This window comes from Anomaloglossus baeobatrachus, chromosome 7 (genome assembly GCF_048569485.1).
Source record: "Anomaloglossus baeobatrachus isolate aAnoBae1 chromosome 7, aAnoBae1.hap1, whole genome shotgun sequence".
Taxonomy (NCBI): domain Eukaryota; kingdom Metazoa; phylum Chordata; class Amphibia; order Anura; family Aromobatidae; genus Anomaloglossus; species Anomaloglossus baeobatrachus.
This window is the reverse complement of record NC_134359.1, coordinates 57,529,469-57,654,625: the sequence shown is the minus strand read 5'-3', so window position 1 is coordinate 57,654,625 and position 125,157 is coordinate 57,529,469. Positions and strand designations below refer to the sequence as shown.

Here is a 125,157-nt window from a genome sequence, read left to right as displayed (position 1 = left end):
GGTCACAGAGTGATGACCTCACCACCCTGCTGCAAGGCCCAGCGATGACGCGCCGGCGCCCTGCTCCGCTTTAATGACCCTGCCTCTACTACAGCACATGGCTAATTTGCATGCCCTGCCCCTTCACATGCAAAATAGTCATGTCTGGTAGTGAAGCCACACTGCAGACCCCTCTGCTGTGACTGGGGCCCCTGTGAAGAGAAGGGGCCCGTCCTGCCTGGGGCTTAATAAAGATAAGTATTTACTCCAGGCCTGGCCGGGCCCCTTCTCTTCACGGGGCCCGGTACACCAGTCACAGTAGTAATGCCCTGATGGCGGCCCTGTTTGCTGTTATATGATTTTGTTGTTAATTTGTGAGGTTTTTTCCATTTCAGGTTTTGACAAAAGTTTGATCGAAAAATTGCAAGTAAACGTCACTTCTTTGAAACGGATCCTGATCACATCAGCTCTAAACTAGGCACTGCCCAAACAAAAGGCAGCAAAAATAAAAAAGAAAGAAAAACCAAACCTTTTTAGATTATGAGCACTTTACATTTTTTTCATGCAGCTTCTACCTGGAATCCGCCTAAAAAAAAAAAACTCCGGAAAAAAGGAACATTGCAATGTCAAGCTGACTTGCTGTACACGTTTAGTCTTCTGTCACTTCCTTTTACCAGTTCAGGGTTCAGAAACAGTGAAAAAATTAAAAGAAATAAGATTCTCATTCTTTGGGAGGCTTCATAGTTAAAAGGGCAGGAAAATGACACCAGCAACGGAGCTGCTGCATAAAACAACAGCAAAACTGCTAGCGAAGATGTTTCAGAAAAAAGACCACCAACTGCATCTGGAATAGGAACTTTATATGCCCAAGGCCTTTTTTTGAATAAAAAAAAAAAATCGCAAAATCAGCAACAAAATCCGCATCAAAATCCGCAGTTTCAGAAAACTGCGGATTTTGATGCGGATTTGATGCGGATTTGACTCGGATTTTGTTGCTGATTTTGCGTTTTTTTTTTTTTAATTCAATTGAATAGGCAAAATCCGCACGAAAACCTGCAACAATAATTGACATGCTGCAGATTTTTCCGCATGAAAATCCGCACGATTTCCGCTACGGAAAAATCCGCAGCGTGGGCACAGCATTTCCCAAATGCCATAGAAATGGCTGGGGAGTGGCTGTGCTGCAGATTTCTGGAAAATCCTCGCATTTTCCGCAGCGTGGGCACATAGCCTAAGGGTATGTTTACACTGGGTTTTTTTCCCAATACACCATGAGCAGCTGCTATAACCACACCGTGGCACTTTGATTGACAGCCTTCTCTGCAGCATATGTGTACAGACAATAGGAGACCATTGACTTTAATGCAGACGATAGAGCCACTTTGTGCTTTGTCTGTCCACTGATTCAACTATATACAGTATGCCTGTTAGATGCGGGCACAATAGTGCCATGCTTTTGTTCCCCACCTCTAAAACGTGGACAGATGAAGAGTACAGTGACTCCTGTCAATGACCCCGATTAAGGTTCTGATGATGAATCCTTTTTTTTAGGGCTTCAGACGGAAGCACCAATGGAGTCACTTATGTGTGGCCCAAACTGAGGGGTGGATACAATAGTTGCATCCTGTGCCACTGCACAGAGACTCAAAAGGTAAGAAATCCACCTTGTATCCCCAAATCGGCAAGCAGATTCTGTCACGGGCATAAACAAGTGGTGCATTATGATGAACTATTGATCTGCTAAGGGCCCATATACTGGTCCTGTACAGAGGCCTTCTTCTTAATGATGAGCGAGTTTCGAAATACTCGGATTCGCGATACTTGAGTACTGTCTAATACTCGCATATTCATTTCGAATAGTGTGTGTAATGCAAGTCAGTGGGGAATACTCGCAATGTAACGAGTAACCCGAATGCCGCACTATTCGTGCGAGTAGCGAATGGTACGACATTCAGGTTACTCATTACATTGGCAGTATTCTCCATTGACTTGCACTGCACACGCTATTCGGAATGCATACGCATTAGTATTAGACAGTACTCGTTAAGAGTATCGCGAATCCGAGTATTTCGAAACTCGCTCATCATTACCTCTTCTCTCTGTTTGCTCCAAGCCAAAACACTATGTGAACCCGGCCTATAAAATGTGGAAACAAGTCAGGAACAAGGAGAAAAGTCATGGGGGTAGCTGTCTCTTCTACTTGCCCAGCTCTCTCCTTTTTTGTGTATGGGGAGCTGGAAAGAAAAATGCTTGCGGTCCCCTTAACACGTCAGTGTTTTTGGTACGCGTGACACTTTTTTTTCACGGATGCCACACGTACCCATTATAACATATGGTGCTGCTAACATGTCCGTTTTTTCTAACAGCACTGATGACAATGGCCAATACAAGTCTATGGGTCTATGTAAACATGTACAGCACAGGGATGGGATCAGTGTGCCATCCGTGTTTGACATTGAAAGTATAGGAGAAGCTTTATAATTTCATTTAATACATCCATACCAGAAAAACACGGATAGCACACAGATGACACACGTTTTTAAATAATGTACATGGATGGTTAAAACAGACCTTGCCAAACATACATGTTTTTATACAGATGTGTGAAGTTGCTGGCCTCTTGACTTTTCTTCTTGAGTGTCAGAGAAAAATTGTAAAATCCATAAAGAAATCTGCAGAGAGGGGACATATCAACCCCAACACACATTGAACATGTGTGATTAATTATAACTGATGAAGAGACAGAGAGCTGACACTTCAGCCGTCATTAAAGTCCACTGGTAAGGACAGGCAGTTGAAATGAGTTTTCTGCTGAAAAGCTAACAGAGTGTGCAAGAGGCTGGTAGGTGAGAAAATTCACCCCTGTGTGGAGAATGGTTTCCCCCTTCAAAAGAAATACAGTAGGTGGACAGCCTATAGAGAGGTAAAATCATGATAGGAAACATGACAGTGACATCCTCCACCTGAGACCTCCAGGGTTGAAGATATCCTGAAAGTTGGGGATCCCATAATTTTTTAGTGACCGGAGCCACGTACCATGACCTGTCCCATCTGAGGTCATCAAGAGGAAGTATATGGGAGTAACCGCTTTTTAATAAATACAAAGGTTTGAGTTGACACCTTTGTTCAATGCAGGAAGATGCAGATCTCTGTAGGAATGTTACATATTTTCGAAACTGAGGTCTTCCCTCCTTTAAAGCTTTGAGCCATTTCTGTTACACAGGTTTAAGTACCGTACTTCTTTTGTTATCCCTTTTATTTCATGTAAAACGTTATGGTCACAGGCCCCAACTGATCCATACATGTATGAGTAAGCATGCTCTCTGTCTAAATAGTGCTATATGCTATCTAGCAATTGGAATGGTTTTGTGCACAGTTACCTAGATCTGTGCTATCAGACAGGATTAGGATTTAAATAATTGTTCTACTTGCGATACCAATTAATCTAATGTGACCTCTATTGCATTTTGCATCTATACTGATTGACCTGCTGTACCCCCTGTATACAATTGTTGTGGGATCAATTGCTCAGTTTCTATTTGCTGCACCCAAGCCTCCAGATTGTTATATTTTTGAACTTTATAAACACTGCCTACATATCAGATTAAATATTTAAAAATTAATAGTTTTGTTCCTCTTGCTCAATATACTGCATTCCGGAAGCCCCGCAGGGCCAAACCTTGCCAATAATGGGTGTCCAATAGGCCTATATAAGCAATTGGTGGTGGTAGCTAATAGTTCCTTTTGTATCGTGGAGTTGGCAGTTACCATACCAAGATATATATTATGTGTGTGATTATATATAATAAATATATATATATATATATATATATATATTCCCATGAATTGAAATCAGAGGTGCAGATACCATACGCCCACTGTGAATTCCCCAAGAACTGGCCTAGTACTAGAAACAGCCGTGGTCTCGTCCATCACTCATCAGTCAATTGTGGAATTGTTCTGATGATTGGAGGCAGCAGAGTGCTGTTCGTGACATATTGGTGACAGTGGTGAGATATGAGTGATAAGGAAAAAAAATATAGTTTTTTCCCATGAATACCTGGGTGGCACAGGTCATTAGTCAAGAACACTTTTAATTTAAAATATTTGTGAACTTAATGTATTAAACAAATGTTATGTAATAAAAAAACTATAATAAAATAATGTTTATGTAAAGAATTCTAAATCTCCTGTGGAATATTTGTTTCAGTATGTGTGTAAAGGATGGCATATTCCAAACAAACGTCGCCACCTGCTGGTTAGACAGAATAGATCGAAACTAAAGCATGATGAGTGTGCTTCCTCAAGGGAAAAGTTTGAAGGTGATGATGGGTCAGGTAACAGCTGTGGCGCAGTAAAAAAATAAAATAAAACAAAGGGCGGGATGCCAGAGAAGAGGAGGAGTTGGCGCCAAGACTTGCAGGGAAAACACAGGGTAGATAGAAAAGTCGGGTTAGATGCTGCGCTAGAAACCACAAATCCAGGAGATGTGATGAATTCTTTCCTTTATTAACACAGGTCAACGCGTTTCAAAGGCATCTCCGCCTTCTTCATCAGGACAAAGAAAGAAACAGATTATTATAAACAGTTATTCTGTTTCTTTCTTTGTCCTGATGAAGAAGGCGGAGATGCCTTTGAAACGCGTTGACCTGTGTTAATAAAGGAAAGAATTCATCGCATCTCCTGGATTTGTGGTTTCTAGCGCAGCATCTAACCCGACTTCTCTATCTACCCTGTGTTTTTGACTGCAATCATCGGGGCTGCGGCTGACCACTCTCTGCAATTATTTTTGCTGCATGCCTTCAAAGGAGTTGTGCCTGTCACAACTCAAAAAAGTGAGTACCTGTCTTACTTTTAATACCCATCTGTATACCAGATAAGACCCTATCTGCGCTTTTCTTTTTCCACAGCGCTGTTTGAAGACTTGCAGGGAAGTAGATGTGCAGACAGCAGAGCAGGCCAGTGTCCATTGCAGCAATGTCACCTCCGATCAAGCAGAACTTGGCGAGAACCTGAGCCATACATACTACAGGAGGAACCTAAAGACTGAATAGCCATTCCAGAGATCATCAAACAGCACTGGTAAAGTTCCAAAAACTGGAATACCTGTTGCAGAGACTGGATTTTGCCAGTCAAGGACCAAAGATTAAATACCAAATTCCCCAAACCAGGAGACAGCCAGACTTCCGCAGGCCAAGTCCCAAATCCTGAACCCTACAGACCAGAGATCGAGGTCGGCACATTGGCTCCAGTTTATAAGCCCAGCGGGTCAGGCTGGTGCTTCCTGGTACCATATTAAGAGAGTAAACCGCTTGGATTGGTGCCTTAGTATATTGCATATAGACTGTATACACATTTACAGTCATATGAAAAAGCTTGGGCACCCCTATTAATGTTAACCTTTTTTCTTTATAATAATTTGGGTTTTTGCGACAGCTATTTCAGTTTCATATATCTAATAACTGATGGACTGAGTAATATTTCTGGATTGAAATGAGGTTTATTGTACTAACAGAAAATGTGCAATCCGCATTTAAACAAAATTTGACCGGTGCAAAAGTATGGGCACCCTTATGAATTTCTTGATTTGAACACTCCTAACTACTTTTTACTGACTTACTAAAGCACTAAATTGGTTTTGTAACCTCATTGAGCTTTGAACTTCATAGGCAGGTGTATCCAATCATGAGAAAAGGTATTTAAGGTGGCCACTTGCAAGTTGTTCTCCTATTTGAATCTCTTATGAAGAGTGGCATCATGGGCTCCTCAAAACAACTCTCAAATGATCTGAAAACAAAGATTATTCAACATAGTTGTTCAGGGGAAGGATACTTAAATTGTCTCAGAGATTTAAACTGTCAGTTTCCACTGTGAGGAACATCGTAAGGAAATGGAAGAACACAGGTACAGCTCTTGTTAAGCTCAGAAGTGTCAGGCCAAGAAAAATATCAGAAAGGCAGAGAAGAAGAATGGTGAGAACAGTCAAAGACAATCCACAGACCATCTCCAAAGACCTGCAGCATCATCTTGCTGCAGATGGTGTCAATGTGCAGCGGTCAACAATACAGCGCACGTTGCACAAAGAGAAGCTGTATGGGAGAGTGATGCGAAAGAAGCAGTTTCTGCAAGCACGCCACAAACAGTCGCCTGAGGTATGCAAAAGCACATTTGGACAAGCCAGTTACATTTTGGAAGAAGGTCCTGTGGACTGATGAAACAAAGATTGAGTTGTTTGGTCATACAAAAAGGCGTTATGCATGGAGGCAAAAAAAGCACTTGCTACCCACAGTAAAATTTGGTGGAGGTTCCATCATGCTTTGGGGCTGTGTGGCCAATGCCGGCACCGGGAATCTTGTTAAAGTTGAGGGCCGCATGGATTCAACTCAGTATCAGCAGATTCTTGGCAATAATGTGCAAGAATCAGTGACGAAGTTGAAGTTACGCAGGGGATGGATATTTCAGCAAGACAATGATCCAAAACATGGCTCCAAATCTACTCAGGCATTCATGCAGAGGAACAATTACAATGTTCTGGAATGGCCATCCCAGTCCCCAGACCTGAATATCATTGAAAATCTGTGGGATGATTTGAAGCATGCTGTCCATGCTCGGCGACCATCAAACTTAACTGAACTGGAATTGTTTTGTAAACAGGAATGGTCAAATATACCTTCATGCAGGAACTCATTAAAAGCTACAGGAAGCGACTAGAGGCTGTGATTTTTGCAAAAGGAGGATCTACAAAATATTAATGTCACTTTTATGTTGAGGTGCCCATACTTTTGCACCGATCAAATTTTGTTTAAATGCGGATTGCACATTTTCTGTTAGTACAATAAACCTCATTTCAATGCAGAAATATTACTCAGTCCATCAGTTATTAGATATATGAAACTGAAATACCTGCTGCAAAAACCCAAATTGTTATAAAGAAAAAAGGTTAACATTAATAGGGGTGCCCAAACTTTTTCATATGACTGTAGTTAACTAACTTGAGTTATCTGTGTACAGGACATACAGTCACAAAGACAGTGGCTTCCCTGATAAAAAGACCAGCATTATATTAATGCTTGAGGAATCTGTTTGAGTCTTGAAGGGCTTGTCCAGTATTAGGGCAATCCCTTCTGATTCCACGTTTTCCCAGGTAAATAATAAAAGCTATACTCCCCGCCCATCCCGGTGCCATTCCAACGGTGCCACGGCTCCAAATCAGCGCCGGCTTCAGTCTCCCCGCTTTTGGACCAAACTTGTTAATAAACAGGAATTGCGGCTGTGCCCACTTCCTGTCAATTGCTCGTTTAGTCTGAAGGTGGGCAGAAAAAAAGCCAGGGTTGATTGAACACGGGGGCTCATGTGACAACACAACCCCTCGTGAGCCGCGGCATCGGTACGGGAGGGGAGTATAGGCTTTATTATTTACCTGAGGGAAACGTGGAATCCGAAGGGGTTGTTCTAGTAGTGGACAACCCCTTTAATCTACTGCATGTTGTTATTTTGCGAATCACCAATTGTGTATCGATTTTGTCTTATCCAAGACAATTGCATTACTTTGTGATTTTCACTCAACGCCATTAACTCCTGTAGGGGAGGGAGAGGACTCACAGCCTAGCTGGTGGGGGACGGCTGTACAGGCTGGTAACACGAAGCAGGGGGGCCACTATCAAGATCGGTAACCTGGGCAATATGCCGGAAAAAGCTCCAAACCCATTAACAAGGAGAAAGTGACTGATGCCCAACAGAGGCATTGGTCAGCCATAGACTATGATGGCAATCATTCAACCCATTTCATGGCAATGGTCCCTCGTAGCCATGAACCCTTCCAGCGCATAATTCTCCCTCCCACACTGCAAACATTATTCAAAATGGTTAGAGTAACGACAGATTTTAACATATAAGCTTTGCCTCCAAACTCTCCATATCACAATCAGATATAGCGTTTGTGTTGGAAAAACAAGTCTGATCCATGGAGGCAAAAACTCATAACTCATAGTACTTGAAACACCAAATAAAAAACAAAATAAATACAGGACACAGGAAAAAAAAAGTCTAAATATAAGTCATTTTTATTGAATACTAGTTAAAAAAAAAAAAAAAACCCACAAAAAAACATGAAAATTAATAATATGCTATAGACACAGACAAACCAATGAGTGAGTAGGAGAAAATGCCCCATAATGAGAACACAAACAGTCCATTTAAGCAAAAGATCTGGGGGAGAAGTTTTTAAAAAAAAATCCCCATATAAAAAAGGTAAGTGATGAATACCTACATACAGAAAAAATAAAAGAAAAAAAAGTTTAGTAAATATTAAAGTTTCTGGTCCTGAGATGCAGAATCTGAGGGTGATGGTTGGGGAAAGTGGGACCCCCCCCCCCCAAACGTTCAAGTAATAAAAGTCTATGTAACCAAAATTGAAATAGTCTTGTTTTAAAGGCAATAAATATATATTCATAAACAAGGAATCGGAGAAATGAATATTTTCTCATCATCTTTAAGAGATTTGCAGGCACAATCAGTCCTCGGAGCCGCAGTGCATTTTATAGACAAAGCAGGAGAAGTTATGGTTGGGTCGCTCTTCTATATGGATCACTGTGTCCCGATCAAACACCAAGGCATGACTGTGGGTCTAAGAAAAAAACCAAACAAAAATAAATTAATTTACACAACACATTACAAATATTAAGCCGCTATAATGGTCTCTCAGCTTCCTGCCTAATTAATTAATACAAAGGACTAGCACTCCAAATCTTCTGAAATATTTTTGTAGTTTATTCCATCATAATATACAGGCGTAAATCACGCGTTTCGGCTAATAGTGAGCCTTTTTCACATCTATAGATTAAATGAATGCACACACATATATATACACACAATGAGTGGATTACTTCCTTTGTGACTGACCCACCTATCTCATCTGCATACTAAATTAATTAGTTAAATTATATTAATCAAATTTCCATATATGTTTCTCATTAGAATTCAAACTGAAACAAGCAGATTCACTGAGATGATGGTTCAACCACAATTACAAATGGATTTAGACATAAAGAACCAATAGTTGAACAACAGCCTAATAAATCAAAGGGTTAAATTTTTTCACCTTTGCTCAAAATTACATAAATTATTTGACATTTTCCATGTAAATTAGTACATCTTTAATATTGCAAATACACTGTCATTACATGTCAAGTTTATTTTTCCTTGATTTTAATAAATCGCATTTTTCCTTTTGAAGAAAAATTAAAAAATGAAAATGAAAATAAAAATAAACTCTGTTGCATCAATTCAACATTTCATTACATGTATGGCTGTGTTACAAAAAACAAGTTACATCATAATCCCTATTCAGTCCCAGTGGATGGAGAGACTGCAGTCGGTGTATCCAGTATAGCTCACGCTGCTTCAATGCCCTGACACGATCTCCTCCTCGCCTGGGCTGCGGGACTTGCTCCAGGATCTGATAACGCAATTGTGACACGTTGTGTTTGTGTTCAGCAAAGTGCTGCGGTACCGGTAATAAAACATTCTTTTGCCTAATGGTGTATTAATGATTGGAAAGCCTCTCTTTTAGTTTCACAGTTGTTTCCCCGACGTAGATAAGACCGCAGGGACACTTCCTGCCCAAGAGGTATAATAAATATTAATTGCAGCTTTCCTTTCAACGATTGGAGACGTTTAATAGAATAAGATCTTTCTTCCTGAGAAACAGTGTCACTATGAGCAGTGGACATGTGAACAAAATATGATATATTACATACACACATACTAACACATACATACATTATAAAATATATATATAAATAATATATATATATATATATATATATATATATATATGTATATAAATATATATATAAATAAAATATATATATATGTATATAAATATAAATATATATAGTACATATAAATATAATATATATAAAGAGATATATATATATATATATATATTATATTATATATATATATATATATATATAATAAAAGGTGCCATTCCATTATATATATTACATATATATATTTACATATATATATATATGTGTATGTATATATATATATATATATATATATATATATGTATATAATTTTTTTTTTTTCATATATATATATATATATATATATATATATATATATATATATATAAAAAAATAATATATATAAATATATATAATATATATAAATATATAATATATATATATATATGGAATGGCACCTTTAATGAACACCATCTTTGCTAAAAATGGAGTGCTGCCTTCATCTTTTTTGCTATAATATACATACAGTATATTATAGCAATAAAGATGAAGGCAGCACTCCACTTGTAGCAAAGATTGTGTTCTTTAAAGGTGCCATTCCATTATATATATATATATATATATATATATATAATATAAATATATATACATACATATATATACATATATATATATTTATACATATATATACACATATAATAAAATATATATTATATACCTATTATATATATATACCGTATTTTTCGCTTTATAAGACGCACCGGAATATAAGACGCACCCCAAACTTAGACATAGAAAAAGGTAAAAAAAAGAAAAATGGGGTCTGTCTTATACTCCGGTGTTCTCTTACCGGAGGGGGGGCAGCAGTGGTGGTGAAGCGGGGTCACAGGAGGCACAGGTTGTGCTGGCAGGCGCGGCAGGTCAGTGGCAGCGGGGTCCTTGGTTGCAGGTGCCGTGGCGTGGCGTCCGTGGTTGCAGGATCCGTGGGGTCCGTGGTGGCGGCACCAGCCGTGGCGGGTGAGCCGTGCAGCAGGCCGGTGCAGTGAGTGTCCGCGGTCCCGGTTCAGTGGTGGCAGTGGCGGCGGCGACTGCTCAGTGGTGGCAGGGACTGCTCAGTGGTGGAGTGTGTCCGCGGTCCCGGTTCAGTGGTGGCAGCGGCGGTGGCGACTGCTCAGTGGTGGCAGGGACTGCTCAGTGGTGGAGTGTGTCTGCGGTCCCGGTTCAGTGGTGGCAGCGGCGGCGACGGCTCAGTGGTGGGAGTGGCGGCGCCGGCTCAGTGGTGGGAGCGGCGGCAACTGCTCAGTGGTGGCAGCGGCAGGGACTGCTCAGTGGTGGAGTGTGTCCGCGGTCCCGGTTCAGTGGTGGCAGCGGCAGCGACGGCTCAGTGGTGGGAGTGGCGGCGACGGCTCAGTGGTGGGAGCGGCGGCAACTGCTCAGTGGTGGCAGCGGCAGGGACTGCTCAGTGGTGGAGTGTGTCCGCGGTCCCGATTCAAGTAATGGCGCCCGGAGCGACGCATGCGCAGATGGAGCTCTCATCCAAGGGCTCCATCTGCGCACGCGCTGACTCCCGGAGCAGCGCGTGCGCAGATGGAGCTCTCATCCAAGAGCTCCACCGGCGCCATCATTTGAAAGTGGGACCGCGGACAACTGGTAAGCTGCACAGCCGCCCGCCCCGCATGCACAGAGTGGCAGCCAGCAGGCTGCCCGCCCACCCTGCGTACAAGCCGCCGGGTACCTGTGCTTGCGTGCGGTGGCAGACGGGTACCCATGGCTGTGTGCGGGCGGCAGCGGGGTAACTGTGTGAGGGCGGCAGCCGGGTACCTGTGTGAGGGCGGCAGCCGGCTGCCGCCCGCACGGGCACCCGACTGCCGCTCGCACACAGCACCCGGCTGCCGCCCGCACACAGCCATGGGTACCCGTCTGCCACCGCACGCAAGCACATGTACCCGGCTGCCGACGCCACACAGCACCCGCTGCCGCCCGCACACAGCCACGGGTACCCGGCTGCCGCTGCACGCAAGTACAGGTACCCGGCCGCTTGCATGCAGCCACAGGCACCCGGCCGCCCGATCGCCTCAGACAGGACACCCCCCCCCCCCCCCGATACCGCTTTATAAGACGCACCCCCCATTTTCCTCCCAAAATTTGGGGAGGAAAAGTGCGTCTTATAAAGCGAAAAATACGGTATATATATATATAAATAAAATATATATATAAATCTTAATGGAATGGCACCTGAGAGGCCGGACACCCAGAGCTAAAAGGTGTATGCAGAAATGCTGCTCTAATCCTCTTGTTTGAGATATGTGTGTGTATGTATATATACTATAAAATCACAAGTGAGTACACCCCTCACATGTTAAAATATTTAGAAAAACATATTAATTATGTACTATATCTTTTCATGAGACAACACTGAGATCTGACCCTGTGATATAATGTACAGTGTCAGTGTGCAGCTTGTATAACAGGGTAAATTTGGTGTCCTCTAAATAACTCAACACATAGCCATTAGTATGTAAACTGCTGGCAACAACAGTGAGTACACCCCTAAGTGAAAATGGTCAAATTGTGCCCAATTAGTGTTACAAGGTCTCAGGTGTGAATGGGGAGCAGGGGTGTTACATTTGGTGTTATCGCTCACACACTCTCATACTGGTCACTGGAGGTTCAACATAACTCGTCATGGCAATGAATTATCTGAGAAACTGGAAAAAAAATTGTTGCTCTACATAAAGATGGCCTACACTATAATAGGATTGTCACCACCCTGACAATGAACTGCAGCACAGTGGCCAAGACCATACAACAGTTAGCAAGACAGGTTCCATTCAGAACAGGCCTCACCATGATCCCACAAAGAAGTCAAGTGCACGTCCTCACCGTCATAAACAGAGGTTGTCTTTTCAAAATAGACGTATGAGTGCTGCCAGCATTGCTGCAGAGGATACAGGGGTGGGGTAGTCCGCCTGTCAGTGCTCAGACCAAACGTTGCACAATTCATCAAATTGGTCTGCATGGCTGTTACCCCAGAAGAAAGTCTCTTCTAAAGATGATGCACAAGAAAGCCCACAAACAGTTGCTGCAGACAAGCAGACTAAGGACATGGATTACTGGAACCGTGTCCTGTGGTCTGATGAGACCAAGATAAACCTATTCGATTCAGATGGCATCAAGTGTGTGTGGTGGCAACCAGATGAGGAGGACACAGACAATTGTATCCTGCCTACAGTCAAGTATGGTGGTGGAAGTGTCATGGTTTGGGGCTGCATGAGTACTGCCAGCTGTGAGTAGCTATAGCTCAATGAGGGAACCATTAATGTCAACATGTACTGCAATAAACTGAAGCAGAGCATAATCCCCCTCCCTTCAGAAAATGGGCGGGAGGGCAGTATTCTGACATGATAACGACCCCAAACACACCTCCAAGATGACCACTGTCTTGCTATAGAAACAGAGGAAAGTTGCTTGACTGGCCAAGCGTCTCCAGACCTAAATTCTATTGAGCATCTGTGGGGCCACCATTATATAGTATCAGTGTCATATCTGTTGTGTTATCTCATGAAAAGATACAATATTTACAAAAATGTGAGGGGTGTACTGACTTTTGTGATATACTGTACATATATTAATCTCTCTAATGCATAGTGAACATTGACTTTAGCCATTGTGAGGTAGCACAGTCGGCTGCGCAGCAGAAGACACGGGATCCAGGCATTAAGGTTCACAGCACACGGTTTTAATGTCCAATTAAAAGTCCATAACAAAATACATGTGCCTCTCCAGCAGAGAGCTCAGGAAGTTCTGTTCACTCCCTCACACCCGGCACACCTACACCTGCCCTTGTTCCTGATTCTATTTAACCCTTCCTTCAGCCTGTAGGGAAACAGCATTAACCCTAGAGTGGATTTACTTTCTATCATGGAGTGAGCACAACCGGGGCGAGACATACCGGCCGTCATAGATAACCCCGGTCACAGTCTCACATACCCCCCCCCTCAGTTCAAGCGTGCGGGGTTGAACTCCCGCCATCAAACATGGGCCGCGGGACAAGGCATCGGCGTTGCCCTGCAACCTACCGGCCCGGTGTTCAACCGTAAACCGGAAGTTTTGCAGAGAAAGGAACCACCGGGTAACCCGGGCATTCCGTTCCTTGGCGGACCTCATCCAGACCAGTGGAGAGTGATCCGTCACCAAGCGAAACTGCCGTCCCAGCAGGTAATAGCGTAGGGACTCCAAGGCCCACTTGATCGCTAGGCACTCCTTCTCCACTACGCTATAATTCCGCTCGGGAGGGGTGAGCTTCCTACTTAAGAAGGTGACGGGGTGTTCCTCCCCCTGAACCACCTGAGACAGCACTGCCCCCAGGCCGACCTCTGAGGCGTCAGTCTGTACTATGAACTCCTTCCGGAAATCAGGGTGTACAAGAACGGGCTGTCCGCACAGGACCTCCTTCAGGGCCCGGAAGGAGTCCTCGGCCTGCGGAGTCCAGCGCACCATGACGGACTTCTTGCCTTTGAGAAGGTCAGTCAAGGGGGCTGATAGTCCCGCAAAATCCTTTACAAACCTCCTGTAGTACCCCACGATACCCAGGAAGGCCCTAACCTGCTTCGTGGTCAGGGGTCTAGGCCACTTCTGGATCGCCTCAACCTTGTTAATTTGGGGCTTAATCACTCCTTGGCCTATCACGTAGCCCAAGTAGCGGGCTTCCGTGAGTCCCAATGCACATTTCTTGGGATTGGCTGTCAATCCGGCTGTTCGAAGCGCGTCCACCACCGCTTGTACCTGTTCCAAGTGGGTCTGCCAATCGGAGCTGTAAATAATGATGTCATCCAGGTACGCTGATGCATACGCCTGGTGGGGTTCCAGCACTAAGTCCATCAACCTCTGGAACGTGGCCGAAGCGCCATGTAACCCAAAAGGCAAGACAACATAGTGGAAGAGACCCTCCGGCTTAACAAAAGCGGTTTTCTCCTTGGCGGACTCCGTTAGTGGCACCTGCCAGTACCCCTTGGTCAGGTCGAGCGTGGTAAAATATCGCGCCTGTCCCAGCCTATCAATCAGCTCATCCACCCGGGGCATGGGGTAGAGATCGAACTTGGATATTTCGTTCAATCTCCTAAAGTCATTGTAGAACCTTAAGGAGCCATCGGGTTTTGGTATTAGGACAATCGGACTAGCCCATTCACTCCGGGATTTTTCGATGACCCCCAGGCGTAACATTGTCTTTACTTCCTCCGATATGGCTTGTCGTCGAGCCTCCGGTACCCGGTATGACTTCAGGCGTACCTTCAGGTGGGGCTCGGTGACAATATCATGTCGTATCAGACTGGTCCTACCGGGCAGCTCGGAGAAGACATCGGGGTTCTGCTGAACCAACCGTCTGGCCTCTCGCCTCTGTTGCTTGGTGAGGGCTTCTCCAATCCTTACTTCCGGTTCGTCCTCTCCGGAGGTCGCTGGAGCCGGATGTGAACGACCCGAAGAGGAGGGAGGTGGGGAAAAAACAGCCATCAGGCTTTCCCGTTCCTGCCAAGGTTTTAATAGGTTGACATGGTATATTTGTTCAGGTTTCCGCCTACCGGGCTGTAATACTTTATAGTTAACCACCCCTACTCTTTCCTTTATCTCGTAGGGACCTTGCCACTGAGCCAGGAATTTACTCTCCGCCGTGGGGATTAATACCAACACCCGATCCCCGGGTTTAAAGGTCCGCACGGTGGCTTGTCTATTGTAGCGGCCGCTTTGCGCGGCCTGAGCCTCCTGTAAATGCTCCTTCACAATTGGCATGACCGCGCTTATGCGGTTCTGCATACCCAAAATGTGTTCGATCACACTTTTATGGGGGGTGGGCTCTTGCTCCCATGTTTCCTTTGCCAGGTCCAACAATCCCCGGGGATGTCGCCCGTATAACAATTCAAAATGCGAAAACCCCGTGGATGCCTGTGGCACCTCTCGTATGGCAAACATCAAATAGGGAAGCATCATATCCCAGTCTTTCCCGTCTTTTGAAATCACCCTTTTTAGCATGGTTTTCAGGGTTTTATTGAAACGCTCGACTAAACCGTCCGTCTGAGGATGATACACAGACGTACGCAACTGCTTGATCTGGAGTAGCCGGCATAGCTCTTTGGTCACTTTAGACATGAATGGGGTCCCCTGATCCGTAAGGATCTCCTTGGGCAATCCCACCCGGCAGAACACAGCAAACAACTCCCGAGCTATAAGCTTTGCTGCAGTATGTCTGAGAGGTATCGCCTCGGGATACCGGGTGGCATAGTCAACGATCACTAGGATGTGTTGGTGCCCTCGAGCGGACTTTACGAGGGGCCCCACCAGATCCATCCCTATCCGTTCAAAAGGGACTTCTATAATGGGTAACGGTACCAACGGACTGCGAAAATGGGTCAGGGGTGCAGTAAGCTGACACTCCGGGCAGGTTTCGCAGAACCGTTTTACCTCCCCAAAGACCCCGGGCCAATAGAACCTTTGCAATATTCGCTCCTGCGTTTTCTTGACCCCTAGGTGGCCACTCATCAGGTGTTTATGAGCCAAGTCGAGGACCCGCCGGCGATGCGGCTGGGGCACCACCAACTGTTCTACCCCCACGCCCCGTATTTCATCTACCCGGTAGAGTAAATCCTGTTTAAGAGCGAAATGGGGGTACCTTACCTGGGCACCGGGCAGCTGTGCCACCCCGTCAACTACTGTCACCCGACTCCGGGCATGTATTAACGTAGGGTCCTGCAGTTGGGCTGTCCCAAACGTATCCGGGGACGCCTCCAACTCCGGGATGGGCTCGACCGTCTCAGCCTCTCCTGCCAATACCTCTAGGGGCGAACTATCGGGTTCACACTCTGTCCCTATCATGGTGACCCCTACGGCAGGTGTCCCGGATTCAGGATTGTAAGGCTCAGGTCCCGGACCGACCAATATCTGAGGGGACTTAGGGGGTCCCCTCCATAAAGTCCAAAAATAGGGCAGATCCCTTCCTAGGATCACGTCATAAGGAAGAGTGTTAAGAAGTCCCACCTCATGTTGCACCCGACCGCAAGGTGCTGTGATGGTGACAATCCCCGTGGGATAGTCGCGGCGGTCCCCATGTATGCAAACCACCCCCACGGTGCGTCCTGTGGCCTTTACTTTAGCCCTCAAGGTGGATCGCACAAGGGTCACTAAGAATCCAACAATCCTGTAACCGGACATCCATTCACCTGTATTTGGCACAAGTGGGGCTCCGTCTCTGGGGAGACCAGGTCAGCGGTACACACCACCTGAGCATACATTGAACCCCGCCGGGTAACCCCACAATCCATGGGCTCCGTGGTGAGTGGACACTGGGCTTCCATATGTCCCACCCGCTGGCACCGCCAACATCTAATGGGGACGGAAACCCCCTTGACGGGTTGTCGTTTAGGGTACAGAACCTTCCGGACCTCAGGAATGGCGGCCGCGGCCTCAGACGGGACGGTAGGGGACTCCTGCACCGTTGTCAGCGGTGGGTCCTTGGCCCTAGGCTTGGAGGGGCCGGACCGACGGGCGGTACGCAAAGTCTCAGTGTCCCGTATCAAGTCCTGCGTAGCCACATGCCGCTCTACCAGGGACACTAATTGGTCCAGGGTACTCGGGTCACCCTGTCCGACCCACCGTTGAACGGTGACGGGTAAAGTGCGCACAAAACGATCCACTACTACCCTTTCCACCATTTGCGCCGGACTCAGAGTGTCAGGCTGCAACCACTTTTTTACAAGATGCAACAAGTCATAGGCCTGGGAGCGTACGGGTTTGGCTTCCTCATAGAACCACTGATTTACCCGCTGAGCCCGTACATAGGTATTCACCCCCAACCGAGCCAGTATTTCGGCTTTCAGGGTCACATAGTCAATGGCGTCCTCGGTACAGAGGTCCAGGTACGCTTTTTGGGGTTCCCCCGTCAGATAGGGCGACAATACCTCAGCCCACTGCGGGGTCGGCAGCTTTTCCCGCTCGGCCACCCGCTCAAACACCGCCAGGAACGCTTCCACATCATCACCCGGGGTCATCTTTTGCAACGCTTGTCTCACCGCTTTCCGGACGCTGCCGTCGTCACCCGGTCCCGGGGTTGTTGCTGCCGGTCCGGCACGGATCGACTTGGCCAGGAGAACCATCTGTTCTTGGTGCCTTTTTTCCTGCAATTGCAAGGCTTGCTGCTGACGTGCATTGGCCTGATCCATCTGTTCTTGGAGTTTTTTTTCCTGCACTTGCAAGGATTGCTGCTGACGTTCCAACGCCCGGAGCAGGTGTGCATTGGTCTGTTGCTGCTGTGCATTAGCCTGTTGTTGCTGTGCATTAGCCTCTTGTAGCTGTGCATTAGTCTGTTGCTGCAGCCTTAGTATGTCTTCCATGGCGTCGCTGGGTTTGGGCTGTAGTATAGCCGCTCGAATCCAGGACATGTGCTACCGGGTCACCAGGGATGGATGCTACACCTCACCGGCTGTCATGCCCGCATTCTCCACCATATGTGAGGTAGCACGGTCGGCTGCGCAGCAGAAGACACAGGATCCAGGCATTAAGGTTCACAGCACACGGTTTTAATGTCCAAACAAAAGTCCATAACAAAATACATGTGCCTCTCCAGCAGAGAGCTCAGGAAGTTCTGTTCACTCCCTCACACCCGGCACACCTGCCCTTGTTCCTGATTCTATTTAACCCTTCCTTCAGCCTGTAGGGAAACAGCATTAACCCTAGAGTGGATTTACTTTCTATCATGGAGTGAGCACAACCAGGGCGAGACATACCGGCCGTCATAGATAACCCCGGTCACAGTCTCACACCATTTAGTGTCAGAAATCACAACTATGACTGCCAAGCACCGAGGACACTTGAAAGTGAGGAATATTGGTCAAACTGCTGCCAATAAGAATGAAAGCGCTGCATCTTTTTTTTTTCTACACAGAGACCCCCACCAACACTATCTTCTGATGATACTGAAAACAATCAAAAAGCAAAATGTACATAAAAGCACATCGTGAGCAGTGCGCACTGTCAAGATTCTCCGATGCAGGCTGTGAGACCGAACGGCCATCTAACCACCAGTATGTGATAACCTATACATCTAGCCACATTCCGGGAGTATAAGGAAAACCCCTTTAAGGACCTGGATTTTTTTTTCCCATTTATTTTGAATTTTCCATAAGTATTTTTTTTTTTTAAATTGTTTTTATTTTTTTTCTCCTTCAAAATAGCCATATGAATTGTTTTGCTTCCTATTACGGAACAAGCTGTAGCTTTGATGTCCCCATTTAATTTTAGCACAATGTGGCAAGAAAATAGGAAAAAAAAAATTCTGAATGCGGTGAAAAGGTAAAAAAAAAAGCTATTTCGCTGTTGCATTTTGTATTATTTTTTGTTCATTGTACAGTAAATATGATGTGATCCTTCAGATCAGTATAATTACAGCAGTATTCAAATTTTACAGGCTCCCCCCCAACCCCCATCGTTACAAAAATAGTCAAGGTAATTATTTTAATTAAAATGGGTTTACCTTATGGGTTAAAGGGAACCCGTCAGGTGTAATATGCACCCAGACACACGAGCAGTTCTGGGTGTATATTGCTAATCCCTGCCTAATCGTCCCTGTATACACTACCATAGATAAAGTATTTGTAAAAATCCTTTATGAAATGCTAATGAGTGCAGAAACTAGCATGAGGGCATTAGTTCCCTTAGCTAGTCGGCCCCCTTAGCATGTAAGCACGCTCCTGTGGGCGTGCTAACATGCTAATGAATGCGCAGAGTTAGAGACATGGTCGCGCTCACCTCTGCTGCCACTGCCCCCGACGCTGAATTTCAGCTTAGTACGCATGATCCCCAGACTTCCAGTCATGCGCACTATGAAGTCAGGTGTACACGTCCTGGCTTTAAACTGTGTAGTGCGCATGACCGGAAGTGCGGGGACTTCTGATCATGCGCACTGACCCTATACCCGGCATCTGAGGAGGTGCAACGGACACAGGTATGCGCATCACATCAATGGCAATGATTACACTAGGCAGTGGGCATTGAATAGTAAGTTAGCACCCCCCTGTGGGTATGTTAACATGCTTAGAGGGCGGACTAGTCAGAGGAAGTAACACCCTTGTAACTAGTCCCTTCGCTCATTAGCATATGATAAGATATTTATAAATACTTTTTCTAAAGATCTCTTTATCTATGCTAGTGTATACAGGGACGGTTAGGCAGGGATCAGCAATATGCACCCAGAACTGCTCGTGGTTTGGAGGGGGAATATTGCACCTGACAGGTTCCCTTTAAATAATTCTATTTTTGATAGACCAGTTTTCCACAGACACAGCCATTCTGCATTTGCTTATTCCCACCCATATCCTTAATGTCCATTTTTGGAATTAGGTAAAGGGCGATGTCACTTTTTTTTTTTTTCTAACTTATTTTTATATCTTACTTTTTTGTTTTTTTTCTTCAGGGGATTTGAGCCTGTGATACTACAGTATTACAGTACATAGTAAAAATATTTTTAATTGATGCAGCCCAGTGACACAGGAGCTCCCCAAAAAGTGGCAATAGAGTCTTTGGCAGGAATGGCAATACTTCAACACCCTAAGCATGCACCATGGAGGTATGGGGGAGGGAAAGACCCCAATGGGCATCTTTACGGATACCCCACTGAGATTGTGCTGTTTAAATTCCACTGCTAGCTCTAATCACTTGTGCCAGAGGCAGGCACCGACTACAAAACACAGCGTGCGCCTGCTATGTACGGAGAGGACTCTGCAGCGGAGCCTGATCCATAAATCACCTGAAATGTGACACAAACATAAGTCACCATTCGTTACAGGGGTTAATGGGTTTTGAACAGTAACTCTCTTATGACCTAGAACACAAAACTATTGTTAGGCCCTGTGCACACAGTGCAGTTTTTGAGTGCAGTTTGTTGATTTAACCTGCAGCGGCACGGTGGCTCAGTGGTTAGCACTGCAGTCTTACAGTGCTGGGGTCCTGGGTTCAAATCCCACCAAGGACACCATCTGCAAGGAGTTTGTATCTCCTTGCAGATGTTTATTTGTTCTCCCCGTGTTTGCGTGGGTTTCCTCCGGGTTCTCCGGTTTTCTCCTACACTTCAAAGACATACTGGTAGTGAATTTAGATTGTGAGCCCCAATGGGGACAGTGTTGCCAATGTATGTAAAGCGCTGTGGAATTAATAGCGCTATATAAATGAATATATAATTTTTTATTATTATAACCTGCATATATTATCGTTCCCCAGCAAAGTCTATGAGAATTCAGAAAGACAATGCGCACATTGCTTCTTTTATCCTTGCAGTTTTGGTTGCAGAAAAAAGAAGCAGAAGCAACATGTCCATTCTTTCTGTGTTTTTGACCTGCGTTTTACCATTGAATATAGTGAAAAACGCATGGGCAAAAACGTACTGAAAAACAGCAAAAACTGTGTTGTTATGAGTTTTTCGGCCAAAGGTGAGTTTTTTTTGCTTAAGAAACAAAAATGCGTTGTGCGTACAGGGCCTTATGTACTGGGATCCATGTTCTTCATGTATAGACTATTGGAGTCCTCATCATGGCAGGCAGGGTGGCCAACCGGCCAGGAAGTTCCAGGGGTTTGTAAAAAATAGGGCAATTATTTGCCCTGTCCAGGAAGGGAAAAAAAGAGAATTTTGTTACTTACCGTAAATTCTTTTTCTTATAGTTCCGACATGGGAGACCCAGACCATGGGTGTATAGCTTCTGCCTCCGGAGGACACACAAAGTACTACACTCAAACGTGTAGCTCCTCCCTCCTAGCATATACACCCCCTGGTAGCCAGTCCTAGCCAGTTTAGTGCAAAAGTAGAGATAGAGCAAAACCCGGAACAACCGGAACCTCTGTCTACAACAACAACAGCCGGTGAAAACACACGGAACAAGAAAACTGCCAACAGGCAACAGGGAGGGTGCTGGGTCTCCCATGTCGGAACTATAAGAAAAAGAATTTACGGTAAGTAACAAAATTCTCTTTTTCTTCATCGTTCCTTATGGGAGACCCAGACCATGGGACGTTCCAAAGCTGTCCATGGGTGGGAATAAACAGAAAAACTGAGAAGTAGGCGAAACCTAACTTCACAAATGGGCGACAGCCGCCTGAAGGATGCGTCTGCCCAAGCTCGCATCTGCCGAAGCATGAGCATGCACTTGGTAGTGCTTCGAAAAGGTATGCAGACTAGTCCAAGTGGCAGTCTGACAGACCTGCTGAGCCGTAGCCTGGGCCTGAAAGCCTAAGAGGCACCGACAGCTCTGGTCAAGTGTGCCTTGATCCCCGGCGGGAGAGGCACTTGAGTACACTGGTAGATATCGGAAATGGCCGACCTAATCCAACGAGCCAGGGTCGGCTTAGATGCCGAGAGGCCCTTACGCTGACCAGTGGTCAGCACAAAAGAGAGGTGCACCGCCTAAGAACAGCGGTGCGAGACACATAGATCCGGAGCGCCTGCACCAGATCCAGAGTATGCAACGCCTTTTCAAAGCGATGAACAGGAGCCGAACAAAAGGAAGGCAGGGAAATGTCCCGGTTAAGGTGGAAGCAGCAACCACCTTAGGGAGAAAGTCCGGAGTCGGACGGAGAACCACCTTGTCTTGATGAAAAACCAAAAAAGGGGTGACTCCGAAGAGAGTGCAGCCAAAACAGAGACTCTCTTGAGGGAAGTTATGGCCACTAGAAAGACCACTTTCTGTGAAAGACGAAACAAAGAAACCTCCCTAAGAGGCTCAAAGGGGGGTTTCCGGAAGCCGTGAGGACCGGATTAAGGTCCCAGGGCTCCAAAGGCCGCCGGTAAGGCGGAATGATGTGAGATGCGCCCTGCATGAAGGAGCGCACCTGAGCCAGCCGGGCGATACGCCGCTGGCACAACACTGACAGAGCCGAGACCTGTCCCTTGAGGGAATTGAGGGATAGTCCTAGCTGCAGACCGGACTGTAGAAGGGACAGGAGGGACGGCAAGGCAAAAAGGCCAAAGGATACTTCCGAGCCCGAGTCATAGTGGAGATGACTTCAGGAGGGATACCAGAAGTCGTCAAGATCCAGGACTCAAAAGCCACGCCGTCAATCTGAGAGCCGCAGGATTCTGGCGGAAAGACGGACCTCGTGAGAGAGGGTCTGGACAGTCCGGGAGATGCCATGGCACCTCTACGGACAGGTGGAGCAGGTCAGGGTACCAAGCTCGCCTGGGTCAGTCTGGAGCAATGAGAATGACCCGACGGCCCTCCATTCTGATCTTGCGCAGGACTCTGGGCAAGAGCTAGAGGGTGAAACACGTAAGACAGACGAAGCTGGGACCAATCTTGAACCAGTGCGTCTGCTGCAAAAGCCTGAGGATCGTGGAGCGAAGATCCACGTCCGGAGAGCCCTACTTGCGGCAGATTGACCGAAACACTGCCGGATGCAGAACCCACTCGCCGTTGTCCACGGTTTGACGGCTGAGATAATCTGCCTCCCAGTTTTCCACGTCTGGGATGTGGACTGCGGATATGGTGGACTAGGAGTCCTCCGTCCACTGAAGAATGCGTTGAACCTCCAACATTGCCAGGCAGCTGAGTGTCCCGCCCTGGAGGTTGATGTAGGCAAACGCTGTGGCGTTGTCTGACTGGACTCGAATGTGCCTGGCCGCCAACAGATGGTGAAAGGCCAAGAGAGCTAGAAACACAGCTCTGATTTCCAGCACATTGATCCAGAGGGCTGATTCGGACGGAGTCCAAGTGCCCTGAGCTCCATGGGGGAGATATACTGCTCCCCAGCCAGATAGACTAGCATCCTGGTGAGGATCACCCGGGACGGGGCCAGGAAGGAGCGTCCGTGAGAGAGAGGGGCCGAAGCCACCACTGAAACGAGCCCCTGGTCTGTGGCGAAGCCACCACCCCGTGGAAGGAGGAAGTCCGCTTGTTCCAACAGCGGAAAATGTCCAGCTGCAGAGGACGCAGATGGAACTGGGCAAGGGAATCGCTTCCATTGACGCCACCATCTGATCCAGCACCTGCATTAGGTGCCTGATGGAACGACGTCGGGACCTCAGGAAAGAGCGCACCGCCAGAGGACGGACTGCTGTTTGACTAAGGGCATCTTCACAAGTGCCGGCAGAGTCTCGAATTGCGTCCCTGGGTACGTGAACTTCTGGGTCGAAGTTAGAGTGGACTTGGACAGAATGACAAGCCACCCGAATTGGCTAGAGTGGCGAGAGTGAGCGAGGCACTCCGCTAACAGTCTGCACTGGATGAAGCCCTGACTAGAAGGTCGTCCAGGACAAAAGGATCACTGCCAACCCCTAGAGGTGCAGGACCGCAATCACTGCTGCCATGACCTTGAGAATACTCGAGGGGCCGTGGCTAACCCCAAGGGAAGAGCCACGAATTGGAAATGTTCCACTCCGATTGCAAAACGTAGCCAACGCTGGTGTGAAACTGCGATTGGCACATGCATATGGCATCTCTGATGTCGATGGATGCTAGGGAATCTCCTTGGGTCATTGATTGATCGCAGAGACTCCATGCGAAAATGCCGCACCTGAACATGCTTGATGAGAAGCTTGAGATCCAGGTCGGAAGGCACCGTCCTTTTCGGCGACTAGGAATAGATTTAAATAGAAATCTCAGAACCGTTCCCAGTCGGGAACCGGTACAATTACTCCATTGGCCTGCAAGAATGCCACGGCCTGTGAGAAGGCGGCGGCCTTGGAGCAGGGGGGAGTTGACAGAAAAAATCTGTTTGGCGGGCTGGATAGAATTCTATCCTGTAGCCGTGGGAGATGGTATCCCGCACCCACTGATCGGAGACGTGTTGAAACCACACGTCGCCAAAGTGGGAGAGCCTGCCACCGACCAAGGACGTTGCTTGGCGTGGCCAGATAGCCAGGAGGAGGCTGACTTAGTGGCAGCAGCTCCTGCGGTCTTCTGAGGACGCGGCTTCGTGCGCCAGTTGGGTTTACGATCCTTGGCTGAGCTAGTGGACGAGGCCGAGGGCTTAGAGGACGATCAGATGGAGGAACGAAAGGAACGAAACCTCGACTGATTCCTGCCCTGGACAGGTTTCCTGGTTTAGGTTTGTGGCATGGAAGAACTCTTCCCGCCAAGAGCTTCCTTAATAATTTCATCCAGTTGTTCCCGAATAGTCTGGTCCCAGCAAAAGGGAGCCCAGCAAGGAACTTCTTTAGAAACATCTGCCTTCCACTCTCGAAGCCACAGGAGCCTGCGGATAGCGAGAGAATTAGCTGAGGCCACCGCAGTGCGGTGAGAGTCTCCAGCATGGCAGAAATGGCATAGGATGAAAAGACTGAAGTCTGGAAGTTAAGGCAACCATTTCGGGCATAGAGTCCCTGTGAGGGAATGCATCTCCTCTAGAGAAGCAGAGATGGCTTTGAAAGCCCGCCCTGCTGCAAAAGATGGGGAGAACGAGGCCCCTGCCGCCTCCATACAGATTTGGCCAGAAGGACAACCTGGCGGACAGTGGAAACCTTAAGTGAGGTGCCATCAGCCACTGATACAACGGCCGGGCTGAGAGTCTAGACACCGGAGGGTCCACCTTTGGTGAATGAGCCCACTCCTTGACCACCTCTGGTGGAAAGGGAAAACGGTCATCAGAACCACGCTTTGGGAAGCGTTTGTCAGAGCAGACCCTGGGCTTTGTCACAGTGGCCTGAAAACTGGAGTGGTTAAGGAACACACTCCTTGTTCTCTTAGGCAAGGTAAACTGGTGCTTTTTTGCCAGAGAGGGTTGCTCCTCTGATACTGGCGGATTGAGGTCCAGTACAGAATTAATGCACGCAATCGAAACACTAATATCTGCGTCACCCTCGGACAGATCAATGGGGGACATGGAAAGCGTCCGAGCCCCCAGTAAAGGGATCCTCCTCGTCCTGCGAATCAGCTCGTGAATCAGAGCCGCGGGACGAGGAAGGAGAGGGGACCCTGCTTCTCCTGTGAGGAGGACGGGGTCTGAGACCAGAAGAAGAATCCTCTGAGGGCCTTGCTGAGCGAGCCGTAGCAGCAGAGGCGCCCTGAGAAGGGGGCTAATGCATGCTCAGCAGAGTCTGGGACAGCTGTCCCATGGAGAGAAGGATTCTACCCAAGCCGGGGGTTCAGCCACCGGAGCCGGAGCAGCCGGAGGGACCACTGGGGATGAGACTCCAGGCTGAGGCACCACCATGTTAGAGCAGGAATCACAATGTGGTTATGTGCTCGGTACAGGCAGTACGAGCCTACATGCAGTGCATATTGAGTGCAGCCTTGCAGCCTTACTTCTCGTATAGATCTGAAAATAAGGAGCGCTGATAGTGTAACACCAAAGTGATCAGTGGGGTATACCTGGAAAATATACACTCACCTGGATCAGTTGTGACAGTCACAACCACTAGTGCGCATGAGATAATGGCGTCTGCTGCAGCCCCACGTGGATGAGCATACAAGATAAGGCAGAAAAGGGGTTAATGCTGCGCATCAGCCAAATGAAGACGTATAATGTTGATGAAGATGAGTATTCTTTTATTTCATAGGTCCTATGAAATAAAAGAATACTCATCTTCATCAACATTATACGTCTTCATTTGGCTGATGCGCAGCATTAACCCCTTTTCTGCCTTATCTTGTAGCCTTACTTCTCGTGTGAGACATGCTGCTGAAGTGGGGGCTCTGAGCCAGAATGACCCCCAGCAGAGTATTGCAGTATATAAGCAGTATATAAGCAGTCCCACAACCGCAGGTTGTGGCTTGCCAGACCGTTTGACATTGTCTCTGTGCCCTCCAGATCCCACAGCCCGGAGCCCCAGAGAGATGCTGCAGTCAGCGCCGATCGCTGTGCAGACATGGCGTAAGAACGCTGAAAAAAATCGCGCCGGAGCGAGGAGAGGGGGCGGGGCCTACTCTAAGAGCGGGATCCGGAGGGCCAAGGAGATATACAGGGGAGGGAATCTTTCCTCAGAGAGGAGTGTCTCTCCCCTGTGCCGAACAGCCGCTGGGCGGAGCCGCACTGTCCCTCTGCATGACTGACATGCAGGGGCAGTGAAATCGAAACTAGGCCTCAGGCGAAGCCGGGGCCTAGATTTAACAATGCGGCCGGCAAACAGGCACCATCGGCGCGGTTCTCAGGTAAAAACCAGAGAACCGGCCGGAAATCACAGCAAAGTGAAAAAAACACACTCTACCCACAATAAATGTACAAGGGACCCCTCAATAACGTCTCAATACTTAGCTTATGAGACGCAGGGCCAGGTCCCTGAGGGATGAGTGCTCCGTCCGGCAGGGTCCTGAAAGGGCTGCGGATGGAGACCAGTCTCCTGCAAAGCAGTGAGAACCGTGATGGCTCCCACTTCAAGCCAGAGCCCGAGGGATGGTGAAGGAGCGCGGCATGTAAGGCTCCAGCCTTGTAAAATCAACCTTAACAGCACCGCCGACACAGTGGGGTGAGAAGGGACATGCCGGGAGTCCAGTTTGGACCCGCTTTTCTTCCAACTCTTTGAAATCAAAATCAAAAATCAGATGAGAATGCATGTGTGTGTGACCTCCTGAACACAAAGCATTGAACTGGCTAGGACTGGCTACCAGGGGGTGTATATGCTAGGAGGGAGGAGCTACACGTTTGAGTGTAGTACTTTGTGTGTCCTCCGGAGGCAGAAGCTATACACCCATGGTCTGGGTCTCCCATAAGGAACGATGAAGAAAAAAAAGTAAGGTGTCCGTGATTATTTTGAGGCTGAAGAAATTATTTTAGCTGTAATTATCAGTTTACAGCGAATGCAGCTAATATATCAGAACTATGGGTGGTAGACAAATGTCTCTTAAATTAATGATTTATTATGGTTTCTTTTTCGCTCCTAATTGGGAGACCCAGACAGTGGGTGTATAGCTACTGCCTCTGGAGGCCGCACAAAGAACTACACTTAAAAGTGTAAGGCCCCTCCCCTTCTGGCTATACACCCTCCCGTAGGAGTACAGATTCCTCAGTTTTAGCTTTGTGCGCAAGGAGGTCAGACACGCACGCATAGCTCCATTGTTCTTAGTCAGCAGCAGCTGCTGACTATGTCGGATGGAAGAAAAGAGGGTCTATACAGACTCCCAGCATGCTCCCTTCTCACCCCACTTATGTCGGAGGTGTTTGTAAGGTTGAGGTACCCATTGCGGGTACGGCGGCAGGAGCCCACATGCTGATTCCTTCCCCATCCCTTTTTACAGGGCTCTGGGTGAAGTGGGATTTACCGGTCTCCAGGCACAGAGACCGTGCTCCATCTACAGCCCCTGGAGAAGATGCTGGATGGAGCGGAGTACATCAGGGACATGGCCCTGCTTCCTCAAGGTACTCTGTGTCCCCGTGTATCTGGCGCTCACACCGCAGCATGCTGGGTGTTGTAGTGCGCCGGGGGACATCAGCGCTGCGGCGCCTGTGCCATGGCCTCATTCAGCTTTGCTGAAGCAGGCACATTTATGGAAATAGTCCGCGCCGGCCGCTGGGACTGCGGCGCGGCTGGCACTTGTAGTGCGCCGGGGACTTCAGCGCGGCCTGCGCTTTTACGGCGGCCGCGCTGATAACTACAGTCCCCGGCTTTTGCGGCCTGCTTCCTTTCGTTCCCGCCCCCAGACCTGCCAGTCAGGAGAGGGGCGGGACGCTGCCCACGCTAGAACTCGGTCGCGCCGGCCGCTTGAACAGCGGCGCGGCTGGCACTTGCGGTGCGCCGGGGACTTCAGCGCGGCCCGCGCTTTTACGGCGGCCGCGCTGATAACTCGAGTCCCCGGCTTTTGCGGCCTGCGTTCGTTCGTTCCCGCCCACAGACCTGCCAGTCAGGAGAGGGGCGGGACGCTGGCCAGTGCATCAGCGCTGAGGGCTGGAGTCGTTTTTACATACTCCAGCCCTCACAGTCAGCACAGAGGGGACACTGTTCCCGCACTTTTGTTTGGGAACTCCCACGGACCGCCCCTCTCCACAGAAGCCTGCAGCCATTCTTGCTGACACGCTGAGCTGCAGAGGGGAGCCGGGGAGACCCAGACAAGGCATTCTGCAGCCTCTTACCCGCTGTTCAGCGGGCGGTAAGCAGCCCAGTGGGCTCACCCCCTCTTGTGCTCGTAGTATCCTTAGTATTTTGTGGCTACAAATACTTGGTATTGCATAGCGCTGGTCGCCCTTTGGCTATAGACTCTCTCACATGCAGAGAGCCAGCAGCATGTCGCCCGTAAAACGCAAGGGTGCCAAGGCACAGACATTGTATGCTTCCTGCACCGCATGTGGGACTTTTCTACCGGCAGGCTCCACGGACCCCCATTGTGTGCAGTGCTCGGCCCCTGCGGCGCTTGCACAGTCGGGACCTCTGCTGGACGTGTCCCAGGGTGTACCACCTGTGAATGCTGTCCAGGTGACAGGGACTGAGTTTGCAGCTTTTGCTGACAGAATGTCTCTCACTATGTCACAAATTCTTGACACATTGCGAGCTAGGCCTGTACTTCAGACCACGGACACTGTGCATGTATTGCCCCCTGGTCCCCCTCAGCTCCTAGCTCCGGGACGGGCATCTACACCTCAGGGTGAAGACTCTGACTCGGACGATGGCCCCGGGCAGCCTAAGCGGGCTCGTTATGACGGGCCTTCACATTCATCTCAATGGTCTGGATCCCAGCGGGATGAATCTATGGGTGATGAGGCGGACTTAACTGATCAGGATTCTGATCCTGGGACCGCTCTCAATCTAGATACACCAGATGGTGACGCCATAGTTAATGATCTTATATTTAACATCAATAAGATGTTGAATATTTCCCCACCAGCTCCTCCTGTAGAGGAGTCAGCTTCGCAGCACGAGAGAATCCATTTCAGATACCCTAAGCGTACATTAAGCACTTTTCTGGACCACGCTGACTTCAGAGACGCAATCCAGAAACCCCACGCTTATCCTGAAAGGCGTTTTCCTAAACGACTTAAAGATACACGCTACCCTTTTCCCTCTGAAGTGGTCAAGGGTTGGACCCAGTGTCCAAAAGTGGATCCTCCAATTTCCAGGCTTGCAGCCAGATCCTTGGTTGCTGTTGAAGATGGAGCGGCACTTAAAGATGCCACTGACAGGCAGATGGAGCTCTGGCTGAAATCCATCTATGAAGCGATTGGAGCGTCATTAGCGCCTTCTTTTGCGGCCGTATGGGCACTCCAAGCTATCACGGCCGGGCTTGCGCGAGTCGACTCAGTCACACGTGCATTTGCCCCGCAGGTAGCACCATTGACCTCGCAAATGGCGGCATTCGCGTCGTACGCGATTAATGCTGTTCTTGACGCTACAAGCCGCACGGCAGTGGCGTCAGCCAACTCAGTTGTTTTGCGTAGGGCTCTGTGGTTGAGACATTGGAAAGCAGATTCTCATTCCAAGAAGTGCTTAACCAATTTGCCTTTTTCTCGTGACCGATTGTTTGGAGAGCGTTTGGATGAAATCATCAAACACTCCAAGGGTAAGGACTCTTCCTTACCGCAACACAGACAAAACAAGCCCCAACAGAGGAGGGGTCAGTCTGGTTATCGGTCCTTTCGAGGACAGGGCAGGTCCCAATTCGCCTCGTCAAAAAAGACTCAAAAGGACCAGAGACGTTCAAATTCTTGGAGGTCTCAGTCACGCCCAAAAAGACCAGCCGGAGGAACCGTTGCCAAAACGACGTCCTCCTGACTTGCGGTCTCCGATGCCCACACCCGCGGTCGGTGGGAGGCTGTCCCACTTTGGCGACATTTGGCTAGCAAATGTCAAAGACCGTTGGGTGAGAGATATTCTATCTCACGGGTACAGGATAGAGTTCGGTTCTCGTCCGCCAACTCGTTTCTTCAGAACTTCTCCACCACCAGACCGAGCCGATGCTCTGTTGCAGGCGGTGGCCGCTCTAAAGGCGGAAGGAGTGGTGACCTCCGTCCCTCTTCAGGAACAGGGTCACGGTTTTTACTCCAATCTGTTTGTGGTCCCAAAAAAGGACGGATCGTATCGTCCCGTCCTGGATCTGAAGTTGCTCAACAGACACGTAAAAGTCAGGAGGTTCCGGATGGAATCCCTACGCTCCGTCATAGCCTCAATGTCTCAGGGAGATTTTCTAGCATCAATAGACATCAAAGATGCGTATCTCCACGTGCCGATTGCACCAGAGCATCAGCGTTTCCTACGCTTCGTCATACACGACGAGCACCTACAGTTCGTAGCGTTACCCTTCGGTCTGGCAACAGCCCCCCGGGTCTTCACCAAAGTCATGGCAGCAGTAGTAGCTGTTCTGCACTCGCAGGGTCACTCGGTCATCCCGTACCTAGACGACCTGCTTATAAAGGCATCCTCTCAAGAAGCATGCCAACACAGTCTGAAGGTGGCGCTAGACACTCTCCAGACTTTCGGGTGGATTATCAACTTTCCAAAGTCTCATCTAACCCCGACCCAATCTCTGACTTATCTTGGCATGGAGTTTCATACTCTATCAGCGATAGTGAGGCTTCCACTGGACAAGCAGTGCTCGCTACGGACTGGAGTGCAATCTCTTCTTCAGAGCCAGTCGCATTCACTGAGGCGCCTCATGCATTTCCTAGGAAAGATGGTAGCAGCAATGGAGGCAGTCCCATTCGCGCAGTTTCATCTGCGCCCTCTCCAATGGGACATTCTGCGCCAATGGGATGGGAATTCGACGTCCCTCGACAGGACTGTCTCCCTCTCTCAGACTGCCAAGGACTCTCTACGTTGGTGGCTTCTCCCCAACTCATTGTCACAGGGAAAGTCGTTCCTTCCCCCGTCCTGGGCAGTGGTCACGACAGATGCGAGCCTATCAGGGTGGGGAGCGGTGTTTCTCCACCACAGGGCTCAGGGGACGTGGACTCAGGAAGAGTCCACCTTGCAGATCAATGTTCTGGAAATCAGAGCAATCTATCTTGCCCTGCGTGCCTTCCAACAATGGCTGGAAGGCAAGCAGATTCGGATTCAGTCGGACAATTCCACGGCGGTGGCGTACATCAACCACCAAGGGGGAACACGCAGTCGCCAAGCTTTTCAAGAAGTCCAGCGGATTTTGACGTGGGTGGAAAGCAGAGCGTCCACCATATCTGCAGTTCACATCCCAGGCGTGGAAAACTGGGAAGCAGACTTTCTCAGTCGCCAGGGCATGGACGCAGGAGAATGGTCCCTTCACCCGGACGTGTTTCAACAGATCTGTTGCCGCTGGGGGTCGCCGGACGTCGATCTGATGGCGTCACGGCACAACAACAAGGTCCCAGTTTTCATGGCACGGTCTCACGATTACCGAGCGCTGGCGGCAGACGCGTTGGTTCAGGATTGGTCGCAATTCCGACTCCCCTATGTGTTCCCACCTCTAGCATTGTTACCCAGAGTTCTCCGGAAAATCAAGTCCGACTGCCAGCGAGCCATACTCGTCGCTCCAAATTGGCCAAGAAGGTCGTGGTACCCGGATCTGTGGCATCTCACGGTAGGCCAACCGTGGGCACTACCAGACCGTCCAGATCTGCTGTCTCAAGGGCCGTTTTTCCATCTGAATTCTGCGGCCCTGAACCTGACTGTGTGGCCATTGAGTCCTGGATCCTAGCGGCCTCAGGTTTATCTCAGGGAGTTGTTGCCACAATGAGACAGGCTAGAAAACCATCCTCAGCTAAGATCTATCACAGGACGTGGAAGATATTCTTAGCGTGGTGCTTGGCTCAAGGGTTTTCTCCCTGGCCATTTGCATTGCCAATTTTTCTTTCCTTCCTGCAGTCTGGGTTGGAAAAAGGTTTGTCCCTTAGCTCGCTTAAGGGTCAAGTCTCCGCGTTATCCGTATTCTTTCAGAAGCGCTTGGCACAGATTTCTAAAGTACGCACGTTTCTCCAAGGAGTTTGTCATATCGTTCCTCCTTACAGACGGCCATTGGAACCCTGGGATCTGAACAAGGTTCTCCTTGCTCTTCAAAAGCCGCCTTTCGAGCCTTTGAAAGAGGTTCCCCTTTCTCGGCTTTCACAAAAGGTAGTTTTTCTTGTAGCGGTCACGTCTCTTCGAAGAGTGTCCGAGCTGGCGGCGTTATCTTGCAAATCTCCCTTCCTGGTATTTCACCAAGACAAGGTAGTACTGCGTCCAATTCCAGAGTTTTCTCCCAAGGTGGTTTCTTCCTTTCATCTCAATCAGGATATCACTTTGCCATCTTTGTGTCCGCATCCAGTTCACCAATTTGAAAAGGGTTTACATCTGTTGGACCTGGTGAGAGCACTCAGGATTTACATTTCTCGCACGGCGCCTCTACGCCGTTCGGATGCGCTCTTTGTCCTAGTCGCTGGTCAGCATAAGGGATCGCAAGCTTCCAAATCCACCCTGGCGCGGTGGATCAAGGAACCAATTCTTCACACATACCGTTCTGCTGGGCTTCAGATTCCATCTGGACTGAAGGCCCATTCTACCAGAGCCGTTGGTGCGTCCTGGGCGTTGAGGCATCAGGCTACGGCTCAGCAAGTGTGCCAGGCGGCTACCTGGTCGAGTCTGCACACGTTTACCAAACACTATCAAGTGCATACCTACGCTTCGGCAGACGCCAGCCTAGGTAGACAGGTCCTCCAGGCGGCGGTGGCCCACCTGTAGGAAGAGGCTGTATGACAGCCCGTTCATGTGGTATCTTTTTACCCACCCAGGGACTGCTTTTGGACGTCCCACTGTCTGGGTCTCCCAATTAGGAGCGAAAAAGAAGAAGGGAATTTTGTTTACTTACCGTAAATTCCTTTTCTTCTAGCTCCAATTGGGAGACCCAGCACCCGCCCTATCTGTTTTTAGGGTTTCGTTTTTTTCGGGTGCACATGTTGTTCACGTTGTTTCTTAAGTTCTCCGATCTAGTTATCGGATTGAATTTGTTTTTGAAACTGTTATTGGCTTTCCTCCTTCTTGCTTTGGTACTAAAACTGAGGAATCTGTACTCCTACGGGAGGGTGTATAGCCAGAAGGGGAGGGGCCTTACACTTTTAAGTGTAGTTCTTTGTGCGGCCTCCAGAGGCAGTAGCTATACACCCACTGTCTGGGTCTCCCAATTGGAGCTAGAAGAAAAGGAATTTACGGTAAGTAAACAAAATTCCCTTCTTTACAATAGGTTTGTAAAAAATAATGTCAGATTTGTTGATAAGCCGTCCAAATAAAAAATAAAAATAAAAAAGTTAAGTTGGCAACTCTGATGGCAGGGCACCAATCACAATCAGATAGGACATGTGGTGGGGTTCTGGGTGTCAGTAGAGGCACTATTCTGCATTGATCGGGGTATGTACTGTATATACTTGAGTATAAAGGTGGCGTCACACGGTACGATATATCGAGCGATCGCACCCGCCCCCGTCATTTGTGCGTCACGGGCAATTGGTTGCCCGTGTCGCACAATGTCGTTGATCCCCGTCACACGTACTTACCTCTCTAACGACCTCGCTGTGGGCGGCGAACATCCTCTTCCTGAAGGGGGAGGGACGTTCGGCGTCACAGCGACGTCACACAGCGGCCGCCCAATAGAAGCGGAGGGGCGGGATAACATCCCGCCCACCTACTTCCTTCCGCATTGCCGGCGGGACGCAGGTAAGCTGTGTTTGTCGTTCCCGGGGTGTCACACGTAGCGATGTGTGCTGCCTCAAACGATGAACAACCGGCACGCAGAAGGAGGAACGACATTATGGAAATGAACGACGTGTCAACGAGCACAATAAGTTGAGTATTTTTGCTCGTTAACAGTCGTTCAGAGATGTCACACGCTACGACATCTCTAACGATGACGGATGTGCGTCACGAAATCCGTGACCCCGCCGACATATCGTTAGATATATCGTAGCGTGTAACGCTGCCTTAAGCCGAGTTTTTCAGCCCATTTTTTATGCTGAAAATGCCCCCCGTGGCTTATACTCAGGTCAGGGCACGTAGACCCCTCCGTGATAGCGTCCGATGCATAGGGCTGCTGTCTGCTGTCATGGCTTTATGGCAGCGGCGGTGCAGCAAAGCATTCAACTGCTGTAAAGCGCTGACAGCAGCGGCGGCTCCATGTATTGGACGCGATCACGGAGGAGTCTGTGTACCTGTGGTCTGCAAGAGGCACCCCTTGATGATCACGTCCGCTGCACGGAACTGCCGCTGCAGGCTGCCATCATGGCTTTACGGCAGTTGAATGCTTTACGGCGGCAGTGGTGCAGTAAAGCATTCAACTGCTGTAAAGCGCTGACAGCAGCGGTGGCTCTGTGCACCGGACATGATCATCAAGGGGTGCTTCTTGCAGACCGCAGGTACACAGACCCCTCAGTGATCGCATCCAATAGACTGAACCGATGCTGCCGTCAACACTTTACAGCAGTTGAATGCTTTACTGCAGTCGCTACCGTAAAGCATTCAACTGCAGTAAAGACATGACAGCAGACGGCATCCACGTGCATCAGACGCTAACACGGAGGGGGTCTATGTGCCTGCGGTCTACAAGAAGCAGCTGAGGACACCGCGCGAACGGAGGACAAGTGAGAATAATTATTACATAATAGAGGACAAGAAGGGGACCAGTAGGACGACATTACTACAGGGTGCATTACTGCAGGGGACAAGGAAGGGGCACAAGGATGGGCACATTACTACAAGGGGGAACAAAGGATGGGGCAAAATACATATTATTGGGATCTATTTTTATTTTTTGAAACTTCCCAGTACCTGCTGCACTTCCCACCCTAGACTTATACTCGAGTCAATACGGTTTCCCAGTTTTTCGTGGTAGAATTAAGGGCCTCGGCTTATACTCGGGTCTGCTTATACTTGAGTATATACCGTAGTTACAGAGCTTTTGGTGAAAGAAGGGCTATTTATGATTTGTAGTAGTCTGACTAAGCAGTGACATAAATCCGATGTATATGGTTCCTACCACATCCCAAAATTCTTGCAGCTTGATCTTCTTCAGGATCCTCCCCGTCCCATTACAGTGTAGATCTACATGGGCTACGCCGTCCTCCTCCGTATGTGTCACGGCCACCACCATCAGCAGATCCAGCTCATCTTCATACATCACCGCATAGAAGACCTGAAGAGAACAAAGAGGAATTTACAGATCATCTGTACAGATAGACGCCATTCTAAATTTTTATTATAAATCGTTATACATTTTGCTATTGGATAATGAACTGAGGAGGTTTCACCCATTACCTCTTGTCCGGTATCATCATCTAGTTGATTAATACGCTTTTTAACCATCCTTCCCGATGCTGTGAAGGTTACCTTATTATCCGCCTAAAGGACAGAAAGAAAAAAAAAACGACAAAGATGTTTTTTTTCCTAGCATAGTAAAACAATGCAAGTTATTGTCGCAGAGTGTGAACACAGCTAAAGGGACATCCAGACAACCGTATAAACCGAACAGAGATCGGACGACAATGGCCGGACTGGCTGCGGCTCTCCCACCCTGAGTTTGAGGTTCGTATATTTCTATGCAGCCGTCATGCTTAGGTCGGGAGACCCACCGGCCAGTCTGTGCATTGCGGTCCGATCTCGGTCCCATTAAGACTATGTGCACACGCTGCAGAAATTTTCTGCACCAGATCTGCACGCTGTGGCAAAATAAAAAAAAAAAACACAAACAAAACGCGTCCAAACTAGATGTGGTTTTTTTTGGGCCATCAAGAAAGTCAATGAATTGAAGTCAATGGGTGAAAAAACGCTGCTAAACCGATAATTGACATGCTGTAGATTTTCTATGCATCAAAATCTGCACTAAAATCGCATGGAAAAAAAATAAAAAACCACATGGTGTGCACAGCAAATCTAAAATCCCATAGACTTTGCTGGCTTCAGGAGAGATGTGCAGATTTTGATGCAGATTTAAAAAAAAACAAAAAACAAAAACAAAACAAAACCCCAAAACAGCATCACAAACCGCAGCGTGCGCACAGGGCCTTATAGTGTAACTATAAATAACAGTGTGGTGATTTCACAGCACCAAATTTACAAGTGTTAATCTCCCTGTGGTTTAGAGGATACCAGGATGGAAGAAAAGTTTAATGGACATCTGGGGGTGCCTATTTGGTCTCTGCTTGTAATGATGAAGAATTTGCTCTGACTTCAAAGACACATTTGTAGCGCCCCTGAACCCATCAGGGCATTACTAGGTACTGCATCCTGTCATAGATGCAGGGCCTACCCCCAGGGACCTGGAAGACCAGTGCCGGTACTATCAAAACATCCAAACATAACATCCCCAGACTCCCTCTCCCAATCACTGGTGGCTAACTAGTTGGAGACCCAATGGATAGCCACCTAGGGGTAGAGCTGATCCGGTCCACTAGCTGACAACTGGGGGGGGGGTAGTGAAACAGTAAGTCAGTCAGTAGTGACAGTAGAAGGAGACGGACATGTCTCGAGACAGTCGACCTGACTGGTACAGGAGAGTGGTTGCCAGGGAGATACGACGAGGCACCCCTGGAACCAAAGCACTTAAGGGGCACACGGCCCTAGGTTAGGTGAAGGCTTCAAGCTGCCTGACAAATACCTGCACAGTGAGGGGACCATCCAGGACCTCACTGACCCAAGAATCCGGGGGCACCAGCAGTAATGAGAGAGCCAAGGACCGGGACAGAACACCGACCCTACAAGGTTCACACTGCCCACCATACGGATCAGAGCCTGACGACTAACAGGAGGGGACCCCCAGACGCTCCAAGCCACAGGGTTTTACAAAACTACTGAGAGGCGTAGGGGAAAGAAGGCACCAGGTTACCACACCGGCACTGGGACTACAGGGACCAGGGGTCTGAACCAGCTGTCCAGCAATACCATCGCTGTGAGTAAACACGAGTTGCACTGCATTCCCATCGTGTGATCTCCAATCTTTCCACGCCGTACTCCATCATCCATCCTCTGGGGCTCAGCCCTACTTGCGGAGGGCTCAACATCCAGGCTGCCATTACCACCAGCCCCAGTGGCCATAGACTGTGCAGTGGTGGCTCCAACAACAAACTCTTTCATCTCCCCTGAATATAACCCCCTTTTAAAGCGACCCCCAGTGTCATGGAACCGGGCAACGGCAATTACACACCCGTGACACAGCATCCCCGTACATATACGGCCCGGGACCGAGTACCCCATAGCCCTTGGCGGATCACCACCTTTGGACACAATAAGGTTATGTTCACACAGGGCTTTTATGGGAAGTTTTTTTTCTGCAGGTGTTTGTGTGTGTGCATGAGATTTCAGAAATCTCGGACTTTGCTTTGACTGTAAAAAGCAGCTTTTTTGTTGGCATGGAGTTGCATAAAACCAAGGCAAATCTGCAGCTAAAAACACAGCAAAAACTTACCAAAAAAGCCCAGTGTGAACATAGCCTAATACAGATCTTGTATACAACACCGGACCCAGCATCATCCGTGGGTAAAATTCTCTGGCGCCTGTGACAAATCTTCCTTCATCCTGCTACTAGCAAGGCTGAACGGAGCGCGAGTGTCACTGTGTCCATATTTTACCATCAGTGTTTTCATTTCTGTTTATTTTTTCTTTTCACCCAAGGATAAAATTTTTTTTTACAAAGCTTCTTACATCTATTATAATGTTAACCAGCCATTTGAGGTCCGCGATTTTTACCGAACCATAGACTTGTATAAATACTTATCTGTGATGTCGGGGATGAAGGAGTGAGGATGAACAAAAAAAAAACAAACACCGACATGTGAAAATAATAAACTGTAATGTGTATATGTTCAAATCGTGAAAATGACGGGTACAGCACATACAATACGTGGAAAACGGAAGTATGAATGAGACAAAGTGCAATAATGTGTAAGCACACAATTTTCTACTTACCTTAGGCTCTCTGTCTGCACGAATGGCAAACTCCTCGATGACCTCATATTTATATGCATCATCTGTTAGTTCCTTTAGCTTTAAAACACTACAGAAAAAAAAATAAATAAAAAAACCCTGAAAAATAAGTTTGTAAAATCACATCTGCACCGCATATAAAAGATTTATAATGTGTGTGTACCTTGTGATCTCTCAATTGTGTCTAACAGGAATTGGAAACCATTAACTAAGAGGGGGGGGGAAAGGCACAAAAATCTTATTTCCGGCAGCCAGTAAGGATTGCACATGACTCGCTCCGTGACTAGACACCATCAACCCTTGGTTAACACTGAAGTTGAGAAATGTGGCAACAACATTTGTAAATGCATAAAATTATTTTTTTTAAAGCACCACTCCAGCTGTGAATAAAACACTGAAGTGGTGCTTCTAATCTAAGCCCCCTGACCTCTGTCTTAGGCCAGTTTCAGACGTCCGTGTTTCAGGTACATGTGACATCCGTTTTAAACACGGATGCCACACGTACCCATGTTATTCTGTGGTGTTACTCACACAGACCGTGTGACCCCTCGTGACCCTGCACGCACACACGGAGACATGTCAGTTTTTTCTCTGGCAGCACGGATGCCACACGGATCGCACACGGATCAGTGTAACACGTACCGGAGAAAACACGGGTCTTTTAAATAAAAATTTTTTTCTATATTTACCTGTATCCTGTGCTGCTTTCTTCGGCTCTGCTGTCTCCCGCTTCTTACCCCCGCTCATTATATTCATTGATTATTCACTGCACTGGGGAGCTGAAAGCCGGAGAATCGCAGGGACAGCGCCGGGCACAGCATGGCAGAGCACAGCATCGTTGGGGACAGCACTGGGCACAGCATCGCTGAGGACAGGTGAGTATTCAGCAAGCAAGCAGTGTGTGTGCAGAGACATCCAGAAGGTCATCAGAGTTTCCAATGAACTCTGATGAACCCCTGAAGACATCGTCCTGACATCCACTATAGCGCGGGGGTATCATCAGGAGGTGATCAGAGTACATTGGGAAATCTGATGTCCTCCTGAACTCACTGCGCACACACACTGCTTGCTGGATACTTACCTGTTACCGGCGATGCTGTGCCCGACGCTGTTCCTGCGATGCTGTCCCTGGCACGGTCCCCGGCGATGCTGTTCTCAACGGTGTTGTACCCAGAGCTGTCCCCGCGATACTCCGGCTTCCAGCTCCTTAGTGCAGTGAATAATCAATGAATATAATGAGCGGGGCCCAGAATCAGGAGGCAGCAGAGGCGAAGAAAACAGCGCTGGACACAGGTGAATATAAAACATCTTTTTATTTCAAAGACCCGTGTTTGCTCCGGTACGTGTCAAACGTATGCAAACACAGATGTCACATGTGTGACATACATCTGACACACGTGTGCCATACATATAACACACATATGACCATACTGATGTGTGTGGCTTGTACCTAATTAAACACGGATGTCTGAAACCGGCCTTATATCTGGTTTCTGGAACTTTGACCCATCCAGTGTTCCAAGGAGCGCCGAAGGTCCTAACTCAATGCAAAGCTATGAGATCCTCAGTCTGGCTCTGATAGACTTGCATTGGGAGCTTGTGACGTAATGTTTGACTTCCAGCCAGTCAGAAGGTACAGGAGGGTAAGTATAATACTAGGGGCAGGGAACTTAGGTTAAAAGCACCACTCTAGCTCTGAAAAAATAAATAAATGTTGGACTGGTGCAAAAGGGTTTGTCCAGTCTAAAATGATAAGTTTGCAGTCAATCCCTCCATGTGACTGCAGATTTAGGTTTCCTCACGGTGCATGCACATAGTGTACGTTCTGGGAGGATCCACGAGTCTGCAGTCACATGGAGGGATTGCAGACTTAATTACTTCAGCCTGGACAACCCCTTTAATCTCTACTCACCTGATGTTATCGGGTCCAACATGGATGATTCGTTCAGAGAAATCGGGATGAAAGTGAATCCAGTCCGGTTCTATAGAACAAAATTTCATTTCACGTATTCCATTCCTTGCCTAAAATAATGGAAAGTAAAATAAGGCAAAAGTTCAAGAGATTGATAGCTGTAGTAAGGCTGCGTTCCCACAATGAGTATTGGGGAGTTTTTGATGTTGCTGAATTTCTGTACCTATTATACAAATTAGGTCACTTGTGTTTTTTGCCGCATTATGACGGATCCAGCGCCCATAGGCTTCTATTGTACACTAGAAGGTGGCCCGATTCTACGCATCGGGTATTCTAGAATTTACGTATTGTGTAGTTCATGTATGATTTTTGTTAGATATATATATTGATGTTGTTGTGTGTAGTTACCAAGTGTTTGTGTAGGGCGCTGTACATGTTCTGGGTGTTGTCTGGGTGTGGCGGGGGGTGAGAGCGGTGTTGTATGTGTGTTGCGTGTGTTGCGTTGTTTGTGGAGCGCTGTGTGTCTGTAGCGTTGTGTGTGTGTGTGTTGCGCGGTTTGTGTGGGTGTGGTGTGTTTTGGGGGGAGGTATGTTTTGTGCAATGTGTGTGTTGTGCGGTATGTGCATATATTTATGTATGCCGCGGGGTTTGTGTGTTGGGTGTTGTGTGTGTGCGGCGTTGTCTGTGTGTGTGGGTGTCTGTGTATGGCGGTGTTTGTGGTTCCCAGTGTGTGTGTGGTGTGTTGTGTGTGTGTGTTGGGGGGAGGTGTGCACTTTCCATCGTGCTCCATCCCCCATGCTGCGCACCCCCCCATCGTGCCCCATCCCCCATGCTGCGCACCCCCCATCGTGCTCCATCCCCCATGCTGCCCACCCCCCATCGTGCTCCATCCCCTATGCTGCGCATTGCCCATCGTGCTCCATCCCCGATGCTGCGCACCCCCCATCGTGCTCCATCCCCCATGCTGCGCACTCCCCATCGTGCTCCATCCCCCATACTGCGCACTCCCCATCGTGCTCCATCCCCCATGCTGCGCACTCCCCATCGTGCTCCATCCCCCATGCTGCGCACCCCCCATCATGCTCCATCCCCCATGCTGCGCACTCCCCATCGTGCTCCATCCCCCATGCTGCACACTCCCCATCGTGCTCCATCCTCCATGCTGCGCACTGCCCCATCGTGCTCCATCCCCCATGCTATAATAGTTCTCCTATTATACTCAGAGAGGAGTATAATAGGAAGACTATAATAGGAGGAGTAGTCCTGGGGTAGAGGAGTATAATGCCAGCTCCCTGCACATGTGTACCGGGAGCAGGTGTACACTGGTAACTATGATACACATCGGGTAACTAAGGGACCTTAGTTACCCGATGTGTATAATGGTTACCAGCGTAGACCGGCTCCGTCACGATCCCAGCAGCGCAAGGTTATGTCTGGCGATGCATGCGGAGGGCCGGGGCGAGCGGAGGGTGGGTCCAGGCCGAGGCGAGCGACCAATCCGTGGGGGGGGCGGAGCCGAGACGAGCGGCCAATCCGTGTGGGGGGGCGGGGCCATGGCGAGCCCAGCGGCCAATCAGCTTTGTGTCACCATAAGGACACAATTTTGGAGCAAGACAGACAGACAGACAGACAGACAGACAGAATGAAGGGAATTTTGTATACTTACCGTAAATTCCTTTTCTTCTAGCTCCAATTGGGAGACCCAGACAATTGGGTGTATAGCTACTGCCTCCGGAGGCCACACAAAGTATTACACTCAAAAGTGTAAGGCCCCTCCCCTTCTGGCTATACACCCCCAGTGGGATCACTGGCTCACCAGTTTAGTGCAAAAGCAAGAAGGAGGAAAGCCAATAACTGGTTTAAAGACCAATTCAATCCGAAGAAACATCGGAGAACTGCAACCATTCACATGAACAACATGTGTACCGAAAAAAACCCTAAGAAAACAGGGCGGGGCGCTGGGTCTCCCAATTGGAGCTAGAAGAAAAGGAATTTACGGTAAGTATACAAAATTCCCTTCTTCTTTGTCGCTCCATTGGGAGACCCAGACAATTGGGACGTCCAAAAGCAGTCCCTGGGTGGGTAAAAGAATACCTCGTGGTAGGGCTGTCAAACAGCCCTTTCGTACAGGTGGGCAACCGCCGCCTGAAGGACTTGTCTACCTAGGCTGGCGTCTGCCGAAGCGTAGGTATGCACCTGATAATGCTTGGTAAAAGTGTGCAGACTCGACCAGGTAGGTGCCTGGCACACCTGCTGAGCCGTAGCCTGGTGCCGTAATGCCCAGGACTCACCCACGGCTCTGGTAGAATGGGCATTCAGCCCTGAGGGAACCGGGAGCCTAGCAGAACGGTAGGTTTCAAGAATTGGTTCCTTGATCCACCGAGTCAGGGTGGATTTGGAAGCTTGCGACCCCTTACGCTGACCAGCGACAAGGACAAAGAGTGCATCCGGGCGGCACAGGAGCGCCGTACGGGAATGTAGATCCTGAGTGCTCTCACCAGATCCAACAGAAGCAAATCCCTTTCAAATTGATGGACTGGATGAGGACACAAAGAAGGGAAGGTGATATCTTGATTGAGATGAAAGTGGGATACCACCTTAGGGAGAAAGTCCGGAATCGGACGCCGAACCCCCTTGTCCTGGTGAAGATCAGGAATGGAGATTTGCATGACAGCGCTGCTAGCTCGGACACTCTCTGAAGAGACGTGACCGCTACTAGAAAGGCCACTTTCTGTGAAATACGGAAAGGGAAACAACTTTCAAAAGCTCGAAAGGCGGCTTCAAGAGAGTCATTAGAACCTTGTTCAGACTCCAGAGCTCTAATGGCCGCTTGTACGGAGTGATGAGAAGACAAACTCCCTGCAGGAACGTGCATACCTGCGGAAGTCGGCTAGGCGTTTCTGAAAAAATACAGATAGCGCTGAGACTTGTCCTTTAAGGGAGCTGAGCGACCAACTATTTTCCAACCAAGATTGTAGGAAGGAAGGAAAAATAGGCGATGCAAATGGCCAGGGAGAAACTCCTTGAGCAGAGCACCAAGATAAGAATATCTTCCACGATCTGTGGTAGATCTTGGCGGACGTTGGCTTCTTGGCCTGCGTCATGGTGACAACCACTCCTGAGATAATCCTGAAGACGCTAGGATCCAGGACTCAATGGCTACACCGTCATGTTCAGGGCCGCAGAGTTCAGATGGAAAAAAGGGCCCTTGAAACAGCAAGTCTGTTCGGTCTGTAGTGGCCACGGTTGGCCTACCGTGAGGTACCACAGATCCGGGAACCCCGACCTCCTCGGCCAATCTGCGACCAATGTTGAACTGAGGCGTCCGCCGCCAGAGCTCGATGATCGTGAGACTGTGCTATGAAGCCGGAACAAAGTTGTTGTGCCGTGACGCCATTATGTCGACGTCCGGCATCCCGCAGCGGCGACAGATCTCCTGAAACCCGTCGGGTGAAGAAACCAGTCCCCTGCGTCTATACCCTGGCGACTGAGGAAGTCTGCTTCCTAGTTTACCACGCCTGGGATGTGAACTGCGGATATGGTGGATGCCGTGTCTTCTACCCACGTTAGAATCCGCCGGACTTCCTGGAAGGCTTGCCGGCTGCGTGTTCTTCCGTGGTGGTTGATGTATGCCACCGCTGTGGAGATATCCGACTGAATTCGGATGTGCTTGCTTTTCAGCCACTGCTGGAAGCTTGTAGGACAAGATACACTGCTCTGATTTCCAGAACATTGAGCTGAAGGGTGGACTCTTGCTGAATCCACGTACCTTGAGCCCTGTGGCGGAGAAAAAACTGCTCCCCACTCTGATAGACTCGTGCCTGTCGTAACTACCACCCAGGATGGGGGTAGGAAGGACCTTTTTTCTTACCATGAGGTGGGAAGAAGCCACCACCGTCGAGATTCTTTGGCCGCCTGAGAAGGGGAGACGTCTCTGTCGATGGGCGTCGACTTCCCGTCTCATTGGCGGGGAATGTCCCATTGTAGTGGACGCAGATGAAACTGCGCGAAAGGGACTGCCGCCATTGCTACCATCTTACGTGAGAAGTGCATGAGGCGTCTCAATGTGTGCGACTGATCCTAAGGAGAGATTGCAGCCTTGTCTGTAGTGAACGCTGTTTGTCTAGCGGAAGCTTCACTATCGCTGAGAGAGTATGAAACTCCATGCCTAGATATGTTAGTGATTGGCCCGGGGTCGGATCTGACTTTGAAAAGTTGATGATCCACCCGAAACTCTGGAGAGTCTCCAGCGCAACGTTCGGCTGTGTTGGCATGTTCCTTAAGAGGGTGCCTTGACAAGTAGATCTCCCAAACACGGGATCACAGAGTGACCTTGAGATTGCAGTACCTGGTACTACTGCTGGCATGACCTTAGCGAAGACCCGTGGGGCTATCGCCAGCCAGAAGGCAGGGTGTACGAACTGAAGGTGTTCGCGTCTTATAACAAAGCGTAGAAACGCTGGAGCTCTGGATCAATCGGCACGTGGGGGATAAGCATCCTTGACGTCTATCGATGTTAGGAAATTTCCTTGAAACATTGAGGCGAGACGGAGCGGGGGATTACATCCGGAACCGCCTGGTGTTCACGAGCTGGTTGAGCCGTGTTAGATCCAGAACGGGACGGAAATACTCGTCCTTTCTTGGCATCGCAAATAATTCGGAGTAAAAACCGTGACCTTGTTCCTGAAGAGGAACGGGGGTCACCACTCGTTGTGCCTTTAGAGTGCCCACCGCCTGCAGAAGAGCGTCGGCTCGGTCGGGAGGTGGAGAAGTTCTGAAGAATTGAGTTGGAGGACGAGAACTGAACTCTATCCTGTACCCGTGAGACAGAATGTCTCTCACCCAACGGTCTTAGACCTGTGACAGCGAAATATCGCCAAGGCGGGAGAGCCTGCTACCGACCGAGGAGGCGGAGAGAGGAGGCCGCAAGTCATGAGGAAGCCTCTTGGAAGTGGGTTTTTAGGCTGTCTTTTTTGGGCGTGACTGAGCCCGCCAAGAAACTGAGCTCCTCTGATCCTTTTGAGTCCTCTTTGGACGAGGAGAAATGGGACCTGCCCGAGCCTTGAAAAAAACCGCAAACCCCGACTGTCCCTTGGTATGTTGGGGTTTGTTTTGTCTGGGCTGAGGTAAGGAGGTTAATCTTGAACTGTTTAATGATTACATCTCACGCACACTAAACAGTCGGTCAGCAGAACAAGGCAAACTGGTTAAGCCCTTTTTTGGAAGCAGAATCTGCCTTCCATTCAGTTAACACCCAGGCCCTGCGTAAAACCACGGAGTGAGCGGACGCCACTGCCGTACGGGTCGTAGAGTCCAGGACAGCATTAATCGCCTAAGACGCAAATGCAGACATTTGAGCGGTTAAGGATGACACTTGCGGAACAGATGTACGTGTGACCGTGTCCATCTGTGTAAGACAAGCTGAAGTAGCTTGGGGTGCCTCTACGGCTGCGAATGCTGGAGCTAACAGCGCGCCGATAGCCTCATAGATGGATTTCGACCAGAGATCCCTCTGTCAGTCAGTGGCATCTTTAAGTGCAGCCCCATCTTCCACTGCAACTATGGATCTAGCTGCAAGCTGGAGATTGGAGGATGCCCCTTGGGACACTGGGTCCAGCCATTGCCCACGTCAGGGGGTAGGGATAACGTGTATCCTCAGCCGTTTGGAGAAGCGCTTAACTGGATAAGCGTGGTGTTCCTGGACTGCCTGTGTAAAGTCAGGATGGTCAAGGAAAGTATTTAATTTACGCTTGGGATACGTGAAGGAATTTCTCCTGCTATGAAGCTGACTCTTCCACTGGAGGAGCTGGGGGAGAAATAACTAACATTCTATTGATGGACGCTATGAGATTATTGACTATGGCGTCACCATCAGGTGTATCCAGATTGAGAGCGGTCTCAGGATTAGATCTTGAGCAGCTATCTCCGCCACATCACACAGAGAGTCCGCTTGCTGGGACCCTGACTAGTGTGATGAAGTCGATGTCCGCTCATAGTGAGCCTCTCAGACTATCTGGGACTGTCGTCCGTGTCAGAGCCGTCACTCTGGGAAGCACATGACCCCTCGGAGCTCAAAGTTGTTCCCACTGAGGGGGACCATGGATAATGTGAACAGTGGCCATGGATTTGAGAGACTTGTCTGGACTGCAAGGCTTCTAGTATCATAGCCATAGTCTCAGAAAATCTGTCAGTAAATACTGCAGGCACCGTCCCCATGTCCTGGACGGTTAGCAGAGTCTCCGTAGTATACAATGGGGGTCTATGTACACTGCCGGCCATATAGCCATACATGCTGTACCGGCTGCATAGAAAACATGTGCTTCTGCACCTCTGTTTTACACAGACAATATGCTGTTATGTCCTCCTCACAATCAAGGAGGGTATATACAAAAAATGCAGCTAAACAGTGCAATGCATAGTGAATAAACATATATGTATATGTGCACTTCGGCACTTGTGGAGTCAGCCCCACAGGTGCTGCTTAACGCCTGGTCACAGCGGTTGTGTGACTATCCGAATCCCTGCCAGGGATTCTAAACTTGTCTCTTCTGTCACTACAGAAAACACTGACAAGAATGGCTGCCGGCGTCCTGTGCAGAGGAAGAAGCCGTGGGCGTGCCTGAGAAAGTGCGGGAATCCGGCTTCACAGAGTACACAGTGAGAGGGGTGGAGTATGCAAAGCATACTCCAGCTCTCAGCTCTGCCGGATTCACCGTGCATCCAGTGAGAGGGGTGGAGTATGCAAAGCATACTCCAGCTCTCAGCGCTGCCGTGCTGTGCAGCGTTACGCCCCTACCCTGACTGGCAGGTCTGTGGGCGGAAACGAAGTGAGACTAGGCCGCGCAAGCCGGGGACTCGAGTGATAAGCGCGGCCGGCATATAAGCCTTGGTCGGCGCGGAAGTCCCCGGCGCACCACAAGTCCCAGCCGCGCCCGAAATAAAAATGGCAACGGCGGTTAGCGCGGTAGTCCCCTAATACACTAACACACCCAGCAAGCTGTAGTGTGCGATGGCACTAGTGCAGGCAGCGCCGCCGTCCCTGGCGCACTAACACACCCAGCAATGCTGCCGCGTGTCCGTGCGCGGTCCCCACAGGGACACAGAGTACCTTAACGTAGCAGGGCCATGTCCCTGAGGATACTCCGCTCCATGTCCAGCAGATTCCCAGGAGCTGTGGATGGAGCACGGCCTCAGTGCCTGGAGACCGATAGGATCCCACTTCACCAGAGCCCTCAGGGGGATGGGGAAGGAAAACAGCATGTGGGCTCCAGCCTCCGTACCCGCAATGGGTACCTCAACCTTAACAAACACCCGACAAGAGTGGGGTGAGAAGGGAGCATGCTGGGGGCCCTTTAGTATGGGCCCTCTTTTCTTCCATCCGATATAGTCAGCAGCTACTGCTGACTAAACAGTGGAGCTATGCGTGGATGTCTGACCTCCTTCGCACAAAGCACAAAACTGGTGAGCCAGTGATCCCACTGGGGGTGTATAGCCAGAAGGGGAGGGGCCTTACACTTTTGAGTGTAATACTTTGTGTGGCCTCCGGAGGCAGTAGCTATACACCCAATTGTCTGGGTCTCCCAATGGAGCGACAAAGAAAAGGCAATTATATATATAGATGACGCCGGACGGTCCGTTTTTTTATTTTGCCGCAGCCAAAAAATGTGGCATGCTGCGTCCTTTCCGGCAGCTGGACACACAAATTTTGACGGATCCAGCGCACGACGGATACAACGCAACGGCATCAGGCACAATCCAGCGCTAATACAATTCAATGAGGGAAAAAAATGGATCAGGCGACAGATCAATTTTATCCGTTTTTCACAGGATTGTGCCTGACGGCAAAAACCAAATGTGTCAAAGAAGCCTAATGTGTTTTTGGTGCTGCAGGTTATTTTTTGCCTTATTGGAGTGTCATGCCTTAGAGGGAACCTGTCAGGTCCAATATGCAGCCAGAAGCACGACCAGTTCTGGGTGTATATTGCTAATCCCTGCCTAACCGTCCCTGCATATAGTAGCATAGATAAAGAGATCTTTAGAGTTAAGGTACCGTCACACATAGCGACGCTCCAGCGATTCGACCTGGCAGAGATCACTGGAACGTCGCTACAAGGTCGCTGGCGAGCTGTCAAACAGGCAGATCTCCACAGCGATCAGAGATCAGCCTCCAGCCACCAGCGACCCGTGTAACGATGCTGTGCTTCGTAACCATAGTACACATCGGGTTACTATGCAAAGCGCTTCGCTTATAGTTACCCGATGTGTACCTTGGTTACGTGTGCAGGGAGCCGGCTTTAAGAAGCTGCGGCCGCTGGCAACGAAGGTAAATATCGGGTAACCAAGCAAAGCCTTTGCTTGGTTACCCGACATTTACCTTGGTTACCAGCGTCCGCAGAAGCCGGCTCCCTGCTCCCTGCACATTCAGTTCATTGCTCTCTCGTGTGTGCTTCACAGCGGGAGAGCAATGACCAAAAAATGGTCCAGGACATTCAGCAACAACCGGCAACCTCACAGCAGGGGCCAGGTCGTTGCTGGATGTCACACACAGCGACATCGCTAGCAAGGTCGCTGCTACGTCACAGAAAATGGCGACTTAGCAGCGACGTCGTCGTCACTGTCGGTGTGTGTCACATGACCATAAGTATTTCTAAAGATCTTTTATCACATACTAATGAGTGCAGGGACTAGTCCCCTGGGCATTGCTTCCCTTTATAATCGCCATTATTAGCATGTTGATACGCCCCGTCCTTTCACTGCGCTCTGACCCGCTCTGGAGGTAACTTTCTGTACCGTATACATGTGTAACAAATATATCCAGCTCACTCAATCTGCAGAAAGGCCTCACCTAACCAGACGGTGCACAGATAAGGCTAAGTTCACACTTCCGTTGTTTTGTCTCAGTCACAATCCGTCGCCTTGAGGAATTACGGTATCCTGCAAAATATTTTGCAGGATTCCAGTTTTTTCCCATAGACTTCTATTGGCGACGGATTGTGACTGATTATGCTGCGTTGCATCCGCTGCGTCGCGGTCAGTCGTTTTTTGACTGACCGCCGGGCGGGAGCAACGCAGCCTGTAATGTTTTTTGTGCAGTGGAATCCGTTGGATTTCGCTGCGCATGCGCTCTCTGGCTCCCCGCACAGGTAACCAGGATAAACATTGGGGTAACTAAGCAACGCGCTTTGGTTAGTTACCTGGTATTTACACTGGTTACATGTGCAGGGAGCCCGCGCTAAGCGGTGTATGCTGGTAACCAAGATAAATATCGGGTAACCAAGCAAAGAAGGGAATTTTGTTTACTTACCGTAAATTCCTTTTCTTCTAGCTCCAATTGGGAGACCCAGACAATTGGGTGTATAGCTACTGCCTCCGGAGGCCACACAAAGTACTACACTTAAAAGTGTAAGGCCCCTCCCCTTCTGGCTATACACCCCCCCGTGGGATCACGGGCTCCTCAGTTTTAGTGCAAAAGCAAGAAGGAGGAAAGCCAATAACTGTTTTAAATACAAATTCAACCCGAGAAACAACCTCAGAGAACTGAACTGTTCAACATGAACAACATGTGCACCCGAAAAAAACAAATTTCCTAAGAAAACAGGGCGGGTGCTGGGTCTCCCAATTGGAGCTAGAAGAAAAGGAATTTACGGTAAGTAAACAAAATTCCCTTCTTCTTTGTTGCTCCTAATTGGGAGACCCAGACAATTGGGACGTCCAAAAGCAGTCCCTGGGTGGGTAAAAGAATACCTCGTGATAGGGCCGTCAAACAGCCCTTTCCTACAGGTGAGCCACCGCCGCCTGAAGGACTTGTCTACCTAGGCCGGTATCCGCCGAAGCGTAGGTATGCACCTGATAATGCTTGGTACAAGTGTGCAGACTCGACCAGGTAGCCGCCTGGCACACCTGCTGAGCCGTAGCCTGGTGCCGTAATGCCCAGGACGCACCCACGGCTCTGGTAGAATGGGCTTTCAGTCCTGATGGAATCGGAAGCCCAGCAGAACGGTAGGTGTGAAGAATTGGTTCCTTGATCCAACGCGCAAGGGTGGATTTGGAAGCTTGCGACCCTTTACGCTGACCAGCGACAAGGACAAAGAGTGCATCCGAGCGGCGCAGAGGCGCCGTGCGGGAAATGTAGATCCTGAGTGCTCTCACCAGATCCAATAAATGCAAACCTTTTTCGAATTGGTGAACTGGATGCGGACACAAAGACGGTAAAGTGATATCTTGATTGAGATGAAAGGAAGATACCACCTTGGGAAGAAATTCTGGAATTGGACGCAGAACTACCTTGTCCTGGTGAAACACCAGGAATGGAGATCTGCATGATAACGCCGCCAGCTCGGACACTCTCCGAAGAGACGTGATCGCCACTAGAAAGGCCACTTTCTGTGAAAGACGAGAAAGGGAAACCTCCTTCATAGGCTCGAAAGGCGGCTTTTGGAGAGCAATTAGAACCTTGTTCAGGTCCCAGGGCTCCAATGGCCGCTTGTAAGGGGGGACGATATGACAAACCCCCTGCAGGAACGTGCGTACCTGAGGAAGTCGCGCCAGGCGTTTCTGAAAAAATACGGATAGCGCGGAGACTTGACCCTTAAGGGAGCCAAGCGACAAACCTTTTTCCAACCCAGACTGCAGGAAGGAAAGAAAAGTAGGCAATGCAAAAGGCCAGGGAGAAACTCCCTGAGCAGAGCACCAAGATAGGAATATCCTCCACGTCCTGTGGTAGATCTTGGCGGAGGATGGCTTCCTAGCCTGTCTCATGGTGGCAACCACTTCATGAGATAAACCTGAGGCCGCTAGGATCCAGGACTCAATGGCCACACAGTCAGGTTCAGGGCCGCAGAATTCAGATGGAAAAACGGCCCTTGAGACAGCAAGTCTGGACGGTCTGGTAGTGCCCACGGATGGCCTACCGTGAGGTGCCACAGATCCGGGTACCACGACCTCCTTGGCCAGTCTGGAGCGACGAGAATGGCGCGGCGGCAGTCGGACCTGATTTTGCGGAGCACTCTGGGCAACAATGCCAGAGGTGGGAACACATACGGTAGCCGGAACTGCGACCAATCTTGAACTAAGGCGTCTGCCGCCAGAGCTCGGTGATCGTGAGACCGTGCCATGAAAACCGGGACCTTGTTGTTGTGCCGTGACGCCATCAGGTCGACGTCCGGCATCCCCCAGCGGCGACAGATCTCCTGAAACACGTCCGGGTGAAGGGACCATTCCCCTGCGTCCATGCCCTGGCGACTGAGAAAGTCTGCTTCCCAGTTTTCTACGCCTGGGATGTGAACGGCGGATATGGTGGATGCCGTGTCTTCCACCCACGTCAGAATCCGCCGGACTTCCTGGAAGGCTTGCCGACTGCGTGTTCCCCCTTGGTGGTTGATGTATGCCACCGCTGTGGAGTTGTCCGACTGAATTCGGATCTGCTTGCCTTCCAGCCACTGTTGGAAGGCTTGTAGGGCAAGATAGACTGCTCTGATCTCCAGAACATTGATCTGAAGGGTGGACTCTTTCCGAGTCCACGTACCCTGAGCCCTGTGGTGGAGAAACACTGCTCCCCACCCTGATAGACTCGCATCTGTCGTGACCACCGCCCAGGATGGGGGTAGGAACGACTTTCCTTTTGACAATGAGGTGGGAAGAAGCCACCACCGGAGAGATTCCTTGGCTGCCTGAGAGAGGGAGACCTCCCTGTCGAGGGACGTCGACTTCCCGTCCCATTGGCGGAGAATGTCCCATTGTAGTGGACGCAGATGAAACTGCGCAAAAGGAACTGCTTCCATTGCTGCTACCATCTTCTCTAGGAAGTGCATGAGGCGCCTCAAGGGGTGCGACTGGTCCTGAAGGAGAGATTGCACCCCTATCTGTAGCGAGCACTGTTTGTCCAGTGGAAGTTTCACTATCGCTGAGAGAGTATGAAACTCCATGCCAAGATATGTTAGTGATTGGGTCGGGGTTAGATTTGACTTTGAAAAGTTGATAATCCACCCGAAACTCTGGAGAGTCTTCAGTGCCACGTTCAGGCTGTGTTGGCATGCCTCTTGAGAGGGTGCCTTGATAAGTAGATCGTCCAAATACGGGATCACGGAGTGACCTTGCGAGTGCAGGACTGCTACTACTGCTGCCATGACCTTGGTGAAGACCCGAGGGGCTGTCGCCAGCCCGAAAGGTAGAGCTACGAACTGCAGGTGTTCGCTTCCTATAACGAAGCGTAGAAAACGCTGATGCTCTGGCGCAATTGGCACGTGGAGATAAGCATCCTTGATGTCTATTGATGCTAGGAAATCTCCTTGAGACATTGAGGCGATAACGGAGCGGAGAGATTCCATCCGGAACCTCCTGGTTTTTACGTGTTTGTTGAGCAGCTTTAGATCCAGGACGGGACGGAACGACCCGTCTTTCTTTGGCACCACAAACAAATTGGAGTAAAAACCGTGACCTTGTTCCTGAAGAGGAACAGAAGTCACCACTCCTTCCGCCTTTAGAGCGGACACCGCTTGCAGCAGAGCATCGGCTCGGTCGGGCGGTGGGGAAGTTCTGAAGAAGCGAGTTGGAGGACGAGAGCAGAACTCTATCCTGTACCCGTGAGACAGAATGTCTCTCACCCAACGGTCTTTGACCTGTGACAACCAAATGTCGCCAAAGCGGGAGAGCCTGCCACCGACCGAGGATGCGGAGAGAGGAGGCTGAGAGTCATGAGGAAGCCGTCTTGGTAACGGTTCTTCCGGCTGGCTTTTTTTTTTTGGGCGTGATTGAGTCCGCCAAGAATCTGAGCCCCTCTGATCCTTTTGAGTCCTTTTGGACGAGTAGAATTGGGACCTGCCTGAGCCTCGAAAGGACCGAAAACCAGACTGTCCCCTCCTCTGTTGAGGTTTGTTTTGTCTGGGCTGAGGTAAGGATGAATCCTTACCCTTGGAGTGTTTAATGATTTCATCCAAACGCTCACCAAACAATCGGTCACGAGAAAAAGGCAAACTGGTTAAGCACTTCTTGGAAGAAGAATCTGCCTTCCATTCTCTCAACCACAGGGCTCTGCGTAAAACCACAGAGTTGGCTGACGCCACCGCCGTACGGCTCGTAGAGTCTAGGACAGCATTAATCGCGTAAGATGCGAATGCAGACATTTGAGAGGTCAAGGGTGCCACCTGCGGAGCAGATGTACGTGTGACCGTGTCGACCTGTGTAAGCCCAGCTGAAATAGCTTGGAGTGCCCATACGGCTGCGAATGCAGGAGCAAACGACGCTCCAATAGCTTCATAGATGGATTTTAACCAGAGCTCCATCTGTCTGTCAGTGGCATCTTTAAGTGCCGCCCCATCTTCCACTGCAACTAGAGATCTGGCTGCAAGCCTGGAGATTGGAGGGTCCACCTTGGGACACTGTGTCCAGCCCTTGACCACGTCAGGAGGAAAAGGATAGCGTGTATCTTTAAGCCGTTTGGAAAAACGCTTATCTGGATAAGCGTGGTGTTTCTGGATTGCGTCTCTAAAGTCAGAGTGGTCCAGAAACGTGCTTAATTTACGCTTGGGATACCTGAAATGGAATTTCTCCTGCTGAGAAGCTGCCTCCTCCGCAAGAGGAGCTGGTGGAGAAATATCTAACATCCTATTGATGGACGCTATAAGATCATTCACTATGGCGTCACCATCCGGGGTATCTAGATTGAGAGCGGCCCCAGCATCAGACTCCTGATCAGTTACATCCGCCTCATCACACAGAGAGTCGTCCCGCTGGGACCCTGACCAGTGTGATGAAGTTGAGGGTCGCTCATAGCGAGCCCGCTTAGGTTGTCTGGGACTGTCGTCCGAGTCAGAGCCGTCACCCTGGGGTGCATGTGACACCCCCGAAGCTAGGAAGTGGTCCAGCTGAGGGGGACCAGGGGGCAATGGATCAACAGAGCCCATGGTCTGAGTTACTGGTCTAGACTGCAATGTTTCAAGAATTTTAGACATAGTCATAGACAATCTGTCAGCAAAAGCTGCAAACTCCGTCCCTGTCACCTGGACAGCATTTACAGGTGGTTCTCCCTGGGTCACCTCTAGCAGCGGCCCCGGCTGAGCAATTGCCACAGGGGCCGAGCACTGCACACAATGGGGGTCAGTGGAACCTGCCGGTAGAGTAGCCCCACATGCGGTACAAGCAGCATATAAAGTCCGTGCCTTGGCACTTTTGCTTTTTGCGGACGACATGCTGTTATCTCCTTGAGAAATCTAAGGAGGGTATATAGCAGAAAACCACCAGCGACTGTACAGTGCAAAGTAATGCCAGCACAAAATACAAAGTACACTATGGCACAAGTGGGGGAGAGCCCTTGAGGGCTGCTTACCGCCCGCTGGAAGCGGGTGTGAGGTCGTAGAATCCCTTGTCTGGGTCTCCCAGCCTCCCCTCCGCAGTTCAGCGTGCAGGCAGGAATGGCTGCCGGCGTCCTGTGAAGAGGGGCGGACCGTGGGCGTCCCAAACAAAAGAGCGGGAAACTGCGTCCCCCTGTGCCTAGTGTGAGGGCTGGAGTATGTAAAACAGACTCCAGCTCTTAACGCTGCTGGACTGTACAGCGTCCCGCCCTCCTCCTGACTGGCAGGTCCGGGGGCGGGAACGATACGAACTAGGCCGCAAAAGCCGGGGACTGTAGTAATCTAGCGCGGCCGTCATATATGCACGGCCAGCGCGGAAGTCCCCGGCGCACCACAAATCCCAGCCGCGACCAGTAAACACTGACCCCAGCGGCCGGATCGGCCGATCGTACAAAGTCACCTCACTCAGCAGAGCTGTAGTGAGTAACGGCACCAGCGCAGCAGCGCTGTTTACCCCGGCGCACTAACACACCCAGCAATGCTGCAGTGTGCGTGCGATAAGCACGGGGACACGGAGTACCTTAATGAAGCAGGGTCCTGTCCCTGAGAAAACTCCGCTCCGTATCCAGCAGATCCTCCAGGGGCTGTGGATGGAGCACGGCCTCAGTGCCCGGAGACCGGTAAAGTCCCACTTCACCCAGAGCCCTAATGGGGATGGGGAAGGAATCAGCATGTGGGCTCCAGCCTCCGTACCCGCAATGGGTACCTCAACCTTAACAAACACCGCCGACAGAAAGTGGGGTGAGAAGGGAGCATGCTGGGGGCCCTAGTATGGGCCCTCTTTTCTTCCATCCGACATAGTCAGCAGCTGCTGCTGACTAAACAGTGGAGCTATGCGTGGATGTCTGGCCTCCTTCGCACAAAGCATAAAACTGAGGAGCCCGTGATCCCACGGGGGGGTGTATAGCCAGAAGGGGAGGGGCCTTACACTTTTAAGTGTAGTACTTTGTGTGGCCTCCGGAGGCAGTAGCTATACACCCAATTGTCTGGGTCTCCCAATTAGGAGCGACAAAGAAAAGTGCTTTGCTTTTACCCGATATTTACCCTGGCTGTGCACGGAGCCCGACACTTCACCGCTCGGCTCCGCCCCCTCGCGCTCCGCCCCCTCCCGCACTCAGCATGTACACACACACACACACACACACACACACACACACACACACACACTCTCTCTCTCACACTTACACTCACCTGTCCTGCAGTCCCCGGGGCACTGATGTACTCAGTGCCACGGCCCCGCTCGGCTCCACCCACCCCGAACTCCGCCCCCCGCACACAACGGAATCCGACAAAGAATTCTGTTCTTTGTCATCCGTTGTACAACGCATCAGTCACATGCGTCAAGCGACGCATGTGACTGATGCAAAACAACGGAAGTGTGAACTTAGCCTAATAAGGAAACTAGCTTGCCATCTATAATGTGTTAGAAGGATAACTAGCAATCACTTATTCACTCTGTAAATAAGGACACAGCGTGCGAAACATGTCCCAGCTTCATTTCCTATACTGGATTTTTTAAAATGGATTTATTTCTTGGATGAATACTTTTTTAAATAGATTAAATAAACAAAATTGATTTTTATCACGACTGAAATGCGATTGCTGGATATCCTTCTAACACTGTGTATACTGTATATAGTACATACTATATAGCATGTCTACCAATTATGTAGTTGTGTATACAGTATTGTACTTTCTTATTGATAACCAGTGCAGCACATTGCTTGTATTCTACCTCCCACACACCAACAATTCTATTGTAAGCTAAAGGGCAGTTTAATTTGTTTGAGTTTTTTTTTTACTGTACAGTATTCTGTATTAGTGTCCTGTAATATATGAAAACAGGACATTATATTGTAGTACTGTAATAAGTTTGTATAAATGCAGTAAATATTTTTGGGTTGTGGAACGAATTGTCGGCGTTTCAATTATTTCCTATGGGAAGATTTGCTTTAATATAAGAGTAATTTGGTTTAGGAGCACCCTCCCGGAACCAATTATGCTCCTAATCTAAGGTTCCACTGTACTGGTTTGAATGCTGGTGGGTTTTTTTTCCCATGAACAGAACTCAAACCAAAAATATGGTCCTGTACCAGAAATGCATATGGCTTTACTCACATGTCCGTGTTTAAACATGGACATAAAAAAAAAAAATAAAAAATATGGTACCGGTGCCTTCAGTTCTTGTGCATCAGTGGCACATCTGCATTTTCTACAGATGATTAAAGAAAATAAATCAATCACAAATCTTCTCTTATAATTTGAAAAATTAAACAAGGGCCGCACATCCATGCCATCCCTGTGCTGTACACGTTTATCACGGACCCATAGATTTGTATTGGCCTTATTCAGCCAGAAAAAAACGGACAGGTCTCCGTATGCTTTGCATGGAAACATGGGCTGTGAAAAACAGACATATAAACAGCAGCATCGATTATAATGGATATGTGTTCTAGCAGTGAAAAAAAAAAAAAAAGAAACACTGATACAACATGTATGTGCAACACGAACGAGGCCATAGAGACACAGGCATTTGCATACAAGTGGATTATTTACCAGGCTGTGGTCGTCCATGGAGCAAATGTGATGCGTTCCCTTCTCCTTCTTATTGGGTGTATAGATATAATGCCAGGGATAGCCACCAACTTGTAAAACATTTTCAAAACAAGCCACTTCAAATAGAACTGGAGGTCTTTCTGAAAGCCAAAATGGCACAAGAAAGGTTACTGCAACATGTACAATAGCAATGTCACTTAAGGACACGTCACACACAACGACGACGTCGCTGCTAAGTCACCATTTTCTGTGACGTAGCAGCGACCATCGCTGTGTGTGACATCCAGCAATGACCTGGCCCCTGCTGTGAGGTCGCCGCTCGTTGCTAAATGTCCTGGTTCATTTTTTGGACGTTGCTCTCCCGCTGTGAAGCACAGATCGCTGTGTGTGACAGCGAGAGAGCGACGAACTGAAGCGAGCAGGGAGACGGCTTCTGGCAGCCTGCGGTAAGCTGTAACCAAGGTAAATATCGGGTAACCAAGGGAAGCACTTTCCTTGGTTACCCGATATTTACCTTAGTTACTAGCGTCCGCCGCTCTCACGCTCCCTGCACGCGTAGCCGGAGTACACATCGGGTAAATAAGCAAAGGTTTGCTTATTAACCCGATGTGTACTCTGGCTACGAGTGCAGGGAGCCAGCACTAAGCGGTGTGCGCTGGTAACCAAGGTAAATATCGGGTAACCAGCGAAGCATTTTGCTTGGTTACCCGATATTTACCTTTAGTTACCAAGCGCAGCATCGCTTCCACACGTCGCTGCTGGCTGGTCACTGGTCGCTGGTGAGATCTGCCTGATTGACAGCTCACCAGGGCGCATGTAACGACGCAGCAGCGATCCTGATAAGGTCAGATCGCCGTTGTGATCGCTGCTGCGTTGCTATGTGTGACCCTCGCTTTAGAATACTTTGCTCTTTGGGCTCAAGCAAATGACATTGCATCCATTTAAAGGTTATCAGTCAGTAGGATCAACCCTCCTAAGCCATCTATAGTGACATGAAGGTCATAAAAAGCTGAATAAAACGATATCTTAATATCTACGATCTGATGTCTTATTCCAGAGAAATCCATGTCTTTCTTAATATGATCAGTGTACTGCAGGAAGATGGAAAAGTGTTAACCCGTGCTGCCGTGTGGGATAAAGAAGATGATCACTTGAGGATAAAATTGTGATTTATTGTTCTACACAATCCGGAGTATTGAAACTCCTTCAGGAACCAAAAGCACTGATGCACATCCGGAAGGAGTTTCAATACTCCGAAACGCGTAGAACAATAAATCACAATTTTATCCTCGAGTGATCATTGTTCTACGCGTTTTGGAGTATTGAAACTCCTTCCGGATGTGCATCAGTGCTTTTGGTTCCTGAAGGAGTTTCAATACTCCGGAACGTGTAAAACAATAAATCACAATTTTATCTTCAAGTGATCATTTTCTTTATCCCACAGGGCAGCTCGGGTTAATCCTCCTTTTTTGTCCCATACACTGATCCAGAGATTATTGTATATGAAAAGGGTGTTGCCAGTGAGACATGTAATGACTGACAGTCTACTCTCTTGACCTACATGTCTCACTCTGGTAACACTCCTATCATTTAAAGTAATCTCTGGAGGCAGATTTTCAGGGAGATCAGTGTCCTGCCCATAGAGCTTAAGGCTATGTGCCCACGGGACAATGTACCCGCGGATATTTCCACAGGTCTGTCAGCAAGTTTACCGCAGCTGCTCTCCAGAATTCACAGCTAAATGCTGCCAAATCCAGAATAGAACAGATATCACATACTTGGGATGTAAATGGAATAAGTAAATCACAAATGAACTATTATATAAAACAGGTTGTTTTATTTTAAAGATACATTATCCATTTATGTAGTTTTCACACCAGCCATAACATTAAGCTCCATGCCTGTGACTTTTCAGTAGTCTCATTATCATTACAGACATTATTACAAAGGACAGGTAACATCTCTATACACAGCTGAAAACACAGGATCCACCTTTCACAACAGGTGATTTCACAACAGGTGATTTCACAGCTTACCTCCTCCCCATCCCTGCACCCAGATCATAGCATTAGCAGTAAATATTTCTATAGAAATCAATTGGGTCTGAGCGATTCATGCAGCTACAGAAAACAATAGGATTCATGAGCCTAATAGGCCTAGTGAACAGTTTGAAAAATGTAATCTTTTGGGGTGGGGGGGCCAGTTGTTAAAATATAATACTATATTATTAAATTTGTATTATTTATAGTAAAATATGACAAAACAAGTAATTTGCTGATGACAATTTTTAACTGCAAAACTACTGTATTCACACTTTGTACACTGGTTACAAAAAAGAGAATTTTGTTTACTTACCGTAAATTCTTTTTCTTATAGTTCCGACATGGGAGACCCAAACCATGGGTGTATAGCTTCTGCCTCCGGAGGACACACAAAGTACTACACTCAAACGTGTAGCTCCTCCCTCCGGGCTATATACACCCCCTGGATGACAATCTACCCAGTTCAGTGCAAAAGTGAAGGAGGACATCCACCCATAAGTAGAGATAGAGTAAAACTCGGAATAACCGGAACTCTGACTACTAACAACAGCCGGTGAAACACACGGAACAAAAAACTGCCAACAGGCAACAGGGAGGGTGCTGGGTCTCCCATGTCGGAACTATAAGAAAAAGAATTTACGGTAAGTAAACAAAATTCTCTTTTTCTTCATCGTTCCTTATGGGAGACCCAAACCATGGGACGTTCCAAAGCAGTCCATGGGTGGGAATAAACCAAACTGAGAAGTAGGCAAAACCTAACTTCACAAATGGGCGCCAGCCGCCTGAAGAATGCGTCTGCCCAAGCTCGCATCTGCCGAAGCATGAGCATGCACTTGTTAGTGCTTCGAAAAAGTGTGCAGACTGGACCACGTGGCAGCCTGACAAACCTGCTGAGCCGTAGCCTGGTGCCTGAAAGCCCAGGAGGCACCGACAGCTCTGGTCGAGTGCGCCTTAATCCCTGGCGGGGGAGGCACCTGAGAGCACTGGTAGGCATCGGTGATAGCCGACCTGATCCAACGAGCTAGGGTCGGTTTAGAAGCAGCGAGACCCTTGCGCTGACCAGTGGTTAGCACAAAAAGTGAGGTGCACCGCCTAAAAACGGCGGTGCGTGACACATAGATTCGGAGCGCCCGCACCAAATCCAAGGTATGCAACGCCTTTTCAAAGCGATGCACAGGGGCCGGACAAAGAGAAGGCAATGAAATGTCCTGGTTAAGGTGGAAAGGAGACACCACCTTAGGGAGAAAATCCGGAGTTGGACGAAGAACCACCTTGTCTTGGTGAAACACCAAAAAGGGGGATTCCGAAGAGAGCGCAGCCAAATCAGAAACTCTCCTGAGAGAAGTTATGGCTACTAGAAAAACAACTTTCTGTGAAAGTCTAAACAAGGGAACCTCCCTAAGAGGCTCAAAGGGGGGTTTCTGTAAGGCCGTGAGGACCAGATTAAGGTCCCAGGGATCCAAGGGCCGCCGGTAAGGAGGAATGATGTGAGATGCGCCCTGCATGAAGGTGCGCACCTGAGCCAGTCGGGCGATACGCCGCTGGAACAATACCGACAGAGCCGACACCTGTCCCTTGAGGGAATTGAGGGACAGTCCTAGCTGTAGACCGGACTGTAGAAAAGACAGGATGGTCGGCAAGGAGAACGGCCAAGGAGCATGGTCGGAAGAGCGACACCAGGACAGGAAAATCCTCCAAGTCCTGTGGTAAATCTTGGCCGAGGAAGACTTCCGAGCCTGAGTCATGGTGGAGATGACCTCAGAGGGAATGCCTGAAGCCGTCAGGATCCAGGACTCAAGAGCCACGCCGTCAATCTGAGAGCCGCAGAATTCTGGCGGAAGAACGGACCTTGAGAGAGAAGGTCTGGGCGGTCCGGGAGATGCCACGGCACCTCTACGGACAGACGGAGCAGGTCTGGGTACCAAGCTCGCCTGGGCCAGTCCGGAGCAATGAGTATGACTCGACGGCCCTCCATTCTGATCTTGCGCAGAACCCTGGGCAAGAGCGCTAGAGGGGGAAACACATAGGCCAGACGGAATTGAGACCAATCTTGAACCAGTGCGTCTGCTGCGAAGGCTTGAGGATCTTGGGAGCGAGCAACGTAAACCGGAACCTTGTTGTTGTGCCGGGATGCCATTAGATCCACTTCCGGAGTGCCCCACTTGCGGCAGATTGATCTGAACACTGACGGATGCAGGGCCCACTCGCTGCTGTCCACGGTTTGACGGCTGAGGTAATCGGCCTCCCAGTTTTCCACGCCTGGGATGTGGACTGCAGATATGGTGGACTTGGAGTCCTCCGTCCACTGGAGGATTCGTTGAACCTCCAACATCGCCAGACGGCTGTGAGTCCCGCCCTGGTGATTGATGTAGGCAACCGCTGTCGCGTTGTCCGACTGAACTCGAATGTGCCTGCCCGCCAACAGGTGGTGAAAGGCTAGGAGAGCTAGAAACACAGCTCTGATCTCCAGCACATTGATCGAGAGGGCTGATTCGGACGGAGTCCAAGTGCCCTGTGCTCGGTGATTGACATGCTGCTGAGGTGGAAGCTCTGCAGCAAGAATACACTCCTGTAGAATGTCCTGAGAGTGTAATAAAAAGTCCACAACCGAAGGTTGTGGCTTACCAGCCCGCTCTCTGTGTGCCCTCCGGATTCCACAGCTCAAAGCCCCAGTGAAGCGTCAGCCTTCCTAACAGTATGCAGCTGCAGCATCCAGCGCCTTCCAGTGTAAGAACGCTGAGAAAATGGCGCTGGGAGAAGGAGGGGGGGCGTGTATAAGCCCAAGAGCGGGAAAAACGGAGGGCAGAGAGATACAGGGAGAGATACAGGGGAGGGAACATCTCCCCAGAGAGGAGTGCCCTCCCCTCTGCTGGTCGGGCGGTGGGCGGCGCTGTATGCAAAACATGCAGAGAAGCCGAAACCGAAACTAGGCCCAAACTGAAGCCGGGGCCTAGATTTTAAAATGCGGCCGACGAGCAGGCACCTTCGGCGCGGTTCTCAGGGGAAACCCCCAGAACCGGCCGGAATTTACAGTAACGATAAAACACATACTGTCCCCCTAATAAAAGTACCCGGGACCCCTGAAAAACGTCTCAATACTTAGCTTTTGAGACGCAGGGCCAGTCCCTGAGTGGGGGTTAACGCTCCTTCCAGCAGGAACCAGACAGGGCTGCGGATGGAGACCGGTCTCCTGCAAGCAGAGAGGACCGTGATGGCTCCCACTTCAACCCAGAGCCTCTCAGAGGATGTGAAGGAGCGCGGCATGTGAAGGCTCCAGCCTTATAAAGTCAACCTTAACAGCACCGCCGACAGAGTGGGGTGTGAAGGGACATGCCGGGAGTCCAGACTGGACCCGCTTTTCTTCCAAATCTTTAAAATTAAAATAAAAATGAAAAAAAAAAATATCAGAAAATGCATGTGTGTGTGATCCTCCTGACACAAAGCATTGAACTGGGTAGATTGTCATCCAGGGGGTGTATATAGCCCGGAGGGAGGAGCTACACGTTTGAGTGTAGTACTTTGTGTGTCCTCCGGAGGCAGAAGCTATACACCCATGGCTTGGGTCTCCCATAAGGAACGATAAAGAAAGTTTCATCAATATTCTGCAACAAATTAAAGTGCAGTTTTAATCAAACTTTATTCACAGTATAAATCCTAAAAACACAAAATAAAAAAAAAAAACCAAATTTGCGCATATTTATAAAAATACATGGTTGGTAAAACTTGGAAAACACTTTTAGGCTATGTTCACATGTTGCTTTTTTTACTGCAGCAAAAGCTGCTCTCTTGTCAGTAAATAAAGCTGCTTCCAAAAAGCAGGTCTTGCTGTGCTTTTTAGCTTGTCAATTGGCTACGGTACAGGTTAAAATAAAGTTAGTTTCAATCACCACAAAAGCAGCAAATAAAAATAAAATAAATAAAGCAAAAAATGCAGTTGCGTTTTTGCATTCTCATTGCTTTCAAAATGATGAAAAAAAGCTGCAAAAACAATTAAAGAATTGACACACTACTTCTTTAAAAAAAAAAAACCGCAGCAAATTTTCCATTTCAGGTCAGGAAAAAATAAAAGTGTGTGTGTGAGATTAATAAAATCTTATAAGTTTTGCTGGTGCAGTTTTTAATTTGCGTTTTAAATAAAAAAAAAACACAACAAAAGAACCCATGCATAAAATGTAGTAAACAAAAAAAAACCCACTAAAAGAGGACCAATCGCTAGAACTAAAGTGTCCAGCTGTTTATCCTATTTTATTCCAGCTGCTCCCCGGAGCGTTCCACTTTTGTTTTTTGTTTTTAAATCCGTCATACGGTTCCAGAGATATGGACGTTTTTTGTTGAGTGCAAATTTTTATTGTCTGTCCCCCAACGATGTGACTCACAGGGTTCTTCAGGGGCTGTCTTTAGGCTTCTCAACTTAATTACCCTTTGAGCCACTCCCCCTTGTAAAAACTAAAAAAAAAAAAAAAATTGCACTAAAACAAAATCTGAGCAATAACAGACTTTTTTTTGCTTTACATCATGAAAGGTCAGCTGTCTCAGTGCCCAGTACTACATGTCTATAGGGGACTATTTCTCCTTGTGAAGACCACCAACTGGAGTAGAGTAGATAATCATGACACTTCTGTAGGTGGTGCACAAGTAGGTTCCTGACCCGTCGTAGATGACAATAAAGGAGGCTTTACACGAAGAGACATCGCTAGCGATGGCACCCGCCCCCGTTGTTTGTGCGTCACCGGCAAATCGCTGTCCATGGCGCACAACCTCGCTTGTCTGTGTCACATGCACAGCGCTCCCTAACTATGTCGCTGTGGGCGGTGTACAACCTCCCCTGAAAGAGGGAGGTTCGATTGGCGTCACAGCGACGTCACAGAGCGGGCCGCCAATAGAAGCGGAGGGGCGGAGAGCAGCTGCATCTCCGTCACTCCCACCTCGGTGCTCGTTGAGGACACAGGTACGCTGTAGTTAGTCATTCCTGAAGTGTCACACATAGCGATGTGTGCTGCCTCGGGAACGACGAACAATCTGCGTCCTCAACAACCAACGATTTTTTGAAAATGAATGACGTGTCAACGATGGACGATTTGGTACTTTCCATTGTTAACGGCCGCTCGTTGGTGTCACGCAAATACGTCGCTAACTATGCCGGATGTGCGTCACGGAATAATTGACTCCGGCGATATATCGTTAGATACGTCGTTGCGTGTAACGGGGCCTTAAGACGTTGACATTGAGATCTTGCGATAAAGTGGTTGATTTTATTGAAAGAACTGAAAGATCAGCACAGATGTTTTGGTCATAACAGACCTTCATCAGTATTACTATGGTCCTCAGCATCTTCCCCGCTGTGTTACGTTAACGCTCAGCTTAAAACAGCGGTGGATACCGTAATTTCAGATAGCGCTGACTACAGCTCCATGAGATGCTGAGGACCATCGTAATAGCACATTGATGAAGGTCTGTTATGACCGAACCAGCCAGAGTAGTGAGGCTTACAGATCAGGCAATGTTCCCTGGTGAAAAAGTTACAAAAATATGTTCTCCTGCAGGAAAACTAGTTCTCTATTAGGCTATGTGCCCCCGGAAGATCGTAGCTGCGGATGTCTCCGCAGGTACGGCCGCAGGTTTTCCGCAGCTGCATGCCGGCAATCCGCAGCTATTTTTAGCTGCGGGATGCCAGCGATATAGCAGCGGTAAACCTGCAGACTTGCATGCGAATTACCTGCGGACATCCCGGCCTCTATCTCTATAGCGGAGGGCCGGGATTTCCGCAGGTAATTCCGCAGGAATAACTGACTTGCAGTTAGGTGCGGCTGCGGGACATCCGCAGGAGATTCCGCAGCTGCACTATCCGCATCGTGGACACAGACACTCCCCATGTCCCATAGGGTAACATGGGGAGTGTCTGTACATGCTAAAATCTGCGGATTTTTCGGGAAAATCCAGAAAAATCCGCAGGTTTTCCGCGGCAAAATCCGCGTGTAAATAGTCCCGTGGGCACATGCCCTTAGAGATGGCTACCCTGTCCCAGCAATACTAAGGATATTTATCAGTCAGAACAGCCTTCTCCAAAAAGAAAAGATGCCTATCCATGCACAGCAATTTTTGGAACTTGTGCACAGCAGAATACAACAACGGTGTATGGGAGGTCTTTGACACCAAATTAGGGGTACTATTTCACCTTGTGAAGACCACCCGAAGGTGTCTAAAGACTTCCTGCCATGAGGTATTCTGCTCCTAACTCACCAGGTGGCTTGTCATCTTCAGACTCTGTTCACACTGCAGAGTCTGACACGTCTCCTGGTGCATTTAAGTTGTTTGAATTGCTGCTGTGAGCACAGATTATGGAAGACCTATCACAGCCGACTCCACCCTTTAAAAGATGGTAAAACCTGGGGTCCAATGTCGATAATAGTTCTAGCTTTGCTCCAGCGACACCGGTCTTGTGCATTTGATCCAGCTTTGGTGATTTGTTTGTATGCTACTTGGTATGTGTTGTTTGTTTATTTCCTCCCTCTACTTTATTTCTCCCAGAACATGTATTGTCTTTGCCTCGGTGTGTGCGTGCTGTGAGTTAGAGCTTTGGTTTTCCCTGTTTGTTGCTATTTGTGGGTTATATTTCTCCTGTCCCAGTCCATTCCTGGGTGGGGGTATTAGACCAGGGCTTTCAGGAGTTAGGGGTACTTTGCACACTACGACATCACAAGCCGATGCTAGCGATGCCGAGCGCGATAGTCCCCGCCCCCGTCGCAGCTGCGATATCTTGTGATTGCTGGCGTAGCGAACATTATCGCTACGGCAGCTTCACATGCACTTACCTGCCCTGCGACGTCGCTCTGGCCGGCGACCCGCCTCCTTCCTAAGGGGGCGGGTCGTGCGGTGTCACACGGCAGGCGGCCAATAGAAGCGGAGGGGCGGAGATAAGCGGGATGTAAACATCCCGCCCACCTCCTTCCTTCCGCATAGCCGGCGGGACGCAGGTAGGGGATGTTCCTTGCTCCTGCGGCTTCACACACAGCGATGTGCGCTGCCGCAGGAACGAGGAACAACATCGTAACATCGGTCATTCCGAAATTATGGAAATGACCGACGCTACACCGATCATACGATTTCGACGCTTTTGCGCTCGTTAAATCGTAGTAAAAACGATTCACATACTCCGATGTCGACAGCGACGCCGGATGTGCGTCACTTTCGATTTGACCCCACCGACATCGCACGTGCAATGTCGTAGTGTGCAAAGTGCCCCTAAGGATCATGCTGTCGTTCCAGACCTCGCCACCATCAGGTGTACCTCTGGAATAAGGGACAGATTAGGGTCCCCTAGTCTGAGGGCCAGGTTAGGTGAACCTCCATATTACACGCCATGACACTTCCAGACCAAGAAACGATCCATAGGAAAAGGTATTCAAAATATCTCTCGTCCCAAGAAGAAGAAAGATCGATCTTCCAAAACAGCTGACAATGGATGGATGGATGCCTTTTACCTGGGGGAAGAATCTTTTTTAAAGGAAGTTCCATGTATGACACCAATGGAAGACTTAGGCCATGTGCACACAGTGCGTTTTTGTCCTCAAAACTGCATGACTTTGCTTCCCCAGCAAAGTCTATGAGTTTTCATTTTTGCTGTCCGCACACAACTTTTTTTTAAGCTGCATTTTTGAGCTTAAAAAAAAAATAAAAAAAAATGGACATGTCAATTCTTTCCTGCGTTTTCCCCCCATGCAATGCATTGAAAAAACGCATAAAAACACAGATCAAAAATGCAGCAAAACGCACCAAAACGCGGTAAAAACGCATGCGTTTTTTGCTGCGTTTTTTTGCCACAGGTGCGTTTTTGTGTGTTTTTAGTGGCAAAAAACGCACAAACGCAGCATCAAAAAAACACAGCATGTGCACATAGCCTTATAAGTATTGTTGGAGTGAATTTATTTCCATGTGTTTGGTTTAGAAAAGGTGTCCACAATAAGGGAAAAATAAAAAAAAATAAAATACGGGCGTAGGTGGGGCTACAACTTCCAATCAGAACTGGTGCCTATTCCAATAAATGTAGCTGCATTTTTTTATTTTTTTATGAGTGCTCCGTCCGGCAGGATCCTGAAAGGGCTGCGGATGGAGACCGGTCTCCTGCAAGGCAGGGAGAACCGTTCTGGCTCCCACTTCAAGCCAGAGCCCCGGAGGGATGGTGAAGGAGCGCGGCATGTAAGGCTCCAGCCCTGAAATCAACCTTAACAACACCGCCGACACAGTGGGGTGAGAAGGGACATGCCGGGAGTCCAGGCTTGGACCCGCTTTTCTTCAAACTCTTTCCAAAAATCAAAATCAGATGAGAATGCATGTGTGGATGTGTGCCTCCTGAACACAAAGCATTGAACTGGCTATATTTGGTTAACCAGGGGGTGTATATGCTCGGAGTGAGGGGCTACACTTTTTAGTGTAGTACTTTGTGTGTCCTCCGGAGGCAGAAGCTATACACCCATGGTCTGGGTCTCCCATAGGAACGATGAAGAAATCTCATGTCCAAATATCTGACACTTCAGAAGATACTAGTATACTAACTTTTCCTAGTATGTATACTATAGCTATAGATTGAAAGAAAAAAAAAAAAAAAAAGGTCTGTACCTGTCACGGTGATGTTACAGGGGAGTCCAAATGGAAAGTCACCAACGATCCCGGTTTCTCCTTTCCAATTACACGTCTCCCCTATGACACATTGTTGTTGCATACACTGAAAAGACAGAAGGGAGATGTACCCAGCCATGATAACACTGAAAACCAAACACCTATTATATATACACTACTGGATCACCTGTTAAAGAAAACCCCAAGGATAGACTTTTTACTAAATAGTGGATCATGTGATAATCAATTTATTAAAAATCCAGGCCTGATTCCGAGGTCTGTTTTTTGCATGTATGAGAAAAGCCGGACATAGTTTTATCAGTGTTTTTTTATCGGAGTTTCAATGTCAGAATTTGGTCTAAGTTTCACCAGTTTTTCTTGACTGAGGTTAGGTTCACATATCCGGCTTTTCGCCGGTTTGCCGGATTTGGCGCACGCCAGTACAGTATATATAGTACAATGGCAGCACGACAACTTCCTGGTCACATGCTCCGGTCACATGACAGCATGTGACCGGCGCTTGTCGCGCTGCCATTATACTGTATACACTGTACTGGCGTGCGCCGAATCCGGCAAACCGTCGAAAAGCCGGATGTGTGAACAAAAACCAAAAAAAAAACCCAGTTAGCGGTTTCTTCACCTTTTCCTATGAAACAGTCCATGGAAAAAAAAAAAAAAAAAAAGTCAGCACACAGAGTGCTGTCCGATTTTTTTCACGGATCCATAGTCTTGCACTGGTGAGTTTGATGCAAGTCTTTGTGCCTTTGTATAGATCTTTTGGTCAGCCAAAAAAAAAAATAAGGAAAAGAAAATACTGTATTTTTCGTTTTATAAGACGCACCAGATTATAAGATGCACCCCAAATTTAGAGCTAAAAATAATAAAAATCTGAGGTCCGTTTTATAATCCGGTGTCTTACCGGTGGGGGGCAGCAGCAGTGGTGGAGCGGTGGTCACAGAAGCCAGCGGCGGTGGTGGAGCAGGTCCATGCTACGGGCAGTGCAGAGGGGGGCCCAGATGCTCACTGCGGAGCTGTGCTGGGGTGGCCGGCGCTGCTGTGTGCTGTTTGCTGGGGTGGTTGGCGCTGCTGTGTGCTAGTGCTCGCTGCGGGCACTGGCCATTCTGAAGATCTCTGCGGTGCGGGCTTCAAGGAAATAGCGGCCCAGTAGGTGCTTGCGCAGATCGGAGCTTGAGCCGAGAGCTCAATCTGCGCATGCGCCGACTATGGGCGCCATTATTTGAAGAACTTACCACTGATATCTTGAGCACCAGCACACAGCAGCACAAGCCGCCGCACAGAGCCTTTCCAGGCAGCACCGAGCGGCCGTTCAGAACCTCGATGGGCTGCCCCACAGATCCCCAACGGCTGCACCACAGAGCCATACCGTCCGCCCCACAGATCCACACCGGTCGCCGAACAGAGCCGCGCCGGCTACCTCACAGATATGCGCCGCCCGTGGCACAGAGCCGCTCCGGCCACCGCACAGAGCCGCACCAACAGCCCCACAGATCCACACCAGCCGCCCCACAGTGGCGTGTCAGCCACTGAACAGAGCCGTGCCGGGCGCCGCACAGAGCAGCACAATATTGTCCTGCCACCAGTGACCCCTCTCCATCACCACCCCAGTAAGCTATATTCGGATTTTAAGACGCAGCCCTCATTTTCCTCCCAAATTTTTGGGAGGAAAAGTGCGTCTTCTAATCCGAAAAATACGGTAAATTTTAAAAATGTGGACATGTGACAGCACTGTAGAACATGTACTTATTAAAGTCTATCTATAAAAAACACAGAACTTGTACAAGAAAAAAAACTGGTCTAAATGATCCCTAAAAGGGTGCTTTACACGCTGCGAGATCGCTAACGATATATCGTCGGGGTCACGTCGTTAGTGACGCAGATCCGGCACCGTTAGTGACATCGCAGCGTGTGACACCAAGGAGCGACGATGAACGAGCGCAAAAACGTGAAAAATCGTTATTCGTTGACACGTCGCTCCTTTTCCAAATATCGTTACTGCTGCAGTTTGTCGTTCCTGCAGCAGCAGACATCGCTGTGTGTGACACCGCAGGAACGACAAACATCTCCTTACCTGAGTCCACCGACAATGAGGTAGGAAGGAGGTGGGCAGCATGTTCCGGCTGCTCATCTCCGCCCCTCCTCTGCTATTGGACGGCCGTTTCGTGACGTCGCTGTGACGCCGAACGCACCTCCCCCTTGAAGGAGGGATTGTTCGGCATCAACAGCGACGTCGCTGATGAGGTATGTGCGTGTGACGCTGCAGTAGCGATAATGTTCGCTACGGCAGTGATCACCACATATCGCACCAACGATGGGGCGGGTGCTATCGCTCGCGACATCGCTAGCGATGTCGCAGCGTGTAAACCACCCTTAAGGCTTGTGTATAAGATCTGAGTATAGACCACGTAATGCCGACCAGCCATGGCATATATGCGACTGATGAGTTCAGGTCAAGAGATCTGCGGCCACTCAGGACATCGGGGTCCATAATCAAACGTAAAAAAAAAGAGAATTTTGTTTACTTACCGTAAATTCTTTTACTTATAGTTCCGACATGGGAGACCCAGACCATGGGTGTATAGCTACTGCCTCCGGAGGACACACAAAGTACTACACTCAAAACGTGTAGCTCCTCCCTCCGGGCTATATACACCCCCTGGATGACAATCTAACCAGTTCAGTGCAAAGCTGAAGGAGGACATCCACCCATAAGTAGAGATAGAGTAAAACTCGGAAAAACCGGAACTCTGTCTACAACAACAGCCAGTGAAAGCACACGGAACAAAAACTGCCAACAGGCAACAGGGAGGGTGCTGGGTCTCCCATGTCGGAACTATAAGAAAAAGAATTTACGGTAAGTAAACAAAATTCTCTTTTTCTTCATCGTTCCTTATGGGAGACCCAGACCATGGGACGTTCCAAAGCAGTCCATGGGTGGGAAATAAACCAAACGGAGAAGTAGGCAAAACCTAACTTCACAAATGGGCGACAGCCGCCTGAAGGATGCGTCTGCCCAAGCTCGCATCTGCCGAAGCATGAGCATGCACTTGGTAGTGCTTCGAAAAGGTGTGCAGACTAGACCAAGTGGCAGCCTGACAAACCTGCTGAGCCGTAGCCTGGTGCCTGAAAGCCCAGGAGGCACCGACAGCTCTGGTCGAGTGCGCCTCAATCCCTGGCGGAGGGGGCACCTGAGAACACTGGTAGGCATCGGCAATAGCCGACCTAATCCAACGAGCTAGGGTCGGTTTAGAAGCAGAGAGACCCTTGCGCTGACCCGCAGTTAGCACAAAAAGTGAGGTGCACCGCCTAAAAACGGCGGTGCGTGACACATAGATTCGGAGCGCCCGCACCAAATCCAAGGAGTGCAACGCCTTCTCAAAGCGATGCACAGGGGCCGGACAAAGAGAGGGCAATGAAATGTCCTGGTTAAGGTGGAAAGAAGACACCACCTTAGGGAGAAAGTCCGGAGTCGGACGAAGAACCACCTTGTCTTGGTGAAACACCAAAAAGGGGGATTCCGAAGAGAGCGCAGCCAAATCAGAAACTCTCCTGAGAGAAGTTATGGCTACTAGAAAAACAACTTTCTGTGAAAGTCTAAACAAGGGAACCTCCCTAAGAGGCTCAAAGGGGGGTTTCTGTAAGGCCGTGAGGACCAAATTAAAGGTCCCAGGGATCCAAAGGCCGCCGGTAAGGAGGAATGATGTGAGCTGCGCCCTGCATGAAGGTGCGCACCTGAGCCAGTCGGGCGATACGCCGCTGGAATAATACCGACAGAGCCGACACCTGTCCCTTGAGGGAATTGAGGGACATACCTAGCTGTAGACCAGACTGTAGAAAAGACAGGATGGTCGGCAAGGAGAACGGCCAAGGAGCATGGTCGGAAGAGCGACACCAGGACAGGAAGATCCTCCAAGTCCTGTGATAAATCTTGGCCGAAGAAGACTTTCGAGCCTGAGTCATAGTGGAGATGACCTCAGAGGGAATGCCTGAAGCCGTCAGGATCCAGGACTCAAGAGCCACGCCGTCAATCTGAGAGCCGCAGAATTCTGGCGGAAAAACGGACCTTGAGAGAGAAGGTCTGGGCGGTCCGGGAGATGCCACGGCACCTCCACGGACAGGCGGAGCAGGTCTGGGTACCAAGCTCGCCTGGGCCAGTCCGGAGCAATGATTATGACCCGACGGCCCTCCATTCTGATCTTGCGCAGAACCCTGGGCAAGAGAGCTAGAGGGGGAAACACGTAGGCCAGACGGAACTGGGACCAATCCTGGACCAGCGCGTCCGCTGCGAAGGCCTGAGGATCGTGGGAGCGAGCCACGTAAACCGGGACATTGTTGTTGTGCCGGGATGCCATTAGATCCACTTCCGGAGTACCCCACTTGCGGCAGATTGACCTGAACACTGCCGGGTGCAGGGCCCACTCGCCGCTGTCCACGGTTTGTCGGCTGAGATAATCGGCCTCCCAGTTTTCTACGCCTGGGATGTGGACTGCTGATATGGTGGACTTGGAGTCCTCCGTCCACTGGAGGATTCGTTGAACCTCCAACATCGCCAGGCGGCTGCGAGTTCCGCCCTGGTGATTGATGTATGCAACCGCCGTCGCGTTGTCCGACTGGACTCGAATGTGCCTGCCCGCCAACAGGTGGTGCAAGGCTAGGAGAGCTAGAAACACAGCTCTGATTTCCAGCACATTGATCGAGAGGGCTGATTCGGACGGAGTCCAAGTGCCCTGTGCTCGGTGATGGAGAAAAACTGCTCCCCAACCGGAGAGGCTGGCATCCGTGGTGAGGATCACCCAGGACGGAGTCAGGAAGGAGCGTCCCTGAGACAGAGAGAGGGGCCGAAGCCACCACTGAAGAGAGCTCCTGGTCTGTGGCGACAGAGCCACTAGCTTGTGCAAGGAAGAGGTCCGCTTGTCCCAACAGCGGAGAATGTCCAGCTGCAGGGGACGCAGATGGAACTGTGCAAAGGGAACCGCTTCCATTGACGCCACCATCTGACCCAGCACCTGCATGAGGTGCCTGATGGAATGACGGCAGTGCCTCAGCAGAGAGCGCACCGCTAGCTGAAGGGACTGCTGTTTGACTAAGGGCAACTTCACAAGTGCCGGCAGAGTCTCGAATTGCATCCCTAGGTACAGAAGTCCCTGGGTCGGGGTCAGAGTGGACTTGGGCAGGTTGACAAGCCACCCGAACTGAACAAGCGTGGCGAGAGTGAGCGAGACACTCCGCTGGCAGTCTGTCCTGGATGAGGCCTTGACTAGAAGGTCGTCCAGGTAGGGGATTACTGCCAACCCCTGAAGATGCAGGACCGCAACCACTGCTGCCATAACCTTGGTGAAAACACGAGGGGCCGTGGCTAACCCGAAGGGGAGAGCCACGAATTGGAAATGTTCCTCTCCGATTGCAAAGCGGAGCCAACGCTGGTGTGAAACCGCGATAGGCACGTGCAGATAGGCATCTCTGATGTCGATGGATGCTAGAAAATCTCCTTGGGTCATTGATGTAATGACCGATCTCAGAGATTCCATGCGAAAAAGCCGCACCTGAACATGCTTGTTGAGAAGCTTGAGATCCAGGATGGGCCGGAAGGAACCGTCCTTCTTGGGGACTAGAAAGAGGTTTGAGTAGAAACCTCTGAACCGTTCCCGAGCGGGAACCGGAACAATAACACCGTTGGCCTGCAGGGATGCCACGGCCTGAGAGAAGGCGGCGGCTTTGGAGCAGGGAGGGGTGGACAGAAAAAATCTGTTTGGCGGGCTGGAAGAAAATTCTATCCTGTAGCCGTGGGAGATGATATCCCGCACCCACTGATCGGAGACGTGTTGAAACCACACGTCGCCAAAGTGGGAGAGCCTGCCACCGACCAAGGACGTTGCTGGCGCAGCCAGATAGTCAAGAGGGGCCTGCCTTAGTGGCAGCGGCTCCTCCGGACTTCTGAGGACGCGGCTTCGCGCGCCAGATGGGCTTACGATCCTTGGCTGTAGTAGTGGACGAGGCTGAGGGCTTAGAGGATGACCAGTTAGAGGCACGAAAGGAACGAAACCTCGATTGGTTCCTGCCCTGGACAGGTCTCTTGGCTTTAGCTTGTGGCAAGGAAGTACTCTTCCCGCCAGTAGCTTCCTTAATTATTTCATCCAGTTGTTCACCAAACAGCCGGGACCCAGCAAAAGGGAGACCCGCAAGATACTTCTTAGAAGAAGCGTCTGCTTTCCACTCTCGAAGCCACAAGATCCTGCGGATCGCGAGAGAGTTAGCGGAGGCCACCGCCGTGCGGTGAGACGCCTCCAGAATGGCAGACATGGCGTAGGAAGCAAAAGCCGAAGCTTGAGAAGTTAAGGCCTCCATCTCAGGCATAGAGTCCCTGGTGAGAGAATGTATCTCCGCCAGAGAGGCATAGACTGCCTTAAGAGCCCACACTGCCGCAAAAGACGGGGAGAAGGAGGCTCCTGCCGCCTCATATACAGACTTGGCCAGAAGGTCAACCTGGCGGTCAGTGGGATCCTTAAGAGAGGTGCCATCGGCCACCGCTACAACTGTGCGGGCTGAGATTCTGGACACCGGAGGGTCTACCTTTGGGGACTGAGCCCACTCCTTCACCACATCTGGTGGAAAAGGAAAACGGTCATCAGAACTACGCTTTGGAAAGAGTTTGTCAGGACAGGCCCTGGGTTTGGTGACAGTGGCCTGAAAACTGGAGTGGTTAAAAAACGTACTCCTAGCTCTCTTAGGGGAGGCAAACTGATGTATCTCTACCAGAGAGGCTTGTTCCTCTGACACTGGTGGATTGAGGTTCAGAACGGAGTTAATGGACGCAATCAAATCACTAACATCCGCATCATCCTCAGACAAGGCAATGGGGTACCTAGAGGTAGCGTCTGAGCCCACAGTAAAAGTATCCTCCTCGCCCTGCACCTCGGCTCGTGAATCAGAGCCGTGGGACGAGGAAGGAGAAGGGTCCCTGCGTCTCCGTTTGGGAGGACGGGGTCCTAGAACATGCTCTGAGAGCTCTGCAGAGCTCGGAGCAACAGAGGCGCCCTGAGAAGGGGGCTGATGCATGGTCAGCAGTGTCCGGGACAGCTGTCCCATGGAGTCGGCAAAAGACTGGGAAATAGCTCTGGAAAAAGATGCTACCCAAGCCGGGGGATCAGCCACCGGGGCTGGAGCGGCCGGAGGAACCCCTGAGGAGGCTCCAGGCTGAGGGACCACCATGTTAGAGCAGGCATCACAATGTGGGTATGTGCTTGGCTCTGGCAGAATGAGCTTACATGCAGTGCATATAGCGTACAGCTTAGCAGACTTGCTCCTAGTGACAGACATGCTGCTGAGGTGGAGGCTCTGCAGCCAGAATACACTCCTGTAGAATGCCCTGAGAGTGTATAATAAAAAGCCCACAACCAGAGGTTGTGGCTTACCAGACCGCTCTCTGTGTGCCCTCCGGATTCCACAGCTCGGACCCCTAGTGAAGCGTCAGCCTTTCAGCAGCAGCTGTAGCATCCAGCGCCGATCAGCGTGGGAACGCTGAGAAAATGGCGCTGGAAGGAGGAGGGGGGCGGGGATTAACCCAAGAGCGGGAAACCGGAGGGCTAAGGAGACATACAGGGAAGTGAACATCTCCTCAGAGAGGAATGTCCTCCCCTCTGCTGGCCGGCCGGTGGGCGGCGCCACGCCATGCCTCTGCATGAATGACATGCAGGGAAGCTGAAACCGAAACTAGGCCCAAACTGAAGCCGGGGCCTAGATTTTAACATGCGGCCTACAAGCAGGCACCCCCGGCGCGGTTCTCAGGAAAAACCCCGAGAACCGGCCGGAATTTACAGTAAAGACACAAAACATACTCTCCCCTCAATAAAAGGACCCGGGACCCCTGAAAAAGTCTCAATACTTAGCTTTTGAGACGCAGGGCCATGTCCCTGAGGGAAGATTAAACGCTCCGTCCAGCAGGAACCTGACAGGGCTGCGGATGGAGACCGGTCTCCTGCAAGCAGAGAGGACCGAGACGGCTCCCACTTCAAACCAGAGCCTGAAAAGGATGTTGAAGGAGCGCGGCATGTGAAGGCTCCAGCCTTGTAAAGTCAACCTTAACAGCACCGCCGACACAGTGGGGTGTGAAGGGACATGCCGGGAGTCCAGATTGGACCCGCTTTTCTTCCATATCTTTAAAATCAAAATCTTAAAAATGAAAAATCAGAGAATGCAAGTGTGTGTGTGACCTCCTGAAACACAAAGCATTGAACTGGTTAGATTGTCATCCAGGGGGTGTATATAGCCCGGAGGGAGGAGCTACACGTTCTGAGTGTAGTACTTTGTGTGTCCTCCGGAGGCAGTAGCTATACACCCATGGTCTGGGTCTCCCATAAGGAACATGAAGAAAAAAAATATATGTTTTGGGGTTTTTCTTAGAACATAAATGGAACAACCCTTAAAAACCACAATGTTTACAATTACTAAAGCCACATTTTATAAATCAAAAAAGATTTTATGGGATAATAAATCTTCATACAGATAGCAGTGATTTTCTTGTGGGGAACAAAGACAAAAAACACCCCCCCCCCCCAAAAAAAACCCACAAACAGATCACCACTTTCCATCAGTATATTGGGTCAGATTTTCATCAGTCTGAGGCTTCTTTCAGACGTCAGTGATTTTGGTACGTATGTGCTAGTTTTTATATGTTCCAGAATCAATGACATACACAGACATATTGTAATCAATGGGTCTGATCACACATCGGTGATTTCTCACTGACCGTGTCTCCGTGCGGCGTACGTGCGTGTCCACATGGAGACATGTCCGTTATTTTCTGATATCACTCACTATGGTGTGATCTGTGAAACATATACCAGAAAATCATGGACATTGAAAATAAAAAGATTTTTATACTCACCTTCTCCAACGCTGCTCGTCTCCGGCCTCTGATGGCTGCTGCTTCAGAGCCAGCTGATTACTGGCATGCATATTCAGTTATGCATGACATTGCGACCCGGAAGTAGCTGCAGCGGGGGCGAAAACACAGCAGAGCCGAAGAATTCAGCACTGCAAAAGCGGGGACAGGTCACTATACATCCATGTGCTATCACGAATAAACGGATCACGAATTGCACACATGGACAACCCACGTGTGCTGTGAATCACGGTACACAGAGGGACATGTGTGTTTTTAAACACATCAGTGAAAAAAGTCTGTTTTTCAATGACGTGTGTGTGGCGCCCCTGAGGCTTCAGTCGCAACAGGGTTTTGCATCTCACTTAAGGTGCAGTACTCATCCCAGGTAAGGAGGAGGTTAATCACTGGTGTTTATCACATTACACACACACAGCCAGATAGTGAGTCAGCCAGTTTCACTGACACAGTTTAGGCGCTTTCCCACTGGGACTGGACTAGGGTAGATGCGGGGTTGGCCATCACGAGGCATGGGTCTTTCCGGTCACTAGGACAACCACCCGGGGGGCAGGCACCACTGGGGGAAGGAGTAGGAGCAACATTCACACATAATCAGTCAAGCCTGCACCCAGCAGACAAGTCAGGATCTTGATCCAGGCAAAAATCACATTTCAGGAAACATCACGGGGCCCATGGCTTGGAGCAGGAAGCTCAACCCAGACTCTCTACAGCAGAAGGGGGATTCCAGGGTCCGCGGAGCATGCAGTGAGCACCCGCGGCCAGTTCCATAAACCAGACATTGGAGTGGAGGGATCCCTGCCAGCAAAGACATAGTGGGAACATCGGTGGTGACCTCTGAACTATCAGGGATCGACTGGGGCCCATCATGGCGGAAACCGGAACTCCAAGGGTGACGACATTGCAGTGAGTAAAAGAACTTTGACCGCAGTCCCCAAGTCGTCCCATCATTGCCGGTGCCATCGCCCTGCGCTCCGGCGCCATCGGCTACTACCACCACCATCATCCTCCCTGGGGCCAAGCTCCACCTGTGGAGAGCTGTAACACTGGGGCTGCGTTACCATCCGCCCCAGAAGAGAGAGACTTTCCACAGCGGTGGCTCCCTTCATAGCCATATAGCATAGGTGGCGTCAAGAGACAACTACTTCCAACATCCCCATCTTTATTGACACCGACGAGACCATGGAACCGGGCCAGGCCGCTGTGACAACCCAAACAATCACTGGCCCGGTGACTAGTAAAACCCCAGGCCCCGTGGGAGCGTCATGTGAAACAGGTCTGAGTGTCGGTTTTCCTAGCTAGCTTTCCTAGATGACAGTCCGATAAAAGCGGTCAACACTAGATGCATTTGAGAAACACTGACGGCAACTAACATTACTATGGAATCGGGAATGCGGCAGGCACCTACGGCTCGCTTACCTCCTTGACAATTCTCTCAAAACTGTAGAGACGTACCAGACCAGGACTGTGCATTACCGTCAACACACCATTAGTGATCATTACATTTGTCACATTAGAGCCAAAAACCTGTTTGGAAAAAAAAAATAAAGACATACCGTACATTATCAAATGAGATAGTTAAATTAATGAAGGCCTGGCACACCGGATCTCTCTCAAGTCTGAACTCAATGATTACTACAGACAAGTGACCAGGATTTACCAGATGGAGAAATCTGCTTTATGAAGACTTCTGAAGCTTCGCCCCCTAACAACGTATAAACGACGCGCCCTCTTGTGGTCATCTACAGATTCAACACAGGACCACCACAAATAACGCTGGGGCAACATGTGTCACACGACATAAACGTTGCATCTAGTAACTTTCTACGGTGTCATACTGCAATGTGTGAGTGACGGTAGTATCACTGGCGGATCTGATCACTGGCTCCTGTCTGTAGTGCGGTACCAGGCAGCGGCTGTAGACAGAAGCCAGTGATGAGAGTCAGCAATTAGGCCCCTTTCACACATCAGTCTTTTGCCTTCAGTTTTTTCAATGGATTGTGACTGATGCAATGGATCCGTCGAAAAAAAAACGGATCAGTCACATCAGGATTTTTTCATCCGTTTCTCGATGGATTCGTTGTGATACTGAGCATGCTCAGTTTCAAAAAACGGAATCTGTCGCTGGATTCCATCATTTAAAGGATGACGACGGATCCTGCGCCCTTAGGCTACTTTCACACATCAGTTTTTTTTCCATCAGGCACAATCCGGAAAAAACGGATAAAACGGATTCGGCGCCGGATCCGTTTTATCCCCATTGATTTGTATTAGCGCCGGATTGTGCCTGATGGCCTTGCGTTGCATCCGGCTTTTGCCGGATCCGTCGTAATTGGCTAATGCGGCGGCCGGATGGAACGTCTCTTGTAACGTTTGGCTACTTTCACACATCAGTTTTCTGCATTCAGGCACAATCCTTTTTTTTCCTGATCCGTTATGCCGGATGCGTACAAAACCGGATCCGGTGGATACGGTTTGCATCCGTTTTTGCATCCGGTTTGTCCGTTTTTTTGAAGGATCAGCTTTTTTAATTAATTTGGTGCATGCGCAGTTTACAAAAACGGATCCGGTAGCCGCATCCATTTTTTACCGCATTGCGCCGGATCCGGCGTCCATAGGCTTTCATTGTAAAACACGCCGTATCGCGCCGGATCCGGACAAAAAACGTTCAAAGACACGTTGCCTCCGGCCGCCGCTTTGATTAATTTTGCCGCATCCGGAAAAAAACGGATGCAACGCAAAGACATCAGGTACAATCCGGTAACAATGCAAATCTATGGGGATAAAACGGATGCGGTACCGGATCCGTTTACCCCGTTTTTTTCCGGATTGTACCTGATGGAAAAAAACTGATGTGTGAAAGTAGCTTTTTTTGTCTCTGAAAAAAAAAACGCATCGCACCGGATTTACAATGGAAGCCTATGGACGCCGGATCTGGCAAAAAACGGATGCGGCCGCCGAATCCATTTTTGTAAACTGAGCATGCTCCAATGTATTGAAAAAAAAACGGATCCAGCAAAAAAATGGACGAAACGGATGCAAAAATCGGATGCGCCGGATCCGTTTTTGACGGATCAGGTATACCGGAACCGTCAAAAAAAAGGATCAGGCGCATCAGTTTTGCATATTCTGCGCCGGATCCGTTGCATCAGGCACATGCCGGATTGTGCCTGATGCCAAAAAACTGATGTGTGAAAGTAGCCATAGGCTTCCATTCTACCAAACGACGGATGGTGACGGATCTGTCGCTGTCAGTTTTTTTAAACAGACACAAAAACGTTACTATGTCCGTTGTTTCCATCCGACGGACAAAGAATTTTCTACGGATCCGTTGAATGACAGATGAAACGTGGGCCATGTGTCGCAATCCATCGCTAATAGAAGTCTATGAGAAAAAAAAACTGATCCAGTAGCATCAGTCGACGGATCAGTTTTTTTTTTTTTCAAAATTTGACGGATTGTGACTGACAGCAAAAAACTGGTGTGTGAAAGGGGCCTATACAGAATGAGTCTACACATATAGCTCAGCTGTGGACAGACTGGTTCAGTCACACAATCCTGTAGCCAACACCTATTGAAGAAAAAGTAATAAAATATTGTATTGTAGAACCAATCTTACATCTTTATCAATTTCCAAAACTCCGACCAGTGAGAGCGGGAACACGTTAAATACCGCCAAGTGGAAAATCGCATTACTCTGAAAATAAAAAATACATAAAATATCAGAAAGGGATTTCACCAAGCATTATGTTCACATTTCAATATGATTTGGTGTCTACAGCCCCTATGCAGATCTATGTGTCTCCATGGAAACTGTAAAGACCTGGTGTAGTCTGTAGTCATATTTCCTTTAGTCGTTCCTGGCTCTTTTGGTAATTTAGTAAGAAAGTAAGGGTCAGATGACGTGTAACATGGCTGTATCAGACTGCACAGGTCTATGCCGTCAGCAACATAAGGGGCGCTTTACACGTTGCGACATCGCTAGCATTTGCTGGTGATGTCGAGTGTGATAGCACCCGCCACCGTCGTACGGCCGATATGTGGTGATCGCTGCCGAAGCGAACGTTATCGCTACGGCAGAATCATACGCACATACCTGTTCTGTGGCGTCGCTGTGACCGGCAAACCGCTTCCTTTCTAAGGGAGCGGTTCGTTCTGCGTCACAGCGACGTCACTAAGCGGCCGCCCAATAGAAGCGGAGAGGCGGAGATGAGCAGGATGTAACATCCCGCCCACCTCCTTCCTTCCTCATTGCCGGCGGCCGCAGGTAAGGTGAGGTTCCTCGTTCCTGCGGCGTCACACGTAGCAATGTGTGCTGCTGCAGGAACGACGAACAACCTGCGTCCTGCAACAGCAACGATAATTGGGAAGAGGGGGGCATGTCACCAATTTTGAATGTTCTTGCGACGGCTCAAAATCGCTCATAGGTGTCACACGCAACGACATCGCTAACGTGGCCGGATGTGCGTCACAAATTCTGTGACCCCCAACGACATCGCTTTAGCCATGTCGTAGCGTGTAAGGCGGCCCTAAGTCTGTAGAAAACTACAAAATACATTTACGTAAGACTATTGAACACAATAAAAGGAAAAGGTTACGTAGATGAAGCATCCCTTTAAGGCCGGGGTCACGGGAGCGTATATTCCCTCTTCTGAAAGAATTGGATATATTATGTAAATGACACTTGGATAAGAGTCACTGAAAATAAAGATAGCGGGTTGGGATTATCCCACGCTAAGTGCGTTCTGAGAGCTTTATTTGTTTTAATCTAATTGTCACAAATAAAGCATAATTATTCACAAAGAAAACCTGAGATAATAGATCTATTAGCGCTCAAAGGACCGGTTTTATCTATCTACACACACTTGGATAAGAGTGGCAGCATAGTGTCAGATCGGATGGGAGAACTATAGCGCAGACAAGGAGCAGATGGAGAACAAAGTTGCTCAATCTCCTCCAATCTTCAAGTTCGAGGAAATATCATCTGAATGCAGTCCGACGCTTCACATGCACCCATAGACTTAAATGGGTGCGCGCCATTCGGTTTACACTGCCAAATCATAGCATGCTGTGTTTTGGTTTGGTTTTTTTTTACTTATCCCCAATTGGCTTGAGGAAAACAAACAAAACACAAACAAAAAAACAAAAAAACAACTGGCCGACACGGCCCCATTGGGTTGAGTGCTATCCGACAAAACATCAGATATCACTTGTCCAAGTTATACGCTGGTGTCAGTGTAAACTATGCCTTTTTGTACAGTAAAAATATAGGAAATCTATTGTCTTCCAATTTTCCCACCCCTGCTTAGTCTTTAAAAAGTAGAATTATGCCTTTTGAATGGCCCTCTGGCATCTTCACCTTCTATCACCGCTGGTCCGGTCAGTGATCTGCAGTGTTTCATGGAGCGCCAGAGGTCAAAAATCAAAATAAGTCTATAAGAACCTCATCCTGGCTTTCATAGACTAGTATAGGGAGCTTGTGGCCAGTCAAACATCACAGGCAAAAGATGGCGCTGTGGGACCGGTGTGATGCAAAACAAAAAAAACAAAACAAAAACACAACAACAGGTGAAGAAGCCAGAGGGTGAGTAGGGGACTATGGTCAGAGACATGAAATTACAAATTGCCACTCTAGCGCTAAAATCAAAACAAAAGAAAAAAAAAGTGGTGCCTTAAAGGGAATCAGTTAGCAGGTCTCTTGCAATGTACGGTAGTTTGCAAACAGCAGGTTTAGGGGCTGAGACACAGATTCCTGTGATGTGTCACTTACTAGGCAGTGTGTTGCCGTTTCAATAAAATCAGAGTTTTATCAGTAGGGGATCATTACTACAGGACTATGTGTCTAGTACCTCCTGGTCCAACCTGGCCCCCAGCTTTCAGTCAATGTATTGTATACACAGAAAGCTGCCAATCAGTGGTGTGTATGGAGTTATACACAACTTAGCATTCAGAGCTCTGCTAGATCTGCAGCAGAGAAAACTGCATCAAAATGAGAGCATGGAGACCAGCAAGTGCTATATCACAGGAATCTGGGTGTCTGTGCCGACATCATGCGGCTGTCAGATTACAGTACATAGCAAAAACCTGCTGACAGATTCCCTTTAACAGTTCTTATTTGCTCTCTGATGGGTTGTTCATAACCAACATAACCCATAGTGGTGTCCTAAAACAAACAGGAGAGAAGATTGAGAAGGATGATGCCTAAATTAGATATAGTGACACTTTGCCCGGATTTAAAAACACAATAAAATACTGAATTCCCCAAATTTTGTCGCTAATCTTGCTCATACCTGCTGATTGTGATAAACACAAGTCTTCTTAATAGTCGTTACTACTACAGTCGCTTGGGTTTCATCCCAGGAAATATACCTGTATATAAACAAATTCATAATATAAAATTATGCAACGTAAATAAAAAAGTTTTACTAGACCAATCACAATGAAGAAACTGTTTCAAGCGTATCTGTGGGTTCAGGTAACTTTTTGTGTGTGCGCATTAGGAGTATATACAACACAAACACTAACCTCTGATTTTCACACCCGGTCAGCGTGGGGGTAATTATACAAACACTATTTGCCCGAGGGGCAACAAGAGGTACCCTAACTAAAGGCCTAATCAAATAAACTTTATTAAATTATATAATTGGACAAGGATTCAAATTGGCAGGTGGGAGGCCAATTCCATATTAGATGAGTGCGGCCGCGGACCGACATTAAAAAAAAACAACAAAAAAACCCCCAAATCTTTATTTTTATATAGCGCTAACATATTCCGCAGCGCTTTACATACATACGCAACACTGTCCCCATTGGGGCTCACAATCTGAAGTCCCTATCTGTATGTCTTTGGAGTGTGGGAGGAAACCGGAGACCCCGGAGGAAACCCACGCAAACACGGGGAGAACATACAAACTCCTTGCAGATGGTGTCCTTGGTGGGATTTGAACCCAGGACCCCAGCGCTGCAAGACTGCAGTGCTAACCACTGAGCCACCGTGCCGCCCCTACTCTGGATAATTCCTAACGTAATATGGCTGGCTACAACCTACACTGCCTGTTAAAAACTACCTAACAGCTAATAGCCTCCCCGACATGTTTCGCCATGACTGGCTTCATCAGGGGGCTGAGGCTATAGAACCATTAGGAATATATACAAGTCACAAGTATATATGAGAGACAAAATGTTTCCAATTTTCTGGATATGAAGCTTATTTTTTTGTACCCTGAGCCAACATTTTTACAGATACCACTTTGGATTGACTCCTAAGGCATTTGCACATAATGGGCGGCACAGTGGCTCAGTGGTTAGCTGTGTACGGTGGCTCAGTGGCTAGCACTGCAGTCTTGCAGCGCTGGGTTCCTGGCTTCAAATCCCACCAAGGACACCATCTGCAAGGAGTCTGTATGTTCTCCCCGTGTTTGCGTGGGTTTCCTCCGGCTACTCCGGTTTCCTCCCATACTCCAAAGACATACAGATAGGGAATTTAGATTGTGAGCTCCAATGGGGAGGGGGTTTGCTGAAGTATGTAAAGCGCTGTGGAATATGTGAGTGCTATATAACAATGAAAATAAGATTATTATTATATTAATTGTGGCATTAGATTTTTCTTCTTGTTACACTGTTTACCAATTGGATTAATTACGATAGATCAGACTTTTCCAAATGCAGAGATACCAATATTGCACGTTTTTAAGTGATTTTTAATAGGGCAAAAAAAGAGAATTTTGTTACTTACCGTAAATTCTTTTTCTTATAGTTCCGTATTGGGAGACCCAGACCATGGGTGTTTAGCTTCTGCCTCCGGAGGACACACAAAGTACTACACTTGAAAGTGTAGCTCCTCCCTCTGAGCTTATACACCCCCTGGTAGCCAGTCCTAGCCAGTTTAGTGCAAAAGCTGAAGGAGAATAGCCACCCACAAGTAGAACAGAGGAAGAGCCGGAACAACCGGAGACTCTGTCCACGACAACAGCCAGTGATAACACACGGAACAAGAAAATTGCCAACAGGCAACAGGGAGGGTGCTGGGTCTCCCAATACGGAACTATAAGAAAAAATTTACGGTAAGTAACAAAATTCTCTTTTTCTTTATCGTTCCTTTGGGAGACCCAGACCATGGGACGTTCCAAAGCAGTCCATGGGTGAGAATAAACAGAAAAACTGAGAAGTAGGCGGAGCCTAACTTCACAAGTGGGCGACAGCCGCCTGAAGGATGCGTCTGCCCAAGCTCGCATCTGCCGAAGCATGAGCATGCACTTGGTAGTGCTTCGAAAAGGTATGCAGGCTAGTCCAAGTGGCAGCCTGACAGACTTGTTGAGCCGTAGCCTGGTGCCTAAAAGCCCAAGAGGCACCGACAGCTCTGGTCGAGTGTGCTTTGATCCCCGGCGGGGGAGGCACCTGAGTACTCTGGTAGGCGTCCGAAATGGTCGATCTAATCCAACGGGCCAAGGTCGGCTTAGAAGCAGAGAGACCCTTGCGCCGACCTGTGGTTAGCACAAAAAGAGAGGTGCAACGCCTAAGCGCAGCGGTGCGAGACACATAAATCCGGAGAGCACGCACCAGATCTAGAGTAGCAACGCTTTCTCAAAGCGATGAACAGGGGCCGGACAGAAGGAAGGCAAGGAAATATCCTGGTTAAGGTGGAAGGGAGAGACCACCTTAGGAAGAAAGTCCGGGGTCGGACGGAGAACTACCTTGTCTTGGTGAAAAACCAAAAAAGGTGACTCCGAGGAGAGCGCAGCCAAATCAGAGACTCTCCTGAGAGAAGTTATGGCAACTAGAAAGGCCACCTTTTGAGACAGACGATACAAAGAAACCTCCCTAAGGGGCTCGAAAGGGGGTTTCTGCAATACCGTGAGGACCAAGTTAAGGTCCCAGGGATCCAAGGGCCGCCGATAAGGCGGAATGATGTGAGACGCACCTTGCATGAAGGTGCGGACCTGAGCCAGCCGGGCGAGACGCCGCTGGAACAGCACTGATAGAGCTGAGACTTGTCCCTTGAGAGAGTTGAGGGACAGTCCTAGCTGCAGACCGGACTGTAAAAAAGACAGAAGGGTCGGCAACGAGAATGGCCAAGGAGAATGGCCGGAAGAGCGACACCAGGACAGGAAAATTTTCCAAGTCCTGTGATAGATCTTGACGGAGGAAGACTTACGGGCCCGAGTCATAGTGGAGATGACTTCAGGAGGAATACCAGAAGTCGTCAAAATCCAGGACTCAAGAGCCACGCCGTCAATTTGAGTGCCGCAGAATTCGGGCGGAAAAACGGACCTTGCGAGAACAGGTCTGGACGGTCCGGAAGATGCCACGGCATCTCCACGGACAGTTGGAGCCGGTCCGGATACCAAGCTCGCCTGGGCCAGTCCGGTGCAATGAGGATGACTCGACGGCCCTCCATTCTGATCTTGCGCAGGACTCTGGGCAAGAGAGCTAGAGGGGGAAACACGTAGGACAGACGAAACTGGGACCAGTCTTGAACCAGAGCGTCCGCGGCGAAGGCCTGAGGATCGTGGGAGCGAGCCATGTAAACCGGAACCTTGTTGTTGTGACGGGATGCCATTAGGTCCACGTCCGGAGTGCCCCACTTGCGGCAGATTGACCGAAACACTGCCGGGTGCAGGGACCACTCGCCACAGTCCACAGATTGACGGCTGAGATAATCTGCCTGCCAGTTTTCTACGCCAGGGATGTGGACTGCGGATATGGTGGACTTGGAGTCCTCCGCCCATTGAAGAATGCGTTGGACCTCCAACATTGCCAGGCGGCTGCGTGTCCCGCCTTGGTGATTGATGTAGGCAACCGCTGTCGCGTTGTCTGACTGGACTCGAATGTGCCTGCCCGCCAACAGGTGGTGAAAGGCTAGGAGAGCTAGAAGCACAGCTCTGGTTTCCAGCACATTGATTGAAAGGGCTGACTCGGACAGAGTCCAAGTGCCCTGTGCTCTGTGGTGGAGATGTACCGCTCCCCAGCCGGATAGGCTGGCATCCGTGGTGAGAATCACGCAGGACGGAGTCAGGAAGGAGCGCCCTTGGGACAGGGAGAGGGGTCGAAGCCACCACTGAAGAGAGCTCCTGGTCCGTGGCGACAGAGCCACTAATCTCTGTAAGGAGGAAGGCCGCTTGTCTCAACAGCAGAGAATGTCCAGCTGCAGAGGACGCAGATGGAACTGGGCAAAGGGAACCGCCTCCATGGAGGCCACCATTTGACCCAGCACCTGCATCAGACGCCTGAGGGTATAACGGCAGGGCCTCAGGAGAGAGCGCACCGCCAACCGGAGTGACAGCTGTTTGTCTAAGGGCAACTTCACAAGTGCCGGCAAAGTCTCGAACTGCATCCCTAGGTACGTGAGACTCTGGGTCGGAGTCAGAGTGGATTTGGGAAGATTGACAATCCACCCGAATTGGGCTAGGGTGGCGAGAGTGAGCGAAACACTCTGCTGACAGTCTGCGCTGGATGTACCCTTGACCAGAAGGTCGTCCAGATAAGGAAGCTCTGCTAACCCCTGGAGGTGCAGGACCGCAATCACTGCCGCCATGACCTTGGTGAATACCCGAGGGGCCGTGGCTAACCCGAAGGGGAGAGCCACGAATTGGAAATGATCCTCTCCTATCGCAAAACGTAACCAACGCTGATGTGACACTGCGATTGGCACATGTAGATAGGCATCTCTGATGTCGATGGACGCCAGGAACTCCCCTTGGGTCATAGAGGCAATGACTGATCGCAGAGACTCCATGCGAAAATGCCGCACCCGGACATGCTTGTTGAGAAGCTTGAGATCCAGGATGGGCCGGAAGGTACCGTCCTTTTTTGGAACTAGGAAGAGATTTGAGTAAAAACCTATGAACCTTTCCTGAGCGGGAACTGGGACAATCACTCCGTTTGCCTGCAAGGACGCCACGGCCTGTGAGAAGGCGGCGGCCTTGGAGCAGGGGGGAGTTGAGAGAAAAAATCTGTTTGGAGGGCTGGAAGAGAATTCTATCCTGTAGCCGTGAGATATGATGTCTCTCACCCACTGATCGGAGACTTGCTTTAACCAAGCGTCGCCAAAGTGGGAGAGCCTGCCACCGACTAAGGACGTGGCTGGAGCGGGTCGAGAGTCATGAGGAAGCTGCCTTAGTGGCAGAACCTCCTGCGGTCTTCTGCGGACGCGCTTTTGGGCGCCAGTTGGATTTCTGATCCTAGGCTGAGTTAGCGGACGAGGCGGAAGGCTTAGAGGATGACCAGTTGGAGGAACGAAACCTCGATTGATTCCTACCCTGGGCGGGTTTCCTAGTCTTGGTTTGTGGCATGGAAGTACTCTTCCCGCCAGTAGCTTCTTTAATTATTTCCTCCAGCTGTTCACCAAACAGCCGTGAACCAGCAAAAGGGAGCCCAGCAAGAAACTTCTTGGAAGAAGCATCTGCCTTCCACTCTCGAAGCCACAAAATCCTGCGGATAACAAGAGAATTAGCTGAAGCCACCGCAGTGCGGTGAGCAGCCTCTAGCATGGCAGACATGGCATAGGATGAAAAAGCTGAAGCCTGAGCAGTTAAGGTAACCATCTCAGGCATAGATTCCTTGGTGAGGGAATGCATCTCCTCTAGAGAAGCAGAGATGGCTTTGAGAGCCCACACTGCTGCAAAAGTCGGGGAAAACGCGGCCCCCGCAGCTTCATACACAGATTTGGCCAGAAGGTCAATCTGACGGTCAGTGGAATCCTTAAGAGAGGTGCCGTCAGCCACCGACACAACGGTCCGGGCTGATAGCCTAGACACCGGAGGGTCTACCTTTGGGGAGTGAGACCACTCCTTGACCACCTCAGGTAGAAATGGAAACCGGTCATCAGAACCACGCTTTGGAAAGCGTTTGTCAGGGCAGGCCCTGGGTTTGGTCACAGCGGTCTGAAAACTGGAGTGGTTAAAGAACACACTCTTCACTCTCTTAGGCGAGGTAAACTGATGTTTTTCTGCCAAAGAGAGTTGCTCCTCTGACACTGGCGGATTGAGATCCGGCACAGAATTAATAGAAGCAATCAAATCACTAAGATCTGAGTCACCCTCAGAGAAAATCGATGGGATACATAGCCTCCGAGCCCCCAGTGAGGGCATCCTCCTCATCTTGAGAGTCAGCTCTTGAGACAGAGCCGTGGGATGGGGAGGGGGAGGAAACCCTGCGCCTTCTCTTAGAAGGACGGGGTCTGGGATCAGATGATGAATCCTCCGTGAGCTCCGATGGACGGAGGTCAGAGGATAGGAGCCCTCTGTCAAGAGTATTAGAGGCACCCTGTGAGGGAGGCTGATGCATATTCATCAAAGTCCTGGACAAAAGTCCCATGGACTCAGCAAATGACTGGGATATGGACCTAGAAAAGGACTCTACCAAGGCCGGGGGTTCAGTCACAGGTGCAGCAGCAGCCTGAGAGACCACTGGGGGTGAGACTCCAGGCTGTGGCACCGCCAAGTTAGAGCAACCATCACAGTGTGGATAAATGCTCGGCTCAGGCAGCAGGAGTTTACATGCAGTGCATGCAGCATAAAGCTTAGGAGCCTTGCTCCTTGTGTGAGACATGCTGCTGGAGTGGGGGCTTTGCAGAGAATGAACCCCAGGGAGAATATACAGAGGTCCACAACCGGAGACCGGCTGTGGCTTGCCAGACCGCTGAGCGCGGTGTTGCGTGCCCTCCAGATCCCGAAGCCCGGTCCCCCAGTGCGCAGCACCTCAGCAGAGATGCAGAATGCAGGATGTCCCAGAGCAGAGTGAACTCTGCCTGAGAAATGGCCCCCGGAGCGAAGAGAGGGGGCGGGACTAGGGGCGTTCCTATAAAAGAGCGGGAACTGGAGGGCTATAGAGACCTGCAGGGAAGGAGGGACGCCCCAGCAGTGGGGAGTGTCCCTCCCCTGTGTAGAACGGCCGCCGGGAGGAGCCGAACCTGTCCCTCTGCATGAGTGACATGTGAGGGTAGGAAAATGAAACTAGGCCTCCGGCGAAGCCGGGGCCTAAATTTAAGCGGCGAGGCCGACAAGCAGGCACCATCGGCGCGGTTCTCAGGCAAAAACAATCACATACAGCATACTCTCCCCTTACAATAAAGAACCGGGACCCCCAACATAAACGTCTCAGGTACTTAGCTGCTGAGACGCAGGGCCATGTCCCTGGGGATGAGTGCTCCGGTCCAACAGAATCCTCAAGGGGCTGTGGATGGAGACCGGACTCCTGCCAGGCATGGAGACCGTGCTGGCTCCCACTTCAAGCCAGAGCCCAGAAGGGATGGTGAAGGAGCGCGGCATGTAAGGCTGCAGCCTTGTAAATCAACCTTAACAACACCGCCGACACAGTGGGGTGAGAAGGGACATGCCGGGAGTCCAGACATGGACCCGCTTTTCTTCAAACTCTTTCCAAAAGTCAAACAAATCTGATGAGAATGCATGTGTGGATGTATGCCTCCTGACACAAAGCAATAAACTGGCTAGGACTGGCTACCAGGGGGTGTATAAGCTCAGAGGGAGGAGCTACACTTTTAAGTGTAGTACTTTGTGTGTCCTCCGGAGGCAGAAACTAAAACAACCATGGTCTGGGTCTCCCAAAGGAACGATAAAGAAAGGGAGGAGATTTGAATTTTTTTTTTTTTTACATATATTTTAAAAACTTTTTCTCTACACTTTCTGCTGTATTTGTTAGTTGCCTTAGGGGACTTGAAGCTGCCCTCATCTGATCGTTTGTACAATACACAGGAGTGCTGATGCACTGCTAGGTATAGCAACAAAGCAATCTCTGTATGAACAGCAGCTAAATGCTGGCTTTCACAGGAGAACCATCACGACAACTCATCAGTGCCCCACGATCACGTCACGGGCGTGTGAAATGAGGCACCACCCTGTTGGCGCACATTATATGCCACGGTCAGAGATAGACAACAGAATTTAACATTAACAGACGTGGGCAGATGATGGCTGAATAATTACGATAAAGATATGGGCTGAGCTTGCGAGTCCGCATCTAATTAAGGGACCCGACATGTAATTATACATCATATGTCAGGAGGGGGCTGAAGAGAGGCCGGACATCTTCCAGGTTTGTTGGGTTTTTTAGCGTTATCATTGACTTCCATTGTAAATTAGAAGAATGTTTAGGTCACAACGCTGAACCGTATGAGAGCAACTTTTTTTTTTCTTCTCTCTATAGAAATACTAATATTAAAAAGACTCTTTTGATCGTTTTTGTGAGTACATATTCTGGCAGTTTTAAAACCGCATCAGCTCCTGTTGAGGAGAACCATTGGATCAAATACTTAATTAACCTCTGGACATAGGGGATTGTGGGAAGTGTGTTCAATGAAATCGATCTCTATACATAAGCCAGTCTTCAGAGATATCCAAGATGGTCCCCGATAATCTCATAGACCCACCCATCAGCATCACCGCAGATCCGCCCCGATGATGTCACAGACGCACCCATCTGCATCACCGAAGACCCGCCACGATGACGTCAGACCCGCCACCGATGACGCCCACCAATCAGCCTATGGACTAAAACATTGTTCAACCCACTGACCAATGAACACACCGGGGCATACCCACTGTAGGGCTGACCATACCCCTTTTCCTGATATCCTATCCACCGCCATTAACTTGAGAACAGCGGCAGCTATAGGCATAGAAGTGGTGTCCAGGTATAGTAAAGTAGCCATTCACTACGCAATGAAACCACCTATAGCGCCGCCTGGTGGAAAACAACGGAGTTAGCATATTTATCTCAAAAATGGAACGAGAGAAAAAAAAAAGTGAATTACAAAGTTGTAGGGCATCATGAATTCAATATGAATTGACACCTTGCATACAGGAATGCTATGATATGAAAGCCATGACCCCCCCAAAACATTGAATGCTGGTCTCACATATGGCGCTCATTTAACTTTGATGCTCAAAGTGGCCACCGTCAGCTGCAATGCACATCTGGACTCTGCACAGCATACTGTATCTTGCTGCACGTTGTGCAATATGGTAGGTGACACGTTTGCACAAGCATCTGTGATATGTCGTCGTAGGTCCTGCAATGTTGGTGGAGGGGTCGCATACACCTGCTGTTTGATGTGACTTCACAGAAAGAAGTCCAATGGGGCCAGGTCAGGTGAGCGTGGAGGCCACTCCACACAGCCACCATACCCAATGACTTGTAAAAAGGTCTCCATGAGGTATCGCTTCACGTCCGCAGCCTTGTGAGTTTTACACGTTCTAATCATAGCATTTCTGTATGCAAGGTGTCGATTCATATTGAATTGATGATGCCCTACAACTTTGTAATTCACTTTTTTTTTCTCTCTCGTTCCGTTTTTAAGATAAAAATGCTAACGCCGTTGTTTTCCACCAGGTGGCGCTATAGGTGGTTTCATTGCGTAGCGCATGGCCACTTTACTATACCTAGACCCCACTTCTATGCCTATAGCTGCCGCCGTTCTCAAGTTAATGGCGGTGGACAGGATATGGGTGAACACACTGTATAAGAGCCAGTCACTAATAAAGCTCTCTCTGTTTTGGGCAAACCTTGATCGAGGAAAGATGAACATCTGACTGTGGGTGTCTGATGTCATTTTTCAAGCATGCACTTGATCCTCAATAATTAGGTCAGGCAGTAGGCAACACGTGAACCTTTGTAAAAGTTCACCCTAAGGCTATGTGCCCACGCTGCGGATTTACCGCGGATTTTGCCGCGGATTTCCCGAAAATCTGCAGCAGCGGCACTTCCAAGCCATTTCAATGGCATTTTGGAAATGCTGTGTCCATGCTGCGGATTTTTCCGCTGCGGATTTGCCGCGGATTTTGATCCGGAAAAATCTGCAGCATGTCAATTGTTTGGTGCAGATTTGGTGCGGATTTTTGGTTTTGAATGGGGAAAAAAAAAAATCCGCATCAAAATCCGCGGTAAATCCGCGGGTGCGGATTTGCCGCGAAAGTCGCGGATTTTCAGGCAGAAAAATCCGCAGGTACATTCTACCGTGGACACATAGCCTAACACTCCAAACACATTGAGAAAAATAAATGATACAGTGTAAACAAATCCTAAAGGGAGGGAAAATATATATTTATTTTGGGCTTTCATACTCTTGACTTTGGTTCAAAAACCTGCATCGAGCCCGGCCAGAAAAACTGCAAGTGTGATTTTAGCCTTGGGATTTGTGCACATGGTGCTGGCAAACAAGCATGGCACTTGCTGTAGGAAAACTGCGTTTATATAGTGCCAAAAAATTCTGCAAAACTTTTCAAATTATGCAGGGACATGTGCAGACTATACAAAGTAACACATAATTCAACAATTACAGGAGGATTGATGGCCCTGCACCCAAGCTACAATGTGTAAGAAAATAAGGAGACAAAACGGGTAAGAAGTGCTCGTCATGTATGATCTGGCCATCATTATAATAAATAGGACATTCAAATGAGCTACATCCGGTCATCAGACAGTATCTATAGAAGGGCAGTTACCAGGTGCATGGAAGATGTGGACACAGATGAATAGGAGGGAGCAGATTCTGAGGAAAATTTAGAAGGAGGGAACAGGGCAAGCTTAGACTTGTCTAAAAAGATGTTTTTATAGCATTCTTACAAATGTGGGGGCTAGGTTTTAGTCGAATCGTCCAGGGTAGTGCATTCCAGAAAACTGGTGCAGCACAAGAGACGGAGGTGTGAGGTTTGGATTATGGAGGATGCTAGTCTAAGATCAGTAGCAGAAAAGAAGACACGGATAGAGTGATAGAATGAAGGTAGGAGATATACAGTGGTGCAGAACTGTGGAGAGCTTTGTGGGCAAGAACGAAAAGTTTATATAGTACTCTGTAGAGCAGTATTCACCAACTCCAGTCCTCAGGAGCCACTAACAGTGCAAGATTTCCTTAGCATTACACACGTTGAAACCATCACCTGTGCAGGTGATTACATTATTACTAGTGATGGGCGAACTTGAACTGGAAATGTTCGGGGTTCGTACCGAACACAGTGTTCGTACATATGATCCAGAACACAAGCTTTCTGGGAAATTTGTGTTACAATTTGGGTCCAGGGGCTGTTAAAAAAAAAATAAAAATAAATAAAAAAAAAAAAACAAAAAACACAATATGATCATACTTACAAGTCTCGCGTCGAGTCCTGCAGACTGTCATCCCGGCGGCTTCTGCGTCCGATCATGGCTGTGCCGCCATGTAACCACCACTGACTTAAAGGACCTTTGATGATGTCATAGCCATGTGACCAGTCTGGTGTGACTGTCATACAGACATTGGGTTAGAGTGGTCACATGGCTACGACATCATGGAAGGTCCTGTTAACTTCCAGGGGTATTCACTGCACTGCTCGTCACTGGCCGTGTCCGCGGTGGCCTCAGGGTTCACTTGAGTTCATGACTCATGGACTCGATTGAACTTTGCCTATCACTGTGCGCATCTCGCATCACCTGGTACAGCCGCACACTTTCCTGACAGACGCTCGTTTCCGGAGAGTGTCAGTCCATGCTGGGTGATGCCGATGCGAGACTGCACGAATCATACGCAAGTTGAAGTCTGGCCTCAGAGTCAGCCTGCTTCTCACTCTGTATAGATGCTTGTCTGTACAGAGTGTTGAAGCAGAGCTGACAATGCTCTACCTGCGGACTAAGGAATTTTTTATGATAAATATTGAGTCTCTAAATGTGTTTTTTTGTTTTATTTCTAATAAAAAAAAAATAATCTTCTCTGTGTTGTGGGTTTTTTTTTACTGCTTACTAGAAATTCATGGTGGTCATGACACCATGAATTTCGGGCTTAGTACCAGCTGAGAATACAAAGCAGGTATTAACCCCTTTATTACCCAGTGTGCCACTGCCATCAGGGCCACTGGACGAGCCGGGTAAAGCGCCTGGAAATGGCACTAAGAAACAATGCGCCATTTTCAGGTATGGCTGTGGGCTGCGGTTTTTAGCGTGGGAAGCCCAGAACGCTTGGGCCTTACCACGCTGAGAATCCCAACCACCAGTTGCCTGGTTTTACCTGACTGGCGATCAAAATACACCGTGAGCCAACGCATTTTTTTTTTTTTTTAATTATTTTATTAATTTTTTTTTTGATTGCCAGCTAAGGTACAGCCAAGCAGATGGGGGTGGCAATCCATAGCTGTCCGCTTTATCTGCGCTAAGAATTAAAAATACCGGAGTGCTACTTCATTTTTTTTTTTAACTATTTATTTATTTTTACACTACTATATGTGTATAGATGCTAGAATATATGGCCAGGTTGCAGGTTACGCCAGCATCCAATTACAGACGCTCACTCAAACAGCGTCTGTGATCGCCTGTTATTATAACAGTAAAATAAAACAACAACACAGAAAAAAAAAATTATTAGAAATAAAACAGAAGACATTTAGGTCTCCATCTTTATTACCCAAAATAAACCCCTCCGACGTAGACCAAAGGTGGGCAAGCATCTTCAGCTCTGCTACATCTATGGAGGAGACAAACACATGTCTGTTCACACAGACTCAGCTGAGAGCAGTCAGAGACTTCACCCGAGTAAATTGCTGATGCCGGTCAGCTGTATCCCCGTGTAACGCCCACTGACACAAGAGGACCTTTCATGACGTCATAGCCATGTGACCAGTCTCTAACCAACAAGGTAATACAACATTCACACCTGACTGGTCACATGGCTATGATGTCACGGAAGGTCCTTTAGTCAGTGGTGGTTTCCGGGGGGACATAGCAATGATCGGACCCGAAAGCAGAAGCGGACGGGAGACAGAGTCTGCAGGGAGCGTCGCAGGACCTGTAAGTATAATGACAAATGTTTATTAACTATATTCTTTATTTTACAGCACCCCGCCCCATCCCATAACTGTAAAGTCCACGTTCCGTGTTCGGACGCAAGTTCGTGTTCTCAGAACCCGAACTTTACAAAATGTTCGGGTGAGTCTCCCAAACACGAACATCGGGGGGGTTCGTCCATCACTAATTATCACCTGTGCAATACTAAGGAAACCCTGAACACATGCTCTGCTGGTGGCTCCTCAGTGAAGTTGGGGTGCACTGCTATAAAGGATAAGTAACCAGTGCAATGACTTGCACAAGGTGGAGGAATCGGTGTAGCGGCTGGACAGAAATATGACCTTGTCTGCAGCATTCAGGACAAAGTGGAAAACAGAAAGTTTAGTTACAAGGCAACCCATCATAAGAGAGTTGTAGTCTACTCAAGAATTAATCAGAGCAACAGTAAGAGTTTTTGCCATTTCAAAAAGGTGAGAAAAGGTCGGATTCTGGAGATGTTTTTAAGATGCAGGTGACATGTGAAGCAAGTGAATGACTGGATATAGAGAAATAAAAGTTTTATGTCAAATATGACCCCAAGACAGTGGGCCTGCTGTTTGAGAATTATCGTAGGTTATTAGAGGGAGGAATCACAAGGAGTTCAGTTTGTGATCAATTAAGTTTAAAATAGAGGGTGGACATGACGTTAGAGACTGGACAGAAAAATAACTGGAATGTTGTGTAAATAAACACACACACACACACACACACAGTACAGACCAAAAGTTTGGACACACCTCATTCAAAGAGTTTTCTTTATTTTCAAGACTCTGAAAATTGTAGATTCACATTGATGGCATCAAAACTATGAATTAACACATGTGGAATTAAATATTTAAAGTGTGAAACAACTGAAAATATGTCTTATATTTTAGGTTCTTCAAAGTAGCCACCTTTTGCTTTGATTACTGGTTTGCACACTCTTGGCATTCTCTTGATGAGCTTCAAGATGTAGTCACCGGAAATGGTTTTCCAACAGTCATGAAGGAGTTCCCAGAGATGCTTAGCACTTGTTGGCCCTTTTGACTTTACTCTGCGGTCCAGCTCACCCCAAACCATCTCGATTGGGTTCAGGTCTGGTGACTGTGGAGACCAGGTCATCTGGCGTTGCACCCCATCACTCTCCTTCTTAGTCAAATAGCCCTTACACAGCCTGGAGGTGTGTTTGGGGTCATTGTCCTGTTGAAAAATAATTGATGGTCCAACTAAACGCAAACCAGATGGAAAAGCACGCCGCTGCAAGATACTGTGGTAGCCATGCTGGTTCTGTATGCCTTCAATTTTGAATAAATCCCCAACAGTGTCACCAGCAAAGTACCCCCACACCATCACACCCCCTCCTCCATGCTTCAAGGTGGGAACCATCCATGTAGAGTCCATCCGTTCACCTTTTCTACAAAGACACGGTGGTTGAATCCAAAGATCTCAAATTTGGACTCATCAGACCAAAGCACAGATTTCCACTGGTCTAATGTCCATTCCTTGTGTTCTTTAGCCCAAACAAGTCTCTTCTGCTTGTTGCCTGTCCTTAGCAGTGGTTTCCTAGCAGATATTTTATCATAAAGGCCTGCTGCACAAAGTCTCCTCATAACAATTGTTCTAGAGATGAGAAGGTATGTACAAACGTTTGGTCTGTATGTACTGTGTGAGATAGATATAATATATAATATATATATACACACACACACACACACACACACACACACACACACAAATACCACTGAAGCCACACAATTTCACTCACTTAAATCTTCTGGATGCTCCTAGGAAGACCTTCTGCAGAATTTTCCCGGTATCAGCTGAAATTCGGAGCAACCAGTCATGGCCAGTTACAGCGAGGATAGAGGGGGTATAATCTGATGCTTGAGCAAGAGGCTCTCCCTGCAGAGTGAATCACAAAAAGAAGGGAATTTTGTTTACTTACCGTAAATTCCTTTTCTTCTAGCTCTAATTGGGAGACCCAGACAATTGGGTGTATAGGCTATGCCTCCGGAGGCAGCACAAAGTATTACACTCAAAAGTGTTAAGCCCCTCCCCTTCTGCCTATACACCCCCCGTGCTCCCACGGGCTCCTCAGTTTTGGTGCAAAAGCAAGAAGGAGGAAAAAGAATTATAAACTGGTTTAAAGTAACATCGATCCGAAGGAATATCGGAGAACTGAAACCATTCAACATGAACTACATGTGTACACAAAAAAACAGGGGCGGGTGCTGGGTCTCCCAATTAGAGCTAGAAGAAAAGGAATTTACGGTAAGTAAACAAAATTCCCTTCTTCTTTGTCGCTCTATTGGGAGACCCAGACAATTGGGATGTCCAAAAGCAATCCCTGGGTGGGAAAATAATACCTCGTAAGAGAGCCGTAAAACGGCCTTTTCCTACAGGTGCGCAATCGCCGCCTGAAGGACTCGTCTACCTAGACTGGCATCCGCCGAAGCATAGGTATGCAACTGATAGTGTTTCGTGAAAGTGTGCAGGCTCGACCAGGTAGCCGCCTGACACACCTGCTGAGCCGTATCCTGGGATCTCAAAGCCCAGGACGCACCCACGGCTCTGGTAGAATGGGCCTTCAGCCCTGAGGGAACCGGAAGCCCAGCCGAACGGTGGACTTCGAGAATTGGCTCCTTGATCCACCGAGCCAAGGTTGATTTGGAAGCCTGTGACCCTTTACGCTGGCCAGCGACAAGGACAAAAAGTGCATCCGAGCGGCGCAGGGGCGCCGTACGAGAAATGTAGAGTCTGAGTGCTCTCACCAGATCTAACAAGTGCAAATCCTTTTCACATTGGTGAACTGGATGAGGACAAAAAGAAGGTAAGGAGATATCCTGATTGAGATGAAAGGGGGATACCACCTTAGAGAGAAAGTCCGGAACCGGACGCAGAACCACCTTGTCCTGGTGAACAACCAGGAAAGGGGCTCTGCATGACAGCGCTGCTAGCTCGGACACTCTCCGAAGTGAAGTGACTGCTACTAGAAAAAACCCTTTCTGCGAAAGGCGTGAGAGAGAGAAATATCTCTCATTGTCTCGAATGGTGATTTCTAAAGAACCAGCAGCACCCTGTTCAGAATCCAGGGTTCTAACGTCAGCTTGTAAGAAGGAACGATGTGACAAACCCCCTGCAGGAACGTGCGTACCTGTGGAAGTCTGGCTAGGCGCTTCTGGAAAAAACACAGAGAGCGCTGAGACTTGTCCCTTAAGGGAGTTGAGCGACAAACCCTTTTCCAGTCCAGATTGAGGGAAGGACAGAAAAAATGGGCAAGGCAAAGTGCCAGGGAGAAGAACCCTGAGCAGAGCACCACGACAGGAAAATTTTCCACGTCCTGTGGTAGATCTTGGCGGACGTTGGTTTCCTAGCCTGTCTCATAGTGGCAATGACGTCTTGAGATAATCCTGAAGACGCTAGGATCCAGGACTCAATGGCCACACAGTCAGGTTGAGGGCCACAGAATTGAGATGGAAAAAACGGCCCTTGAGATAACAAGTCTGGTCGGTCTGGTAGTGCCCACGGTTGGCCGACCGTGAGATGCCACAGATCCGGGTACCACGACCTCCTCGGCCAGTCTGGAGCGACGAGGATGACGCGGCGGCAGTCGGCCCTGATCTTGCGTAACACTCTGGGCAACAGTGCCAGCGGAGGAACACATAAGGGAGCTGAAACTGCGACCAATCCTGAACTAAGGCGTCTGCCGCCAGAGCTCTGGGATCTTGAGACCGTGCCATGAACGTCGGTACCTTGTTATTGTGCCGGGACGCCATGAAGTCGACGTCCGGCACCCCCCAGCGGCAACAGATCTCCTGAAACACGCCCGGGTGAACGGACCATTCCCCTGTGTCCATGTCCTGGCGACTGAGATAATCCGCTTCCCAGTTTTCCACGCTTGGAATGTGAACTGCAGAGATGGTGGAGGCCGTGGCTTCCACCCACATCAAAATCCGCCGGACTTCCTGGGAGGCTTGCCGACTGCGTGTGCCGCCTTGGTGGTTGATGTATGCCACCACTGTGGAATTGTCCGACTGAATTCTGATCTGCTTGCCTTCCAGCCACTGCTGGAAAGCTTTCAGGGCAAGATACCATGCCCGTATTTCCAGAAAATTGATCTGAAGCGAGGACTCTTGCTGGGTCCACGTACCCTAAGCCCTGTGGTGGAGAAAAACCGCTCCCCACCCTGACAGACTCGCGTCCGTCGTGACTACTTCCCAGGATGGGGGTAGGAAAGATTTCCCCTTCGCTAATGAAGTGGGAATAAGCCACCACCTAAGGGAAGCTTTGGTCGTCTGAGAGAGGGAGACGATCCTGACGAGGGACGTCGGCTTCCTGTCCCATTTGCATAGGATGTCCCATTGAAGGGGACGCAGGTGAAATTGCGCGAAAGGGACTGCCTCCATTGCTGTCACCATCTTCCCCAGGAAGTGCGTGAGGCGCCTCACGGGGTGTGACTGGCCTTGAAGGAGAGATTGTACCCCTTTCCGTAGTGACTGCTGTTTGATCAGCGGAAGCTTCACTATCGCTGAGAGTATGAAACTTCGTGCCAAGATATGTCAGCGATTGGGCCGGTGTCAGATTTGACTTTGGAAAATTGATGATCCACCCGAAACCCTGGAGAGTCTCCAGGGTAGCATCAAGGCTGCGTTGGCATGCCTCTATAGAGGGTGCCTTGATCAGGAGATCGTCCAAATACTGGATCACCGAGTGACCCAGGGAGTGTAGAAGCGCTACTACAGTAGCCATAACCTTGGTAAAAACCCGTGGGTCTGTTGCCAGGCCGAACGGCAGTGCCACGAATTGCAGGTATTCGTGTCCTATGGCGAAGCGCAAGAAGCGCTGGTGCTCTGGAGCAATCGGTACATGGGGATAAGCATTTTTGATATCGATTGATGCAAGGAAATCTCCTTGGGACATTGAGGCGATGACGGAGCGGAGGGATTCCATCCGGAACCGCCTGGTTTTTACCCGTCTGTTGAGCAGTTTCAGGTCCAGGACCGGGCGGAAAGACCCGTCCTTCTTTGAGACCACCAACAAGTTGGAGTAAAAACCGTGGCTCTGTTGCTGAAGAGGAACAGGGATCACCACTCCTTCAGCCGTCAGAGTGCGCCGCGCCTGCAGAGGAGCCTCGGCTCGCTCGGGAGGCGGGGATGACCTGAAGAATCGAGTCGGGGGACGAGAGGTAAACTCTATCTCGTAACCGTGAGACAGAATAACTCTCATCCAGCGGTCTTTTATTTGTGGCAGCCCGGTGTCGCAAAAGCGGGAGAGCCTGCCACCGACCGAGGATGCTACTAGCGGAGGCCGAAAGTCATGAGGAAGCCGCTTTGTTAGCGGCGCCCCCGGTGGTCTGTTTAGGACGTGACTTAGATCGCCATGCATCAGAGCTCCTTTGTCTTTCTGAGACCTTGTGGACGAGGAGAATTGGGACCTGCCCGCGCCCCGAGAGGAGCGAAACCTCGACTGCCCTCTCCTCTGTTGGGATATGTTTGGTTGGGACTGGGGTAAGGATGTATCCTTTCCCTTGGATTGTTTGATGACTTCATCCAGACGCTCGCCGAATTGGCGGCCGCAACCGCCGTACAGCTCGCAGAGTCCAGGACAGCACTAATAGCGTTGCCGAGGTTTGGGAGGTAATGGATGCCACTTGTGGCGCGGCCGTGCATGTGGCTGCTTCAATTTGCGCTTGACCTGCTGAGATAGCTGGTAGCGCCCATACGGCTGCGAATGCTGGGACAAAAGAAGCTCCGATAGCTTCATAAATGGATTTCAACCAGAGCTCCATCTGCCTGTCAGTGGCATCTTTGAGCGAGGCTCCATCTTCCACTGCAAGTAATGATCTAGCCGCCAGTCTGTGAGATTGGAGGGTCCACTCTGAGACACTGAGTCCAACCTTTAACCACGTCAGGTGGAAAAGGACAACGCGTATCCTTAAGGCGCTAAGAAAAAACGCTTATCTGGACAAGCATGGTGATTCTGGACTGCCTCTCTGGAATCAGAATGGTCTAGAAACATACTCGGTGTACGCTTGGGGAACCTGAAGCGGAATTACTCCTGCTGATAATCTGACTCCTCCGCCGGAGGAGCTGAGGGAGAAATATCCAGCATTTGATTGATGGACGCAATGAGATCGTTCACTATGGCGTCCCCGTCTGGAGTATTACGATTGAGAGCGCCCTCAGGATCAGAATCCTGATCAGCTGTCTCCGCATCATCAACCGGAGATTCCCCCCGCTGAGACCCTGAACAACATGATGTCGAGGGAAATTCTAAGCGAGCCCGCTTAGTCGGTCTGGGGCTGGGGTCTAAGTCAGAACCCTCAGCCTGGGATGTATGAGATACCCCGGGAGGACATTGTTGGTCCAATTGAGGGGGGCCAGGGAACAATGATTCAACAGAGTCCCTTTGCTGAGATACCGGCCTGGACTGCAAGGCTTCTAGTATCTCAGCCATAGTCTCAGAGAGTTTTGCAAACTCCATCCCCGTCACTAAGGACCGTGTCAACAGGTGTCTCCCCCTGGGCCCCTCTTAGCAGATGCTCTGGCTGAAGAAGAGAGTCACAGGGGCCACACATTGCACACAATGAGGGTCAATGGGACCTGCCGGCAGCTGGGTCGTACAAGCGGCGCAGGCAGCCTAATAATCCTGTTTTTTGGCACCCCTGTCTTTGTGGGCGCCATGCTATTGTTTTCCCTGATTAACACAAAAGGGTAAATAGCCATAATGAACTGTGCTCATACAGTATAAAGTATATAGTAATAACACAGAATGTATCAATACACTACAGCACCATGGGGGTAACACCCCAGGTGCTGCTTACCAGCCGCCTAAAGCGGTTGTGAGGCCACCAGAGACCGTGTCTGGGTTTCCCAGGGTTAATCCCTCTCTGCAGCGTCGGAGGAGCTGACAGGAATGGCTGCGGCGTCCTGACGAGAGGAGGGAGCCGTGGGCGTCTCACACAGTGCACAGTGAGGGGAGTGGAGTATGCAAAGCATGCTCCAGCCCTCATGCTGCTCGTTTGTCCCTCTCTTCCGTGCAGCGTCCCGCCCTTCCCCCTGCCTGTCAGGGCTGAGGGCGGGAAAAAGGAAGCTAGGCCGCAAGAAAGCCGGGGACTCGAGTATAAGCGTCGCCGCCGTAAAAGCGCGGCCGACGCCGAAGTCCCCGGCGAACTACAAGTCCCAGCCGCGCCGCAGTTTCCCATGGCAGCGGCGGTTAGCGCGGTAGCCCCTACATATAAACACACACAGCGACGCTGAGTGTGTAATGGCACATATAGACCCGGTCAGCGCCGCGGTCCCCGGTGCACTAGCACACCCAGCAAAGCTGAGGTGTTGCCGTGCACGGTCCCTACAGGGATACAGAGTACCTTAAAGATGCAGGGCCATGTCCCTGAACGGAACCCGGCTCCTATCCAGCAGTCTCCACAGGAGTTGTGGATGAAGCACGGTCTCAGTGCCTGGAGACCGATAGGATCCCACTTCACCAGAGCCCTGAGGGGGATGGGGAAGGAAAGCAGCATGTGGGCTCCAGCCTCCGTACCCGCAATGGATACCTCAACCTTAACAACACCGCCGACAAGAGTGGGGTGAGAAGGGAGCATGCTGGGGGCCCTATATGGGCCCACTTTTCTTCCATCCGACCTGGTCAGCAGCTGCTGCTGACCCATCTGTGGAGCTGTGCATGTCTGCCTCCTTCGCACAAAGCATAAAAACTGGGGAGCCCGTGGGAGCACGGGGGGTGTATAGGCAGAAGGGGAGGGGCTTAACACTTTTGAGTGTAATACTTTGTGCTGCCTCCGGAGTCATAGCCTATACACCCAATTGTCTGGGTCTCCCAATAGAGCGACAAAGAAAATAACCATAACATCCAGGAATAGGCTTCAGAACATAATAAAATAATCCTGGCCGGTGTTGATTATCTGACCTTTTTAAACATTTATACAAGAAGCAGTGTGCACACAGCCTGAAACAAAACTGAGGGCCTCTGACACCCTGATATCCAAGTATAACGTTAGGACCCGTGTCCCTCTCTTTATGGGAAGGGGTACTCCAAATATACACTTTATAAAGAATATTTACCAATGGACATTCACACAGGATTGCATCTTCAATTTTCTCCGACTTTGAACATTTTGGCATTTCATATAACTTTTGGGGTATACATACAAAACTGTGATGGAAACAAAAATATAAAAATTAATGCACTATATAAATTTGCATTTAAATAGTTGTGAATGTGTGCAACATCCCAAATCCAATTATTTTAAGTCCATTTGTTGTGCCAGTTGTGTTTTCGGTTGTTCCATGTCATGAGGGCCCATTTAAGGCTATACGAGGGGCTACTGATAAGTCTTTGGCTTTTGTGATCTTTTTTGCTTCTTTGGTAACAAAGGTTGCATCACATGATAGCCTTATGTGTCTAATATATGTTTTCAAAATTTTGTGTTTGTTGCTTATGGCAACAGTATTCTACACATGCGGAAAAACAAAATGGTGGAGTCTAATGCGATATTCACAGCAACTGAGAGCAGAGGAGGGATAAAATTCTTGTTTCTGCAAGGAAAGCCCATGAAGGATATTCATGGTGACATGTCAAAGAAATTGGGGAGGGGGGGGGGGGAAATCAATGCCCTTCATATTCCACAGTTAAAAACTGCGCTGCCAAATTTAAAATGGGCCCTTAGCAACAATGATGAGGAACATCCTGGACGACCGAGAGTGATTGTTGTTCCGGAGATCGTCGATGCTGTGCACAATCTCATACTGACAAATCAACGAATTTCAGCTAAAGCAATAGCAGACATCATGGGGATTTCCCGTGGACGCGTTTGTCATTATCCATGAACATTTGGACATGAGAAAGCGATCTGCAAAGTGGGTCCCCAAATATTTGACAACTGATCAGAGAAGCATGCGAGTGAAAACTTCCCGGTCCATTTGTCAGCGTTTCCGGACTGATAAGAACTTCGTGGATTGACTGGTCACTAAGGATGAGACCTGGATTTATTTTCTATGACCGTGAAAACAAGGAGCAGTCAAAAGAGTGGTGGCACAGTGGTTCTCCTCGTCCAAAGAAGTTCAGGGTGCAAAAAAATCAGCCACTAAGGTGATGGCGTCTGTGTTCTGGGATAAGGAGGGCGTGCTGCTAGTGGACTACCTTCAAAAGGGTTCCACCATCAATGCAAGGTATTACATTGAACTTTTGGACCAACTGAAAGCAGCTCTGAAGGCGAAAAGGAGCGGCAAGCTGTACAAAGGAATCTTGTTCCTGCAAGACAACGCCTCCGCTCACATTGCACAAGCGACCACGGCAAAACTGGTAGAGCTAGGCTTCCAGCTCGTTGACCACCCACCTTATTTACCAGATCTATTTCCTCTGACTATCATCTGTTTCCAAACCTGAAGAAACACCTCAAGGATATCAAATTTCACACCATTTCTGATGCCATGGCTGCTACAGATGCCTGGTTTGAGGCACAACCGAAATCCTTTTTGCTAGACTTTCAGAACTTGGAATACCGATGTAAGAAGTGTGATGACATCAGGGGAGAGTATCTGGAATAAATGTAAAGTTTCATCATCCAATCTAGTTTCTCTCTGGGTAAAGCCAAAGACTTATCAGCAGCCTCTCGTATTAGACTAATGTTGGCCGAATCCACTGGGATTTGGGGCTTGGACAACAGTACAATGTGTATGGAGTGGCTCCCTAGGAAGTATTAATATAAGCTATATATCACTAAGAAAGATAAAAGCCAATAGAGCCAGTATAAATTATGGAACAGTGTCTGCTATGCTATTTTTTTGGGGGGAGGGGACTTTAACCTCTTCATGATACGACACAATATTTTTTTGTTTTCCCACCCCTTCTTCCCAGAGCCATAACCTTTTCATTTTTTCGGTCCACATAGACATAAGAGGGCTTGTTTTATTTTGTTTTTTTTTACAGGATGAGTTGTACTCTTGAATGGTACCAGTCACTTTACAACATAGTGTACAAGAAAGTGGGGGTAAAGAAGGGAATTTTGTTTACTTAACGTAAATTCCTTTTCTTCTAGCTCCTATTGGGAGACCCAGACAATTGGGTGTATAGCTTCTGCCTCCGGAGGCCACACAAAGTATTACACTTTAAAAAGTGTAACCCCTCCCCTCTGCCTATACACCCTCCCGTGCATCACGGGCTCCTCAGTTTTGGTGCAAAAGCAGGAAGGAGGAAACTTATAAATTGGTCTAAGGTAAATTCAATCCGAAGGATGTTCGGAGAACTGAAACCATGAACCAAAAGAACAATTCAACATGAACAACATGTGTACACAAAAGAACAACAGCCCGAAGGGAACAGGGGCGGGTGCTGGGTCTCCCAATAGGAGCTAGAAGAAAAGGAATTTACGGTAAGTAAACAAAATTCCCTTCTTCTTTGTCGCTCCATTGGGAGACCCAGACAATTGGGACGTCCAAAAGCAGTCCCTGGGTGGGTAAAAGAATACCTCGTAATAGAGCCGTAAAACGGCCCCCTCTTACAGGTGGGCAACCGCCGCCTGAAGGACTCGCCTACCTAGGCTGGCATCTGCCGAAGCATAGGCATGCACCTGATAGTGTTTCGTGAAAGTGTGTAGACTAGACCAGGTAGCCGCCTGACACACCTGCTGAGCCGTAGCCTGGTGCCGCAATGCCCAGGATGCACCCACGGCTCTGGTAGAATGGGCTTTCAGCCCTGAAGGAATCGGAAGCCCAGAAGAACGGTAGGCTTCAAGAATCGGTTCCTTGATCCACCGAGCCAAGGTTGACTTGGAAGCCTGCGACCCCTTACGCTGGCCAGCGACAAGGACAAAGAGCTCATCAGAACGGCGCAGGGGCGCCGTGCGAGACATGTAGAGCCGGAGTGCTCTCACTAGATCTAACAAGTGCAAATCCTTTTCACATTGGTGAACTGGATGAGGGCAAAAAGAAGGTAAGGAGATATCCTGATTGAGATGAAAAGGGGATACCACCTTAGGGAGAAATTCCGGGACCGGACGCAGAACCACCTTATCCTGGTGAAAAACCAGGAAGGGGGCTTTGCATGACAGCACTGCCAGCTCCGACACTCTACAGAGCGATGTAACTGCCACTAGAAAAGCCACCTTCTGCGAAAGACGTGATAGAGAGACATCCCGCAGTGGCTCGAAAGGTGGTTTCTGAAGAGCCTTTAGCACTCTGTTAAGATCCCATGGATCCAGCGGCCGCTTGTAAGGTGGGACTATGTGGCAAACTCCCTGCAGGAACGTGCGGACCTGCGGAAGCCTGGCTAGACGCTTTTGAAAAAACACGGAAAGCGACGATACTTGTCCCTTGAGAGAGCCGAGAGACAAACCCCTGTCCATTCCGGATTGAAGGAAAGAAAGAAAAGTGGGTAAGGCAAACGGCCAGGGGGTAAAACCCTGATCAGAGCACCAGGATAAGAAGATCCTCCAAGCCCTGTGATAGATCTTGGCGGACGTTGGTTTCCTGGCCTGTCTCATAGTGGCAATGACATCTTGAGATAACCCTGAGGACGCTAGGAGCCAGGACTCAATGGCCACACAGTCAGGTTGAGGGCCGCAGAATTCAGATGGAAAAATGGCCCTTGAGACAGCAAGTCTGGTCGGTCTGGGAGTGCCCACGGTTGACCCACCGTGAGGTGCCACAGATCCGGGTACCACGACCTCCTCGGCCAGTCTGGAGCGACGAGGATGGAGCGGCGGCAGTCGGACCTGATCTTGCGTAACACTCTGGGCAGCAGTGCCAGAGGAGGAAATACATAAGGCAGTCGAAACTGCGACCAATCCTGAACTAATGCGTCCGCCGCCAGAGCTCTGTGATCTTGAGACCGTGCCATGAATGTCGGGACTTTGTTGTTGTGCCGAGACGCCATGAGGTCGACGTCCGGCGTTCCCCAGCGGCAACAGATCTCTTGAAACACGTCCGGGTGAAGAGACCATTCCCCTGCGTCCATGCCCTGGCGACTGAGAAAGTCTGCTTCCCAGTTTTCTACGCCCGGGATGTGAACTGCGGAGACGGTGGAGGCTGTGGCCTCCGCCCACAGCAGAATCCGCCGAACTTCTTGGAAGGCTTGACGACTGCGTGTGCCGCCCTGGTGGTTGATGTACGCGACCGCTGTGGCGTTGTCCGACTGTATGCGGATCTGCCTGCCCTCCAGCCACCGATGGAACGCCTTTAGGGCTAGATACACTGCCCTTATCTCCAGAACATTGATCTGAAGGGAGGACTCTGTCGGAGTCCAGGTTCCCTGAGCCCTGTGGTGGAGAAAGACCGCTCCCCACCCTGACAGACTCGCGTCCGTCGTGACCACAGCCCAGGATGGGGGCAGGAAGGATTTTCCCTTCGACAAAGAAGTGGGAAGAAGCCACCACTGAAGAGAGGTTTTGTCTGCCAGTAAAAAGAGAGACGTTCCTGTCTAGGGACGTCGACCTCCTGTCCCATTTGCGGAGAATGTCCCATTGAAGTGGACGCAGATGAAACTGCGCAAAGGGAACTGCCTCCATTGCTGCCACCATCTTCCCTAGGAAGTGCATGAGGCGCCTCAAGGGGTGTGACTGGGCCCGAAAAAGAGAGTGCACCCCTGTCTGCAGCGAACGCTGTTTGTCCAGCGGAAGCTTGACTATCGCTGAGAGAGTATGAAACTCCATCCCGAGGTAAGTCAGTGATTGGGTCGGTGTCAATTTTGACTTTGGGAAATTGATGATCCACCCGAACCTCTGGAGAGTCTCCAGAGCAATGGTCAGGCTGTGTTGACATGCCACCCGGTAGGGTGCCTTGACTAGGAGATCGTCTAAGTAAGGGATCACCGAGTGGCCCTGAGAGTGTAGGACCGCCACCACGGACGCCATGACCTTGGTGAAGACCCGTGGGGCTGTCGCCAGGCCGAAAGGCAGTGCCACAAACTGAAGGTGTTCGTCCCCGATGGCGAAACGCAGGAAGCGTTGATGCTCTGGTGCAATCGGCACATGGAGATAAGCATCCCTGATGTCGATTGATGCTAGGAAGTCTCCTTGGGACATCGAAGCGATGACAGAGCGGAGAGATTCCATCCGAAACCGTCTGGTTCTCACGTGTCTGTTGAGCAGTTTGAGGTCCAGAATGGGACGGAATGATCCGTCCTTTTTGGGCACCACAAACAAGTTGGAGTAAAAACCGCGACCACGTTCTTGAAGGGGAACGGGGATCACAACTCCTTCTGCCTTCAGAGTTTTCACCGCCTGAAAAAGTGCATCGGCTCGCTCGGGGGGCGGAGATGTTCTGAAGAAACGAGTCGGAGGACGAGAGCTGAGCTCTATCCTGTAACCGTGAGACAGAATGTCTCTCACCCATCGGTCTTGGACATGTGGCCACCAGGCGTCGCAAAAGCGGGAGAGCCTGCCACTGACCGAGGATGCGGTTTGGGGAGGCCGAAAGTCATGAGGAGGCCGCCTTGGAGACGGTTCCTCCGGCGGTCTTTGGAGGACGTGACTTAGACCGACATGCATAAGAGTTCCTCTGGCCCTTCTGTGGCCTGTTGGACGTGGAGGATTGGGACCTGGCTGAGGGCCGAAAGGACCGAAACCTCGATTGAATTTTTCGTTGCTGAGGTCTGTTTGGTTTGGACTGGGGTAAGGACGAGTCATTTCCCTTGGATTGTTTAATAATTTCATCCAATCGCTCGCCAAACAAACGGTCGCCAGAAAATGGCAAACCGGTTAAGAACTTCTTGGAAGCAGAGTCTGCCTTCCATTCGCGTAGCCACATGGCCCTGCGGACTGCCACCGAATTGGCGGACGCTACCGCTGTACGGCTCGCAGAGTCCAGGATGGCATTCATGGCGTAGGATGAAAATACCGACGCCTGAGAAGTCAAAGACGCAACTTGCGGAGCAGAGGTACGTGTGACCGCATTAATCTCAGACAGACAAGCTGAGATAGCTTGGAGTGCCCACACGGCTGCAAAGGCCGGGGCAAAAGACGCGCCTATGGCTTCATAGATGGATTTCCTCAGGAGCTCTATCTGCCTGTCAGTGGCATCCTTGAGCGATGAACCATCTGCGACTGATACTACAGATCTAGCCGCCAGTCTAGAGACTGGAGGATCCACCTTGGGACATTGAGCCCAACCCTTAACTACGTCAGGGGGGAAGGGGTAACGTGTGTCATTAAGGCGCTTAGTAAAGCGCTTGTCCGGAAATGCTCTGTGCTTCTGGACAGCATCTCTGAAGTTAGAGTGATCGAAAAACGCACTCCGTGTACGTTTGGGAAACCTAAACTGGTGTTTCTCCTGCTGCGAAGCCGACTCCTCTATAGGTGGAGTTGGGGGAGAAAGATCTAGCACCTGGTTGATGGACGCTATAAGGTCATTTACTATGGCGTCCCCTTCAGGTGTATCAAGATTGAGAGCAACGTCAGGGTCAGAGCCCTGAGCTGCGACCTCCGCTTCATCCTCCAGAGAGTCCTCAAGCTGAGACCCCGAACAGCGTGATGAAGTCGGGGAAGGTTCCCAGCGAGCCCGCTTAGCCGGTCTGGGACTGCGGTCCGTGTCGGAGTCCTCCCCGTGAGACCTAGGTGTCACCCCAGGAGCACTCTGCTGCGCAGACCGAGAGGGGCCTGGGGGCGATGAACTCACAGTGCCAGGGGCCTGTGTAAGGACCGATCTGGACTGCAAGGCTTCTAGTATCTTAGCAGACCATCTGTCCATAGACTGAGCCATGGATTGTGAAAGCGACTCAGAGAGTTTCTCAGCCAAAACTGCAAACTCTGTCCCTGCCACCTGGACAGTGGAAGCCGGCGGTTCTACCTGAGCCGAGGGTCCCACCAGTGCCCGAGGCTCCGGCTGAGTGAGTGCAACAGGGGCCGAGCATTGCTCACAGTGAGGGTAGGTGGAACCTGCAGGTAACATAGCCGCACAAGAGGTACAGGTTGCAAAATAACCCTGTGTCTTGGCACCCTTGCTCTTTGCGGACGACATGCTGTTGTCTCCTCTGAGAGTGATCACTGAGGGTATATAGCCAAAAGCAAAACAATACGGCCGAACAGAGAAAATGTATCCAAATATATATATATATATATGCCGAAGTGTGTATATATGTGTATGTATGTATATATATATATATATATATATATATATATATATATATATATATATATATATATATATATATATATATATATATATATATATACATACATACATACACATATATACACACTTCGGCACCCTAGGGGGACCAGCACCGGGTAACCGGTGTGGCTTACCGACCGCCCAAAGCGGTTGTGTGTCCACCAGATTCCCTGCCTTGGGCCTCCCAGAGCTGTAGAGCTCGTTCTGAAATCCTCCACCGGCAGAAGTGATTGTAAAAATGGCTGCCGGAGCTCTCAGGGGAGGAGGGAGCCGTGGGCGGCGACTAATAAAGTGCAGGAATCTGGTGCCCCACAGTGATCAGTGGGGGGGGGAGGAGGACACCTAAGTATGCTCCAGCCCTCACTGCCGACGTCCAGTCGACCGTCCCGCCCTTACCCCTGACTGGCAGGCCCGGGGGCGGGAGTTATGGTACTAGGCCGCATGAAGCCGGGGACTAAATTTACTAACGCGGCCGGCAAACAGGCGCGGTCGGCGCGGTAGTCCCGGTCGTCACAAAAAAACAGCAGCCGCTGCAGCGTCTGTGACACAGGCGCTCCATGCACCGTCCCCAAGGGGACACAGAGTACCTTTTAGATGCAGGGCCTGTCCCTGATGATACCAAGTCTCCTGTCCGGCAGATTCCCCCAGGGGCTGCGGAGGGAGCCCGGTCCCAGTGAATGGTGACCGGTTAGGATCCCACTTCTCCCAGAGCCTCTAAGAGATGGGGAAGGAAAACGGCATGTGGCTCCAGCCTTTGTACCCGCAATGGGTACCTCAACCTTAACAGCACCGCCGACTTAGTGGGGTGAGAAGGGAGCATGCCGGGGGCCCTGTTGGGGGCCCTCTTTTCTTCCATTCGATACAATCAGCAGCTGCTGCTGACTAAAATGGGAGCTTGAGTGAATGTGTGCCTCCTTCAACACAAAGCATAAAACTGAGGAGCCCGTGATGCACGGGAGGGTGTATAGGCAGAGGGGAGGGGTTACACTTTTTAAAGTGTAATACTTTGTGTGGCCTCCGGAGGCAGAAGCTATACACCCAATTGTCTGGGTCTCCCAATGGAGCGACAAAGAAAAATTGGGGGTTATGCCCCTCTTTTCCCAAGAGCCATAATGTTTTAATTTTTATGTCGATGGAGCTGTGTGAGGTTTTTTTTTTGTGGGGCGACAAAAAACAGATTTTTGTGTACTCACCGTAAAATCGTTTTCTCTTAGCCATCATTGGGGGACACAGGACCATGGGTGTTATGCTGCCTATCCATAGGAGGACACTAAGTAGATGCAAAAGCATAGCTCCTCCTCTGCACTATACACCCCCTGGCCGGGCCAGGCAACCTCAGTTTTAGTACACAAGCAGTAGGAGAAAAAAAAAAACAGTAAAAACTTACCTCAACAGAGGAACATGAGAAAAAAAAAAAAAAAAGAGTCATAACCAAATAAGGTACTGAGAGAACCAAGGCCCAACAGGGCAACAGGGTGGGTGCTGTGTCCCCCAATGATGACTAAGAGAAAACGATTTTACGGTGAGTACACAAAAATCCGTTTTTCTCTGACGCCTCATTGGGGGACACAGGACAATGGGACGTCCTAAAGCAGTCCATGGGTGGGAAACATAAAAGAAGACAACACAACCCAAGGACTAGGAACCAGTTCCGGACAGCCTGGAGCGCCTACTGAGAGAGGTGCTCTACTGCCGTTTGCAGAATTTTCCTACCCAGATTTGCCTCAGCTGAAACCTGGGTATGGACTCTGTAATGCTTTGAAAACGTATGTAAGCTAGACCAGGTCGCAGCCTTACACACCTGTTCCACTGAAGCCTGATGCCGAATGGCCCACGAAGCGCCAACTGCTCACGTGGAATGAGCCCGCAGCCCACTAGGAATGGGCTTGAGTTGCAAGCGGTAGACTTCCTGGATCGCAGAGCGAATCCAGCGAGCCAGCGTCGCCTTTGAAGCTGCCTGTCCCTTTTTAGGCCCCTCAGGAATGACGAACAAAGAGTCCGTTTTCCTAAAGGGGGCTGTCCTGGATATGTAACATCTGAGAGCTCTGACGAGGTCTAACGAGTGCAGAGGCCTTTCCACCCTATGAACTGGGTGTGGACAAAAGGAAGGCAGAACAATGTCCTTGTTCAAATGAAATGGGGTAAGAACCTTTGGAAGGGGGCGCAGAACCACCTTGTCCTGGTGAAAGATCAGAAAAGGCTCGCGGCAAGAGAGTGCTGCTAGCTCCGATACCCGTCTGATGGACGTAATTGCCACTAAGAATGTTACCTTCCAGGACAGAAGAGCAAGGGAGGATTCCTTGAGAGGTTCAAAGGGAGACCTCTGGAGACCGTCCAGAATGAGGTTGAGGTCCCATGGTTCCAGCGGCCGTTTGTACGGGGGAACTAGATGGGAAACGCCCTGGAGGAAGGTCTTGACTTGCGGTTTTTGAGCCAGGCGGCATTGGTAGAAGATTGAGAGCGCTGAGACCTGCCCTTTAAGGGAACTGAGAGCCAACCCCGCTTGCAAGCCAGACTGTAGGAAATCAAGAATTCTGGGGATGGCCAGAGGCATAGGCTGGACGTTAGTTTCCCTGCACCATGAAAGGAAGATTTTCCACGTACGGTGGTAAATGCGGGATGAAGCAGGCTTTCGGGCGCTGATCATGGTGGCAATAACCGCGGGGGGAGAATCCCGCTCTTGTTAATACCCAGGTCTCAATGGCCATGCCGTCAGCTTCAGGGCTCTGGAGTTCTGATGGGACATGGGCTCTTGGGTCAGCAAGTCTGGGATGTCTGGAAGGTGCCACGGTGCGTCTGTGAGCATTTGTACTAATTCGGCGTACCAGGCGCGCCTGGGCCAGTCCGGTGCTATCAGTATCACCGGGACTCCCTCTGCCTTGATCTTCCTGATTACCCGCGGCAGCAGGGGTAGAGGTGGAAATATGTAAGGCAGGCGGAATGGTGCCAGGAGCAGACTAGAGCATCCGCGCCGATGGACTGTGGGTCGTGTGACCTGGCTATGAACGCGGGTACCTTTGCAATCAACCTTGAGGCCATTAGGTCCACGTCTGGTGTGCCCCAGCGAGTGCAGAGGTGTAGAAACACATCTGGGTGGAGGGACTATTCTCCGGCAGCCAGGACTTGGCGACTCAAAGTCTGCTGCCCAGTTCTCTACCCCCGGTATGTGTACTGCTGATATCACTGATCCCGTCGATTCGGCCCAGCTGAGGATCTTGTGGGCCTCGAGATAACCGCTTTGCTGCGGGTGCCCCCCTGCCGATTGATATAGGCTACAGCTGTCGCATTGTCCGATTGGACTCGAATCTGACGACCCGCTAGCAGAGGGCTGAACGCTCTGAGCGCGAGGAAGATCGCGCGGAGTTCCAGAATGTTGATGGGGAGGAAGGACTCCTGGGGTGTCCAACGTCCTTGAGCAGTGTGGTGCCGGTACACTGCTCCCCAGCCTAGGAGGCTGGCGTCCGTGGTCAGGACCAGCCATTTCACTGGGAGAAAAGATCTCCCCTTCGATAGGGATGAGGACCGAAGCCACCAGCGGAGTGCGTACCTGACTGAAGGCGTCAGGTGAAGATGTCTGTCCAGGGAGAAGGGGCTCTTGTCCCAGGCCACTAGAAGGGCTAGCTGCAGTGGGCGGAGGTGCAGTTGAGCAAAGGGTACTGCTTCCATAGCCACCACCATCCTGCCAAGCACTTTCATGCTGAATCGAATGGAGCGAGACGGAGGACGTAGAAGGCAGCGTACCGCTCGTTGAAGAGCGAACGCCTTGTCCTGAGGGAGAAGGATCAAGCCCCGATGGGTGTCCAGGGACATGCCCAGGAAGGTGATGGATCGTGATGGGATCGGGGATGATTTGTCCAGATTCACTAGCCACCCTAAGCAGGAAAGAGTGTCCACAGTGATTTGTACGCTGGTTGAGCAGTCGCGGAAGGAGGAGCTACGAATTGAAAGTGGGAGTCCTGAATTGCGAAGCGTAGGAACTTTTGGTGATCTGGGGCGATGGGTATGTGCAGGTACGCGTCCTTGTTGTCTATGCAGGCGAGGAATTCCCCTTCGACCATGTATGCAATAATGGACCTTAGGGACTCCATTCTGAATCTCCGTACGTGCACATGTTTGTTTAGGTGTTTGAGGTCCAGGATGGGTCGAACTGACCCATCCTTTTTGGGGACCACAAAGAGGTTGGAATAAAAACCCCCGAACTTCTCGTCGACTGGGACAGGTATTATCACTCCTGCTGTTTGGAGCGAGTGGATTGCTGAGAAAAAAGCTTTGCGTCGTTTTCGAGTCTTTGGGGGGGTTTTTAAAAAACCGACTCGGGGGTCGGGTCCGAAATTCTATGTGGTAACCGGAAGACACAAGGTCTCGCACCCATTTGTCGTCTGAGGCAGCAGCCCAGATGTGTTGAAAGAGCCGCAGTCGACCTCCTACAATGAGTGTGTCTTCCGGGGCGCCTAAGGAGTCATGAGGGGGGAAAACGTCGTGGCCGAGTCTCCCTAGTCCTGGACTGTTTCGGTCTAGGCTGCCATGACGAAGTGGGTTTCGGGGAGAGCTGAGAAGGTCGGTCCCTGCGTAGTCCACGGCTGGTGGCGGGGACAGCACGGGATGTCGACCAACCAAATGAGTTCCGAAAGGAGCGGAACGAGGACTGTGGACGTCTGGTGAAGGACGTCCTGGACTTCAGCTGGGGGAGGGAGGTACTCTTTCCTCCCGTGGCGTCAGAAATGAGCTTGTCCAGACATTCGCCAAACAATCGGTCTGGAAAAAAAGGAAGGCCCGTGAGAGACTTCTTGGAGGCAGAGTCCGCTCGCCATTGTCGGAGCCAGAGAGCTCTACGGATGGCTATGGTATTTGAGGCGGCAAACGCTGCGTAGGTAGCAGCGCCCATGGAGGCCTGGATGAGGTACTCTGCCGCAGCGGCAATTTGAGCTGTTATCTCTGTGAAGTTGTGAGTGAACTGGGATTCCTCAAGCGAAGTGTTAAGGGATTCTGCCCAGACCGAGATCGCCTTTGCGACCCACACAGAGGCAAAGGAGGGCGAGAAGGAAGAACCCGCAGCCTCAAAAGCAGAGCGGGCGAGGTGCTCCAACTGTCTGTCTGTCGGGTCCTTAATGGAAGAACCATCGGGTAAAGACAGGAGTGTCTTTGTGGTAAGGCAGATCGGCCCAGCCCTTAGGGGCAGGTGAGGCAAAAGGGTACCGGGACTCCATGAGTTTTCGGTTACCGAAGCGCCTGTCAGGCTTCTTCCTTTGCTTTGTGAGGATATCCTGAAACTCTGCGTGATCAGCGAAAACCTTTTGGGGTTTCCTTGCCCTCTTAAAGGAGACCGCATGGTCAGTGGTAGTGGATGGGGGATCCTCCACATGCAGAGTTTGGTTGATTGCTGCTATAAGGGAGTCTATTGCAGTTTGATCATCTGGGGGTGATGAAACCAAGGAATCCTCCTGGTACAAACAGCATTCTCCCTCCTCCAGCTCTTCAGAAGCCGTGGAGCGTGTGGGAGAGCCTGCCCTGTGTGCTCCCGAGGGAGAGCCCGATGGAGACACCCGGCCGTGTGCCCTTTTCCTGATCCCTGCAACCGGTGAAGCATGTGCCCGGATTACCTCAGAAGGATCCTCCATAGGGGTATCCTCAGGCTGCGTTCCGTCCAGGGACCCAGAAGGGTGTGGAGGACGACATTGCATAGCCAGAACCAGGTTCTGTGACAGTTTTTCCATGGATTGGGACAGAAACTGTGCCCATTCCGGTGGGCTGGGGGCCCTAGGCTTTGGGCTGCCGGTTGCGGCAGTGGTGGCAGGGGGCTCTTGGGGGGGCTATAGGGGCACAGGACTCACAGAGAGAAGAGGTGTGTTTACGTGGTAGCTCAACGTGGCAGGCAGTGCAGGCTGATTAATAGACTATGTGAGCCTTAGCCCTCTTAGTGCCTTTTGAATTCTGCATGTTCCTAATAGGAGTATGCCAGGAGGGGGAGCAATGCTCAGCAGAGCTACAATTGATAGCAAGCACCTCACCAGAATCAGCCGATGACCCTGTCCTCAGGAAGGCTTAAGCTCTCGCACGCTTCCTGGGGGGGGGGGGGCTTATCGCGGCCGCGGGGGGCGGGGCTTAGCGTTAAAAGAGCGGGAAGATGAGTCAGTGTGCCCCCCCCCTGCTGTGGGTAGTAAAAAACGGCGGGAAGGGAGCTTCTGAGTTTTCCTCCCTCTCTCTACAGTCAGCACACAGCTTGTCACCGGTGGTTATCAGCAGACTTTTGCTAAATTTGCTGGAGCAAATAAAGAGAGCAGATAATAAACAGCGTGAGTCCCTGAGCCCTGGGTCCTCCCCCTGCCACCTGGAAATTATCTGCAAGACTTTCTGCAAACAGCAGAACTTCCCCCCAGCCAGCAAGCTAGAGAAAGTTAACACTGTGTGTGCAGGATCCTTGCTCCTTGCACATAAATACTGTAAATGGCCTGGGAAACTTCCCTGCAGCGTCCTTTCTCCCTTTGTCTGGGAAACCAGTCAGGGGGGGGGGGATCTCACCTTAAAACACTGCTTTCCAGGCAGTGAAAATAGCAGAGCCAGCTTGCTGTGTCGTTGTCATATTCAACTCAGAGCCTGCAGAGAAGGGCTGAGGAATCAGTGCCATCTTCATCTCAGAGCCTGCAGAGAGGGGCTGAGGAATCAGTGCCATCTTCATCTCAGAGCCTGCAGAGAGGGGCTGAGGAATCAGTGCCATCTTCATCTCAGAGCCTGCAGAGAGGGGCTGAGGAATCAGTGCCATCTTCATCTCAGAGCCTGCAGAGAGGGGCTGAGGAATCAGTGCCATCTTCATCTCAGAGCCTGCGGAGAGGGGCTGAGGAATTGGGCTATAGGGCACAGGCCTCTACCCTGGGCTTTGGAAAATCGGTGTCTGTGGAACGTGTCGTCCAACCCATGATCCAGCGTCGCACGGGGGGGGGTACGTGTAGGCAACGCTTCACGTTCCCGCCCGTTGATGGTAGTGGGAGATCGGTCCCAAAAGGAAACCGTCGCCCTCAAAAAAATAACAAACCTTGAAAGGAAGTGCCTCCTACAGACACTAAGCTAAAACTGAGCTTGCCTGGCCTGGCCAGGGGGTGTATACTGCAGAGGAGGAGCTATGCTTTTGCATCTACTTAGTGTCCTCCTATGGATAGGCAGCATAACACCCATGGTCCGGTGTCCCCCAATGAGGCGTCAAGAGAAATATTTTTTATGGATACCATTTTGGGATAGACATGATGTTTTGATTGCTTGTTACGGCATTTTTTTGTGGTGACCAAATAAAACCTAATTGGGGTGTTTATTTTTTTTCTGTTTACAGTATTACCGATTGGGTTAATTATTTTTATATCTTTATGAACTGGACTTTTCTGAATGCAGGGATAGCAAGTGTATTATTTTTTAAATTTATTTATTATCTTTAAATTTCAATAGGAGAAATAAAGGGCGACTTGAATGTTTAGGATTTGTTACATCTTTTTACTTTTCATAGTATTTGTTAGTCTCCTTGGGGCACTATAACGTGCGATCGTCTGATAGTTTGTACCATACACGGCAGTGCCAAAGTATTGTTGCATATAGCAAAAATCTCGGTTTCCTTTGAAGCCCAGCCACAGTAAGGCTATGTTCACACAGGGAATCTTTTGTTATGTGTGTTTTGAGTGCATCTCATATTCTAAAAACGCACCCACGGCAAAAACGCATGCTGGCAGAGTTTGACAGTGGCATGTAACAGGTTAACAATTGTGGGTGGTGGTTTGTGCCCACTGTGGTTGTGGTAGCGGCAAGTCGGGGGCTGTAATATGCAGCCATTAACTGCCGGGTATGGGGTAAGCTTACCCCATGACCTGACTCCGTACACCAGCATATGACTTGCGCTGTACATGCACAGTGCATGTCATTAAGGGGTTAATGACAATAGCATCCAGACATATCACTGACCTTAATGGGGCCCGTTTTGGTTCCTGTATTACCGACAGCAAGGAGTGCGCCACTAACTGCTATAAAAATGCTAGAAAGCCAACAGATACCCAAGTGTGACCGGAGCCTACGATATGGACAAAAGATTACCATTACCTGCTGTAACAACAGCTAAAGTTATCAAAATAGATTCTTCCGTTCACATAGTTGATGGCAGCCTTTGAATGTTTGGTCCAGACTTTCTTAAATTTGGTCGTTTTCTGAAAAACAAAAAATAAAAATTATTTTTTAAAAATAGTCCCTTCAAAACATCTCAAGCATGTGTCAGTTCATAGTCTCCAATGGAAACCATCTCTCACTACTCCTTACGTATCAGAAAGCTTTGAGCAATTTTTCATTATATTTTTTTTTCCCTCCAAGATGCATAACTTTTTATTTTTCTTAGAGTCGTCATTTTTTTTTTTTTTTTTTTTATGCGAGAGGAGTTACAGATTTTTTTTGTACCATTTATTGAATTGTAAGTTAGGGAAAAAGAATACCTGACAACATAGTTCTCCAGATAAAAAAAAAAAATAAAAAAAAAAAAAAACAATTATGGCAATACCAAAACCTGAATAGGTTTTTGTTTTTTTTTTTAGTTAAAAGGGCTTTTCCCACAAAGTTACTTTTATTCAATATATCTTAGAATTATACAAACCTCATCGAAAAATGTTCCTGTGGTGAGATAATCTTGTATATGTGCCCCTGATATGTGCTGTGTAATGGCTGTGTCTGACCGTACAGGGACATGGTCTGATCATATCACATCTCCTGGGCCGAGGAGGACACGAAGGAATACACAGAAATTACAGCACGGGATTGTAAATGCTTTGTTCTTTGAGGTAAAACATATTTCAAAAACAGGTAGTGAAATGTTTTACCTCACAAGTAGAATCATCTGTAATCCCGTGCTGTAATGTCTGTATGTCTTTTGCATCCTCTCTATCCCAGGACCTGTGGTATGATCAGAACATGTTCCTGTACGGTCAGACACGGCCATTACACAGCACATAGCAGGGACGCATATATAAGATTATCTCAGCACAGGAACATTTTAAAAAAAAAACCAACAAAACACATCTAATAGTGGGCATTATTATTTTAAGATCTATTGATAAAGTTTATTTTCTTTTTTTGGGAGGGGGGGGGGATTCAGAAATTAGTTGTTTTTTTTTATATTGTACTCTATATCATGCTTTCAGATCAAATAAGCAAAATCGTGCTGACAGAGCACCCAAAGTACACCCAACTAAAATTTGAACAGAATCCAACATTACCTGACACATAATTTTCTTTAAAATATCCATGTTGATCCTGTGATCATTGTAGGAGGATTTTGGGAAGGACCCCATAGACCTTCTGCTGATGAGGATACAGACATTTTCCAGAGACCCCGACCTGGAATATAACGTTCTGTGTGCTCTTTGTGGCGCTGTGCTGGGAATTCGGCTCCGGTTGGTGTTCATTGTGGCTAAGTAAATAATATTAATGTAGTTTAGTTGGTCTTCACCACAACACAAACTGCTAAGGAGACAAATAAAGACACAAAGTAAAAGGGTTGTCAAGAACGGGACAAGTGATTATATTATAACCAGTGATGAGTGAGCACTACCATGCTCAGGTGCTCAGGAATCGTAACTAGTGATGAGCGGGCACTACCATGCTCGGTACTTGTAACTAGTGATGAGCGGGCACTACCATGCTCGGGTGCTCTGTACTCGTAACTAGTGATGAGCGAGCACTACCATGCTCGGGTGCTCAGTACTGGTAACTAGTGATGAGTGAGCACTACCATGCTCGGGTGCTCAGTACTCATAACTAGTGATAAGCAGGCACTACCATGCTCGGGTGCTCTGTACTCGTAACCAGTGATGAGCGAGCACTACCATGCTCGGGTGCTCTGTACTCGTAACTAGTGATAAGCAGGCACTACCATGCTCAGGTGCTCTGTACTCGTAACCAGTGATAAGCAGGCACTACCATGCTCGGGTGCTCTGTACTCGTAACCAGTGATGAGCGGGCACTACCATGCTCGGGTGCTCTGTACTCGTAACCAGTGATAAGCAGGCACTACCATGCTCGGGTGCTCTGTACTCGTAACCAGTGATGAGCGAGCACTACCATGCTCAGGTGCTCTGTACTCGTAACCAGTGATGAGCGAGCACTACCATGCTCAGGTGCTCAGTACTCGTAACTAGTGATAAGCAGGCACTACCATGCTCAGGTGCTCTGTACTCGTAACCAGTGATGAGCGAGCAGGTGCTCAGTACTCATAACTAGTGATAAGCAGGCACTACCATGCTCGGGTGCTCTGTACTCGTAACCAGTGATGAGTGAGCACTACCATGCTCGGGTGCTCTGTACTCGTAACCAGTGATGAGCGAGCACTACCATGCTCAGGTGCTCAGTACTCGTAACTAGTGATAAGCAGGCACTACCATGCTCAGGTGCTCTGTACTCGTAACCAGTGATGAGCGAGCACTACCATGCTCGGGTGCTCAGTACTCATAACTAGTGATAAGCAGGCACTACCATGCTCGGGTGCTCTGTACTCGTAACTAGTGATAAGCAGGCACTACCATGCTCGGGTGCTCTGTACTCGTAACCAGTGATGAGCGAGCACTACCATGCTCGGGTGCTCAGTACTCGTAACTAGTGATAAGCAGGCACTACCATGCTCGGGTGCTCAGTACTCGTAACTAGTGATAAGCAGGCACTACCATGCTCGGGTGCTCAGTACTCGTAACTAGTGATAAGCAGGCACTACCATGCTCGGGTGCTCAGTACTCGTAACTAGTGATAAGCAGGCACTACCATGCTCGGGTGCTCACTACTCGTAACCAGTGATGAGCGGGCACTACCATGCTCGGGTGCTCAGTACTCGTAACTAGGGATGAGCTCAGTACTTGTAATGAGCAAGTCAGCAGCTTGGATGGGCGTGTGATCAGATTTATTTATTTATGTTTTCCCCCATCTGCGCACGTGCCCCTGATGCTCAGTCTTCTTCACATGGTCTTAATTAAAATGGTGCTGGAGAATGCGGTTCACGCGCATGCACTGGCTCTAGAGCCATTTTGATGAAGGTATAATTATTGTGGCAATGTGCATGCGCCATAAAGAACAGCAATGGCGGCGTGGCGTGATATTTAAATAAAGAAAAGGGGGCATGCAATACAAGATGCAGGAGTAAGAATTAACGCAGAGGACCCGACCCCAAAGACCCGCCCATGTTGCACCTGCCAATCAAAGCGCAGGGCATTTCTGTCATTTTGATTAAAGATATTTCACCAACCAAGCATCCGATCTTCCTATAACAGGTGTGTCTGGATTCAGAAACTTAGTGTCTGTATGGCACGGCCGTTACTTCATATAGCAAAATCCTGCCGGTCGGTTCCCTTTAAGCCCTCAAAAAACTTTGCACACCTCAGATCATTTAGTCCGGTTTTGTGCAATGTGACAAAATTGCAGATTCACACGGAATCACTTTGGGTTGAGGGGGAACTAGACAACATTTGTGACAGATTTTGAAATTTTTCAAAAATGAGACAATGTTAAATCAGGCGAAAATATCAAACCCCGGTCACAATGGTGGGCGAAAAAAAAAATGTAGTAAAAGTAAATAAAAAAACAGTGCAAATGGAAAGAAGACTATAGCACAATAAAAAGGCACACAATAAAAAAAAATATATAACTGCAGTAATGAATGGAGGAGCCCACAGGGTTATCATTTGCCAGGTCAAATCCCTTCCTCTGCTTGGACTATAATGTGCACTATAGAGCAGTAACATCCCACAGCAGAATTATCACACTCCTGTATCCTTCCTCCAATGCACTCATTAATACGCCAAGTCGCAGAACCTGTTCATACAGGGCGACATTACTAACAGGCAGGGTTACTCACTTCTTCCCATCATAAATCCCATTTAAATGGTCCCAGCAAAAAGCTCGGAAAGCAGAGACAGGCTATTTCACCTGGTTTCCTGGCGTTCTCAGTCGGTTCTGGGATTTGTAGTCTTTTTCTCCTTGTTGTCTGTGGAACGGGTGACCCAATAAACTACACTGTCCAACATGCACTGCGGCGCGTGGTAGCTGCGGCGGAGATTTACAAGCTGCACACTTCCGCCGAGTATATCATGAGCTGTCAGTCGATGCTGAGCCAGTGCAGATGGCTGAGCTCATGTGCTGAGGTTGTCAAGTGTTTTGTGAATGAGTATTTTGTGTTGAAGTTTAATTTTTTACTGTGAATCTGAAATAAATTTGGTAACCTACAATTGCACATAAATGTATGGATATGGGCAACACTGTGTGTGTGTGTGTGTATATATATATATATATATTAGTGTGCATATGTCACGCTCCCCGGGTCCTCACCCCCGCTCCCCGGCTCACCTGCCACGCTCCCCGCTCTCCAGCCTCCGGTGCCCGTCCTTCCCAGGTCCCCTGGTCTCCGATCCCGGCGCCCGACGGCTTCCCAGGCCCTGGCCGGCTCCCCTGCGTCCTCCTCGCAGCCTCCTTCCCTGGCTTCTGGCACCCGGGCGGCGCGCATGCGCATTAGGGCGCGCGCGCGCGGTCACTGACCCTTTCTTAAAGGGCCAGCGTCCATTAACAGGAAATGAGGCTAAACAGGTACAGGGTATATAGGGGGTTATTGTCCAAGGGGGCGGGGCCTGATCTTCGTGTTTCCTAAGCTAGGAGTCAGGTCTCCTGGTGTTTCTGTGCATGTACTTACCTATCTCTCTCGTAGAGCCGTGCCTGCCTCGCCATCCAGTCCTGCCGTATCCCGAACCCCGAACGCTGTCCATCTGCCATCCTGACAGTCCGCACCATCCCGGATCCCTGCGGTGACTCATCACCTCGCTCCAAAGGTTCCGGACCCCGCCTGACATCATCTCGGCTTCCGAACCAGAGCTGCGTCACCCGGACTACCACCCGTGACTCCGTGGTCCCAGGGACTTCTCCGCTATACTCGTGTGCACGGACTGTTCTGCTGTTTATAGTGCTCCAGCTACCGGACTCTTTACTACCATCTAGGAGTTCGGCCCAGTGGATCCACCTCCTGGGTCTGCCCGTCCACCTGGCCCTGACAGTAAGATCAGGCCATGGATCCCGCTGCAGCACTAGCAGCCGTACAGGAGGAACTCCAACGCCAGCGTGAGACTCAGACCCGCATGCTGCAATTCATGTCTTCTGTGGACGCCCGCCTGAACACGCTACAAGCGGCAGTTACGACTTCGACATCCCGGGCTTCCACTAGTCAAGCCACGGCTCCCGCTCCTGTGGCGACTTCTTCAGATACCACCAGACTTCGGTTGGCTTCACCACCCCGGTACGCCGGAGACCCCAAGACCTGCAGGGGATTCTTAAACCAATGCTCTCTCCATTTCACGCAGCTGCCGCATTTGTTTGCCTCCGACCAAGCCAAGGTCGCCTTCATCATGTCCCATCTAGAGGGTGAGGCACTGGCGTGGATGAACCCCTTGTGGGAGAAGGGGGATCCTGTGACCACGAACATCCAGGACTTCCTGCAGGCATTCCGTGGTACCTTCGATGAGCCCGGACGCGCCTCCGCGTCTGCTTCGTCTCTTCTCCGCTTACGTCAGGGGACTCTGACGGTGGGTCAATACGCGATCCGGTTTCGCACCCTGGCCTCAGAACTAGGGTGGAACAACGAGGCCCTAACCGCCGCCTTCTGGGAAGGACTCTCAGGGCGAATTAAAGACGAGCTGGCGGGTCGTGACGTACCGACCACCCTAGATGCCCTGATTGCCCTAGCGACTCGAGTGGACATTCGCTTTCAGGAGCGATCCAAGGAAGCGTCCCGTGAGAGACGTCCGGTACGGCATTCCCCTCCTCCGCAGAAACCCTCCGTACTTCAGTCATCGACAGCTGGGGCTCCCGTCCACGAGCCCATGCAGATCGACCGAGTGCGTCAGTCTGAACAACGTCGAGCAGAGCGGCTCGCCAAGGGTCTCTGCTTTTACTGCGGTGAGGGCACACACCTGCTACGCTCCTGTCCAGAGAGGCCGGGAAACTCCAAAGCCTAGGGTTGGTAGGAGAGGCCACCCTAGGTGCTGGGACTCTCTCTGACCCGGTTACATGGACAGTGCAAGTGACAACGGGAGAGACGCGGTTCACGGCTGATGCCTACCTCGATTCCGGGGCAGCAGGCAATTTCATCCAGCAGACCACGGTGGACAAGTACCGGGTGCCTGTTATTCCACTCGACAAGCCCCTAGTGATTGCCTCGGTGGATGGGAGACCCCTCTCTGACACCATCTCCTGGATCACCAGGCCGGTCGAACTGCGTATCGGTGCCCTTCACACCGAGAACATCGCTTTCTACGTCCTCCCACAC

General features: G+C 49.5%; 1 protein-coding gene across 4 annotated transcripts; it reads right to left on the bottom strand.

Annotated features, from left to right (window-relative positions):
* Positions 1-8,327: 8,327 nt before the first annotated feature.
* Positions 8,328-122,791, bottom strand: DCAF17 (DDB1 and CUL4 associated factor 17). Of its 4 annotated transcripts, none has more exons than XM_075317323.1 (15): positions 122,704-122,791; positions 120,080-120,326; positions 118,920-119,023; positions 103,800-103,890; positions 97,484-97,620; positions 83,223-83,301; positions 80,552-80,629; positions 78,352-78,459; positions 68,016-68,121; positions 57,358-57,497; positions 40,454-40,563; positions 38,524-38,611; positions 35,878-35,961; positions 35,600-35,755; positions 8,328-8,605 (listed from the first exon to the last, which is right to left on the bottom strand). In XM_075317323.1, the coding sequence occupies exons 2-15, from the start codon at positions 120,266-120,268 to the stop codon at positions 8,492-8,494; spliced, it is 1,584 nt and encodes a 527-aa protein (XP_075173438.1). In that variant the 5' UTR covers positions 120,269-120,326; positions 122,704-122,791; the 3' UTR covers positions 8,328-8,491. The 4 variants fall into 4 exon arrangements, with proteins under 4 accessions (XP_075173438.1, XP_075173440.1, XP_075173441.1 ...); XM_075317325.1 differs by having other exon boundaries at positions 122,775-122,788; XM_075317326.1 differs by having other exon boundaries at positions 120,080-120,323; positions 122,704-122,779.
* Positions 122,792-125,157: the final 2,366 nt, after the last annotated feature.

Excerpts from the sequence above, each read along its gene's own strand:
- DCAF17 (XM_075317322.1), bottom strand. The coding sequence starts at position 122,725 with ATGGGATTTATGATGGGAAGAA. Across the intron at positions 103,891-118,919 it reads TTTAGCTGTTGTTACAGCAG|TTTTGTATGTATACCCCAAA; the intron begins GTAATGGTAATC and ends TTTCCATCACAG. Across the intron at positions 68,122-78,351 it reads TTGAGAGAATTGTCAAGGAG|TGTATGCAACAACAATGTGT; the intron begins GTAAGCGAGCCG and ends CTGTCTTTTCAG.